At 41.3% G+C, this 123,527-nt stretch overlaps 1 protein-coding gene across 1 annotated transcript; it reads left to right on the top strand.

The window, feature by feature from the left end:
- Positions 1–20,658: 20,658 nt before the first annotated feature.
- On the top strand, positions 20,659–76,959 carry gypc (glycophorin C (Gerbich blood group)). Its single transcript, XM_072686511.1, has 5 exons — positions 20,659–20,843; positions 32,427–32,536; positions 65,647–65,679; positions 70,177–70,206; positions 73,840–76,959. Exons 2-5 carry the CDS (start codon positions 32,464–32,466, stop codon positions 74,034–74,036), a joined length of 333 nt encoding a protein of 110 aa, XP_072542612.1. The 5' UTR covers positions 20,659–20,843; positions 32,427–32,463; the 3' UTR covers positions 74,037–76,959.
- Positions 76,960–123,527: the final 46,568 nt, after the last annotated feature.

Raw genomic sequence — 123,527 nt, 5'->3', positions numbered from 1 at the left:
ATTCGAATCGTGGTCATGCTGCTAGCTAACATGGCTGGAGGGAATCGCCGAATAACTGGCTCCAATGCACCAGTCTGCAGACGCCAGTGACGGCCAGCACCGCAACGAAGCGATGTCGAGGAGAGCGCACCACCCTTGAGAGAGCAAGGCCAATTGTGCTCTCTCTGGGCCTCGGCTGCTGACGGCTAGCAGCATGACCATGATTCGAACCAGCGACCCTCTGATCATGGTGACGGCGCCTTTTTTTCGTACCCCGGAAGTTTACTTTTGTGTTTATAGACTCATGCTGTGGTTTGTAGCACACTGATTTGTCTTTGCCCAACAAATGAAGCTCTGGATATGTTCTCAGCGAGTTGAGAGAAGGTCCTGGGCTTCAGTTTACAAAAATGAGTGCCCTGTTAACAATGTTAGCCTAGCATCTCCCATTCTAAAGCAAGGCAGCACACAGATAGCAAACATCTTTTTCCTTAAAACCTCGTCAAACTATAAGCGAGATTCTTCTTTGAAGAACTAACCAAATGTAAAAGAACTTATTTAAATTATTAATTATTTTATTAAAGCAAATGAAGCACAGAGATAAAATAACTCCGCACTTCCAAAAATTCCACCCCATGCGCTGGACGCCTCTTTCTGTCTGAACCGCGGGCTACTTTGTCCCAGTTTTCGGGCTAAACTCACGGGAGGAAAATTTCCATTTAAATGATTACTGATCCCCACAGGTGAAGTGTGGAGGGTGTCGCAGCAAGGATAAAGCCATTTGACCACGGCATATAAGAGAGAACAAACATGCGGCATAATTGATTTGAAGGCCTCCCGCGTCTCTCGGATGGAATGTACGCTTCACACCGCGTCTAGCTTTCCGTCACTCTGCACGTTATGTAACGGTGAATAAATCTAGGACCGGTTTTCGTCATTTCCATCCAAATCACGGGACAGGCCAGGCCAGATCCTAGATCAGCACTTAGACCGAGAGATATTCGGTGAATAGGACATGGTTGCTTCCGGCATCTGGTGAGCGTGACAGACATAGGTGAGGAAAATCCATTAAGCTGAGGTTATTACATAAATTAGGGTCAAACCATGAAATTCAGATTCATTCAGGGAGCAAAAGACATGCATCCCACTTTCTGATTAGAAGAACTGCATTGGACATACAGGACATAAAATACAGATTTGATAGATGGACAGACGGATGGACAGACAAAAATATGTAAAACCATCAGTGTGGTCTGTGCAAAAGTTTGGACACTGTACAGAGTCAAGGCCTCTAGTTCTAGTAGATTTTTGGATGGTCTTACATGCACCTCTATTTTGAAATCCACCCACAAATGCTCTATGATTTTGGGGCAGTAGATGTGAGGGCTTTAGATAGTCGATGATGGATTTTGAGATGATTTGGATTCTTATTGTACTGTAGAAGCCATCTAGCCATTCTCTTCTCACGTTCTGCCTTTAAACAGATGGTTTCACATGCCAGGATCCAGGTTTTGCTGGCCACTGGTAGCAACACACATCCATACCCATGCTTCACAGTTGGCAAGATGTTCTTTTTGTGAAATGCGGCTCCTTTTTTGTCCAAGCATACCACTGGACACTGATTTTGGCCAAAGAGGTCTATGTCGAATTCATCAGTTAACAGAATTTCTTTCCAAAACTTTAACATCTGGCATGTTTAGATGTTCTGCAGCATCCTTCAAATGTAATGTTTTGGGCCAAAATCACACCTAAGGTTCCTTCTCATGACTTTTAAATGAATATTATTTGAGTGCAAGCAATGCTGCACAGTAGAACAGTGCGCCACCATTCTTGAATTGGCCAAATCTTCCAGCAGGTTCTTTTGGGGGGGGGTTATTTCTGAGAATTGTATTGGTCTTCCAAATCTCATCTTGCCCTTTGTAATCCCCCAGAACTGCCATTTCTTGACATTCCACACTGTAGAAAAAACAAGCTGAAACTGCTTCTTATAATCTTAAAGCCTAAAATCACTTTTTTTGTTCAAACATGGTGCATTAGGATACTGTGTGTTATGTTTTATTAGTCACAGAAGCCACGTTTAATACTTGTTGAGTGTGTATATATATATATACATACACACACACACACACACACACACACGTTTGTTGTGTAACCATAGGTGTAAAGATTTCTGTGTCTGGTGGGTTTTCTCTGGCATTCTTTATTATGATAACTACTACACTATAATATATATTTTCATAATTATAATATTAGATATAATTTAAAATTAGTAAAACTAATATGAGAAACTAAAAACTTTCCACAATTTAAAAGAAATACATTATTTAGAAAGATGAATTATTAAATAATGAATTCATCAGACTTTCAAGCTGGAGTTCTTGACTTTTTGGTCTTTTAAATGGGCAATGGCCATGTAGCATATAGGCAGTCTTCTAAAGTGCAGTGTGTTCTGCAGCAGGCACCCCCTTGTGTTTGAGAATAGAACTGCAAGGGAATTATGGGTCCAACACTACCTCTACTTTATTACCTTTACGGTAATAAAGGTCACCAAAGAACTGGTGGTGGATTTCCGCAGGTGCAGACACCCCCCTCCATCAGTGAACATCCGGGGTATGAACATCGAGAGTGTGGACTCTTATAAATACCTGGGTGTTCATCTGAACAACAAACTGGACTGGTCAGTCAACACTGCAGCTCTCTACAAGAAAGGCCAGAGCAGACTCTACCTGCTGAGGAGATTGAGGTCCTTTGGAGTGCAGGGAGCTCTCCTGAGGACGTTCTTCGACACAGTGGTGGCATCTGCCATCTTTTATGGAGTGGTCTGCTGGGGCAGTAGCATCTCGACGGCAGATAAGAAGAGACTGGACAAACTCATAAAGAGGGCCGGCTCTGTCCTGGGGTGCTTCTTAGACCCAGTGCAGGTGGTGGGAGACAGGAGGATGACAACCAAGCTGGCATCCATGCTGGAGAACAGCTCCCACCCCATGCATGAGACTCTGGCAGCACTGGGCAGCTCCTTTAGCGACAGGCTGCTTCACCCCAAGTGTGTGAAGGAGCGGTATCGCAGGTCCTTCCTTCCTGCTGCCGTCAGACTACACAACCAGCACTGCTCCCAGCGGACCACATACACACACACTTAACTACACACACATGTTCATGTTCAGGGAATACTATGTGCAATACCCCCCCCCCATGTGCAATTAAGAGTCTTTTACTGTAAATAATATTGTTTATTGCTTTTTTAATTCTTATCTATATTGTGTGTATATAGTGTAAATTATTTATTTATCTAAATTTTTGTAACTGAGTGTCCTGCTATCCCTTTCTGCTGTTACACTGTGAATTTCCCCACTGCGGGACTAATAAAGGACTATCTTATCTTATCTTATTTCTACAGGGTTCAAACTATGGAGAAACCATCGGACAGCAGCGATATACCATTTGAGTTCCTAATTGTATTCCCAATGTAGTGTACACCAAAGCATGACAGATTTATCCCCATGCTTCACAGTTGGCAAGTTTTTCTTGTAATGGAATGCAATTAATAAAAAAAAAATTACATGCATAAACGTGGCCAGTAATATGACTTTAAATTGTCCAAATGTTTCTAAAAAGTGTATCCACACTTTTGCACAGATGAAACACAGAGTAACTGCATTAGGATTTTATTATATATTGTACAATAAGTTTTGGTGTGATATTTTTGATTAGCTAAAGAAGCTGTTTTTATTACTTATCAGTTTAAAAATCTATTTACATTTGAAATGTATGTAATATAGTACAATTAATAGTAATATTCACCAGGTTCTTTTGTTTTTACATAATACACACATTAATATAGTACAATATTTTTTTGTAATTCTTAAAAAGAATTATCTTGTAGCTGTTGACAATTCAATAGTCATATTCAATATAAAATATGTACACATTGTTTGTACAGTGTTAAAATGTTAACACTATTTTAACCATATGTGTAAAGCATTACACAGCAATTTATTAAAATGTTATCATTACCTACAACAACATGTGAACTTTAAATTGTCCAAATTGTCCAAATTATTGTGGTTTATTCAACTAAAAGAAGCACTTTAATCAAACACTGGTGGATCCAAAGTATTTCATTGAGTTAAATAAACCACATTCAACTGCCTGTTACCAAAAAACCTAATATTTTTATGTGGAACGGACGAACCACTTCTAACTGCATTTGTAGCAACCTTCTGTACGCCCCCTAGTGGCCATACCAACAGCAGAACTGAAATGGGCTGGCTTGATGCTTTTTACTGGTGCTAAAGAAAGGGAGCTATGGTGCGTGTATGTGAGCTACCATGTTTTAAATGCATTGAGGCTTATGCCCTGTATACACGGTTTTCCACCCCCTCCACCGACCAGGATGCACGGGGAGTGCGTGTTGGCAGTCATGCGCTGGCTGATCCAGCCCACCCACTGTGCCCAAGTGAGCATCATAGACTTCCAGTTGCTCTTGCTTCAGCTGGAGATGCAGTCAGCGCACACACTCTCATGGCTGTCTCTCCTGCTCTCTGCTCCCTGGTCCACAGGGGTGAGTGAGCGTAAAATATTGAATGACATAAGCCATTGTAAATATGCATAAGTGCCTATTAGCCACGTCCCAGTAGATAGTCTGCAGCTGTGAAAGGCATGTCTTCAACCAACCATCAAATGCTCAACCAAGGCTGCTTTGTCCTGTGTTTCAAGAGCAAATATAGTATATAGACCTTCATAATAGTTTATTCAATTTAATAGAGCATTATGCCTGCTCTGTGAAGCCTTAAAGGGACCTGAGAATGTGGGTATTTACCTGTACACTGTATTTACCTTGTTATATAATAAGGGTTCAGTAGCGAGAGTTTGAGAGAATATGGTGGTGTTGACACTGAAGATCAGCTCATCACTCCCAGACTCTGCTAGTTATGGGAACACTGGTTGCTACAGGAACCAGTCCATAGCCATAGCTTTTCCTGTGCCAAAATCCGCAGAAGGGGATCTCAAACTCCCAAAGAGGGCAAACAGGGTTCCGTACTACTCTTAAAGCTAACGCTAGCTGATGCTAGCTTCTACCGCCTCTTCTCTCCATCGTCCGCTTCCTCGAAAACCAACTGGACTACCTCTGCTGAACCAAACTGGAGCCAAACACACATCACAACATTTTGTACTGGTCACAATTTCTTCAGCTCGCTAACAGCACAATGCGCTGAGAGGACACAATGAGAGGACAGCAACACTATCCGGTAAGACTGTGTAAGACTGTAAGCCCAACTGTAATAGTTACTGTTTTTGTTACAGTGCTAAAACAAAAAAAAACTAATATATATATATATATATATATATATATATATATATATATATATATAAAAAGCTAGATCCCTTTATAAAAGAAAAAGCAGCGCTTTTCAACCTGAGGCAAAATAACAGGGTGGTAAATTGGCTTCTTAAATGACAAGCATTTCTCACCCCAACCAAAACCATAGACCTTTCGCCATATAAAAAACAACCAAAAATACTCAATAAATTCATTCTACAACACCTTTAAAGTAAAGCATGGATATTATAAAGGGAATAACTGACTGGTTTATGCCTTATGAATGTTTAGAACCTTTTAATGAATGTCATAAACCATTACAGTTCCTCATAATTCAATTACATGCATAATTCATACAGCAGCATGTTCCTAGCTATACTGTGTGCCCACACACTAATACATTATACAACATTCTAGGGCATCCTCTGGTCTGATTGATGTATGCATTATAAGTGTTTTATGAAGTCCTTATGTCCAATGACAGCCCTCTACGCTCAACACCCTCACACTCGCGCACGCGCACACACATTCACAACCTCCTCTCTCTCCACGCTCATGTCCGCAGGGGTGAGTGAGTGTAAAGAGAAAAGGAAAACAAGGGCAATGAAGAGCGGGTCAGGGGGAACGAATGAGAGGGTAAGAAGAGAGAGCGCAAGGGAAGATTGGATGGGGAGGAGGAGATTGAGAGGGAGGCGCTGGGATATAGAGACTGAGAGATGATGGCACAGTTGTGAAAAGATTGCTTCACAGGCTGCAAAAGTGTGTAAAGCTACAGTTCTGTTTTATGCGAGAACATGAAATTGACTGACCCCCACACTCACTCCAAATCCAAACATAATTATAGCTATTTTTTATTACATCACCTTTTTTATTTTTGTATTTACATTTATGGCATTTAGCCGATGCTCTTATCCAAAGCGACTTACAAGGTTACTGATATTACAGAAGTTGGCCAATGTGGTGTAAGGAGTCTTGCCCAAGGACTCTTAATGGTGCAGCGCAGCATAGCCACCCCAGGAATCAGATTAGGAATTGAACTGGAGTTTCCCCACATAGCGTGATGGCTCACTGGCAGGTAGTGGTGTTATCGGTTGTGCCACACCAACCACTTTTTAACACTATTTAAAAACGGTAGCTGCACTTTAAACCAGATGTTTATATACAGTCCTGGCAATATTGGTTCTTTTTCTGGTGAAAAAAAGTTTTTTTAATAGAAACAAAAAAATAATAAACAATTTTATTTAATTTAATGCACAAGTTTAACATTTTAGGGAGTTTCTCAAATTAACATGGTCAAAAATATTCAGACAAGGACAAAAAATATGGATCCAACAACATTATCATCAACTCTAAAAGGCCTGAAATGCATTTAAACTTGCCAAGTCCAAGAGCTTGTCACTTCCTGTTAGTGCTCAGGATTGCTCATACTAATTTATGGAGTTAATAAAACAATAACCTGTTTCCAACATTGTCTTTTTCTTCAGCCATCTTTACTTAAATGTACAGGAATTAGGAAACAATTAAGAACCGATGAAAAACCAAGCACTCTATAGTATTTTCTCAAGCAGGAGGTTGGGAGTCGAATCCCAAAGAAATGCCAGAAATGCTTGGTGGTTATATGTGGTGGAAAGAGTCCCACCTACCGTCTATAGTGGAGCTGTAAGGTAGGCGCAGGACATAAAGTTGTATGCGAGTGCTCAGGGTTTCCAATAAAGTGGACGCCGAGTGACTGCAGATCCCAGTTTCAATCTCATTTCGACCTCCTTCACGCAGCAAATATTCTTTGAGCGTTAATGGTGCATACAGAACTCTGTAGAGTGGGCCACATGTTTCACTTTTATAACTAACTAATATCATCTCCGATTTCAGACACCTACTGCAATTACCAGTGTGTTCACTGCATTTTAAAAGCCAATAAAAATGTTCACAAAGAAAGCTATTAGAATAGCCCACACTGCCATGCTGCTTTAAAAAAAATGATCCTGAATGAATCTGCAGACTGAGAGGCCAGAGCGCCACCTACAGATGATGTCGAAAATCAGAGATCATATAAATGTAGCCATAAAACTGAAACACTAAAGCTACTCTACAGAGGTTTGAGAGCACCTCTGCCGTCTTGCATTATGATGCACATTTGAGTATCTATAAGTAATAATGTTTGTTTCTGCAGATTCACCCTAGTTTGCTTTTAGATTCTCCTACAGATTCCAGCCATTTATATCCGGAGACAAAAAAAAGAAATAGAAAAAGCAACGCATCTCTCTTCTCACACAGCTCTCCTCTCCACGCCTCTCCTGGCACTGCAGGAGGCACAGCCACAGCTCTTTGTGTCTTTTTCTTCTGTTGCCTCATCTTTAGGCTCACATCCATTCCTCCTCCACCAGTGCAGACTCTCCGTGGTGGCAGCATCACTTTCATGCTATTTTTAACTTCGCCATTTGATCATAACAAATGATTCACAGAAGCCCTCACAGCATTCATGAAAGTGTAGTCTACAAAAACAACAACAACAACAACAAAAAAGACAAGGTTGGGATTTTCTGCTTTCTGACCATCCCTGCCAGGACGAGAAATGGAGAGAGGACCGGGTTAAAAAGATCGGATAATGAGTATTTACCTTTTTGTTTTTTTCCTTCATCACTAGCCACATCACTGCCTCAGTGGATAGGAAATTGGTTCAGATGGTCAGGAACACCCCAAGGCCCACCAAAACACATGCCTGTCCTGACCTGGAGGCAGCTGGTACACCAGAGACACTCTCTCAGAAAGAAAAAAGCCTTCTCAAAGATTGGTTTATGGTCAGATGGAAAAAAAGATGTTTGGAGGAGCAAAGGTGAGGCATTCCATCACATTGTACCAACTGTTAAGCATGGTGGAGGTAGCAACATGCTCTAAGGCTCTGTTTTGATCATAACAAATGATACACAGAAGCTCTCACAGCATTAATGAATGTGTATTCTACCAAAATAAAAATATATTATATAAATAAATAAAAAAGTGAGGAAAGTTTGATGGGAATGTTTTGGGAAGTGTCTTGTTCCAGTAAAATACAGTTGCTAAACTGTATTCTTAGTCTGGTTCCTCGTCAGCTGGGTTATTTTTGCTGTCATACTGGAAGCATTTGCTGTAGGCCACTACCAATGTTTGGAGTAATTTCTCATAGGTTTATCTCCTAATTTTTTTTTTGTTTGTTTTATGATTTTGTTTGTTTTATGGTTGATAGGGTGCTGCAGACTACATACTATGCCATGTCTGCTGATTGCTAAAGTGGTGTATATATATATATATATATATATATATATATATATATATATATATATATAGAGAGAGAGAGAGAGAGAGAGAGAGAGAGATATGCTTTGGTATCCAACATGGTTAAAAGGGTGCACTAGACATTAGAGGGGTGCACTAACATCTGCCTAAGCACCTCTGCCAACCATTCTAACAAAAGAAACCAATCAAAAAGCTTTAAACAATCTATTCTAATATTACTGGTTATATTACTGAATTTCATAGGCATATATGGACACTAAGCTCTCAAAACAGCCCATTTTGAATTCATGTAGAATGAAGGCCTAGACCAGAGGTTCTAGTTCTTTTCATTTCCAGTAAGAACAAAATCCAGGACTGGGAACTGAATTCAAGGTCAAGACTTGAAGACCTGGGGTCTTGATTACAGCAGTTTAGCCCTGCAAATCCTTGCTGAGTTATTAGGAAAGTTTCCCACCTGTGATGCTCTTTAAATGATGATCAAAGCATTGCAGCCAAACAGAAGAGAGCTCCTTTACATACTTCAGTTTTAAAGACACAGTAACAAACATTGGGGACCGAGGACAGAGAGTCAAAAATACTGTGGATCACTGGCTTGTGAGTCCAACGTTATGTCCACTGGCAGCTAAACAGTTCAAGCGTAAGGTCAAAGGTGTCAGCCCCCCCAGTCCCGGAGCTCCGCGGCAAAGCAGTTTGCCGCTCTCCCTGATTAAACACGTGCAATTCAGACCCATGAGCTAATTATCAAGCCCTTCATGAGCTGATCTGGGTGCGGCAGAGTGGAAGAAACACTAAACTCCACGCCGCTACGACCCTAAAGGAGCTGAGCTCTATGCCCCAGCACCAATACGCACTTGCGACAGCGGCCGTTATTGTTATTAATGATGGCGGTGCCGTAATTCATCACGTTTTCATCACGCGTGTGTGTTGACACTTTCCTTGCTGCAAATGAGCCGTCCAAATTTCTGTCACGGCGCCGAAGTGCTGGTTTAATATGAATGTGACAGAATGTGTCACAGCGCCACCAAAAATTAATAAATGAATGACAAAAAAACCCCACTGTTTTGCAACGTGTTGAAAGGGCTCTTTTTTTTTTAAGATGGTAGTTTTCTGGCCTCGGGTCAGAACACCAGCAGTGAAACCAAGACTATTAAAAAGTAAGCTATGTTGGTAGCAAGTGAACGAACACCGCTAACTCCCAAGCTTTTGCAAAGTAGCAGTAAATGAGCTGATTACTTTCAAGTACTTTGTTAGAAACCCCTTCCTTCCACAGAACTGCACTTAGTAGGATTATTTGGAGAGGTGGACCACTTTCAACCAAGCTAAGTGAGACTGATGTGCCTGGTACACTAGTTCCACGCCAGTGCCATTGCTATGCTGAGAAAGGTCCATTTTCCAAATAATATCTGGTCAACCACATGCCTGTGGTCAAAATCTGATGAATTAGGAATGCAGCAAGAAATGCAGGCCACAACCTTTAATTGTAAGCCTTGGTAGAGACTCAACAGACCTACCAGCATTACACCACTCATGTGGTTTAAGCCAAATTCCGACCCTACCATCAGTGAGCCTCAGCAGAAATCAGGTGCCCTGTGTTGGTGGGCCTGTGCTGAGCCACTGCAGCCTCAGCTTTCTGTTCTTGGCTGACAGAAGTGGAACCCGATGTGGTCGTTGGCTGTTAGATACATAGATAGACAAATAGATACTTTATTGACCCCAAAGGAAATTTGTAGCCCATCCCACTCAAGGCTGGACGTGGTGTTCTGAGTTGCTTTTCTGCTCACAGCAATTGTACAGAGTGGGTGTTTTCACACTTGCCCCAAATACATAACTCCACACCCAGGACCGATTCTGGGCTTGTTTAGGGGAGGGGTTCATCACCACTGGTGTTTTCACATAGAATAATTCCATATTAACCCATGGATCTATTGTGCAATTTCAAACATAAGCAAAACATAAGGCCTAGGTTCATCCATTTATTGATTTTCCTTATTTTTCTTTGGATATAAACATTGGAGAACAGCAAAGAACTAGCGACATAGCATTTCACCATGCAGAAACATCTGCAAACAAGGAGTCGTTCTCATAGGACAAGGTTTTTAGCCATGCAGGAGATGCAAGTCAAAGCAGTCATGTGAAAAAATGAACCAATCACGCAACCCCACCTGCGGCCCGCTTGCAGCTGACCGCACCAGAGTTCACTACAAGTGAACCTCAGACCACCAATGTGTGAAAACGCTCCGAGTTACTGTAACCTTTCTGTTAGCTCCAGTCAGAACCAGACTGGCTATTCTCTGTTGACCTCTCTCACCAACAAGGTGTTTCTGTCTGCAGAACAGTCCTTCACTCCTTCACAATCCCAGCAGATCAGCAGTTCTAGAAATACTCAAAGCAGCAAAGACACCAACATTCGTGCCGTGCTCAGAATCACTCGGACCACATTTTCCCCCATACTGATGGTCGATGTCAACATTACCTGAAGCTGCTGGCCAATATCTGCATGATTATATGCCATATGATTGGATGATCATCTATCTATCTAATATACATATATGAACAAGGGTACATTAAGAGTGCGTGTTCTTCACCTTATTAAACAAAATGCTAACCGAAGCAATTTTAGCTTTGGATTTAAAGGTTTAAAGGCTTAGCAAGACAGTCAGTGCAGCTTAGGTGCATACAGAGATGTTAATGTGAAAACAACGGTCTTCAGAGTTCAGTCTTCTTACTTTCATAACCCTCTCAAGTGAGACCTTCAGAGTTATTTATGTAACGCTGACTGTACACGGCCAATTGACATCAACAGCTCTCTCTGGTGGTCCAGATTTACTCTGGCACTGAAGTACAGCAGTCTCTCTGGAGAAGTCGAACTGGCTTAGCGAGAAATGCTCACTTCAGCCAAACCGGGCACAGTGTATTTCTGGAATTTTCATTTGTCCACTTACTGGCCCCTTCATTACAGGCAGCAGATGCGAGAGGCTTCTCTGAGGGGGGAAAAGGGGGTGGACACATGGAAATGAAGCACAGTTTGAGCCCTTCATGTTGAAACGTGAATAACTCAACAACCTTTTTCACTCCATTTCAATGTTGTGTTGTTGATATACATAGTAATAGATAGAAGCTATTCAAGTTTTGAGGGTGTGCATTACCGTGTGTGTTACAGTGCATGTTGGACACCTTACAAAATCAGGACTTAGTAATACCCCTAAAAATACCCCTAAAAATCTTCTTGGATTCTGGATTCGGTCCTTAGCAGAAGGCCTCTAGTTCTGGTGTTCTCTTGGGTCGCCTTCCTGCACATCTTGTTTAACAGCTATTCAAAATGTTCCAGGATATACATTTAGGTCAAGGGACTGTGAAGGCCATTCCAAACCCTCCAATGTTTGTGTTTCATCAGGTAGCCAGTGGTGGTTTGACAGTTGTATCCAAGATTTACTGGTATTTTGTGAAAGCCATTCTTCCACCCATGCAATATTGCCAACTCTACTGCAGCAACATCCTCAAAGCATGATGGATCCACCTCCATGCATTACAGTTGGCAAGATGCACTTTTTATAAAATGCATTTTTCTTTTTCTTCCTCCAAGTGTATCTTGTTGATTTTGGCTACAGAGTTCTATATTAACTTAATACGTCCATAACACGTGTTCACCCCCTTTCACCATGGTCTTCAATGGTAGTATTTGAGTGGTGGGCCATTCTCAGCACTAGTGTGTCAGTGTATGTTGTGCTGGCACAAGTGGATCAGACACAGTAGTGCTACTGGAGGTTTTAAACACTCCAGCAGGGTCAATGCTGGACGGCAAACAGTCCACCAACCAAGAAATATCCAGTCAACAGTGCCCTGAAACCACTGCTAAAGGACAAGGGGATGACCAACACAAACTGTACAGCAGCAAATGAGCTTCGGCCTTTCATTTTTCTTTTTTTTTTTACATCTACAAGGTGAACCTCCTAGGCAGGAGTGTCTAGAGTGGACAGTGAGTAGACACAGTGTTTAAAAGCTCCAGCAGCACTGCTGTGTCTGATACACTCATACCACCATGTCAGAGAGACTGGGAATGACCTGGTGAATGGTGCAGAATGATGTGGTGGGCCTGACTACTGAAGAACAGGGTGAACAGAGGCTTGCAAATTATACAGAGGAACAGATGGACTACAGTCTGGAAAGTGCTCCTTTACGGTAAGTGGAGCTTGATAAAATGGGCAGAGTTCATTCAAAGGCAGGGGTGGTCATAATATTCTGATAGGACTGTTTTTTTTTTCATGCTTAACTAGGCTATTGCTTTATTAATAGAGAACAATGTCCATCTCTTTATTTGGTAGCACTTTACTGAAGAGCAGCATTCATAATGCTACAGGATACCCAAATAACCACTGGCATAAACCTACATATTTCATAATTCTTGCTGAAGCTGAAATTCTAACAAATATAGCTTTTAAAACCACTTCATTCAGAAATGTGAACGTCCTGTTGGCTTCCTAAGCTTTTTTAAAGCAAAGACCATGATGCTGTAGCTCGTTCCCAACGCTCCAAATGAGGAGACCAAAGGAAAACCAAAAAAGGTGAACTTGTGTCATGAACAATATAAGGCCGAAAATTTAGGTCCAGTTCTGACTTCGTTTGGCAAGTTTCTCCTTTACCATGCTGCTCCTCTTTAAAGCCATCAGCTTAGCACATTACTGTTAACTCGCCAAATTAGGCCGTGTTATGGCAATTACTAAGTAGCTTGATTTTTTGGGGGGCGGAAAATTCCCGTAATTCAGCTAAATTACCGATCACGCCACTTTCGCACATAATAAACACTTTGAATGCAAGCCATTACCTACAGGCTTGTGTACGGCCGGTGATTTAGATTAGAGCTCACACCATCCGAAATAATTAACATCTTGTAGCAGAGAGAGGTGTTAATGGAATTTGTTTGCATGGTTTTCCTTGACATTGATTTCTGTTAGTGAGTGAGTGAGTGCGTGCGCGCATGTGTGTGTGTGTAGGTACGTGCGTGCATGAGTGTGTGACGTTCTCAGAGGAGGCCTATCAGTCTGAACCTGCCCGCCCGGCCGAACAGGGGCCTGTGTTTTCGGTAATTATAGTAAACAACCATCTCGCTAATGGATGAGAACCACCGGGTCCAGCGATGCAGCGGAAGCCGGGAGACACCCCGGGATGTCTCATGACAGCTTTAGTTTAAAAAGGGGGAAAATGCAGTGCTTTGGATGGCGTAGGCTGGTGAGGAAGCTGGAGACAGCAACGCACACTCGATCGTGTGATTCTGTGCAATATTTTCAGCTTTGCTTCAACCGGATAAAAAAAAAAAAAAACAGTACTAATAAAAAAATTGGGCACATCTACATGGGCATGTTTGTCCCATGTTAAAAAAGATGCCTAGGATAGAAAGCTGTCTTTGTCTTGGCATAGTTAAATAACAAGTTCAGGACATGAAAACTCCCTCTTCTCTCTTCTTTTCAAAGAAAATCCAGCAGAAAACAGGTAAATTACAAAACCCCCAAACTGTTACATAACTGTTTTGACTTGTTATATTTATGCCCCCCAAATTTGCATAAACCCAGCCCACTAATCAAAGCCCTAGTCAAATCTGCGACACAGTAAAATACAACAGCTACTTCCACATCAAATACAGACGCTGCTAGTTTTGAAAATATGGGTTGCTTCTGACCTTTGCTTTTCTTTCCTGTGCTGGTGACCTTATCCTTAAAAAACGAACTGGACCACCTCAGACAAGAGACAACCACACATCAGAAACTCAAACAGACAACGGCCAAATTGTGATGGCTAGCGGCTGGGTCAGAACATAAGGCAGGTCTTGTGCGCCCTTCCCAATAAGCAGTGGTCAGTACCTCCCAGAAGTGTTCCAATGAAGAATAACTAGTTAACCAGTGAAACGGTCATGGGCACCCAAGACTTATTAATGTGATCCATAAAGGTCCCACCTTACAACTTACAGGACTTATGAATGATCTGCTGTTAACATCTTGGTGAATCACACCACAGGACACCTTGTGGAGTCCATGCCTCGATGGGTCAGAGCTGATTTGGTAGCACACGGGTAAGTCACAATAGTAGGCAAGCAAACTTTTAAATAAAAACAAACTATATATTTACATGATATGTCCAAAAGTATCCAGACACATCTCCAAGGTCAGCTAGAGGGGTGCAGTATAAAGCCCCCAGAACACTCGGCATTCTCCAGAGTGATGCAGCTCCATCTAGTACCTTTGAGATTGGATTGTTGGATTGCCAGACCTGGTCCTCCAAGATTGGTCCCTAACCTCACTGATGCTCTTGTGGCTAAATGCAATCAAATCCTCACCGCCATGTTCCAACATAAACATAAAGCCTTCTCAGAAAAGTAAAGGCTGATGCTGCAGCAGACTGGAAGAAGAAAACACCCTACCAATGACCTTTGATTTAGGAAGAAACGGTGAATGAGAAAAGTGTCTACAAACTTTTGGACATATGCTGCGTGTTGGCCGGAATTGTGAGCCCAGGACATCCAGCACAATGTTATCCTTCACGTTGATTGCTGTGGGTAAATAATTATTTTTCCTTTTTGTTGGAATTACAATGCTAATGAATGGGTTCATTAAAGAGACCAGGGAACAGACACTTCTCGCCCCTAGAGCCACCCGTCTGAAGACGTCCTTTTTGTTCCCCCCTCGCAAGTAATTGATGGAGTTTTGTGGGGGGGAGACAATGGGACGACATCTGGCCCACGCCGAGCAGCAAGAAGGGGAAAAAAAACCCCAGTTTGGGCGGCATCTGCGCTCTCCAGCAGCCCAGAAGTCGTTCCGGATTTTCTGAAGAGGGAAAATGGCAGCAATTAAAAAGCCATTCTCCTTCCGCATAGGCGAGCTTTACTTACATCACAGTCAATCAAACGCTGGCGTTGGTGTCCCGGAGCGCCGGAGAGTGATGTGAATTCAAAGTGAGATCACGCTTTGCTGGAGAATGTATGTTTGCGCTGCAGACTGCTGTCTCATGGGCATTTCTTCTGTTCCCATATTATCTAATTTCACAGTTAAGGACAAGATCTTCAGTCGTGTGTGTGTGTGTGTGTGTGTTATCACCAACTTTACCTTTTGCAAAATCTAGATCCTTTGTTCTCATATTACTGCCAGTACTATTATGCTCTCGTTTTACGCTGTATACACAAAGGACCCCCCCCCCAATCAATCAATCATTTTATAGATGTCAAATCTCAGCATTAACGTCACGTTTAAACAAAAAAACAAACAAAATATATATATAAAATAACAAAAAAACAATAGAAAACTGAAACTACTTCCTTCATCTTTGAACCCTTTAAAAATCCTATTACTGCGGTAAAATATGGTACATCAACCCTGATTTACGTACAGCAAGGGTCATTTTGTGAAAAGCAGAATAGGAAAAAAAGTGAAGAGAGACTTTGACAAATATCAGCAAACATCAGCACAGTACACTAGAAAGGTAAGGGTGCAAGTATTTGTCACTGTACTAGGTACAGCAAAATGTGTCCTCTGCATTTGACCCATCTGTGAACACGGTGGGCAGCCAACTCCAGCACCCGGAGAGCAGAGAGAGGGTGAAGGGTCTTGCTCAAAGGCCCAACGGTGGCAGCTTGCTGAGCCCGGGTATCAAACCCACACAACCCTGTCATCAATAGCCCAGAGCTCTAACTGCTGAAATACGTTAGCTTAAATACATGCATAAATACATTTCTGCATTAAAACCTGTCCCAATAACTTATCTTGCTAAAGCTAGCAGAGCTAAGGAGATAATATAAGAGGAAAGTATATAGAAGAATATAGGAGAGTAATATAATCACAAGCTAACCTATCTAAAATATCCACGTTATATTTGACCCTGCGTGAGGTTGGTCCTCACTCTCCCGGGTCTGTTCAGGCTCTCAGGTCATATTCCAGATCAGGAGGTGCAGCACTTGTCTGGTGACCTGTTCCACCTAAGCAATCCGGTGCGTAGCAGAGTCTACAGCACATTCAAGGCAGGAAAGTGATTGCTGAGCTTTTTGGAGAAGCTTTTTAATACAGTGATGTGAAAAGGTTCACAGATTTTACACCCCTGTACAAAACATTCGGATTCAGGTCATTACGTCATAATGTTAATTAGCTGGTTACACTTTCCTCAGGATAATTAGAATCACACTATCCACACTACTGTCTGCTGGTTGCCCATGATGATGACGACTGTAAAGGTAAACTAATGCATTTCCATTCCCAGCTGAAGACATAGCTAGCTAGCTAAAATCTTCAGTCACAAGCAGGCATTTTGCCACTGTAATGTAAAGGTAATTAAGGTAATGCTGTAAAATAATTAAAATTCAGTTAGAAATATTTATTATCAATTAGAAATGTATCATTAATAATCAATAATTGCTGTAAACGTCCATTTGGGTCTGTTGGAACTGCCCGAGTGAGCTTGTGCATCCTCTTCCTTATGATCTCCCTTTAGCTATAACTCAATGTTTATCCAATGTCAATGCTGCCAACGCTAGAAACCGTCCACATTCATCGATACCTTACAATTTATCCAAATCGGTTCTGATAGCAAAATTAAAGACATGGCAGTAGACACAAATGCGGAGCAGTGGCGGCTCAGTGGTTAGAGCTCTGGGCTATTGATGACAGGGTTGTGGGTTCGATACCACTGTTGGGCCCTAGTGCAAGGCCCTCCATTCTCTCTGCTCCCTGGGCGCCGGAGCAATGGCTGTCTACTGCTCCGGGCACATGTGCTCACAGTCAGTGTGTGTGTTTTACTGGTGTGTATATGTGTGTGTTCAAAGGCGGGTTAAAGGTGGAAGTCTAAATCCATCTGTGAGTCCGACACGAATGGTTAATATTTTATTATTATTTTTTATTTACCTTCTGCGAACGACCGCACTGCTACAGCCAGCTGGGTGTAATGTTCATTAATGACACTTTAAGGACACCAGGTGGCGCTCTGAACACTGTGGATTAAGCAAAGTAGCCAATAAACCTATAAACCTGCCCTCTGGTTGGGATCAGGACATCTCTAATAAAATTAGTACTATACCCAGTGTGCCTTATGCCACAGCATGCAAATCCAACCCTTCCCATTGGCAGGGACTTACTCAGAGCCCACTGAGTTGCTGAGTTGCAGTTTTAGCATGGCGTATGTGATTATGTTACCCATTGACGTAGCCATAATGAAAACATGTTATGGCAGATGTCATATGCGCCATATGTTGTCATGAAAGATTATGATGACACCGTTATCTCTAACTCAAGACACATGCCACAGTGTTTGATGAGATGACTGGTAATGGTACGGGAATGGTAACATGGCATTGCTATATTGCTGTACATAGTACATCACAAGAGGCCATGATATCATGAGACATTAGTGATATGTTGATGGTTATGTCAATGCACCGAATTGGTTTTGGTGTATTTTGGCATCATTTTTTCCAGGGAGGTAAGGCTCTGGCCCAAGCTATGATTGAGATCATAGACAATAAGACACTGATGATTGCTGCGCTACTTAGGATTCAGTGAACCTAATTATCAGTATCAGTTTTATCAGTGTCTGTTTGGTGAAAAGGTGCTGGGGCTTCGGTTTTTCTCCACCTGTTTCCTGTTTCTATTTTTATATACGTGTGTGTGTGCCTGTTTGCAGAGGGTGAGGGGCCTTTATAAGTCTATAAAACACAATGAAAACACCAGGTATTGCAGTCCAGCTGTCAAACTAGCAGTTCATCTGGACCATTCACTGATGCTTTTCCTGATTGCTGCTATTGACCTAGCAGCTGACTTATTATAAAGAGCAACCTTCAGTGGGCAGGAAATCCATACATGCAGTTATGGTGGGTAACGTGTATGCTGGGTATGGTTGTTAGCTTTGAAAAGAACTCATCAGCACAATACAAAGACCTATGACCGACTGAGTTTGAGGAGGTTTAAAGAGATTGCAAGTGAAACGCTTGACCAGCCGCTGTTGTTAGCCCGGGGTTCTTCTGGCTGGAAGAAATAGTTCTGTGAAAAATGACTTTTACACAGTTTACTTCTCAAGTAAATTGTAATGTTACACCAAGACATTCTAGGGGTTCTTCTATAGCTTAGCTATTGCTGGAGATAGCCCAATTAAATGAGCAATGTTCATTATCAGAGTCTCAAATCTCTAAGCTAAGAGTCTTTAGTCTGCGGAAAACGAGTCAGGTTTGAGTCTTGAGTGTTTTGGTACAAGTCAGTATAGAGTCTTGAGTCTCTGGGGTACGAGTCAGAGGCACATCTGAAGTCTCGGGGGTGTGAGTCTGAGTCAGGCATAGTTGAATCGGGTTTCTGAGGCACAAGTCAAGAGTGGAGTCTCTAGGGTGATGGTCAAATCTTGGGTCTCCAAGATGCCCAGGTCTCAATTCTCTGGGCTGAGAGCTTGAGTCAAGCCCAGCTAAGTCATGTTGTGTGTGAGAGTGGCTGGAGTCTTTAGTCTAGTCTTGTCTCTATGGGATGCAAATCCAAGTCAAGTCTCTTGGTTACGAGTCCAAGTAAAGTCTCATGTCTCTGGAGTGGAAGTCTGAGTCAGTTTCGAGGTTCTGAGTCTCAAGTGTCTGGGGTTTAATTTCAAGAATAATTTCTTGATTGCATGTCCACATTAAGTCCCAGAAAGTCTGAGTCCTGTTTCAAGTTTGAGGCCAAGGTGAGTCCTAAATCACTGGAGTGCAAATCTGAGTCAGGTCTCATGTGTCTGGGGTGAATCCAAGTAAAGTCTTGTTTGCGAGTCCAAGCTGGCCATCAAGTCTCCAGAGTGCGAGTCCGAGTCTCTAGGGTACAACACAGTCTAGTCTTGTATCTCTGGGGTGTGAATCCAAGTAGGTCTCTTGGGCGAGTGTCTGAATTGAGATGAATTGCGATGCAAATCCAAGTCAAGACTGTTGGTTGAGAGTTTAATGCTGGCCTTAGACCAAATGGTTTCTCGAAACAATTTCACTGTCCAGTGTCGGAATAATGTCCAGTGTCGGAATAATGTCCAGTGTCGGAATAATGTCCAGTGTCGCTCCCATAATCTCAATGATTTAGTGTAAGGTGGTCAGGACAGCTGTCTTAACTCAGTCTCAGTCTTTTCTTTTCTCATAATAAAGCTAACATACACTAGACAAGTTTGAAAAGACTAAAGCCCGACACTCTCTCACACCTAAAGACTATTTGTCGAGTTGAGTTAAGCCTCAAGTGTCTGGGGTTGAGTCAAGTCCCATGTCTCTGAGGTGCAAGTCTAAATTATGTAGCTGATGTGCGAATCCAGCAAGTCTCAGTTTTTGGGATGCGAGTCCATACAGAGTCTTGAGTCTCTAGAGTGTGAATCTAAGTTGGGCATGAGTCAGAGTTGAGTTTTGAACTGAGAAGACTGTTGGGCTAAAGTTTGGTGTGGCTTCAAGGTAAGAGCCTAGGAAGCTTAGCTCCCCCCATACTTGGTGAGCTTGTAAAATAGGGGAGATGATGGGTGGAAATGGGTGCCAAGTTGTTTGTTACGAAGGTGAAGTGAGAAGAGAAATGTATATTCAGGGCTGAGAAGGAGGAAATCAGGGAGTGGCCCTTCTCCCAAAAGTTATGGCATAACTATATTTTGGAAGCTTGCTAAGAACATTAGCCCTGCTTCAAAAAGTGGTGCCGTAGAAGAGCCACTTTTGCTCCCATAAAGAACCTTGTTTGCAATAAAGATGTGGGAATGTGAAGAGCCTCTACACTGGTAATAAACCTTTCTTTAGACCTTCAGTTCTTCAGCCTCACACTAATCTCAATCACAAGCATGGATCTTCATAAAAGATTTCTACGAAATCACTCGGAGAACTATTCCACCTGAATATCCATGCTTGTTTTTTCCACCCATTCTAGTAGTCCTCTCCCTTTCTCCTTCTTCCTGTCCCCTCCACCCTCCACACTTTCCCAGACCATGTACTGACAACAGCTGTGGGTTATTTACACAGCTATGGGGAGGGGTCTGCTGATCTATTGGTTGGAACGGCAGGGATCATTCACCAGGGAATAAGTCGAGGGTGGAGGGACACACACACACACACACACAAAAAAAAAAAAGTTCACGTGCAACCCATCTGACCTAACCACATACGAATGCAGCAGTGCAAGAGTTCAGCAGCAAGTTTGCTCTCTTTTCTTCCCTGAAAGGCAAAAAAACAGCAACTTCCTATGCGCTCAGCTGTCTAAAGAAGCATTTCCTGGCTCTGTAGCGGACTCAGAAGGAGCAGGAGAGGGACAACTTGTTGCAAAAGACTGAGGGACAGTTGGTAGGTTGGACCTTGTTTGCTTTATTGCTCGTTTAAATGTAGACCTTTTGAGTTACAGCATTTCTAATGCAGTATTACATGCTACATGTAATACGTAGGGACTGAAGATCTATACACATAAGTAGGACCTTTCTGTGCCAACTCTCTCTCAACTCTCTCAAATCTGGGCTGCCTATGTTCATACACAACATGTTTGTAATCAAACAGACATGCAAATTTGTGAGGAACTGAAACTCCAGTACTTCTACGCAACTTCTGCAGGGGTGTATCTAAAACTAGTGTGATAGCTGGTTCAGCACACAACTGCTAACAGCTGTGTATGACATTTGTTCAGCCCTTTAAGAAACTTAAGGAGCACTTTGTGATGTGCCTGGACAGTTGACTCAAGAGTGTGTGTGTGTATGTGTGTGTGAGAACATCGTAAAGTCTTCATTGGTCTAACAGATTATGCTTGTAGTATAAGTCTTGGTTATTTTGCCATCAGCACTTTGCTTTTGTGCTTTCACTTTAATAGTTCATTACCTACGGGTGTAATAGAAGCCACAGTTGGCTTGTGAAAATTGTTAAAGGCCAGTTTCACTGTTTCTTTCTCTTTTTTGTTGTTTTTGGAAACATTTCTATATAAATTTAACTGCTAAGATGTAAAGCAAGTCATGAGCTCTTTGACAATTCTGCAGAAACATGCCAGATCATTTATATAGCCATTTGTTTTACCATCCTAAACCACCAGTGAACCTACATATGTCTTCTGAGTTTAGATATAAATGTTGATGATGGTAAAGTGGTGGTAAATCTGTTACTGGATTACAAAATATCAGTTTTAGGCCTTAACCTGATCTCAAAATGATTGCGTAACAACGTCCCAGGCATCAGATATGCTATTTTATGTAATAGCTTTCAACAGTCTAGCTTTTTAGAGGCATTCAACACTTCAGATGTCTGTTTCTATTTACCATCACTGTGCAGAAATTCTGCCTGGGTAAATTTCAGGCAGCCAAACGCTTGTGCAATAATCAGTAGGTTTATCTTTAAGACTGGACGAGTATAGTGACGCACCACAGGTGGCAATACAAGGTCATATTTGTAGTTGTTCGTAGTGGTTAATGGGGTCCATGCATTGCTAAAGCTCAGTTGTAATATGCATCGTTAAGCAGATACACTGCCAGTCCTGCCAGAACCATGTTAAAACCACTGACAGTGAAGTATCTGGTTCCAATGGCACCTGTCAAGGGGTGGGTCTGCATATTAGGCAGCAAGGGAGCAGTCAGTTCTTGAAAATGATGTGTTAGAAGCAGGAAAAAAGTCAAGTGTAAGACTCTTGAGAAGAAGTGATGGCTAGATGACTGGGCCAGAACATCAGGCAGGTCTTTGTGGGGTGTTCCCAGTATGCTGTGGTCAGTACCTACCAAAAGTGCTCCAAGAAAGGACAATTAATGAACTGCTGACACAGTTATTGGCACTCAAGTGTCACTGATCCATAGAGACTCTTCCTCACAACTTACAGGACCGCTAAGTAGCTATATGATGCTGCTAACGTCTTCTGAAGTTCATGCTTTGATGGGGCATGGAGCAGACCTACACAATAGTAGGCGTGTGGTTGTAATGTTAAGGTAGATTCACCATAACAGCATGGTTAAATTCTTGGAACAGTCTAAGAACATTTAAAAAATATAGGCCTCAATAATTTATATGAAATAATGGCATTAGAACTCCATTAGAAAGCCATTCTAAACCAGCCTTGGGGCACAATTCTGTTAGCTGGGTTCTGATAGAACTGCTACAAGTGGGCTTTGAAGTTTTCTGAGGCACATTTAAAGTCTCACAACAGAACAATATAAAGTGAATCGGGCTGAGATCAAGTCAAACATGAAGGCTTTCTAATTGCTGTTTTGGGGATTTGCCACAGTCTTTCATTTGATTTTCCTAAAACAGTGTTTTCCACCCCCTGTCCCAAGAGCCCACCTGTACTGCTTTGGAAAAGAGGAAACTGTGGATGCAGGTGGGTATCTAGGACTGGAGTTAGGAGACTTGTGCTTTAATAACAAGAGCATGTAAGAAGAAGACAAGCAGAAGAGACCTTGGAATACTCTTAAAAAGACCTTTTAACCCTTTACACTCTAATGGCTTGTACATGGCTCCATACATTAACTCCTCACCCTATTAGTTTCATAGTAAACACTGAACAGCTCACAGTGGATACTGAATAATTCATAGCGGTCGCTGAATAATACCCCATAGATACAGAATAATTAACACTAGATACTGATTAATTCATAATGTTTACACAATTATTGGTAATGGTTATATAATATATATGTAGGGTGCTGAATAATTCAGTGGTGGCTGAATAATTCATAGTAGATACTTAAAATTAATAGTAGTTACTGAATAATCCTTAGTGGTTGCTGAATAATTCCCCATAGATTAAGAATTAACAGTAGATACTAAATAATTCATAGTTGTGACATAATATATAATGGTTACTGAAGTCATAATTTTACTATATATATAATTCATAGTAGATACTGAATAATTATATAGTGGTCGCTGAATAGATCCTGAATCATTCAGAGTAATTATGGAATAATTCACAGTAGATACTGAATAATTCATAATGGTTACTGAATAATGCATAGTGATTGCTGAATAATTTCTTATAGATACTGAATAATTCATAGTAGTTACAGATTAATTCATAGTAGTTGCTGAATAATGCATAGTGGTTGCTGAATGAGTATATAATGAATAATTTACAGTTGTTACTAAATACTTCATAGTGGATACTGAAAAAAATCATAGTAGATGCTAAATAATTCACAGTGGTTTATAAATAATAGGTCTTAAAATTAAACTTAAAAAGTCTAAGCTGCTGAATCTTTCCAGGAATGTAAAGTCAGGCTAAAAACTAATGTGCAGCTGACTAAGACGAGATCAAAAGATCACAATCCCGGAACAGATGAGAAGAGTACTGAAATACATTCGCCTGGAAAGGGTTACAAAGCCATGTCTGAGGCTCTGGTACTCCAGCGAACCACGGTGAGACTCATTATCTCTCACATAAAGAAAACCTGGAACAGTGGCTACTTCTGGATCTTCCCAGAAGTGGCCGGCCAAACAAAATTCCTCCAATAGTGCAGCGACGACTCATCCAGGAAGTCACAAATGAGCCCAGATGAACTGCAGGCACAGCTTGCCTCAGATAAGGTCAGCGCTCATGATTCCACTGTTAGAAAGAAACTGGGCAACAATGGCAAGGCACACCTCTAACCAAGAAGAGCATAAAGGCTCGTCTCACACTTGCCAAGAAAACACTCCCTCAGAGCGAGGGGAAGAAACCTCCGCTGCATTCGAAATCACTCCCCATTACCTATTATTGGTGATGTTCTGTTGCAATTTTTAACGTCTCATTTCTTATTATACAGTAGTTCACCCATAATGCATCTCAAAATGCAGTGTACAGATGATATACGCTACAATTTCGGATGTATACCACAATGCCATGCGGTGGTGTCTTACTACCAACGAAGGAGACGTTGCATAGCGAAAAAATCTGTCTCGACAGACATCTTTGCAAAGCCAGGTAATCATTTCCAGTCATACGAGACCAGGCTCCCATCTCTTTTAAAGAGAAGAGGCCAAAATATTGGAAACTAAAGCTGAACTTACCGTCTCAGAAACATATTTTAAATCAGTGTTAAAAATCTGACAAATCATAAATAGTTCGTAGCTCAATAATTCACAAAAACCTAGATCTCCAAGTGAAGATCTCCACAACATGGGGGACTAAAGGGTGGGACTTTGTATCCATAAATAGACGCCATGTTGAGTGTTACGAGACTTCCCATACACATTTCAACCAGAGGCTGGTCTCCTCATTTATGATGCCTCTGGTCAGACGTATACCAGAGTGCCAGCAATACACAGAAGGCCCAAGCTGCCAGTTTTACTTACAGAATGTTAGTAGATGTCATTTGGATGTCAGCTTGGTGTGAACACCCTACAACCCTAATTACCTAGCCCTTCGAGCTTCAAGTACGGCTCGGCTCGACCCACCATCCCTCAAAATCCGCGGAAGACAAGCGTCCAGGCTTTTTTCTGTCCTGGCACCAAAGTGGTGGAACGAGCTGCCCCTGGATGTCCGAACGGCCGAGTCGCTCGCTGTCTTCAAACGCAGACTGAAGACCCACCTCTTCAGAGAGTACTTGGACGAATAGTTCTATGGTCGCCTTATTGTATTGTGTTTAGCAATGTCTAAGCTTGGAGGTATCTTTTGTATTAGTCTATTCTAACTAGCTGAGGTTTTCTTGGGTAAATAGCAAAGCACTTTGTAAGTCGCTCTGGATAAGAGCGTCTGCTAAATGCCGTAAATGTAAATGTAAATGTACCTAGCTATCGTTCAACAGTTCATATGGCATGGTCATGTTTGATTTGTTCATGCAACAGAACATCAAGGTTTCACACAACAAAGTCTGTCACTTTTAATAAAGCAGTATTTCTGAAAGCAGTAGTGTCCCAAACCTTGTCTTTACCTGGTCGACCCCCAGTCAGTTCACTATGTAGCAAATGCAATATAGTATAATAGTGAAAAAGTGAACGAGCGAGCCATTCCAAACAGTAATACTACACAGAAGTACACAGAGGTCTTCTCAGGGGGAAGATCTATGGCAACCATGTTAATGTAAATCTGTAAAATAACCAGTGTTATTAGTATCAATGTGTTCTGCAGATTGAGGAGTTTGAAGTGGAAGATTTGGAGGACAGAGGTCTTATTAGATCTGGCTCACAGCTATCACAGCATTCAGCATACCAGCAGTCAAACATGGTGGTGGTAGAGTGATGGTAATGGTGTGCCAAAGTTTTAAGGTTTCAGGGCCTGGGTTATTTGCTGTAATTGAGAGAACTATGCATTAGTCGTCAGTCCATGAGCTGAAGCTTCAGTGAAGCACAGGAGCAAGATTTTGGAGGGCCAACGAAATCCAAACTGGAGTTACGAAATTGCAAATATTTCAGGAATGAATTGTTTACCTCGTTGGCCTGCTAGCCATCTAGCATACCAGCTGGCTAGCATTCCTCTTAGCTCTACAGTTGTAGGACTACCTTTTTTAAAAGTCTGGTGGAAAGGATAGTAGCTCAGAAGACAAATGGCAGCCTGGTGTCTTATTGCAGTGCAGTCCGCAAGTAATTGGGCAGTGACACATTTTTCCATTGTTTTGGCTCCGGCAGTCCCCCTCCACTTGTCTTTGTCGACGATGTGACTGCAGATGACAGCAGCAAGACGAATTCTAAAGTGAGCAGAAGCAGAAGCATGTGAACTGCTCGTCATCAAGTAAATGCCTACAAAATCGCTTCGCCTGCAAAAAAAATAAAGTTCCTGGTTGTTCCTAACTGGCCATGTCTGGTCAGAGGAAATAGCTATGCCTCTGTCCAACTGAAAATTCAGAATCTTTGCTTAAGTTGACACATCTTCATGAAGTTCTTCGACTACCTTGAACTAATGAGCCAAAACAGTATGTTGCAGCGTACCACTTGCCTGATACACTGTTTGTAAGCTACCAAAATTGCACCCTCTACTAGTTTCTGAAAGGGCCTCGTGGTATCTGGCACCAAGAGACAAGTTGTGAGGTGGAGCTGCAACAGATTTATGTTATATTATTGTTTCAGCATTTGCTCACAAGTCAATGGGACACAAGCACCCAACCATACATGTAAAAGAAACCATATGGAAATCTGATATGACTATATATGCACATATATCATATTGAAGGATTGGGCATATAAGTTAATACACATGTGTACGTATATATCGGGTATATTGAGTATATACAGTGGATATAAAAAGTCTACACACCCCTGTTCAAATGCCAGGTTTTTGTGATGTAAAAAAATGACAGCAAGACAAATAATTTATAAAGATAACTTTTTCCACCTTTAATGTGACCTATAACCTGTACAATGCAATTGAAAAACAAATAGAAATCTTTATAGCGGAAAAATATAAAATAAAAACGTAAAATTACCTGGTTGCATAAATATGCACACCCTTAAAAGCCAAAGATGCTGCAACAAAGTATTAGTTTATTACAGCACTCAGTCTTTTTGGGTAGAAGCCTATAAGCGTGACATCTTGAGGTGGCCATATTTGCCCACTCTTCATTGCAAAACCTCTCCAAATCTGACAGACTGTGATGGCATCTCCTGTGCACAGCCCTCTTCAGATCACCCCACAGATGTTCGATGGGATTCAGGTCTGGACTCTGGCTGGGCAATTCCAAAGCCTGTGCTTTGGGTCATTGTCGTGCTGAAAGATGAAGTTCCTCTTCATCTTCAGCTTTCTAACAGAAGGCCGGAGGTTTTGTGCCAACACTGACTGGTATTTGGAACTGTTCATAATTCCATCCACCCTGACTAAGGCCCCAGTTCCAGCTGAAGAAAAACAGCCCCAAAGAATGATGCTGCCACCACCATGCTTCACTGTAGGTATGGTGTTCTTTTGATGATAAGCAGCATTTTTGGAATTATATCCAAAAAGTTCAACCTTGGTTTCATCAGACCATAACACATTTTCCCACATGCGTTTGGGAGATTTCAGATGTCTTTGCAAAATTAAGCCGGGCTTGGATGTTTTTCTTTGAAAGATAAGGCTTCCGTCTTGCCACCCTATATAAGTTAATACACATGTGTACGTATATACGGGTATATTGCCACCCTACCCCATAGCCCAGACATATGAAGACGGGAGATTGTTGTCACATGTACAGCACAGCCAGTACTTGCCAGAAATTCTTGCAGCTCCTTCAGTGTTGCTGTTGGCCTCTTAGCAGCCTCCCTGACCAGTTTTCTTCTTGTCTTATCATCAAATTTGGACGGACGTCCTGTTCTTGGTAATGTCACTGTTGTGTTGGTTTTCTCCACTTGATGATGACAGTCTTCACGGTGTTCCATGGTATATTTAATGACTTGGAAATTCTTTTGTAGCCTTCACCTGACTGATATCTTTGAATAATGGGATCCCTCTGATGCGCTGGCAGCTCTTTGCGGACCATGGCTTGTGCTGGAAGATGTGGCTACAAAAATGTCACTAGAACAGCTGAACTTTATTTGGGGTTGATCAGAGGCACTTTAATTAGTGACAGGTGTGTGCTGACTCCAATTGAACATGAATTTGAATGTAATTGGTCAAACACAGTCACACCCCCAGTCATAAAAGGGCGTGCACACTTATGCAACCACATTATCTCAGTTGTTTATTTTTTCTTCACCTCCCTGAAAGATATGTTTGTTTTTCAATTGCATTGTACAGGTGGAAACATTTGTGAAATTATTTGTCTTGCTGTCACTTTTTTACATTACAAAAACCTGGCATTTGAACAGGGGTATGTAGACTTTTATATCTACCGTATGTATAATACATGAGATGTTTTACTCACTATTCGACAATGTGAAACTGCCAGTTCTTTATATTGTGTCAGAATGCTTAATATTGACCAATAGAAATGCTCAAAAAGCAACCTCATCCTCCTAGAAAAAGGTACCATTTTTTACATCAGTGACAGTTTTCTGTCATGCTGTTATACTTGTGTACTGTGTATATATATATATATATATATATATATATATATATATATATATATATATATATATATATATATATATATACACACACACACACACACACACACACGTATGTGTTGCCAACATTTGACTGGAACATATATCCAATATTTGATAATGGTCCATTTCACAACATCTTATATCTGTGAATTCCATATATTCAAATGTATGGCATATAATTCAAACCTATATATTGCCATATATTAGATTGTCACATGGGAAAACCGGACCGGTCAGCCCCATACGTAGCAAGGTGCGTTTCCTCTTCCCTAACAACTATTCAACATTTCTGTGAAATCTCAAATGGAGAATATGTATATACAGAAAGTTCCATCATTTTGTGGACTAGGACAGTTGCTGTAATTTTGCCTCTGTACTTCACTTCAAAGGATTTGAAATGAAGCAAACAAAATGTGATGGAAGTGCAGACTTTTAGCTTTAATTCAAGCACTAACCATTTAGGAATGGCATTATAACACAGTCCCTTCATTTCACAAACTCAAAAGTATTTGATCATTTAACAGATAAGCTGTATAACGGCTTTATTTCATGACAAATTAACATGATAAAAGGTCTAATGATTTCAAGTGCTTAATTTGTGTTTGGCAGCTGTTCGTGGAGACGAATCAATATGTGGTAAAAAGTAGTGTCAATGAAAGTGAAGGAGGTGGTCTAAAAAAACACATCAGAGAGATAGCAGAAACTTTAGGAGAGGCTACATCAACAATTTGGTCTATATGTAGATACACACACACACACACCTGTATATATGTATGTATGTACGTACGTACGTTTGCATGTATGGTAACAACAAAAAACCTGACAGATTGCAGAAGACAAGCAAAGTTTGTGGAGCTTTTCATTTACAAAGGCAAAAAACCCACAAACAAGCAAAAACTGCACTATCAAATAAGGTAGTATGGATTTGCAGCCAAGTATTACAATCATTGTATTTAAGTTAGTTTGTCCCATTTTAATTTTATGTTTACTTTAAAAACAAACAAAAAAACCTGCTTGGTTTCAAATCTATTGAAGAGATGTACAGAGGCAAAATTACAAAAAGACTGCATAACTGTCCACACTGACCCGATTGTAAATTAAACTATATATATATATATATATATATATATATATATATATATATATATATATATACACACGATCTGCAATATATATACACAATCTGCGATTAGATATATATATATATAAAAACCAACAATCTTTGAGGTTGGCAATCAGTACATTTGATTTCGTTATCACAAACAATTCCATCATGATCGGCTTTTCAGAGCCACAACCACAACTCCACAACTGAGCCAAGCCAGACACAGGGCCGAGGGACATGGGGCAGACTTGAGTGAAGGAAATGAACAGAGTTGGACCGGCTGTGATAAGACACTCACTCTGATCTCCTGGGTCTTCCTGTGTTTATTAGCTGCCATTAAGGTCTGCGAGGTCGACCGAAACAAAGGCCAATGGGATCAGGTTAACTTGATCTGTATTTGAGACGCCAGTACTCTGAGCTGGTGTCTAAAGAATGGCAATTACATGTTGTGCAGCACGCTGCTTGCAGACTAATTAGTGCTCCATTAACAGCCCCACACTGATTTTTACACCTCTGGTAGAAGCAAGTGGGAAAAAAACAATGTGAAAATAGAATAAACAAACCAATTATGGCATTTGTGACATCCCTAAGGCCCAAACTTTTTTTTGCAGTTAAGCCTGTGATTTTTCAATATTCACACCTTGGGGTCAATTCTAAGACATTAATTAATTTGGAAGTGAGGGGAATGGGCCGTGGGAAGTTTCAGAATTGTATAACTGCAGTGTGCATATATATATATATATATATAAAATAATAGCTATGAGTGCTTTCGGGTCTTGCGCACCAGCCCTTCCACATGCAGTTACTGAAGCTTTCCCATTGGCTCTCGACATCATATTGTATTTGCATACTGGGCATGAATCTGCAGCTCTTAACTTACTGTTGGCTTGTAGTCGTTACACCCAGACTGCCTTTTCTTAGGTATTATGTAGTATTTTATGTACTGGTTGACTGCAGACACTGGCCTCTGGTGTTGAAGGCTGTCAGAGCAAGTTAGCATTTTCCAACTTGCTGAGTATAACTATGCTGGCCGAACATCGCAGTGTTCACGCACAGAAACATCATTTGCGGAACCAAAGTTGGAAAATCAAATAAATATTATTATGAAAGACTACCAATGCAGTTGTTGGAAGTCTTAGTGCATCATGTCCCTATTGGTGAATCTACACATATATGTATGCATGCATGGAGATCCTAGAATTGATCCTTGAGGTACACCAGGTGAGTTCCTATGTAGGTAACCTTGAAATAAACAGCTAAGCAAATGACCTGGATACTCTAAGTAAATTTTAAACAGAAAAGCTAAATATAAAATGCTCACTCATCTGTGATTAGACACATTCAATATGTTCCAGAATTAGAACCGGGGGAGAAAGTCTGAACATGCATTGGTTGTTTAAAGCTCGTTTTATTTTTTCTCCAGCATTTCTACATAACATATGTTGCCTTAAAATACTGAGTTGAGTTTTCTCAACACTTTCTTCGTTATAGTGCATGCGTACTTACTGTAAGTGAGGTTGGTAGGTTTTAATTTGCTTTATTTACATTTTACCCACTTCATAGGTAGAGCTTCCCAACTTTTTTTTAAGGCTCTAATAGCCATTCCCTAATAACCTCTGCACTTTTGGGTAAAGTTACTGTGCTGTAGCCGGTCATCCTCATTCTAATGACATTCATTGTGACAATTTTGTAATTCTGAAGCTGATCTGAGTCAGTTAAATAGTTTGCCATCAAAGAACCCACAATTGCTGATTATCTGGATGGCCGGCTTAAAGAAACTGTTCTGGAAAAAATAAAATGAATTACTAATCCTAGATGCAGCCAATTAGCCAAGACATATTCGATATCTCAAGGAGAGGTTAGGCTAACAATAGTAACAAACACTGCCTCTCCATTTAGAGATTGGTGAGATCTAGACAAAGCAGGACGCTATTAGGAAAACATACTGTTGTTGACATGACATTTTTACACTACATTTACACTATATGTCCAAATGTTTGTGGACACCCCTTATAATGTAATGCATTCAGCTACTTTACGCTGCACCTATTGCTGACACAGATGTGCGAATGCGCACCCCCCCCCCCCCCCCCCACACACACACACACACACATATATATACACACACACCTTGTCTAGTCCCTGTAGAGAAGTACTGCTAATAGAATAGGACTCCTGGGAGCAGATAAACATGTGCCAGGTGTGGGCTTGCTCCACAGCTCAATGCTGGGGGGGCTTTATACCCCTTATATAAAGCAGCTTTGAGCTGTGGAGCAGTGGAACGGTCTTCGCTGGAATGATGATGGTGCTCCAGCCAACACTTTTGCGAGGAGTTGCGACGAGGTGTGGTGGTGATCCTCCAACATCCTGACCTTACTAAATCTGTTGTTGCTGAATGCAATCAAATCCTCAAAGTAATCCTTCAAAATCTAGTAGAAAGCCATCTCTGGACATACACATATATGTACGCATGAATGGAGATAAAAAAAGAGGCCCTAAAATTAACTCTTGAGGTACACCAGCTGAGTTCCTATGTAGGTAACCTTGAAATTAGCAGCTAAGCAAATGACCTGCATACACACAAAGTAAATTTTGACAAATATGTTCCAGAATTAGAACCTCTAGCATTTCTACATAACAGATGCAAGTAACATTTCTGGTTCACATCTCTGAATGTTTACTGCTTTTGGAAAAGGAAAAGCCTAACATAACCTTTCAGCCATTTCCTCTCTCATTTCCTCCGCTCTATTGTGATTCAAGATCCAAGTGAAATAATTTTTTGCTTCCCTCTCGACAGGCACCGTATCATCTGCTAGCACTCACTCCGTCACTCTCTCTTTCTCTCTCCCTCTCCTTCTCTTTCTCAGCTGTCCTCTTCAATCATTCCCACAGCCATTTCCAGATATGCTGGTGAGGGGACACTCTGCAGCAATGGCAAATAACGGAAGCTTTCCTCCAAACGAAGACATGTTCACCAGTGAGTAACATGAGGTTTCGTGCACTTAACACATGTTCAGGACCAGTGGAGGCTGTGCTCTGCAGTTGCACTGCAGCTGTCAGTTGGCAAAGCTCACATTTGAATAGTACCATCCGCAAGAGGAACTTTAGTGAATCAACGTTTCTGTTGCAACTAAAGAATATGTAAAGAACATGATCTAAAAAAGGCCGAAAGTGTTATTACAAACTCCTGTACAAGCTGCTGGGGCTATTCATTGGTAATAGAAGTCCCTGTAATTACTGAGTAATATACCTTAGTGTGTAATAAACCTTGGAGTGTTAAGGAGTTAAGGGGCTCTCACCAAATTTGCACCAAACTACTCAAGTACAGTTCAATAGACTTTTTATTTAAATAATAATAATAATAAAAAAGTAAGGTGGTAAGGTGGCAGTGGTTCGACTGTGCACATTTAACCATTAACCATCAACCAAAAACCATGCTTGAATGCTTAAATGCCACTTTGCCTGGTCGAAGGGTTTTTCAGATACTGGTTCCATACCAGTGGTCTTCAACCCTCCTTCTGGAGAACTGCCTTTCTGCAGGTTTCCAGCCCGAAACCAGCTCAAATATACTCAAACACACAACCAATTAATTACTTCTAAAGACTAAAGTAATCAGTTGGATCAGGTAAATTCGGGCTGGATCCAAAGTCTACAGGACAGTAGCTTATCAGATGCAGGGTCTCTGTAAATAGAGAATTTTTATTTTACAAACATGGCTTTTAAAAATGTTCTTTAGCTTTGTGTATCCATGAGTGAGTCAAACTGCATATTACATACTACCTTCTCCCAGATGGGTTGATGGTAGCATTCTAATCAGCCAGTTCCGTGAAAGAAAGATTGGAGTGGCACCCAGGGTGGCCAACCCCTCTGGCTACGCCACTAGCATAATAACAGAAAGAGGCCTCTCCAGGTTGTTTTTAATTTACAGAGGGTGGTTGCAGAAGGCCAGAATCTGCAGATCTAAGATCACATCCGGCAACATTAACAGACTGACAGGTATTTTTCCAGATTGTAGAGGACGTACTGTTTTCTTGGGATGCCCCTTTGAACATCACAGTAATCAATTCTGTTATAACAAATGCATGAACATGTTTTTTTGCACTGTGCTGGAATAAAAGGCCCAACTTTATGTTTCTCAAATGATTAAAAAGCTAGCCATTAGGCACAAAACAGAGGTCAGAATATACAGTAACATCCAGGATTTGTTTTTTCATAATTGATATATGAATGAAAGAATGAAGGGTTTGGTACCAAGACTCTGCACAGTTTGTTCTTAATGAAACCGTAGCAAATTGTTGACCAGTTATGAGGTTTCTGGTGCTTCTTAGTGAATGTTTGGGTTTTCAGGGAATGGAAACAGCTGTGAAACTGAATCTTATGTTCCCATGCATCACCTTGAGGTAAGATGGACAAAGGGAAAAAAAAAAAAAAAAAAAAAAAAAAAAAAAAAAAAAAAAAAAAAAAAAAAAAAAAGCACCATACCCTAGAATTGAACCTTGAGGGACTCCACAAGAAGTCTTTTTGGATAAACGCTTTCCCAGTAAAACCAAAAAACTGCAATTCCAAAGTCAATGCATCCTTAAGGAAGTTAAAATAAGGGGCATGGCTGTAACCCTAAACTGACAAGGAGCTGCTGGTAGGCACCAATCCTGGCAATTTCTAGGATTAAAGCAAGTAATCTAATGGCACCCAGCATCGTTACATGCGTACAATCATGTTATGGATTCAGCTGACAGCAGGATACGCCTCCAGCCCCAGAATTCAAAGGGAAAACAATCAATATTCATTGATAGTGTGTGTCAGCCACAGTAATTTGGCAATAGTTCCTCGGAAGGCAGAAAATTGGCCGTGCACGGCAGGGGGACGTACATAACTGCCAGTTTCTCCCTCACCTCTGGGGTGCGTAAGAACTGCAGGGAGTGATTCCCTCCGATTCAAGGGAGGAGGAGAGGAAGGGATAGAAGCTTGGAGCGAGGTGCTGTTGGAAATGACTCGGGCCAGCCCAGGTGCTGCATGCTGTGAAAAGTCAGTAAGAAAGCTCAAAGCTCTGCAAACGCACTAAGCACATGGTTTGGGTTTATGACTGGAAGGTTCCAGCCTGCATTTTAAAGGATTAGCCCAAAGAAAAGGAACGCAACCATCCGTGCAGTGTAACGCTCTGCCAAGATTAAGCTAAGATTTTGCCCGACTTGAGACGCAGTGGCCATTTCAGTGGTTAATCCCTATTAAAAGTGTGTCGGAGTGTAAGGAACCACTGATTTCCAGTGGGATGATTCACCAAAGTCTTTTGTGTTTTGTATCTTGAGGCCTGTCTGGTTTTGATTCCTTTTACACAAGGAAGTACTGCATTACAAGTGAGGGTCTAGGTCTAGCTTCAGTTTTTTCATTAATGGGACAGTTATTGAAAAGGATGTGACTTGGTTAGCGAGCGTCAGCACACCCGTCAGCACACCCTTTTATTTTTGAAGCCAACTACAGCTTCGAATTTAAGCCAATACAGAGGGCTACTGTGGTTGTAATTCAGTATGAATGGGAAATGTGCGTAGTTTAGAGTCAGTAATAGTTGTGGAGCAATCGTTCTTCTGTAATCGGCTAACCCCAACAATGCAGAGTGAGGTGTAACCAGTGTTCCAGAAGGTGCCCAAACATAAAGCACTGCCAATTACTAAATACCTCTAATTACTAAATACCTCTACTAAATATGGGAACAGTTTAGAATAACAGTGATTTATACAGTTCTATCAATTAGCTTTTACTTCATAATTAAACAATTAAAGAATTAAGAATCTAAATGAAGAGTTATTCATAAATTAATATTTTAATGAGATTTGTAAGAGAAATAACGCTGTAAGTATTATAACGCTGTGGCCGTGTTTCATGTCTCCCTGATTTCCATCTGTGTTTCACTTTCATTTGTTTATGTTTGCCATGTGCCTTTTAGCACATGGCTCTGTTTAGGTCCCGTCCTTGTCTTCCCCTTAGCCCCTTCCAGCCATTAGTCTCACTCAGGTCTCTCCCATTGTTAGTCCTGTCCTTGCAGCCAGCCTTTGCCTCTAAACATGACAAGTATTCCTATGAATTGAAAACCCAAGTAGAAATATGAAATATAAAATACAATGTGTAACAATGTGTATATTATGATTTTACAGTTGTGTAATAACATTAGAATTTCACAACTTGTTGCATTTGTGTAATTACACTTTGCAATATCCCAAGTGTTACATTTTTGTAATAACACCAAAAATTCAAGACTTGTATTATATAGGAATTTCACATATTACATTGTGTAATAACAGAAATTGCATAACTTTACTTTTCGTAATAACATCTACATTTTATAACTTCTTTTGATGTGTAATTATACAAATATAACATCTGATTTACGCAACTTGTTGCATTTTTTAATTACATATTGGAATTTCTCACTGCATGTGTAATTACAGAAATTATAAGTCAATTATGCCCTTCAAATATTTGGTCCAAAACAGCAGTGGTTTTCTTGTTTATGTTATTACAAATTATAATTTTTTTTAGTAGACTTAGTAAATGTAGTAGACTTAAGTAATTTGTAAACTTCTTTGGATTGTTTTGTTAGACATAACTGGACAAATATAGAAAAAGGAAGGGATAACAAACTAAACAAAGATGGAAGCAAAGAAAAGGCAGGACTAGGGAGGTAACATGGGTGGAGATATGAGAGGAATAAGACTGAATTAGAGGCACATACATATACATTTGTTAATAAAACTGTACATATCATTTGTTAATTAAGTGACCAGGTAATGGCTTTTGTGTGCCTTCCAAAGTAATTACTGATAAATAATCTCATCAGTTCATGATAAGATAATTCTAAACTAAAAGCTAATAGATGCTATGTGTCACATAAAAATAATATTTCTACCTTTGAGACAGATAAATTGTTACATTTGCAGATGTGCAAGGTTCTCAAACAAGAAATCTAGCGTTGTGTGTCATAATGCAGACATGAATGTCGAGCTTTTTTAGTCTGGGCTACTTGTGCTAATTTAGAGAACTTGCACAAATCCCATCAGTCAGTTAAATCCATAACAAATTACATGACAGAACCTCCTCTTGTAAAACTAATCCGCCTCCAATAGTGCTGATCACACACCCAGCTCATGAGGGGGTTGGTAATTAGCTGATATCCTGAATTAGGTGTGTTAAGTTAGCAAAAGCACAAAATGCCGAAGTGAACTGGGTCCCCAGAACAGGGATTAGGATCGACTGATTTTAGAAATGCATACATTTCTGGGTGGTTCACTCAACCGAGTCAAAAAAAAAAAAAAAAAAGAAATTAATAAAGTAAGCAAAAGCAAGACAAACTAATGAAGGGTAATATGGCTTTAAGTAGTCAAACAGGCCCACTATCATACATATAGAAGATGTCTTTAAAATGAATGAATAAAGCATAAATCAGGAATTCAGTTGTCATCAAACACGTGATCAATATGAGGTGTGTTTGGGATCCATTTTAACTGCATCAGTCCACAGGACAAAATTCAGGTTCAGTTTGTTTATATAGCCCTTTTTACAAAAAAAAATGCCCCATGACAGCTTTATAAAGATTTTTGCTCAAGCCAAGGGTGACAGCAGTAAGAAAAAACTTCCTTTAGATCCAAAGGAAGAAACCTTGAGAGGAACCAAGACTCAAAAGGGGAACCCATCCTCTTATTGTCGACACCAGATAGCAAAACAAAAAACAGAACATCAAGAACAACAGGGCCAAAAGAGTAAGATAATATAGATAAAAGGATAATGCTATATGTAAAGCTACATGAATATATATATATAACCAATTGGTCTTAACCAATAATTAGTCTTATCATTTTTAAGTACTTTACGGAGCTCAAAGTACACATCCAAAATGTATCAAACAATACATGGGAACAAGATGAAGTCATGGCCACAACTTAGTAAATAGTTAAGTTGTTCCCACACTTAACTAAGCCATGGCTACGACTTAATTAAGGATAAACATGCCTTACTAAGCAGTGGTTGCGGCTTAGTAAGACGAGGGAACAAGATAATACATTATGTGGCCACAATTTAGTAAGGCGCAGGCTTTGCTAATACTACAGTCATAGCCACATATCAGTAAGGCACGTTTAACTTGAATGGACTTTCACAATGCCTTGCTAACTTGTGGCCACCACTTGGTAAGACATGGGAACAAGTTCATTTCATTAGATGAGAGGAGTTATATATCCATGGCTTAGTAAAACGGGATCTTGTAACGGCTTAGTAAGGACCAGACTTAGTTTTGTTTGTGGGATGTCAGCAGTGGGCCTCTGTAAGTTACAGCTCATAGATGTCTTATAAATTGTAATTTATTAATTAGAGGAGCTACCAAAAAATTGTTTACTTGCCTAGTTGTACTTTAGAGCTGTTCAACTTTAAATTATTTAGCAAAATAACTAAGCAAAATTTTCTAAACATCCCTATATGCAACCACTGCACAATCATGGGAATACAACTACAGGAGTAATACTGTAAGACTTGCTGCTATGCTCTGTGTTTAAGTTCATTTTTCCCCTCATTGTTAAAAGCACTTTGATTCCTGTGATTTACTGATGCTGTTTTACACAAGACAGCCCACAGTCAAAAAGCACTCGCTGATAGAAAAACATGGAGGCTCTATTTAAATGGCCTAAACACTCTTTCCCAGCCGTCTTGCTTCCCCTCCCTTTTTATTTCCCTCCGTTTATTCCCAAGAGCCCAGAGTCGCTTCAAACAGGAACCGAGCACCAGGATACAAAGCGGCACGTCGCTTCCCTTCAGAGTGACGCCAGCCAAGAGACGGCGAAAAGCCCGACACCCAAAAAAAACAGCAGAGCAAAAAGCCAAGGAGATGCATTTTATTTATAAAGCTGTCTAATCCGGGCCGCATGCCTCTCTGGCTTTTTTTTTTCCTCCATCCCCTGTGATGCATTTTTGAAGTCCCAGCGTTACGACGGCAGCAAAACAACTTTCCCTGGCCACGCAGGGGCAAATTGCTAGTTCGCGACTGCTAGGGAGTTGGAAACTTGCTGCTAGGGCTTTTTCTGTGTGCCCTTTCTGGTCACTGTAGCTGCGATAGTCGTCCCAGAGGTGTTAGAAAGGTGTTAAAGTGTGTGTTGTTATTAGGTCCCCTCGCTAAAAACCCAGAGAGCACATCACGTCAAGGTGCTTTTCGGGGTTGTGGAAAGTCCTTTTTGTGTTTAGTGGCAGGGAAGTGCTAGCAGCTGAAAGCACTGCGGTGGACGTGCTGGAAGCCAAGGCCCGGCACCAATTTCCAGAGAGCCCGAAAGGTGGTCGCCTGCTGCTTGTTTGGAAGGAAGTGTTTAAATGAGCGTGAAAGTTGCACATGTCCCCAAAGAGGGGCGTGGGAAATCTGATCTTGGTGCTAATTGAGGATTTCCTGCCGCGACAACTCAGAGGCTTGATTAGGCAGCGGAAGAAAGGAGGCACGCATGGCGGCTAGCACCCCGCGCCGCAGGGAAAGTGCTTTAGAAGGCAAACAGGGTGCTGTTAGCAGTTCGTGATGGTGATGGATAAAGAGATCCTGCTGCAGACTGCCACTGGTGTAATAGTGTTGACCACACTGCTCACAAACACACAAACACGTAATACACAGGCTAAGAAGGATTAGTTACATCTGTGCCTCATGTTAATGTTAATATTTTCAGTTTAATAGAAAGTTTGGGGACACGCTCAGTAACAGATCAATATAATCTTACTGAATGTTCAGATGCTGATCAAGAGACTTTTGCTGAAGACTTCTACTGAATCCAGCTGTTCTTCACTTTATTTGGAGAGTCCAGATAGTTCAGAAATGTAGAAACCAGTCTGGAACTGGAGTTTAACTGGATTAGGCAGAGATAAAGGGGCTAGGGTGAGCTAGGATTAGTTCTGGGGTTGAGGTTAAGATTATGATTAGAGCCAGGCTTAAGGTTAGGTTTTGGGTTGAGGTTAGGACCAGGGGTAGGGTTAGATTTTGGGTTGAGGTTAGGATTAGGACCAGGGTGAGAGCTGGGATTAGTTTTTGGGTTGAGGTTAAGATTATGATTAGGGCCACGGTTAAGGTAAGGTTTTGGGTTGAGGTTAGGGTTCGGATTTGGGCCAGGGTTAAGGTTAGGAATAGGTTTTGGGTTAAGGTTAGGATTAGGGCCAGTATGATTGTCAGGATTAGTTTTTGGGTTAAGGTTAACCTTCGGACCAGGTTTAAAGTTAGGTTTTGGGTTGAAGTTAGGGTAAGGATTTGGGCCAGGGTTAGGTTTTGGGTTGAGGTTTTAGGATTAGAGCCAGGTTTAAGGTTAAGAATAGGTTTTGGGTTGAGGTGAAGGTTAGGATTAGGACCAGGGTTAGGTTTTGGGTTGAGGTTAGGATTAGAGCCAGGTTTAAGGTTAAGAATATGTTTTGGGTTCAGGTGAAGGTTAGGATTAGAGCCAGGATAATTCTCAGGATTAGTCTTTGGGTTAAGGTTAAACTTATGACTCGGACCAGGTTTAAGGTTAGGTTTTGGGGTGAGGTTAGGATTGGAGCCAGGGTTAAGGTTAAGAATGGGTTTTGGGTTGAGGTGAAGGTTAGGGCCAGGTTAGATGTTGCTTAATGGCAGTAAGATATTAAGTCTACTTGATGTAACAGATCAACAGTAAATCTACTGAAGGTCAGCACTGCATCAACAGAACATCAGGATATTTACCTCCGTGTGTTTAGATGCTTTACTGATATGCTGTTGATGTGTTACTGAAACTCTGTTAAGATTTCAAGAGTTAATCATCTACAAAGGAGACCCAAAATCAGACTGCAACTGGTGAAAGTGTTCTACTAAATCTACTAAAGTCCAGGTTCAGGTTCATCTAACAGCTCTAATACAGACCAGCTCAAACTTCTTAACCAGCTGCTACAGATCTGCTGCTGACCCCAGTCTGGAACTGGAGTTTAACTGGATAAGGCTGAGATTAAGTGGCCAGAGTAAGAATTAGGATTAGGTTTTGGGCTGAGATTAGAGTTAGGATTAGGGCCAGGGTTAAGGTTAGATATTGGGTTGAGATTAGGACCAGGGTGAAACCTAGGATTAGGTTTGGATTAGGGCCAGGGTTAAGGTTAAGTTTTGGGTTGAGGTTAAGATTATGATTAGGGCCAGGATGATTGGCAGGATTAATGTTTGGGTTGAGGTTAAAATTATGACTAGGGTTATAAGATGTTGGGTTGAGGTTGGGGTTAGGACCAGGGTGAGACCTAGGACTAAGTTAGGATTAGGGCCAGGTTAGATGTTGCTTAATGGCAGTAAGATATTAGGTCTACTTGATGTGACAAATCAACAGTAAATCTACTGAAGGTCAGCACTGCATCAACAGAACTTCTTCAGGATATTTACCTCAGTGTGTTCAGATGCTTCACTGCTGCACTGATGTTGTGTTAGTGAAACTCTGTTAAGAGTATATTAATCAAAAACAAAGGATCACTCAGAGTGTTACAGAAAATTACATTATATTGCTATAAAATTACAATATTTGAAACCAAAGTTTTACAGTGTCTCATTCTAATGATCTAGCCATCATATTTTTTGCCACTCAATATCTCTGCGATATTGTTGTATGATGATGATGATAATAATAATAACAACAACAACAACAACAACAACAACGGCAGCCGAAAGCATAGGAGCACCCATTGTTCATTTCCTGCTGTGCAATTAGAAAGCAATGGCTACTGGTGGCTAGATGACTGGGTCAAAACATCAGGCAAGTCTATTGGGGTGTTCCAGTATGCAGTGGTCAGTACCTACCAAAAGTGGTCCAATCAAAAAACTTAATGCTGACTAAGTCTCATGGAGCCCATGCTTTGAGGGGTCAGAGCTGTTTTGAAGACACAATGGGGACCAGTACAATATTACACATTTGGTTGGTTGTAATGTTATGGGTTTTTTTTTTACTTCAACTGGCAAGACACCATGTTTTTTTTTTTTGGCCAAACGGAGGCCAACAGCGAAAGACTGAAGTGCTGGAGAAAGTGTAACACAGAGGGGTGGAAAAGGGATAAGAAAAGCGAGTAGACGATAGCACGGACAGGAAAATCGATGCAAAGAAATGGAGGAGTCAGGGAGCTTGACTGAAAAGATAACAAAAAAAAAAACCCACAACAATGAGAGAAACAGAACTGTGCTTTTTCTCGTTTTCTTGGAACAGGAAGAAACAGACAGCGAACCTTAAGGGGTTGGAGAGGTTTCTGCATGTGTTGGTGTGTTTCACCCTGCTTGCCTTGAAGGAGCAGCCCAGCAGGCCAAAATGTGTTGATTTATCTTTAGTCCTTTAAAAACGCTCATCTCCAAGTCCGCAAGCAAAGATCTGACGGGGGAAAGCTGTTCTGAGCGAGCGTACCTGCTGCTCAGGTTTACGCCGTGCAGCCAGCTGTTGTGTGGCGGGCTAATTTGTTTCCTCTTGCACAAATTTCCCAGTAAAAATGCTGTAAAAACACTGACACATGCATAGGCTTATGCAAATAGGATGTGCGGCAGATAGATCCACATCTGCTTACAAAGAAGCACCACCTACTGTGCAGCACTATTTCCAGAAACCTGTGTGGGTGGGGGCAGACGCCTGAACAATGGAGCAACTGGAGCACTTGCTCCCATACTTCTGTTGAAGGTGGAGAAAGAATATCATACATTCCCTCTAAGTAAAAAGGGCTCGATATAGTACTGAAAAGGGGTTCTTTAACCATGAGTGCTAATTAAAACCACGTTTAAAAAGTTCTCTATGTATAAAAGCAACGACAAAAAGTTCTTCACTAATCTGAAGCAGTATTTAACCAAGCAAAGAACCATCTATATGAAGTTCTTCACATTGTTTTGGTTCTATGTGTCATTTTTTTGAGAAACGTCCTAACAAAAAGTCCACGTCACATTCATGATGTTTTTTAGACCATAAATTTGTTCACATCTATGCTCTTATATAATGACTTTTTTTTCTAATGACGTGAATCTAGCTCCTCAGGACCCCCAGTGCAAATATACAAAGTATGTCTAATGGTATGTCTAATCTTCCGAAAGTCTAATAAACGTCTGCTGTATCTCACCAGTACTGCTCTCCTCTCCTCTCAAGTAGAATGAGTGGTTTAAAAGTGGGTCAGGTTTACATCAGCATACCCCTGACCAATCGACAAGGCCATCACGGCTTAATCCTCTCTTTGAGACAAGCTAAAGCTCGAGCTACGAAAGGCTTCTCTTCTGGAGCCCAGGACGCCTGGATGGATGGATTTATGTCCTGCTGCAGCGCTGTAGCCATGGACATCCATGGCCCGCAACCCACACATATCCCACCCTAGTGGCGTGGCACATATCCGTATAAATAATGGGTATCAAATCAAATTTATTTGTATAGCGCTTTTTACAACTGTTGGGTGATGGTAAGAGTAATGCTAGCTTTTCTGTATCATGTGCAGATAAGTCTCTTAGTCTCTTATGTTGGCAGTGATTCTAAGATGTAGAAAGGCTGTCCTACTAACATTAGCTATATGTTGCTCAAATGATAGATCTGAATCGAATATGACGCCAAGATTTTTAGCTTCTGGGCCAGGAATAATGGAAAAATATATTTGATTCTGATGTGTGCCCACTAAATGCTTCACCTGCTAAATGCCGTGGTAAAGCAGGGAAGAACGACAGGGCATGCGGGGAACCATTCCCCCAATCCCAGCTCAAGCTGCTAGATATATATGGGCTGATAACTCTGTTACAGACACCAGAGCCTCCGTTAAGCCAAAAGATCTGTGAAATCACAACCACAATTCAGAGTAAAAAGCTAGGAATTAGGCTACGAAACATGCAATACTTCCACACCGTTGTGGCATCAGAATTGTTTACAGCACACCCGCTACATGCCAGTTCCTAGCCGATACAAATACTACATACTGTAATTTTTGGTTGATTTGTTTACTTTTTTGAGAATTTTACATTATGAAAAAGTTACTTATATCTTATATGAGAATTTTCATATTTGTGGATACATTCAATAGAAATCAATATCAGACAAATTCAGAATTTGCAAGTCTGAATTCGGATTCGGCAAAGACTGCAATAGGTGCAGCTTTTTTTTCTAAACAAAACTTTGAAGTAGTCAGCCAAAATGCTACCAGGGACTATTGCAGCCCAGTCCAGAATTTTCTAGACTAAACCAAAACATATAGAACTTTTCATTGTACGATTCTTCAGTAAACACTGAGAAATATATATAGAAATGTGTTTACTTATATTTATATGGTCCAATTACAAGCAAAAGTAAATGCATTGCTGAGTTAAACGGCTGACTAACACTTCTCTCTCCATACTGTTTAACAAAGTTTAACAAGTTGACAATATTTTTAGGTTGTTTTATGAACATCCCCTTAAACAAAAAGCACAAAAAGGTGTGTCTTTGCTGTGAGGCTTAATGCACAACACAGGAGCGATTCGTGATTTGGCAACAAAGCATAGACTACAAACGAAGCATATTTTATTTCTGTTTGTCCTGAACACAGAACGGTACTTTTCTGTTCCTGCTCCAGCTTTCTGCACTCCCTCTCAAACTGGGGGTGTGTGGAGTAGCCTAAACCCACGCTGAAGTAAAAATATTCTTACCTCGGTGAAATAATGACTCCAAACAAAGCGAATGAAGCCAAGCATAAAGTACAACAGTATCAGGCTCTCTTCAGTAAGTTCTCCACACAACACAACAATCTTGAGGAGGGGAAAAGCAGCTTAAAACCACTTTCAGGCTTTTAGACTTCAGGATTTTTACATTTATTCAAAATCTGAATACATTTCTATTGGTACCCCCAAATTTCTACCCAGTTTAGTAATTGAAGGCCACCCAGAGAGAGAGAGAGGAGTCTGGGACTCCTGGCCACAGATGGTTGTGGCATCTCCCAATGAAAAGGCCAATGTTGCACCACTCGGGAGACCCATTAACCACGTTTCCAACTATTTTAACTCTAGACCAACAAAACTGTAGAATGCATTAGAGTTAGAAGTCTTGCCCAAGGACCTGCTCAAGGACCTGCTCAAGGACCTGCTCAAGGACCTGCTCAAGGACCTGCTCAAGGACCTGCCCAAGGACCTGCCCAAGGACCTGCCCAAGGACCTATTAGTGTAGCATGGTGTGCTTACCTGGCCAAAGAATCAAACCCCAGACTGCCATGGGGAAGTCAGTGTCGTCACACACCATGGCCAACCAATCAACATGCTGAGACCATAGACTGGGACCATGGACAGTAAATCCCCATTCATTCCCATTGCAACGCTTTGAAGCCAAAAGATGGAGCAAGAAAATGTGCTTTAGATTAGATTGATTCTAATAGGTGGGTTCCAGTTGGGTTTGGGCTCTGAATGGGTTTGTACACACGTTTTTACTGGGACTCGTTACAGTTGGGCTTCCCAAATTGGCTCCATCATTAGAGCTCAACTTAATCTCTCATGGGTAGCATCTAGGTCCTATGTGCACTGTACAACCCAGATGTGGCCAATGTTCAACCTCTCCTCATCCCATCACTGACCCTGGTGAATATCCATCCACATGGAACCCCAGTATAAAACCTTCTGGTTCCCAGTTGGGCTACCCATACTTGCCCCACATGGACATGTTAGCTGGATTTGTTCTTTCAACTTTGTATCGGCTTACTCTGGACCACAACACTGGGTTTAATCTGGAATATCCCCTTGGGAGGAGGTATTTTGAAGTTATTTTCAAGTACATCTGTGAGGAACGTTTCTCTCAGTTCCATTTTAGTCCTTCATCAATTACGATTCTGAGTTCTTCTGGCAATAGCACCTAGACAGCTTTGTTGCTGCTCACACCTTCACACTTTCAAGCTTTAAATGTTTTATTTTAGGGAGAGAAGAACAGAGTCTAACAGATGTCACCTTCCCTGATCCCTGAACTGATAGACGTACTGTATACTAAGCAGATCCATGGCAGATCCATACAAGGATTAGAGGCCTTTTTCTTGGATCGGATGCTCTTCTAGTTTCAGATCCAAAGTGGTTTTCTTTGGTAGGTACTTGTGCTTCTACTGGAGTCATGAAGGTATGCTTGAAAATGAGTTTAGGCTACTTCCCTAAGGAGTGTGTGGGGAGTTTGCACAAGTTTTTAAGTTTCTTGTGTTCATGATGTTGATTGATTATTCATAATTTCACTTCGTAATGCTAGCATGGCTAATAAGGCATGCTGTTTGGCTGTTGCTGCAAGCTTCATAGACCAAACAGTCTGGGAGAGATTCATTTTAATAGCTGTCAGCCCAGCGCCGTAGATAATGAAGTGGTTGTACTTTGCGATGGTTGGCTAATTACATTTCAACTTTAAATCTATCCTGGTTTTCGTTTAGTCCGCCCAGGATTCTAACTGTGTAAATCTCATCATTGTGAAGATGCTACATTTCAAACAAAAAACCAAAGCAGATGGAAGGATGTTATGTAGTCATTTGCGAACAAAATCCCACCAAAATTCTTTTGGCTGTGGCCAACAATAGGCTACACCCATAAAAAAAAAGCCAACTCCATTATTAGACCACAACAGAAAGCTTTTTGTAGTTCGTGGTTTTAGAAAGAATCTTCTACATAGACCAAATCAGGATGTTCGTAAAGCTATGGGTTTGCGGGACCTCCGGGTGGATAGCTCACATTCGGTCAGCGGGTGTGCAGAATATTTTATACTTATACTAGAACAAATTAAAGAGAAGAAGACAAGACAGGAACAGACTATTAGGGTTAATTACAGGTTCCAGATATCAGAGCCAAGAACCCCATACATTACCTTTACTAATCATCTGTGAACTGAGCGTCATAATGGCTAGTTTTTGCTGTAAATTCAATTTAAACTTTTACCAAAGAAAGTACTTTTACTTCAGTTTGGGACTTGTGTACTTCTGCCACCTCTGTAAACATGCTTCTTTAGAGAAACAAAAATGGATTTTCCATCTGAAGCACTTTTATATTTATATTTACATTACATTACATTTATGGCATTTAGCTGATGCTCTTATCCAGAGCAACTTACAAGGTTACTCGTATTACAGATGGTGGGTCAATGTAGTGTTAGGAGTCTTGCCCAAGGACTATTATTGGAGTAACGCAGCATAGTAGCGCAGCATAGTCACCCAGAACGGGAATCAAACCCCAGTCTCCCACATGCTTTATTTAGGAGTGTAAAGCAGGAATTCCTTCTGAAATGTCAAATTTCAAAGAGAAGCCATATAACTACATGCTAAATAAGGTTCAATGGAATATAGCAAAAAGTTCACAATGTGATGCCCACAATATGTATCAAAATATTGAGTTTTTCTGAGGTCTGTAAAGCCGACAGTGTTTATGCAAAGGCTTATTCCTTAAGGCATTGGGTGCCAAACCTTGTCAAAATGAAATGACATTTGACAGAAAAAAACTTGAGTAATGCTTGTTGGATTAAGCCTTTCTAAATCATTATGTAGGTTTATGTCAGTTGTCATGGCTGACATAAGGCTTACGTTGTCTCAACAATGCTGCCCTACAGTAAAAGATATACCAAAAATGATAGTTTCACATACTGTGCCACAGTAAGCCAAATAAACAGCACTAATGGAGTCTTTGAAATGATCTTTTCAGCCGTTAAGGTACTAATGATCCCCACGGTATGCTCAGAAGAGCATAGCGTGATGGGTAAATTCCTCATGATAGCGATACATACAGTCAAACTGTCCACCCCCATGTCTAAGCCTGTCAAAGGTCACAGTTTAGCATTCCATAATGAACTAAACTTTCACCTCTTAAACATTTAGACTGTCAGTAATCCAAAGCAGCAGATTAGGAGTTTGACTGTTTGCCAGCTATATTCAAATTTCATTCGCATCATTCTAAGAAAAAAAACTAACAAACAAAATGATATCCAAGGTTATCATCATTCGTCAGCAGCAGAAGCTTTGTTTATGCAAGGTGCCCAAACCAGCCTGACACCGATATGACAGTCACGTCACTGTCAATGGAAAAAAATAAAGTTTTTAAAAAAAAAAATATCACCACAATATATGCCAGGAGTTTCCTTTCTGAGACACAGCCACAGCCTTGCATCGCAGTCTATGTAAAGGTCACATTAAACCAGTGAAAGACAAATGCTGTTTATTTTAAGTTCTAGGACTGGGGCTCTGGTTTTAAGTATTAAACTTCAACACTGTACGTGATCACATGCTTAGCGCAGTTATTTTGCAGAGAACAAGAGTCAAAAAGTACAGTATGTGTTTCATTAAATGTTCCACCTCCGTCAGTTTCCCACACTGCATCAGTCACCACAAAGAGCCCAGATCACAGAAAAACAAAAAGGCCTTGCTACCATACTGTACCACTCACTCCCCAGTACATACAGTTAATACCTGGAGACCAAGCTGCAAATACACTAGCTCTGAATTTGTAAGTCTATGAGGTCCCAAAAGTGAACACATACTCCGTATACTACCAGTCCATAGTTTAGACATGTCTATTGATGGAAGTTTCCTTGTTTTAAAGTATATAATAGAATTTTAGAACACGAGAAAACATCCAATTCTAGGAATAATAATATATGAAGCTTGTTTTGCCACATTATACGATATAATATCTTGTGTCATATATATATATATATATATATATATATATATATGCTGCTTAAAATCTGGACACCCAAATTGGATACCAATTGTAACACTTTATTTGAAGGAACTTCATAACACATGACTTTACATGAGAAGGAAAAAAAAATAATCTTAACTTTCACTGGAAGTCAATGGAAAACAGATTTTATTCCATGTCATTTTGCAGCATGGTCCATTCATCATGAAATTCTAAAACAATGCAAACATTACCTGCCAGATTTGCATTATGCCAAAAACAGATATATAAGTTTGTTGCCCGACAGTGACAATGGTTCCATAAAGGAAGCATGTTTGTAATAGAGGTGTGTGAGCATGAAGAACCTTTACATCAAGCACTGATTCTTTAGGCTTTTAAGTAGTTCTTCTCGCTCACACACCCTACTTCTCGCTCACACACCCTACACAACCAGACATGCTTCTTTATGGAACGCTTATTTTTAGGAGCCGAGGACCACTGGCTCAAATCCCCCATTCATGCTGCCGGCCTTCAGCAGCCGGAGACAGAGAGAGCACAACTGAGCCTTGCTCTCTCCAGGTGGGTAGATGGCACACTCTCGGTCTCCCCACATCACTTTAGCAGGATGCCGTCCAGGCCTGGGCGTCTGCTAGCCTGGCGGCAGTTGAAAAAGAGGCGGTGGCTGGTTGCGCATGTGTCTGAGGAGGCATGAGTCACTCCTCACCCTCCCAATGTCGGGAGCATTACATGTGATCGAGGGAGAGTGGGTTGAGTAAATGGCTTTTGTTTGCATCTGGAAGCTCGTTTGATTGATCCATGAGTGTGTAAACGCCTTTGGTGATCATTCAGTACATAAATTCACACGAACGTCATAAGCAGACCTTTAGGGGGAAACAACTCAAGACAAATGTCGGGTATGGCCCCTTTAAGAGAAGACATTTATTAATGCCTTCATCAGTAGACAGTGCCAAACATGGGACTCATCGGACACCGCAGACTAGCCTGTCACCTGACCTCATCATAAGATCTAACACGGCCTTCCGTCAGAACAGTCCGTTTCGCTGGCCCGCTTCACGCAGTCCTTCCAGACAGCGACAGACCCTCGATCTGAACTGTGAGAAAGAATTGAATGGGGCCGAAAAAAAAAGAAAAAAAAAAAGAGCAAGGGCTCTGTCGAGGCTGGACGTAGGACATATGGCTGAGCAAGATAGGAGCGAGTTTCCACTCTGGCTTCGAATTCCCAACCAGATGTGACCTCAGGCAGCAGAGAGAGAGAAGAGGGAGAGAGAGATGGGTTGGAGGCGCGGGGGGGTGGGATGGGGAGGCGAGTGACAGAGGGAGGAGGTGGGGGAAGAGTGAAGGAGTGCATTGTCTGAAGAAATCAACTGTGGAAAGCAGAGGGAAAGAAGAGGGACTAAGGGGGAAGACGTGCCTGTAAGCGTCTTTCCAGCTCAGTATTAGCCTCATGGGGTGAGAGAGTGATGCAACGTGTGTGTGTGTGTGTGTGTGTGTGTGTGTGTGTGTGTGTGTATCCGTGGAGAGCGTCTGAAACACTCCCAAAACCTTGTGAGCGGCCCCAGCCCCTCCGCAGTTGCGCACTCTAACCCGAATCTTCAAACCCAAGCCGCCGCCGGCGGACGTCAGCACGCAGCTGATAGCATTGTCTCGTGTCTATTTGCAGACTTCGACAGTTTGTGTCGAACTGAGGGCCTAGCACACTTCCCTGAATACATTGCGTTGTCACAAGTCTCGCAGACGTGCGAGGAAACTGAGGAGAGTTGATGGGGATTCGGTTTGCAGCTGATGCCATTGTTAAACACTTTAGTTATTTATTTATTCTATTTTTCCCACATTTTTTTTTGCCCCCAAGCTGATCCAAACCGATCACCTCAGTGCTGATTTTCGGGCCGATACCAAGCCAATCTTAAATAACACAGCCCAACAACCTAGGTAAGACAAACTGTTAACCAGCACTAGTAAAATCACTGTAATGTCAGTGAACAGTTTCTATAATCAGACATTCTAAACTGATCCAGTCTGACTGACCTTCCTGACCACTCTGCCACTTTTGAAGCGATAGCAGTCACCGTTTGTCGATTACTCATGTGAAAGATTTTTTTTTTTTTTCATTGCATTCATTTACACTTATGGTATTTAGCAGACGCTCTTATCCAGCTCAGCAGACGCTCTTAGCCTTCACTTGATGTAAAGGTTCTTCACATTCTTACAGATATGCTTCTTTAAAGAACTTAAAAGTGGTTCTTCTGTTTCATCGCTCAAAGATCCAAGAGTGTGTAAACGCCTTTGGTTATCATTCAGTACATAAATTCACATGAACGTCATAAGCAGACCAGGGGAAACCAACTCAAGACAAATGTCAGGTATGGCCCCGTCAGCTAGATTGAATAGACTAGAATTCAAAGATACCTCTAAGCTTAGATACTACTAAACACAAGTCAATTTGGAGACCATAGTACTCTACTCTTCGCCCAAGTATTCACGGAAGAGGAGGGTCTTCAGTCTGCATTCAAAGACAGCGAGCGGCTCAGCTGTTCGGACACCCAGGGGAAATTCGTTCCACCACTTCGGTGCCAGTTCAGCAGGTTCATACCTGCAGTATAGCTGAACGACAGCCCACTTGTGAATGACTCCACAAACTACTGGTGACCAATGATTAAGTGGCTGCTGTTGAAAAGACTATCGATGACAGGGTTGTGGGTTCGATTCCCAGGCTCGGGAAGCTGCCACTGTTGGGCCCTTAAGCAAGGCCCTTTACCCTGTCTGCCCACTGCTCTGGATATGAGTGTACTCACTGCTCCTAGTTCACTAGTGTGTGTGTGTGTGTGTGTGTGTGTTCACTACCACAGATGGGTTACATGCGGAGGACACATTTCGCTGTGCAGTGTACACGGTACAGTGACAAATACGTGCACCTTTACCTTTTTACCTTTAAATGAGAGGCCGGTTCTGCAGTGTTTGGACTGGCAGCCAGCTTTCTAAGCTTAGATAAGTTAGCCAACAGGCTAAACACCACAGGACAGACTGTTCCAGCCAACAGAGTCTCAAACTGCAGAAAATAGACAAACGTTTTACTTAAGGTTGGTTTAAAACCATCCTCTTCTGACATATTAACTAACAAGCATGTTTACAGCAGTTCTGTGCTGCACCATGTTTAGAAGCTCTGTGCAGGGCTAAGCTGAAGTAAACCTCGCTTAGCCTAACTTGCCATTTTTACCTCGCCACCCCATGCTCTTTTTTCGAAAACTATCCTAAATGTTAATTAATTGTGGCCTTATTTTAGTGAAGAAAAAACAAAAAACTACTTTATTTGAGCTGATAAGTGCAGTGAAGTTACCCGTTACCACCCAAAACAAGGCTTCTAATTCTAACTCTCCATTAAGAAGACAGCTTCAGCCTTGTTTTTGGCTGCTAACTGGGAACATCTCTGCCCTTTTAACAAATGAACAATGTTTTGGGTAGTTTTCGAGTTCTTTACAAAGGCAGGCGTCAGCTGAGGTGTGTGTGTTAATGGCATGGCTTGGCTATAACAAAACCAAGGATCGGAAGTGGATCAGGCTTACCCGGTGATACACAATCTGTTAAAGAAATGGCTAGATCAGCACTGATACAGAGTCACTGGATGGGATCGGGATATAGCTATTAGCTAAGGCTAACTTCTGGTCCTTCTAGTCGAAGAAGAAACAAATAAATTACTTTAAAAAGTGATCTATTTATCAGTTTCAAACTGACATAAAATGAAAAGGGCCCAAAGCAGAAGTCTGTCCATCCACGGTCAGTACTTAGTAAAACCCCCTTTGGCAAGGATCACAGCTTGTAAACTCTTTTTGTAGCAACCGCAAAAGTCTTGCAGTTCTTGTTTGGGGGACTGTTTCGCCGAACTAGAGGCCTTTTACAAGGAAGACTGGGTTGGACTGCCTTGCTGTACTGCTCTGTTGAGGTCTAGCCACAGATGGTTGATGAGGTTTAGATGGGGTAGTGTGTGAACCATGGCGAAACCTTCAGCTTGCACCTCCTGAGGTCATGCATTGTAGATTTTAGGGTGTTTTACGTGTTGTTGTTTTTTTGCATACTTGCAGGCCTTTGCAGAGCCAAATAGTTCTATTTTTGGTTCTTTCCAAAATGCATCCAGCTCATTTAGATGTTCCTTTGAACACTATTTTTGTGGTGAGGGTGCAGGAAAGTAAATTTTTCTGAGAACTTTCATGAAGGCCATATTTGTGCAGGAGTCCCTGCATAGTAGAACAGTGCTCCGCCACACCAGAGTGCACTAGATCCTCACGAAGGTCCTCTGCAGTTAGACAGGGTTTTGAATTGCCTCTCTAGCAATCTTACAAGCAATTCCCTTAGAAAGTTTTCATGATCTTCCAGACCTCATAACACAACTTGACCTCCACCGATGCTCTAAACTGCCCATTCTTAATTAAATCACAAACTGAGGACACTGGTACCTAAAAAAAGATTTGCTATCTTCTTATAGTCTTCTCCTGCTTTGTGAGCATCAACTGAATGGTGTCCCAAACAACATAAAATACACTAATCTTCCTTAAAATTCATCTTCCTTACAATGTTGGCAAGAATGTTTCATCATTATATAACGTGTGAAGAGAGTCTGTCAGCAGCAACCTGTGATGTTCAACTGGCAGTTCTTTACCTGGTTGCATTTTATGGGTGCTGATTTCAACAATAACACTTTCATAGCCACATTCATGTCCTCTACAGCTCGGAGATTTCTTCAAAAGTTCCTATTTCTGCTACACTGTCAGCTTCACATGACTGCAGTGACAACCGTGAACTGCCCATCATCCCAGAATTCCTCACAGACAGTTAATTTATCATAATGCAATAAGACATTAAGCACACTATAGTTAGCATACATGGCTACGAACAGTGACCAGTGGCACTTGTGTGTTCCCAATCAGATATCATGGTCTTTATCTCTAAATATGTGAAAGATATGGTGGAAATGAGGTTCGATCCTGTGATTTTCCCCAAATTCTAAACAACAACAAAAAAATACAGCCTATTTTAAGATACCATCTGACCTACTTCAAGAAAATAAGGTGGCCCCAAAATACTCGAAGGAACCCTCACCTCATTCTTGGAAGGGTCATCTAGCCTGTGGTTGTTCTGAAATACATCCTTTTTTAATGAGATGATTAACGATGGCCCTCCTTTTATTTTCAGAGTGAAGGGGCATTACGGATTTAGGTGGGACATGATTTTACAGTGATTTTGTTCTTGAAAAAAAGATAAAATAATAATAAATATATCATTTATTTATTTATAGTTATATTTACATATACACAGTATATTTTTGCTGTCCAATTGGAAAACATGCATCTTCAAAATAGAGACTTCACAGGTCCATACATCCAGAATTAGCGAGAGTTCAGAAGCAGCTATAGGGCACAAATGGAAACGCATGGAGATCCATTAAACAAAGGCCACTTTTCCACTGCTGGGCCGAACGGTTCTGAGCTTGGAGGGTAAACGTTCTGCTGGCTTTTTGATACAGATATGGTTCGGCACGGAACGCTTACAAACCAGGCTGGGCTCGGTTTTATCAGCACGGATAGGGGAGACGTGCTTGTCCTCACTCACTTTACAAAGTGATGGGGGTGTCCTAGTGAGTGTGTGGGTTAATTGGCTCAGCTAAAATTGGGGAGATAACGGAGCAGAAGACAACGAAGAAGAAATCACATTTCTATAAAATGCATCAGGACAAGGCAAATAAAATGCCCCATATGACTTCCTAGAATTTGCATTAAAATGTAGCTAAGTCAAGAGGGTGGCGCACTTTTCCACTGTGCAGCATTGCTTGCACAAACATCCAGTAATTTCTGCAACATAAAAAAAAAAAAGATAAATGGCACCTCACTCCTGAAATAACCTGTCAAATCTTAAAGTTATCTTCAGACACTGCATTGAAACATTGCATAAGAACAAGATGAAGAACTGGTCATTAAAAAAAATTATTAAAAAAACTCGACGTATGCAAAAGTCCAGACCAAATTACAACAGCTGTGTTCACAAACAACCAGTTGCCCAAACTTTGAGAGCGTTTTCATGCACCTGTCCTCAAATTCCTTCAGTTATCCCAGAGATATGAATCTTTATCTTCACAGGTACATGGTATCCCCCTCTGGCTCTATTCCTCAATTTGATTTTCCCCCCTCTCCCTCTGCACAGTAATCTCATTTCTAGGTCACTGAATAACTGTATCTATGGCCAGGTGACCCACGGGTCATTTGCAATTTCCTTTTTCGTACCCATTTCCCAGTGATTTCCTAATCCATTCCTTGCACTTTCACCACTCCGGAAGATTAAATGTCTAGTTCTGTGTGATTATGGAATGACCTTGACGAGGGCAAGCAGCGTCTATAGGAATGAGGATCATAATCGAGGGCCTGCTGCTTTGATTACAACACAAGACATTGTGTGGCGTCTCACAATGAGGGATGGAGCCATCCAGTCTAAAGCGGTGATTCACGTTCGTTTTGCTATTGATAAAAGGGATGTCCCTCATCGAGCGTATGATGCACGTAATAATACGAGGGCAAATGGCAGATGTTCACTGGTGTTTCAGCAGCAAGTGAAGGCAGAGGTGAAGCCAGATATGTTGAAATGAAGAGGGTCTGCTAATTATGTTGTGGTGCCATTTCTTCCCCCCCCAACGGGTGCAATATTAAATTAGTCTTCACCCACGGTGAAAGTATACACTTGCTGACCATGTCATTAGAAACTCTGTAGGTCCATAAAATGACTGAAGGTGCTCAAAAAGGGGCGTCAACATATCTAGCCATCTTTCTCTACACTGAAAAACTAAGTGTGGTTAACGTTATACAATATCTGGCCACAAGGTCGGTCAATGTCACTGCAGTGCTGAGAATGACCCACCACCCAAATAACACCTGCTCTGTGGTCCTGACTACTGAAGAACAGGGTAAAGGTATATGCAGAGAAACAGATTGACTACAGTCTGGACCTATTGAACCAAGAAGTGCTCATATATCTATATATATATCTGTATCTATATATATATATATATATAAGTGTAGAAACAAGGGGGTGGTTTTAATGTTTTAAGTGATCGATATATGTACACAGGTAAAAGAGAAAAGGTTTGGGCACCCTCAGCCATTTTTTGGTCACTGGCCTTTTAATTGGGAAGAAGTAAACACACCCTTTGTAGCCAATCAAACCTAAAACCCAGTACTTTCTGCTAAGCCTAATGCACAGTTACTGTCTTTTATGACCAGCAATAATCAGTGTGGCCTGTGCAAAGGTTTGAGCACCCTAAACTTTGCAAAGGCAACAGACACTGTGTGTATATATATATGGGGCAGTGGGTTCGATTCCCAGGCTCAGCAGGCTGCCACTGTTGGGCCCTTGAACATTGCCCTTTACCCTCTCTGCTCCCCAGGTGCTGGAGTTGGCTGCCCACCGCTCTGTGTGTGTGTGTGTTTGTGTGTGTGTGTGTGTACATTGTACAGTGACAAATACATGCACCTTTACCTTTACATTTGACAAGGTCTCAGATCTTGATTAGCGCATCAGGCAATCAGGCATATCACAAATTCTAATTAGAAACTGCCAGCTGAATTCAATTCCCAAGCTTTACATAGAATATCTAGCTCTTCAAACTGTGTACTGAGACTCATTAAATATGGGCTCCTCTAAAAAAAAAAAAACTGTCAAAAGATCTGAAAATGGAAGAAACTGATGCACATAAGGCAGGGGAAGGCTCACCATCACAATCAGCAATCAGGTATTTCTGGACAAAAAAGGAACTGCATTTCATGAAGAGAACACCTTGCCAACTGTGAAGCATAGGGTGGCTTGGTCATGCTTTGGGTTGTGCTACAGCCAGTGGGATGGGCAGTATTGCACAGGTGGAGGAGAGAATGAATTCAACCCAATATAACCAGCAAATCCTAGTAAAAAATATATATATGTTAGGAGGCTGAAGCTGAGAAGATGATGTCTTCTACGACAGGATAAAGTTTAGATTTCCTATGGGAAGCCTACAGATATTCCTGCCTATAGATATTTATTCCTTCTCTGCATTTAACTGAATATCTGTAAAACAATCATGACTGAATATCATACATATTCTCACTATTGTAGCAAGGTTTTCAGGTATTGTGATGTTATATTTTTCCTATATCACCCACCCGTACACCGAAGACGTCATTCTTCTCCTAATAAGGCCAGCAAGAGGACCAGAGAGAGGCGAGTAGGAGGATAGATCAGTGAAGCAGGGCCAGGCTGCCAAATAGCTGAGATGCTGTGTAATGAGCTAGCACTGTGGAAGGAGGGGGTTGCACATGTGTTATTACTGCTCTCTCCCCCATAAACAAGAAACAGCCAAGTTGTGGCCTGGTTCTGGCCCCAGCCGGAGATATCTCTTCCTCTCTACCCCACCCAGCTCCCTCCCTCCTTCTCATAACAGAGGAGTATCCTTTCCTTCCAAGCACCACTTTGTCAGTCTCTCCTCAACCCCCGCCCCCAAGGCCTGGTAAAACCTCGCTCTACAAGTCGTTGCTCCCAGCCAATCTTCACGTCCCCTTTCAACCCTCTATTAATTTGTCTCAGAGAGAAATAAGGTGAGGTTTCCCCTCCCTTTCTCCTGTCCCACCTCTCAGCTAGCATTCAATCTTAGCCTCCCCCCTTCTCCTCCTCCTCCTCCTCCTCCTCCTCCCCCGCAGCTGAGAATTCAGAGTCGTAATCACCGCCGACATCTTTGGCCGCGACACACCATTTGCACCTGTGCAGTTGCGCCGTTTCTAAAGCTTTCCCATAGCGGCCCTATTTGGGGCAGTTCGAGGTTGCTGTAGAGGCATTACAGGCTGTTTTCTATGTCGTATGATGTAAACCGATGCAATAAGACGAGCCGCGGCAATTCAGAGCTTTTGCCCTCAACAGACAGCCATGTTTCATTTTTGATATCTGCCCCAGATTGGATTGACGCTTGAAAACTGGGTTACATCCTAATTCAAACAAAATGTCATTACATCCTTTGGTTCAACACATGTCTGGCAAGTTTCCACCCAGAGTTGGTCTTTTGCACCAATAGTGGTTCGGTATGAACAGATGTTTTCAAGTCTTGATTTCGTTCTGGAAGGTCTTGACTACAAAATAGTATTCTGAGCAGCACTGAAACAAGACAAAACAAGCAAGCCTAGTTTCATCGGGCCGCCATTGGCTGCATAGAAGAGTTATTGACAATTCAACAATGAGGAGTTTGGGGCCAAAATAGTTGCCCTTTATTGTGAAAAAGGTTCTGAGGCATAAAAAAAAAAAAAAAACTCCATGATGTTTTAGGTACCACTTTATGTGACTCTGCCTGGTTATTAAATTATGCCTTTAATTAAATTAAATTAAATTAAGCCTTAAATATGAGGATATAGACCTCATTTACTAGTTTTAGATGTGAAAGGCCCAGGACTTCATTAACATGGCTTGGGACTAACGGCATGTTAACAATGCTGGTGAGGCTGGCGGTCACCCAGTCAGTGATAGCAATGCTGGGCAAGTTTAAGGTTCTTGGACTCTTGATAATTGTGGAACCAGATATAGAGCCATTATAGTCCTATATAGGACCACTGCCTTAACGAAAACACACAGGGTGCCATTCATAACCTTTGTATAACACCTGAAATAAACTACATAAACATTTATAAACGTTAAGCAGGGTATAAAAAAAGATACTACAGAAATTAAAAGCAATAAAATGTTTTCTATTTATACTCTGAAATGAATATGAAGAATCAAATTCACTCCTATTTATGGAGCAACCCCTTTTACCAACAGGAACAACTGAAGAAGGTGAGCATAACAAATGGCATAACAAAAAGTGCCAGTTTGAGTAGAAAAACCAGGCTTTTTTTTTTTTTACAATAAATCCATCAGGAGGGGCTCCAAGTGGCTCAGCAGACTATGACGCCGAAGCTGCGGCCTGAGGATCGAGAGTTCATGCTGAATTCGCCATCAGCAGCCAGAACCCTAGAGAGCACAATTGGCCATGCTCTCTCTAGGTGGGTAGATGGTGCTCCCTCCCCTGATCACACCCATTGTGATGTTGGCTGGCACAGGGGTCTGTTTGCTCTGAGAGATTGTGATCTGGTGCTTTTCTCAGAGCTCCCTGGAGACTGCAGCATTACTAGGCAGCGATTCCAAAAAAAAAAAAAAAAAAACGGTGACTGACTTCACATAGATCGGAGGAGGCATGTGCTTGTCCTCACCCGCCTAGGGTTGAAAGCATTGCGGGCTCAGCTAAAATTGGGTTAAAAAAAAAAAATACAAAATCTGGCAGCAGTCAAAGCATTTCTTCAAATGCACACAAAGCACTGATTCAATGACCATAAAACCAAGACTCGCAGAAACCTTTCCAGTTCTCGGAGGTCATAAACTTCATCAACTGATAAATCAGACAGAAGTAATGTGGAATGTGTGCTGCTACAGCCACTTTGAGAAGACTCCTCTAACGGTACAAAAAAAATTATATATATATATATATATATATATATATATATATATATATATATATATATATATATATAAAAACACTACACCACGCCTGTCTTTGCACATGGATAGCTTGACCAATGTCCTCTGGCCTTGACACAAGCTCCCTCGAGCACCAATTTTCTGATAGGATCGTTTCTGCAGTCACATTGGCAGCTGTGAGAAATACAGGGCCTGCTTCGTCCAGGTTTGATAGAAAATGGCGATAGTAAAACTGGTTGGTTGGGGAGGAGGAGGAGGGTAAATAAAGGCCCGTAAAACCCTCTGTGGTGTGTAGACGTCTCCGTAGCTCGCCCTGTAAGACATCCTCCCACCAATAACTGATGGATTTACAGTGGGCCTTAACAATTTCACAAGAGGCCATTGTCTGGCCAATCTCGAGGTGCGACCTGTCTACGGAGCAACAGTAGTAAATAACTGGTTCCTCAATATTTTCTCTTAGGACAGCCCTAAATGGACCTACAGTAATTGGCACCACAAAGTATTCCGGCTGTTTTTCTGCCTCGCGAAGGAAAGCTCAATTGAATCGCCTTTCAACCGGTCGTATGAACGAGCCCTCTCGTCTGCAAATCTGGCATGTCTGTCGCCATCCTCAACACAATAACGCAGCACGAGGATGCTTGCCCCTTCTCTGGCGCCGACGAGCCAGGCTGCTACGTGGCAATGAAAAATGTATCTAATTAAAATGTGTTGATTAACTGTGCTTGAACATTTGCGTGGATGGTTAGAGCTTTATTAGAATCCAAGGCCTCCCCCTCCCCCAACGGCTATCATCTATTTCTGTTATGGTCTTCAGAAAAGGCTTCATCAGGCTTCATGGGTACTGCATGGGTTCAGCGTGCTCCATTTGCGCACCACAAGGGCACTGTCAGATGACCTCGGACTTTGACAATGACGTGCCGGTTTATCCCGCGATTGCTAGTCAGCTGCATGCGAGCAGCATTTGCTGGCAATAAGGGACCCTCAAGCCTCGATTCCAAATTAGTTTGTGCTCACTTTACGGACAAAAGACAGATCTGCTAACAAATGAATACGGCCGCTGGTTTCATGGCAATATAAAATGACTTTGGAAGCTCTGAGGTGCGAACAAAGCAGTGTCATTGTGACTCGGGTGGTTTTTGTCCTGCTTATATAAAAATAAAATGCAATGAAACACAATAAACCTGAGAGATTTTTCCGAACTCGTCAATGCACACACTGTAGGCTTCACATGAATAATTTCAATGCACTGAATTATTTAGGCTGCCAAAGAATGCATTGGTTTAGTATTTCAAACTGTTCTCTGATGTCTATATAGAAAATAAGTGTCTCTGGCCCTGTCAAAAAATATCCAGATGCAGTTTTACACACTCATTAACAACCCTGTTATTTGGACTCTGTTTCCCTTATGGTGGGCTCATGAATAATGTCATGAGCTCTGCTCTGACTGGCTGGTTTACAGCTAAGCACTGCGATTGCATGGGTATACACTATACGGAGATATGTATTGGGACAGCTACACATTCTACCTACTGCAGCTTTTTTCACATCCCACTCTAAATCCATAGGCATGAATATGGAGCTGGCCCCCCTCTGCAGCTCTAACAGCAGTAGGTTTGGAGCTTTGCAGTTATGGAGTCAGCAGAGCATTGGAGGCTTTTCTGCACTATACTCTGAGCGCAACTTTACGTGGTCTGACGCTTCATGGCCAAGTTGCTGCGGTTTCAAAATGCTTACACTTTTCCATAATACCACTATTCACAGTGCTATGTAAAGTTATTTACTTTATATTTACGTTATATTGGGATGTATATAAGCTAAAGAAGACAGAAGTGTGGGCCTACACATTTTTTAATGTAAAAACGCCCTTTCCACAACACCTTCCTTCCTGCAATATTAAAAACACTTTCATGGTTAATCTATGACACTGGACAGCGAAAGCCACCCATAACAAGTAGTAAAAAATAAAACTATTAAAAAAATTATATTCAGACATACTGGCAACATTTCACAAATTAAATGTACTTAAGTATACATAGTAACAAACGATGTATATTGGAATCCAATCGCCTTAACTGCGGCACACATAGCAATTAGAGTCATGAGTTTACCAAAGTTCTAAATATGGGGTAATATATATATATATATATAATTTATATATATAATTTATATATATATATATATATATATATATATATATATATATATATATATATATATATATATATATATATATATATAACACCGCCATATGAATATAAACTGCACCTCTTACACAGCTCTGGCCCCTCAGGGCATAGACTCCACAAGACCACTAAAGGCGTCCTGCGATATCGGACATCAAGACATTAGCAGCAGACCCTTAAATCTTTTAAGTTGTGAGATGGGGCGTCCATGGATCGCATCACTGAGCCTTGGGTGGCCATGACCCTGTCGCTGGTTCACCGGTTGTTTGCGCCCTCTTTGGAGCATTTTTGGTAGGAGATGCACCAACTAGCCATCGTCTAGCTCATTTGTTTATCGTCAACGTGGCTGAGATTTGTAGGCCGGTCCATTTTTTCTGCTTCCAATACATCAACATCCGAGAACTGACTGACTGTAGATCACACCTCTCAACAGCTGCCACTGTAACCAGGTTTGTTCACTTCACGTCAGTTTCAATGTTATGAGGGATTGGTTTTGGCTGGTAATGAATGTTCCATTAGAAGCCTACCTGTACTCACCTCTGCATGCTTCCAGATGAAGGCAAAGAAGTAACTCACAAACTAGGCGGCCAGTAGCTATGGTAGTATTTTGCCACCCAGCAAAACTGTGCATTGTTCTGCGCCTCCATCAAAACCAAGAAAGACACAGCAACACCAACACCTCTGGAGACTGCCACGTTTCGGCGACGCACTCTGTATTTTGAGTGCACTTGTGGCTGTCCATTTTCTTTTAGAAAGCTATTCGAGGGATCCTCGGCATGTTTAATAATAAACGACAGGCGTTCATCTCTGAGAGAGGGAGAGCGAGAGGAAGAGCAAGAGTGTGTGTGTGGGGGGGGTTAGCGAGGCGTTTAGTGGCTGTTTTCACCCTCAGTTTAACGCAGGCAATGGGCCACAGCTGAGTGCCCGGCTGACGGACGTCGGAAGTGTGCTTAATTCGCCGGCTCGGCCGTCTCCACATGAAATATAACGGCTTTTCCTGACATTTCATCTCCTCGGACTTCGCCCAAGGACCGCAGTCGCCTATCAGCGATGGGTCAGCCAATATCCAGAGGCGCGATAACCTCCTAGTTGGAGAAAGCAGAGGCCATAGAGCCACGCTCATACACAGATCATACGCTGTTGAAAATTGCTGTAATTTCTGCTGTTTTGTACCATGTTCTCAGCTGTGTGATGCTGCAGGGGTGTGATAAGTGCAAAATCGATACTGTATTAATGGTCTCAAAGCTGCAATTACACAGAGAGCAGACACATTATGAGCGAGCGGAACGTTGCGAAGACTCTCGGTAATATCCAACATGGTTCTGGGAGCTGGGAGTCACCTTGAGATTACCGTCCCCCAGATCATGTGTGACTTGTCCTCGCTTTAAAACCCTTTCTATTAGCAATGATCACCTTTCCGTGTTGTCATAATCACCATCAGAGTAAATCATTTTAGGCATGATCTATTTTGTTGAGCATTTAAGGCTGCCACTATATCACAATCACGCTGCCCAGCTGTGCTAATGACATTTACCAATGACCGTGCTAATGACAATACTAATGATGTATCCAGTAGCCAGTGGGTCTATGTGCAGACTATTATTTTATGCCCATGACAAGGTGACATGGAATCTTCATGGGAGGTAACTGCATGTAATGGTAATGGGTTTGCAATTTAATATAATGAGTTTGAGTAATGCAGGCCTTGTGAGGGTATCACAGAATCCATCATATGGCACATGAAGCAACTCTGCTTCCATTGGTTTATTGGGTTCACTGGGGTTCCACATCAGGACCACAGCATATGCAGAGACCCCTGCCTCAGCCATTGGCGTTATGGCATTCCAACCTCCTTTACACAACCACTGTTGGGTCTTTTCAAACCACACTTCACTCCACAGAACACTGCAGATGGGCTCTTTCTGTAAAACATTTGGCATATACATATATATATATATATATATATATATATATATATATATATATATATATATATATATATATACACACACACACACACACACACACACACACACACGCTATTTTCAGAGGCTTAAAAGTAAATCACATTAGTATCATGATCATGTGTGCATTAGTTAGCTAATTAGCTAAAGAACGTTCTGTATCCAGCATTGAAGATAATTTTATGCATATATGACAAAGACCATTTATGGTCCAATATGTACCAAATATAATATGAGCTCAATAATGGAAAAAAGTAGCATGAATGTAGCTGTAGCGTTATAGCTCTGTTTCAGAGTCTAGGCTGCAGTCTCAGCAGGGCAGGTCCTCAGTAGAACTCTCCTATAAAACGCCTCAGTAGCCTATTGGTCACACAAATGGAACAGTTTAACCAGGTTGAATTAAAGCTTTCATAATTATAATTTTTAAATGAACTTTGCTCTGAAGGCCTTTTTTTCAGGCACTTTCATGATGCTGCCCCCCCCCCAACCCCCGTATTATATGTGTACAGAGAAATGTGGGTAACCAAGGGCTGAAAAGAACTTCCTAAGAAGTGTGGGCTTTGGAATGCAGCTACTGTTTTCTCAAATTTTCTTCAAGAACATGGAAGACAGGTTGTGTGTATTTGGCAAAACAGCACCACCAGTGGAGGGGAGCTATAGTGAGAGTTGCGAAATATGTACAAAACACGGAAAATTGCAGTACAGTGTGCTTGTAAACTTTATTAATAGCCTAACAATAATAATAATAATAATAATAATAATAATAATAATAATAATAATAATAATGATAACAATAATAAAGCCCTAGCATGGTAATGGTCAAATTAGGTTTCAAAATTTACCCTTGAATTGACACCCTTGAACTTTTAGGAGTGTGACAGAGCTCCACCATGACTGTAATAAGAGTAGATGTTCTTATGGCCTCTATGATAGGTGGAGAAACATGAATCCATGGGGACAAGAAGAGACATTATATGGTTTCCAGACTCAGGGAAAGGAACCCAAGAAGACGCAGCAGCCTGAACGCTGGTTAGGAACAATCAGTGAACTGAAGATCACAGCTCCAACTGTCCTGTTCTTCATATTTCACACATCCATCTGATGTTAGCCGCATGACCAGGTTAAATTGGCTGCTGGGGAGAGTGGCAGAACGTCTGAAGCCTGAAAGTCAGCTTTATGTCTAATGAAAATTTGAAGGAAAGAAAAAAAAAAAACAGCAAGGCGACAAAGGGAAATCAGCATTGACTCAAGCTAGCAAATATCAGGCAGCATGCTTTCCCCCCGCCCAAGCACTGAAGGGAGCTGGAATTCATTTCTGGCTCCGAGATCCACCGGCCCTCCCTATCGGGAGACAATTACCAGCGCGCTTCAAAAAGCCGGCTTTGGGCGAGATTAGCTCCACTTCTGGGAAGGTGATGAAAGCAAAAGCCTCGCCCTTGGGTTGGCTCTTCCCCTGGGTGTGTGTGTGTGGTGGCGGCTAAAACATGCGAAAGCGAGAGGGAGAAGGATGGAGGGCCGGCGGCTCTAATGTTCCCTGGCATCCCGATGCCTTTTGGCCCCGAACGCGCTGTCAGCTCGGACCCTTTGGGTTCCACAGCAGCAGTTTGAGCGAGAGAAAAAAACCCTAGTTCTTCAGATCCGACTGAGCTGCACAGATGTCCTCCTCCGTGTCGTGGCGGCTAGCGGATCTCACTAACGAGGCTAACGAGGGGACGCCTCCAGGCCAGACAGGCTCCCTGGTGTTTGCTCTGCAAATTTAGCAGGGATTTGGGCCTTCCTGAGCGCTCAAATGTCCCAGGGCGCCAGAGGCAGCACAAGACCATTTTTTAAAGAAGCGTTAACTCTTGAATTGATGCTATGCCGAAGGACAATTTCATTTCAAGTCCAGTCTTGGGGAATAAAGGAACAGTTATATATCTGTAACTTAAAGATGGAGTGATCTAGGTTTCTAGAACAAACACAATCTTCTCACATACACATTCACAGAGTAGGTTATTAGGGTGGCCTGTAAATCTACACCATTCATTAAATTTTCAGTCAATGGTGTGGTAGCAGTGCAATGCTTACAACCATGCAGATAGGGCTGGTAGGAGTATGTCTAGCACCGCTGATCACAACGGTCTCTAGAGCTACATGTCCAATACATGGCAGTTCCGCAAATGGAGAAGTCTTGCTGATGAGAGAAAATCAACAGAGAATGACTGACAGAGTTCAAGCTGACAGAACGGCTTTTGTATGTGTGGTGAGCAGAACAGGGTGTCAGCCAAGACCAGAAAGCTGAGGCTGCAGTGGACACAGGCTCACCACAATGCGATAATTCTCCATTTCTGTTGAGGCGCTCAGATGTTTCGGTCAGAATCTGGCATCAACAGCTGGAAGCCAACCTGCCTTGCGTCCACAGTCAGACTACATGTACACCGCAGTGAGGCCTGAAGTTACTTGTCTACTGTTTGCAAAGTTTCCAAGTTTCTCTTGTCATTAAAATTACATAAGCATATAAACTGGCTAAACAAGCACACAGGTGCAGCACAAACCTGTATGATCCTCCTGAGCCTAACGGCGTTCCACCACAGTTTTTGAACACAGAGAATGAACATAAGACAAAGTGCATTTTTCATCCAAATCACAAGACGGTGTCTTATCCTTCCTCTCGTTACACATCGTCAGCCGCGAGCATTTCCCAGTTGAAAGCCCCATTTGCTTCGCGAAGGACAAAAAAAAAAAAAAAAAAAGCATGTGAATGAAGAAGCGCTTGCTTTTGTCCTTGAATCGCTGAGGTTGCTAAGCTAACACTGTGTTTGTGTTCCTGTCTTCTCAGGTACAAACCAAACCACTGAGGGAACCATTGCTGGTAAGTTTTGCGCTTGTACTAGACGTCTGGGATTCAGCCTTCCACTTCGTGTTGGTGTATCATTCACTATAACAAGAACCCAGAGACCGAACTCAGCAGATCCGCGAGTCGTACTAGTGTCTTAACAACAGCGTGAATGTAGTCTGCAATGATTTATGTATTTACCTACAGATTCCCGGACTGTGTGGTGGTGTTTGTCACAAGTTTTTACACACAACATTAAAAGTTAGCTGCTATTAAACACTTTATAGTATCGTACACTTCTGCCAGATTACTTATATTGTATTGATAATTTGCTGAGAATTGGAGAATGCTCTGGGATACTTACGTTTTCGTATAAGAGGCATATCCTAAATATCTTCTGCTCTGATTGGTTGCCCTGTATTGTGCCTCTTCAAAAAGCAGTCCAGGCGGAAACATGTCTAAATACTTTAGTGTGAATGGGTGAGGCTAAACTGCTGGATGTTGAACTGACAGATATGTAAATATGTGACAATGCTACAAGTTAAGCTCTCAAATATGGGTTAATTTGGCGTGAATTGTACTTACACACTACATAAAAGTGAAGAAACTTCAGGTTTCCATGCTAAGTACCGTTTAATAATCAGTGCGAGTTTTCTACTTACTATGGCTGAGTCGGACGACTTTAGTAGCCACAGTGCGGCAGAGTCATGGCGAGTCCTCTATTGGAAACATTTCTGAAGCAGTGTTTGGTCATCAGCCTCCAAGAATCTCACACACACACTGCTGCCATCAGTAGCCAGAGCCTGAGAGAGCACAATTGGCCTGTCTCTTTCTACTTTCGCGTTATGCAGAGCATCTGCTTGCGCTTTCCTCAGTGAGTGTTGGTCCCAGTGTCAAGAGCGTTACATGTGATGGGAGAGGGAGCCAACAATTGGGTTGGGTAGAAATTACAAAAACAAAAATAAACAAACAAACAAACACACACACACACACACACACACACACACACACACACACACACACACACACAAATTAGCCATAGAATTAAAACGGTGGATAACATTGATTGTCTGATTTCAGTGGCGTCCATCAGAGGGTGGGATCTGCATATTAGGCAGCAAGTGAAGTTGAAGTGAAGACTCCAGCAAGTCAGGAGTTGGACGCAGGAAACATTTGGCAAGCATAAGAATGAGAGATACATCAACAAGAACCAGGTTGTGAGGGCTAGATGACTTGGTCAGAACATCTCCAAAACATCAGGCAGGTCTTGTGGGGTTTTTCGGGTAATCAATGGTCAGTACGTACCAGAAATGTCCCAAGGAAGGGCAACCAGTGACCCTAACGATACATTTCCGTTCTCATAAAGCTGAAGCCCGACTCACAATGAAAATGAATGGAGGCAAAAAGTTTGGATGACAACTTAGCGTGCAGTGGACACATACCATAAGGCTCTTAGAGGTTCACTGAAAGATGCCTACATTTACATTCATGGCATTTAGCTGACACTCCTATCCAGAGCGACTTCCAGGGTTACTCATATTACAGAGGTGGGCCAGTGTAGCGTTAAGGAGTCTTGCCCAAGGACTCTTATTGGTGTAGCGCAGCATAGTCACCCAGAGCGGGAATCGAACCCCAGTCTCCCACATGGTGTGGTAGCTCAGTGGCAGGTAGTGGTGTTCTGTTGTGGTGTTATCTGGTGCGCCACACCAACCACGCCTAAAAGGAAAGCACAGGGTGGCAGCACAACTGTTCTGTGTGAGCACTTGGAGAACACCCACAGCAGAAATATGAGGCCCGCTCAGCCCAGTAACCACTAAAACCACTGTCAAAACTGGGGTAACGAGTTAAAAAGCTCAGTTTCAGATTACCAAATGCAATAAACACTGCTGGCTAAAGGGATGAGCGGCATTTTCATCGAAACGCTAATTATTAAAAAATGCTAATTTTTTAATAATGTACAAACCACACGGCAGAGATGGCCACTGCTGGTAAGTTTTGTCAGAGGAGTCATCTTCCAGTTCTTGGTGGTGTTTCATTCACTTCATCAATTAAATCAAAGGCAGTTAGATGTACCATCTTTCTACCATCCACAGTCCCACAACCTTATTTAAACCCTTTAAATCCCCATCATTGTTTTCACCATAACAGCCTATTGACAGTCATTTTATTGTTGGACAAAAAAAATTAATTATGCATATTTAAATGTAGTGGAACCATCACACCAGGTTCTGAACTGGGGCTAGAAACTCCATAGCTCTCAAATTTCGACTCCCTGTCCACTTGTGCTCTCTAACTTCCCCCTCCATGTGAGTGCTCATTAGTATAATGTATATAAGTATATCTAAGCTATAGCTGAGGGGTCTTTGTGGAGATGACTAGATTAGGAGACTCACTGAGGCTCTTTTAACTCTGCTCCGCCATGTATTTTTTTAAGTCTCCACATGTGTATAGTCTGCGTGTTGCTATTTGCCATATACGTTTTGTAGCAAGAGAAACGCTAGGACAAGGCTCCCATGCCCTCCCAGCACTGCGCTGTAGAGAACTTAAACTGCAATCTCTATAGTGCCTGATTGCCGGTCACCATGACGCATGGAAACCCTAGGATATAAAGGCAAAGGTTTCTAATGAAGCCAACCTATCTGTTGCCGGCAATGGCCTCCACTTTCTCCCTACTGGTCATGTTCAGTAATGTGCCTTTAATTGTGCAGAGTGCAGCAACACTGTAAACACCGTGGACTGATGAGCTTTTAACGACAGCAGATGCAGCTCAACGGTACGGATGATTAGCCATTAATGAGGCGGTCTTAATTGTCCACTTTTCAGGTTCTTTCTGATCAGTTCTGTGTTATTTCACACCTTATACCCAACAGTCATTATTCAGTTAGGACCCTTTGACAGGTCTAGGAAGGTACTAGGAGTGGGTGCAGTTCGAAGCCGAAACAAGTGCGCGGTGCTAGGAGTGGGTTAGAAGCCGGAAAGAGAGGGTGCTGCGCTAGGAGTGGGTGCGGTTGGTAGCCGGAAAGAGAGGGCGCTGCGCTAGGAGTGGGTGCGGTTGGTAGCCGGAACGAGGGCGCGCTGCGCTAGGAGTGGGTGCGGTTGGTAGCCGGAGCGAGGGCGCGCTGCGCTAGGAGTGGGTGCGGTTGGTAGCCGGAACGAGGGCGCGCTGCGCTAGGAGTGGGTGCGGTTGGTAGCCGGAACGAGGGCGCGCTGCGCTAGGAGTGGGTGCGGTTGGTAGCCGGAAAGAGGGCGCGGTGCTAGGAGTGGGTGCGGTTGGTAGCCGGAAAGAGGGCGCGGTGCTAGGAGTGGGTGCGGTTGGTAGCCGGAAAGAGGGCGCGGTGCTAGGAGTGGGTGCGGTTCATAGCAGGAAAGAGGGCGCGGTGCTAGGAGTGGGTGCGGTTCATAGCAGGAAAGAGGGCGCGGTGCTAGGAGTGGGTGCGGTTCATAGCAGGAAAGAGGGCGTGGTGCTAGGAGTGGGTGCGGTTCATAGCAGGAAAGAGGGTGTAGTGCTAGGAGTGGGTGCGGTTCATAGCAGGAAAGAGGGTGTAGTGCTAGGAGTGGGTGCGGTTCATAGCAGGAAAGAGGGCGCGGTGCTAGGAGTGGGTGCGGTTTGTAGCTGACTGCATTTTTAGCAATCTTACAAGCAGTTCCCTCAGAAAGTTTGTGGACATCAGTTAGTTTCATTGTCAGACTACCAGATCAGGCAGACTTTTCAGTATCGAACACCTCTTGTGGGTGTGGCTAAAGTTGGAAATAAGTGTGAGGTGCTGGATATTTACAAACTGCAATGGATGACCAACTAATAGCAACTTGGGCAGAAATAAGGCCTGTAATGAAAGCTTCAGTAACTAGCAGCACACTGCATGCCTACATCACAACACAACTTGTGTTAACCTGCATTGAGCACTTAAAAATAGACTAGTGTAAAGCTAAAACTGCAGAAGTCTGAATTTCAGCCAGATCGCGGTCTTAAGGGGTTAAAGGCAGCTTTTTTTTAAGCCTGGGCCCTGTCCCGCCACGGAGAGCGATGGGCATCCTTTCCCTTTCGTCCTTCAGCGAAAGTCGAGTGGAGGCGGGCAGATGTTCCCCGCGCAATAATTCATGATTATCTTCAATCGCCTCCTTTAACGAGGTTTTCGTCCCCACGGTGACGGAGACAATGAGGCACGGCGCCGCGGAGACAGCTGTCTGTAAAAACAAAAGCCTTATGAAAGATTCACCCATGTAATAATAACAAAGTCAGAGGAAAGTAAATATTTAATAGGGGTTAGGACGCAGCGAGTACAGCGTTTTGGGATTGGGGAGGGTGATCAGGCAGAAGAACACAGTTGGAGCACTCCTTTAACCTTATGCTGATTGCCAAATTGGGCCCACAGGTGTTTTTTGGGAAAGGCTGAGTGGTAAACAAGAGACAAGTGACTTAAAGCTGCAACATCTGGAACTGAATGCAGGACAGTAGGGTGATATGACGGATACGGATGGTCTGCTCCTTATTCAGGTGTCACTAATGCAGTCTTTCTTCTCTTTTTTTAATAGATGATGGATTCTTTAAGGCCATTATTGGAGGTAAGTTAGAGCACATATTAAAAGCAAAAAAAAAAAAAACTTTTCTTCTATAAAACATTTGAATTTGAAAGGAATGAACAGCAATTATTTTAGAGTTTATAGCTTTATTTATGCAATAAATATTCAATATTCAATGATAATTAATATCAAATATAATACCACACACAGATATACAAATATAATACACAAACATAATAATTAAAATAATATTTGTCCTTTTGTCCTTTTATTTAATTACAAAAATTACAGAAAACTAATTAAAAAATAAAATAAAACCTTCAATACTACAACTAAATTTATTAGAACAATTAGAAATTATTAGAAGTGGATTCTGAGAATGAAATACAATTACATTATAATGTATAATTTGATTATTGTAACACTACCACTACTAGAACAATAATAATAATAATAATAATAATAATAATAATATAATAATAATAAATATTATTATTATTATTATTGTCATTATTACTAATACTTATTATTATTATTATTAGTAGTAGTAGTAGTAATAATAATAATAATAATAATAATAATATAATTATTTTTATTATACAGTATACTAATAAAATAATGCTAACCATAATTATTATTTATAATTAAAACTAAGAAACAGACATAAGCTGGCCAAAGTTTCAGTCTATATTTATAATGTCTTCATGATTGACTAGATAGACTAGCTAAATTAAGTAGTAATTAACATCTGGGTAATTAGCACGTACTTTCTTATATTAGCACATATATTATAATGTTTTCATACAGCTTAACAGCAGTCTAGTTACTGCTTAATAAAGTAGCAATGGGCAACCAGTGCAATAATTACCGGCTTGATAAGGCCAAACGATGGTTGAATAAAGGCTACTTAAAGTAGCAATAGGCAGTCAATGTATTATTAGTTATTGACTCGCTAGGGTGTAATAACAGACTAGCTACTGCTTAATAAAGTAGCAATGGGCAGCCAGTTATAACTGTTACTAGTTGATATTGCTTAATAATGGACTAGTAGCTGCTAATAAAGTAGTAATAGACAGCTAAATAGCAGCAATTGGACTGACCTGGTCTAATGATGTAGTTGCTGCTTAATAAAGTGGTAATGGGCAGCTAGATAATTAGCAGATATTGGCTTATTGGTTATTTACCAACGAATAGCCTGTTAAGGTTTATAAAGGGATTTACAAAGATGCTATAAAGCCCTACCATAGTAATGCTAAAATGATACATGTTGACTACATAAATTATATAAATGTCTTATTATACAAGATTATACAAGCACATTATGATGAATACGGTTGTTTGTTGTTGATGTCCTAATACATTAAAATCACAACATTATTAGAGAAGCATGATGGATCATTATGAATTACTGGAGGTGTGCAGATATGTTTGTTTTCCAAGCACAGCTGCTCGCTCAGATTGCTCCAGATTGGGATATTATGGTGCTATTACGGTAGATACTGCAGTGCTATGAAGTCCGAGAGGCAATATAAAACGTTGTCACTCTCTGATGAAGAAACTCATAAAAGGCCATGTCTGCGTGCCAGAAACATTAAGGTGCTCGACTCCAAGCGTGCTCCGTCTTGACCTAATGCGTCCAATTTTCCAGTGAGCACTTGTGGCTATGTTGCGACTTCAGAAAAAGCCTGGGCTCTTGCCAAGAAAGGAAGATCTTTTGTGCACAAGAGGCTTCTGAAAAGTTCTTCCGCATGCCGAAGGTTACAGAAGGTGAAAGCTCACGGCGCCAGAGCTGATATGAGGCTCATAACTCAATCTACATGTGAACGATCAGTAAGGGGACCTGTAGCGAAGCCTGTGAGTAATCAGATACAGTAAATCTCTGCAGGATATCAGGGGAAACATGCTCTTCAAAACCTTGTTGTGGTAAAGTGTTTATAGCAAGGGCACTAATGGTAAACGGAGCAGAGGGACTATACAATCACCTGTCACTTGTTTGGAAATCCCATCTTTCCATCTTGCTGGTTAGAAACTGACATTAGTTACAAATGGTAGCCATTCAGTGAGCTCATGGGTCACCAATTCTGGACCTGGGCCAACTCTAACACACTTGATTCATTAGTCCTTAATTAGAACTCCCCCCATCACATGAGTAGGAAGGTCGTTATATTCTCAGACTCCTGACCACAGGGCGGTGGTGTTGATGGGATTTGAACATATGATCTTCGGTCTCTTGATAAACAGGCAGTTAGACAGTTGCCCCACTCTATAGCTGTAAAACCATGTACATTTCTGTCTCCAAGAAAGATAAGAAAAGTACATTTACTCAGATCTGTGTTTTTATGTAGTGTAATTTCACAGCTCTAGACCGGCCCTACAGTCTAACTGCTCCTCATTAGGTGTGAGGAGATCACGCATTCAAATCCCAGCAAGGCCTTAGTGCTCCACTGTCAAAAGCCTCCTAGTTAGGGGACATCATGTGATAGAGGGAGCTCTAACCTGCAGATGGGAATAAACTGAAAACAAAGCAAGGGGAGGATCTTAGACAATATTTAATTCAGTTTTTGATGAAGATCTCAGGTTCATCTTAACAGAGACCGTGGGTGTTTAGGCCACGCCCCTGCTGGCTTCTCATTGTTGGTTTTAAACTAAAATGGCAAATATGGCAAAAAGTGGTCATGTGGTGGGTAGCAAGATAAAAATAAAACCCTGATTCAGGATTCCCATATACAAAACGGAGGCAAACAGTAGTCAAAATTGGCTTATAGCTACTAGACAGGAGGGCTCCCTAGCCACAAGGCGGTTTGACTATGACTCATCAGCTCATACAGGGATGATGTATGATGATCCTAAATGCATAGTGTGTCTGGTATGTCAAAAAGTTCATTATCGAAAATGGTAGCCATCATATTCCCCAGATACACCAGCTACTTTAGCTAGTTAGTTAAGCTATAACTTCAAGCGATAACTTCACATCTACATTGAAGACACAAGAAGATTACAATGTTGCTACTGTAATGCTCCAAGTACCCAAACAGCATGTTGTGACTACGACAATACTGGTACTAAGAGTGTCAGTAACATAACCTTACTGCATAACATAAGTCTTACTGCAAGGTCTGCAGTAAGACTCAAGCTTTATATAGGGGAAATTCATACAACAATAATTCAGACAGGATAATGGTAGTAGCAGCGCTAATAAGTGATTCTGCTTACAGTAGCAGGATGATGACAATAGCAAGTTCATACGGATTTGATTTAGTGATACAGAATAAGGAGGATATGGATAATAGTAAGGCTGAGTTGATGCAACCTTGGCCAACCTTGGCCTATAGACTTGAGCATTTTGATCACAATGTTAGCTAACGTTAACTAGCTTAGTCTATGTGGTGACTCGATGAGGTTACAGTACGACTGGCCACTCGGTGGGATCACTTTTCCACACTGATTTTGGGAAACACTGAGGAAGTCCAATCATATTAAGGTTATGTAAATATCTGTCCCTTTCCTCAAAGGCAAAAGGGTATCACAATAGGCTGTTGTTGAAATTTTAGGTTTGCCATTTCAAGACACAGTGACCCATGATTCCCAAACTAAGACAATGTGAGTGTGACAGTATTAACAAGTATACTTGTTGCAGTTTAATTGCTAATCTACCCACGATCATTTCCTACTCAGCGGTCATTGCCATGGTGGTCTTGGTCTTCCTCTGCCTGTTTGTGGTCATCCTCCGCTACATGTACCGGTACAAGGGCACCTACCACACCAACGAGGCCAAGGGCACAGAGTTCGCAGAAACGGCCGACGCTGCCCTCCGGAGTGACCCAGCGCTGCAGGATGCCATGGACGAGAGCAAGAAGGAATACTTCATATGATCCACAGTCGCACTATCTCCAGGCCCTTCCGCTTAGAACTTGGATTCCGAGCCATGGACGACAACCTGCATCCTGTTTGTCAGTCACGGCAGGCGGGCGACTGGAAAGACTTTCTTGCTGTCATTTAGGCCATCCATTCACATGGTTTGGTTAATCCCTGAAGCCTATATTTGCTCGAAACCCTACTGTATTACATGCTAACCTTCAGACAGTATTTCGCGTGAGAGGCCAGGTGGTCCTTCAGAAAGGAATTGAACGTCACCAGCAGGCGCCAAAACAGTTAACCCAAACGCAAAGAGAGAGACTGCATGCATTTGACACGAGTCAGCCATATGGGTGTGAAGAGCACAACAGCGAAGCCAAAGCATGAAATGACTGTCAAATAGCACCACGGGACGCAAGTGCATGAAGGAAAAGCCAAAGAGAAGGAGTCGCTACACACCTGCAGTGCTGAAAAAAGGGCTTGCTGTCCTTCAACTGCAAATAAGATTTTGTCGTTGTTGTTTATTGCCGACAGGACAACAAAATGTTGTCTCGCCTTGTATCGAACCAAAACAATGTGTCAGAGTCTGTAAGTAACTAACAGTCATATAGTCTGTTGTTTTGTATCTGTAGCCCAGCACCAAGATTTAAAAAGACAAATAGTTTAACGTGCATAAATTGACTCAAGACTGTTGTTTTCTATATTATTCAAATAGAATTGCATTACTAATTACATACTAATTGTTTTACAACCTCAATACAATATAAAAAATGGATCGCTGAACTGAACCAACTATAACGGTTTCTTATTTGACTTGTTTTATAGAAAACAATTAATTATCAATTATTAAAACTATGCATCAAAGCAAAGTGAATGAGGGGATACAGGACTTATGCTTGATACCAAACAAATATTCTGGAAAATAATTACATTTTTACAATATTTTTTTTATTGTATACAAAACCATGTAAAATTAGAGACTTTTTTTTTTTTTTTTTTTTTTACAGGAAAAGTACAATATATTGATACACTATTGTTCTGCTTTCTTTACACTCTAATGTATGTATAATTATCCGCAATTACAAATGAAGACAATAATATAAAAAGGTTCATTGTCCATACCAACATATATATATATATATATATAGGTTATGCAGCAAACAAAAGAAAAAGAGATTAATGCGCTGCATAAGTTTAGCATTACAGTCGTAATACTTTAACTGACGTTAACTCAACCAGTCTCAACTGCAATTCAAGAAAACAATTCTGATTATTTTATTTCTTATCGACTAAACTTTAGATTAAATAATTTCTGAACACGTTTCTGAGTCTGCAGTGCTGTTTTAATAATATACAGTGGCCTGCAGGGTTTGCTTGTGGATTTTCTGATATAGCTTCTGAGTAACACTTTCCCATTGGCTCCTGGCACCATCTATTTGCATACAGTGTTGTCCTTCGGTCACTGACACTTACTATGAATATGTTGTCATTTCCCCAGGGCTACCTTCTCTTTATATCTGTGGCATCTGGATCTTACCATTTTCTGTGTTGCTGAGTGTGACGCACAGAAGTACCCTGTCAGTGTTGGACAGACTGATCATTTTGTTGCTGAACTTTTAGCACTGTCAATTTACTGAAGGAATTAAAATAATGGTGGTTTCCATAGTAATAATTTAACAAAAAAGAAATCTATAAGACTGTGTCCTTCTGCAGAAACATTCAGTAAATTTACTGTTTTACCACTAGAATACAGTAACATAATTAGTCAAATGACCACAATCATTCAGTTTGAGGGTTGCAAGTCAATTGAGGCAGCTAATGAGTGCCTGATATACAAGCATCACCACCATCACAGTGAGTATCTTCCGCGACAAAGCTTTGACAGGCCCTCAGCCATTTTTCATGTCCCGCGTCTTTAAACCATCAGTCTGGCTCAGTGGGGTTCAGGTTGGGTCACTGACTTCACCGGACAGAAACATTCCACTGAAAAATGCCATAGTTACTTTAGCAGCACATTTTCAGTCATTGCCCTGCAGCAATGTGAAGAACCACCCACTGAAATATTCTGAAATATCTTGTTGGGCAGTTTAGATGCTTCTGTACACTCCATGATTCATCCTACTTGCTGCTGAAGCAGTTAGGATTTTAGATCGGGCCTACAATTCTTATGCTATAATGAGCTCACCAGCACAGCATACCAAGCAGCTCATGTTGAGAGTGAAGAGTGGGGCATGTTGCCACATTTAGTTTTATACATTTTCCTAAAGTATTTGATAAGAAGTACATCCCTGCTGAACAAAAACCTGGCCAAGCTGGTTACGCTGGTAGACCAGATTTAGCCCTTGACCAGCATAGAGCATCTTTGGCTCATTTGAGTTTGATCAATCTGACCAATCTAGGCCACCCAGTCTGACCAAGTTCGACCATTCTGGTTGACCAGTATGACTACGCTGGTCAACAAGCAAAACCAAGCTGGTCAATTAGCATGGTCAAGCTTGACCAAAATCAAATGCAATACTATGTCGGTCAAGAGATGGGTAATAAGCTAGTTTACTAGCATGGGGCATGTTTTCATTTGGACCACCAGCTTTCAACCACCCTGACCATCGAAGACATGATTTCCGAAATCAGCAGCCATGCTGGGATCACTTTTCCAGGTGAAAAGTAAAGTAAGTGTGTCCAGCATTTGCTGTTCAAGAACACTACAAAAAATGTTACAACTAACCCCTTAGCAAGTCTCATCATCCAGAGGAAAGAGAAATCTGCAGTTCTTATGTCAGCTAAAACAGGCAACTACTACAACACTAAATGCTAACAGAGACTAGCTGCTTTCCACACAAGATATTTTCTCCTTAGTGGATTATGTGCCAATGTTCATTTATCAGAACAAATATTTTCACGGTTTCTGAACCTAGCAAAGAATAAACTGTGTTAACCCCACTGTGTGTTGAAGCTGCTTCCTCAAAAGGGCCAAAACTACAGCTGACCACTACAATACTAGTTGTGGACTTGTTTCCTACTCAGGATACTTTCTCCTCAGTGGATGATGTTCCAGCATTCATTTAAAATAACCTAGCCAACATCTAGACTGGTTAGCCAATTAGCAACAAATCAGGTCAAATGTCGATCTGTACCAAGAACCTTTTGAGCTGCAAGTATGGCTCGGCTTGACCCGCCATCCCTTAAGCCCATGGCAGACAAGAATCGAGTTTTTTTTCTGTCCCGTCCCTTTAAACGCAGACTGAAGACCCATCTCTTCCGAGAGTACTTGGGCGAAGTGTGGTGTAGAGTATGGTGGTCTCCTTCAGCTTAGCTAATTCTCACTGTGAGTTGCTTATATGCTTCAAATTAATGCTATGATCTAGAGACTGATTAAAATGATAAAAACACGCACGCAATGACATGGCCACCCAAAAATGATCAGGAATATGAGGGGAATTAAACATTTAAAAGGACCACACACACAACCATTAAAGTTTACATCATGCACTTTAACGGCAAACTCTACAGTACCAATCTCCCAGATATAGATGGCTGTGGATCACTGAGGTTCCAGCTAACAGTGCCTTGGACGTTAGAGCGTATATCTATGAACAGCTGTGCCACTTGAGAGCCCCAGAAGTTGCTTATTATGTATGTTCTGATTAAATTTTTTAATCTACATTTAAAGCATTTATTAAACATATACAGTATTTAGCACATGTTGAAATCCACAGTGACTTACAATAGGGCTCTGTTGCTCACTCACCACATATCTCTAGATAGTGTAAATAGGCCAGAGTCTAAAAATAGCCTTGAGGCAATTCCAGACAGTAGTCAGTAGTGATATCTGTGTAGATACAAAAATACTCAGGACTTACAAAAACTGTATCTATGATTAGTAAAAGGATTAGAGCTCACACTGGTACAGAAGCACACCTCGCATAACTGCTTCGGCTTGGTTGGAATGAAAACCTGCAGTCGTAGCAGCCTTCCGCCGGGCATTTTATCAGCATTTAAAGACAGTGAGGATTTCAGCTGTTCAGACACCCAGAGAAAGTTTGTTCCACTGCCTTGGTCCGAGGACATTGAGCAGGCCTGATTCTTGAGGCTCAAGCTAAGCCGTTCCTAAGGCTAGATGGGCTCCATGTACTTATTGAGCTATGAAAACTGCCATCATGTAGAGAGGGTCTGGCTTCGCAGGTGAGCTTCAAGGTTTTAATTTAAGAGAAGAATGCGCAGCAATGGACTGAAGACGAGTCGTGCTGTCGCATGCTGGATGAGTTGTAAGGGCCTGATGGCACGCATAGAAAGACCACCTGAGAGAGGTAGATGCTATCAATCAATGCTTAGACAGAAGGTGTGCTTGAGCAGATCATGGATAGTTTAATTGGGGTCAGGAGGTTGAAGGTTTTGGAAGAATTCTGAACAACGAGCTGCTCATCTTAGTGTCTAAGTGGTCTACGAATCCAGCGCAACTCCAGTTCCCTCTATTAAGAAGCAAAGCAAATGATGTAGCTCATGTATACTGATGCTGGTCATGAGAAGAAGTCTGTATGGAAGACTACATTGACCCAAGAAAACATGTTCATGAAACACACACACATAAATACAAAAGGCAGCAAAACTACATCTAACAAACACAAAATGAGGCATGGACACCAGTTCCCAATGATTAATTCACTGCCTCAGGAAAACAGGCTGAAAGCTTGAAAGCAAGCTCAAAGCTAGAGCTCACAGTTCACCCTTCTAACCTATGTCCTTTTTTACTTCAGTTGCCTTGATTAATGATAAACTAACCATAAAAAAATCTCCATTGCTCTTAGGGTTTTTTTTTTCATTTATATATAAAAAATGAGAAAAGAGAAAGTCCTGCTCTGCCTGTTGAGCAACATCTAGGTTACTTCTCATCACCTGAGTCATGCTAACCGAAGCTGACACCTTTATGATTAACCTCCCCGAAAACAGAACCGAGACGAACAAGACGACGTAATTATCGCCTCGCCAGTGGCCTCTGGTCTCCTTTGCTTCCTCTCCTCTTGTTCATTCTACCCAAAGACCTCACAAATCAGCCTTCGGATCTTCACTGCTAAGGAGCTTGGTGTGGAACAGGCATTAAAAAGAAGCAATCCACAGCACTTGTTTCCAAAACCAGCAACGCTGCATAGTAAAACAGTGCACCACCATCTTGACTCAGCTAAACTTTCATGCAGGTTCTTGGCAGTCCAAGTCCAAGGCTTTGGATTTGGCCGTCTTACCAGCACACCAGCTGTTCTCTCAAAGAACTGACATTTAGCAGCATTTTACACTGTAGAAACCACAAGCTAAACATTCCTGGCCATCTAATAACAGAAACCTCTAGGCATGGTACAGTACATACACTCTAAGCAATAAGGCTTCTATCTAAAGATGTTCCAATGCGATCCAGTGACTCCGGGCATTTTTTAATGAATTAGATTTTTTAAATTATCTTGCAAAGATTTCCGACTTTAATGCTTTAAACAGGGTTGTAAAATCTCTGAAACTTTTTATATTGCCAAGCTTTTTGGAGAAGACTCAAGACTCACATTTTGCACCCTAAAAGTCATTTTTAGTAAGTCATACAAAAAGTAGCCAGAGAAGTTTCCTACTCTAAGCATATATTAATTATTTGAATTAATTATTATTATTATTATTTCAAGGAGCAAAAGTGATGATGAATCAACATCAGATCGCAACGCCGATTCAGTAAAGATAATGTTGACAGTTTACCATTGATTTATCATCTATTTAATGACCGACTGCTATCTCCATAGTGTTTACTAGTGTTAATTAACAGCAAGTCTTACCTGTATTATCTGTATTAACACAAAGACTGAACCGGATTGCTATCAGCTGACAGTCAGCATTAGGGTACTCTGATTGGATCGACAGAGCAAGTAGAGCTGGGCAATATGACAATATTGTATCGTATTGTGATAAATTGTTATCATGATACACAATATGCTTCTCTGAGTGTATCGTGGATATCGTCAGTGCTTAAAGATCATTGATAAACTGCAAGTTTCATTACAAAGAGAGTAATAAGTCTTATTTAATTGAATGGAGTTCAACATATTTTGAGTAAAAATCAGTGCCCAGTATAGGAGAGAATTTGGATAGTAGTTTTTAAAAGTTGTAGGCTGTTGGTGCAGTTTGTCTACATGATAAAATATTGTGATAAATATTGCAAAAAATAAATATTGTGATAAAAAAAACTTTTTCCAGATCACCCAGCTCTAACATATAGTACTGAAAACAAAAAGGCTTTATAAAACAATCAACCATAACCATATTGCTTTTCCATCCTTTATAGAAGCATTCAACCTTCACGTACGTCCAGATCAGTTGACGTCATACACTGCTTGATCATTCTGAGGCCCAGATGATTTATTGTTGGTGCTAATAACAGTGCATGAGCAATAGTAAAGCATTTCATTTTGGCACATGGGCCAGGTAATGTATTTTGATAGGCTGGGACTGATTAAATCTGTTAGTTGTAGGTTCGTACATCATCAGAGCTATGATTATATGCTGTATTTTACCAAGAATGTGTGACATATGACAAATAAGTCTGTATTCTCCCTTTTTTTTTTCAATACAGTTGGTCATACGGCTGAGAGAGGAAAGTTCCAGCACACGGTCAACAAAACATTGCTACAATCTTTAAAATCGGAAAAGTCCCAACTTTAAGTAGAAAGTGTTTTCTCAAGCACAGAAGGACCACACTCTAATGGAGCCATCTCCAAGTACCTTTTATCACGAATATGCTTGAACATTTGAAAAATTAATGGCGCTGCATCATTCTGATGCCCAGATGATTTATTTATTTATTCTGGAGAGGTAATTTAAACTAAAAGCAAATAATAAATATTCCATCTGAGACAGGCATCATGCCCAACTTGGGCAAAGACAGAAATACATTTGTGAAAATGGATGTCAGAATGCTATCGAGTATCTTGGGTCATAAGTGCAGGGTGGTGGTGGGGGGCAGGGGGGGGGGGTGTAGTCCCATGACTTTCTGTTTCTTGCCTTGAGGAATACCCACTATAAACCACGTGGAAAGATGTGTCGATATGCTGCGAGGCCACTGCTGACTTAACATAAAGGAACCAATGGCTCTTAATTACAACCCTTAGGACCCACTTTTATGTTCTTGTTTAAGGGTTTCCAAGACCAAGCTCTAGAAGGGTTTGATCATTAGACAAGACAAGGCAAGGTTATTTGCAAAGCACCTTTCAAACACACTGGCAATTCAAAGTGCTTTAAATAAACTGAAAAATACAAAAGGCAAAAAAGGAAAAATTGAAGCATTAGTATTTAAAAAGTATTTAAAAAAAACATTAAAATATAAAAAAAAAGAAATCGGATAGCAATAAAAATATATTTTTATTGGACAGTAGCCGTTACTGAACAACATTTCACTTCAAAAGTAACAACAGCCTTTGTATGCTGGTCACCCGGCCCGACCTACTGGAAGACTGCCCGCTGTGGTCCCCTCTACCTGCTTCAGACCAGCTGCCGATGGGGCTGCTGTCCGACTAGCAGCCCCACCACCCCCACCACCACCACCCCCACCACCACCACCCATGCCAGACCAGCGGCACACCCTCCTACCACTGTTACCTGCCTAATGATCATGTTAAAACCTAAAGGGGGCAGTGGTGGCTCAGGCGGTTAGAGTGCCGGGATATCGATAACAGGGTTGTGGGTTCGATTCCCGGGCTCGGCAAGCTGCCACTGTTGGGCCCTTGAGCAAGGCCCTTTACCCTCTCTGCTCCCCGGGCGCTGGAGTTGACTGCCCACCACTCTGGGTGTGTGTGTACTCACTGCCCCTAGTTCACTAGTGTGTGTGTGTGTGTGTGTGTGTGTTCACTACCACAGATGGGTTAAATGCCGAGGACACATTTTGCTGTACAGTGACAGATACGTGCACCTTTACCTTTAAATGGACTCTTAACTATCTGCCACTATTAATATATTACCATATACCACTATTAGCCATCATTACTCCTTACTCTGACTATGATTGCCATTATGAAAATGTTGCACACCTGAGCAGTTCAGAACAGTTTGGTAACTTTTATCAATAACGTATAAATAGTTCTGATCAAAGGAGGATGGGTCGGGTCCCCGCTTGAGTCTCGGTTCCTCCCAAGGTTTCTTCCTCCAGCTCTGAGGGAGTTTTTCCTTGCCAATGTTGTGTTGGCTGCTCACTGGGGGTCTTCAAAGTCTTCTTATGTTATTTATTTTTCTTTTTTTCTGTCTTTTACTAATGAATGATTATGTAAAGCTGCTTTGTGACAACAGTTGTAAAAAGTGCCTTGAAAAGTGACTTGACTTGCTAACACAATTTTAAAGCTCTCAGGAGTTGATCCTTGAGATATCAGTGCTAGCTACATTTTTAAACCTCCAATTAATGTCATTCCCAGCACCCAAAATGTGAGAGAGAATCAAGGTTTACTACATTTAGCAGTAATTGAAAGATACGTTGAACAGCAGCCATATCTTTACTTTAAAAACTTTACTAAAATCTTAGGTAACCATCCTCTATACTGTTGATCAATCCTTGGGATATTTGTCCTATATTCTTGCTAGTAAACTTTATAGCATTGATAACACTTAGGACAACAGTTAGAGGTCATAGTCATAATAAAAAAAGAAAATAAACAAAACAAAAACAAAGGACGTGATCAGAAACACTATATTTAATAGAAAGATCTTGTGGGCTGGATCAAGCGAAAGACTGAACAAATGTTCCTCCCAGATAAGTTATCTTTTAGATAAACCTTTTTTGTTATCTTCATCAAAACAGCTTAAAATAATAATGCAAACTAAAAATAGTTAATAATGCTAATATATTTATATACAGAATATTTTATACAAGTATTATATTTATACACAAAATAACTAAATGAATGTCTGTTTATCCTGATTTATACATTAAACTTTTTTACATTTTATTTTAAATATTAAGCGAAATAATTCAGCGAAAAAAAGTCTAATTACAGACTTTTGTGCTTACTCTTAACAGTTACAAAGTCAAGTGCATACTAAAGTATAAAAGTATATAATAAATATAAAAATATTTTATGCCTGTCCCAATGTTCAGGTCAACTCTGTTACCTCTGTTATCTTGTATAAAGTGTTGAGGATAAATCAACAGTATCTTAATTATTGGTCAGATCTTTTATTGTATTTTGCATGAATCTCCCATTCAAATTGCAATTTAAAATCCATATGAGAACTTCCATCATATTTCCACCAGTGGTCATTATAATGACTCTGACTGCAGCACTTTTTAAGGTGGACCAGAAATTCATATAAGAACCCAACATCTGCCTAGTACACAAGGTAGCCTTCAATATGTGCTGTGCTACTCAACCCCAACCCCCTCTGCAGTCTGTACAGACCATACTGAGTCCGTCTTCCCACCCACAAACTCACCTAAAGATTGAGTTAAAGTTTTAGGTGGAAATGGCGGTGTGAATCTGTGCCTCCAAGGTAACACGAGGCAGGACGTTGTGTAGTTTTATAATCAGCTATCACTTTAATAGTCTTGTAGTGCACCCAAGTTTAAGTTGCTGAGTCATTAAGAACTCTGGATACTTCATTACAGCTTCGCCATTTCCTACTGATTATTTCAAACCAATAACATTGCACAAGGATAATTAGAATACTACATTTTATACCTTTTTCCTACTAAGCAAGTCTTCAATTATTGAGCTTTTCCCAGATGAAGGTGTGTATGTCTTATATAACGATTAGTCATCCCAGGTTAATCTAGATCACTGTTTATCACTGAATTTGATGATACCGCAAATGGATATCTAAATATTTAACAAAATAACAGCAACATCTGTTTATGAAACTGACTGTTCACAAATATGCAAGGAGGCTTACATTGGCTTTCAGTCCCATTAATAAATGGGCCTACAGAGGCTATTTTTGTCCTGGGTAACCATCTGTCAGAGCTAAAATCAAGCCAGACCATTAATGGTTTGAAATTGCCAGGTCGATTTGGGATGAATTAGCAGGCGGTTTTCTCATTCATGACAGCTTATGATACCTGCTTATCTCACTACTTGCTTAAACACACCATTCTAGCCAATGAGTCCATGATAAAAGGCATGACCTTATACATTAACGCTTAAAATAACATATAAAAGGGTTCCCAGAACATAGCTTGTACTACAGGAGTTCACGCCAAAGCCACAGTGGCTTCAAGGAGTACCATGGATGTTAAGGAATGCTTAAAAGGTAAAGCTCAAAGGTTCCAGTATTGCAGCATGCCTTGAACTACATCTCTACATCTTGGATTACATCACCAAAAGGTCTCCAATCCACAAGCTCAGTGACGTTTAGCCAAAAGCTTTCACAGATTTCCCCACACCACTGGTGCTGTAATCAAGATTGCAAGTCCAAGTCAAGGCCGAGACCGGGATTGGCAGAGACCGGGGCAAAGGAGAATATAAAAATAAGAAAGTTGATCAAATAAGTTTGCATTTCACTGTACATTCATTAAAACATGATAAATATTATTAATACATAATATAATATTTTTGCATAACACTGTAACATAACAATAATGTTGACCTAAAATTATTGGTAATTACTATTATTATTATTATTATTATTATTATTAGTCTTAGTCAAACTAAGGCAAAGTAACTTTCTGTAATAATGGTGAGGATTCGGCATCCGTTCTTCTCTAAAACTTAATCAGAAGTCTCCACATTAAGCAGACTGAAGATAAACTAACATTCTTTTTGTTAATAAATATGAAAACATAATACCATTTTTAAAACCCATTGATTTAAACAGCAAATGCTAAAGTTCTGTTACCTCACCTAACTCAACTAACTACTACCCTGTTCTTTTTCACCTCCGGCACAGTGAGCTTCAGAAAGGGGAGTTAACCCATAACAAATAATGAGAAATCACTGTCAGCTGCAACCGGTCGTAATGCCAAACAGCACTGTGCAATGTGTCTGTAATGGAGTATAGATAATAGACCTTGATTTGTACACCTTTAAAACATGACTATTATTTAGAAACTAGAAAAGAGAATTTAGTTTTAATTGGACTCTGTTGGCCTCGACAACAATTTCCAGAGTCCACCTCACCCCAAGGCCGAGACAAGACCTAGTCCAAATGAGGTCAAGGCCGAGACAAGCTTGTTTATGGTCTTGAGACTGAGAGCGGACTCTAGTGATACAACACTACTTTAACATTTCATGAAGTTTCTATGTCACACTGTCGGATGAGAATAATGGATCCTTTTCACATTTCTGGATTCATGTTATTTCATTTCCAGTCAAACAAAAGCAATGGGGCAGTCCAGCCTTAAGGCATTTTGCTGTGTTCCTTGAGGTCACAACTCTAAACAAAACCAGCCATACTTGCAATTTCATACATTTTCAACCAAGCACATGCTAAAATCTAAATGAATCCAGGCAGCCCAAAGGGTAGAGAGGCCCAATTTTCTATTGACCGTTGTCTTGTGGCAGCTTGCCAGTGTTTTACTTCCTTACAGGATATTGCTGAACATTTTGAAACTGCCGCAAACACTGCCGCCTCCTTCTGCCTAGGCTACGACGTCTCAGTTCTAATGCTAACCAAGTGGCATAATCACAAATACAATCAAGACATTCAAGCTACTCATCACACAAAAGCTAGCTAACTTGGTTTGGTTCGGTTGAGGAGTCTCATCAAGCTTAGATCCCAACTCGAGGCCAACTAGGTTAGGTCTTGGTTTTCTTAAGTAGCCATATAGCAAAACATTCTACACTTGCTGGCATAACCTCACTACATCAACTACATTAGCAGACATTAGCAATGTAGAAAAATCACCGGCACGGTCAAGCATGAAATCTGATCCACAAAATGATTACCTTTTTTAATACAGATCCAGCGAAAGTTCGTCATCACTCTCCACGCCCTTCCTGCTCTCTCCAGGAGTGGAAAGCCGCACAGATGAACCACTGCCAAGTTTCTTGAGGTGAAGGGAGTCAGATTTTCAGAATAGTCTGAAAATTGAGATTGGAGTGAGTTAATCAATTTTGCTTGAGGACGTGGGTTAACACGCACACTTCATCCAACTCAGCAGTTCATTGCCAGGTTAAACAAACATGTCTGAGCAAGGGAATCACTTAACCATGCTGATGAGCAGAACTGTTGACCCCTGTGGTTCTCAAACCAGTCCTCTTTTATCCCTTACTTGGGCCACTATTTTGGTCTAACCCAGCTCTAAACACACCAGAGCCACTGTGAACACTGAAGGCCAAGCACATGTGTGTTGCTAGCTACGTTACAACTGCATTTAGTGACCAGGTTTTAGGTTTCCTAACAGATAACATCATTTATTAAGCATACCTCGCTCAGGGTGAAGGTAGGGGAAGTGGCACGCTTGTGACTGGTTTGCTGAAAAGACTTCCCCCTTGCACTTTCTAATTAGTATAGATTTGTATGCAGGGTTGCTAGGCCTTGCAAATATCTCCCACACAAGCCCCACCAATGGGAAGCTGTAACTGGCCTATAAGGTGTGTCCAAATATAAGTTGTTTCAGTGGGCCTTAAAAAAAGCCTCAAACTCAGGCTTTGAGCTGGATATCTAGATAGCCATGAGCTGTGGTTGCACACGTAGATACAAAGCTTTGTTCTGATTGGCTGAATGTTGGGTGTTTTTTTTTGGTCTCGGTTTACAGAGCCAGTACATCATTGGTGAAAAAAAATCACATGATCATGTCAGTCAACATCTCCATCTCCATGTAAAGAGTCGTATTTAGTGTTGCTTATTTACCTTTATACTAATTATTAGTCCTAGGGCCAGTTTCCAAGACATGGAGTATGCCTAGTCTTGGACCATTCTGAATGGAGAGTTTCCATTGAAAGACAAAAATATATAGGCCAGAGCTGTGTCCCAAACTGTGCCCTCTTCACTATCCCCTACATGTGAAAGTCCAGGGTTAGGGTCACTATATAGAGCACTATTAAAATGGGACAGAATCCAACAAGGTAGCTCAAAAAAGCTGCATGCAAATCTTCAAACCAAACAACACAATGAATTATGGGTATTCCATGTCAGTTTAGAGTATATTGTTTGGTTTTAATGGTGCATTATGGGATTGCTACAGTGCACTACATTTTCAGACAGTTTTGGACACAGTTAAGGACTAGGCCTAATTCAGGAAGCTGGCTGTTAAAGCAGCATTATGCGAGAATTGGTCTTTCTTGCTTTTGGGCTCCCTCTATAGTCTGGAAGTGAAACTCACGCACCCCTGGAGAAGGACAGGCTTTCATGCATTTCTGGAATAGCTGAAAGATGCCGAACCATCTCTGAACGTGAAAGAAGCACGTGGACTGAGATGGGAGAGTAATATTACAGGACTTTACACAAATATTTCTCACAAGTATTGTCCTGTCCACTTCACCAGAGTTACACAGTGTAGTTATCAGGGTCCTGAGCCTGGAGTAGTCCCAATAGAGGTTTGGTGGAGCATCACCATGATTTTGAAGCTGTTCATTTGAGGTACAAATGTTACATGGTGCTGCTTTAATGTTTACAAATTCACTGAGATGATGTTAAATCATGCCTCAGTCATTCAGTGCCTCAGTGCCCCACCCCTACCTACCCACCCCTTACAGCGCCCTTGATTACAGGCACAAAATTGCAGAGTAATCTAGTGTACCATACAGTACGCTCCAGAGAGCTGTTTTGTGAAAGGAGCTGTTTAAATTCTGAAGTAATGCTGTTTGATTATAGGCTGTGTGCATAAGGCAGTGGCGTAGTGGGGAGAATTTCTTGCTGGGGAAAGAACATTTTCAGTGCATTTACATGCCTGAAATATTGCCTTGTATGTACAGTCAGGTCCATAAGTATTTTGTTATTTTGCTTCTGTACACCTCCTCAATGGATATAAAATGGAGCAATCAGGGTGTGATTGAAGTGCAGACTTCCAGCTTTAATTCAAGAGGGTTAACATAAATGTTGTATTAACTAGTTAGGAATTACAGCCATTTAACATGTTCTTTCTATGTTCATGTGCTTAAAGTAATAGAGGGTATGCACATGACAGGAGTCTGCCGCTGAGCAGCAAAAAGACTTAGTGACTAAGTGGCAGTGTTAGTCAGTGTGAATGCTGCTACCAAAAAACGAAGAGCTGTTGTGTGACTGACTGTAGAAACAGATTCAGCAGGAATTCAGAGCTCTCCTTTTATAGACTACTGAAGGCTCAAGAGATGAGAAGCTAATGGACTGGTCCATGGACAACAATGAGTAGCCAGGAACGTCCAGCTAACTGAGTCTCAAACCACACCCATTTAGAAAATAAGGCCTCGTATCTGAGAGCACAGAGTTGAGGCTAGAGAACGGTCTTAGCCATGTTTTTTCACTGTTTTCAGGCCTCTCTTTCAAGTCCAAGAGAAAGCAAGCAAACCTGGATGAACCAGTCTACTAAATGTGCCTGAAAACTCTGGGAAACACTCTTAATCTATGCTCTCAGATTTGAGGCTCTATCCTCTAAATGGGTGTGATTTGAGACTCAGTAAGCTGGACGTTGTCCATGGACCACTGGTTCTTTAGTAATTTGGATGGACAAATGACGAATAAGCATGGCTAGGTGTGGCCTGTTCCAATTTCAAGCTGAGTTCAAGTGTTAAATTTGTCATCATTAGGCTGAAAAAACAAAAAGACAGAAAAGACAGCAGAGCAGAAACTACAGGGGTGGCTAAATCAACAATTTGCTACATTTAAATAATAATAATAATAATAATAATAATAATGCACTGATGAAAAACACACACACGTGGTTATAGTGCTGGGCGGGATGACCCAAAATGTGTATCACAGTATTTTTAATCATGGTATATCGCAGTACTTTTACAGGCTTTTGCTTGGTACCACAAAATGACACTATTTGAAGCAGTAGAAGTGCATGAAACTGCCTAATCAACTGCCCTAATTGGCTAAATCAACAATTTGCTACATTTAAATAAAAATAATAATAATTACAATAATAATAATATATAATGCACTGGTGAGCTCAGCAACACTAAAAGGCCTGGGGGACAATGGAAGACAGAATTGATTACTTGGAGAAGCAAAACTCCTTCATGACAGCTAATCTACCCAAGTCTACAATCAGACATCAAAAATATACAAACAATATATAAACACATTTTATATATATATAAGAAAAGAAAAACAAGAAAAAACACAAACACATGGTTATAGTGCTGGGTGGGAAGACCCAAAATGTGTATCACAGTATTTTTAATCATGGTATATCGCAGTACTTTTACAGGCTTTTGCTTGGTACAAAATGACACTATTTGAAGCAGTAGGTGGGCATGAAACTGCCTAATAGTTTATATTCAAATATTGAAATGGCTGCTGATCAGTCACACTTCCATTGGTTCTGGGCAAAAAATTCCACCACAATAATTTGCAGTAAAATTGACCATTTCAAAAAAGTATTTTTCAGAAACCCGCTAGAAAACAGAAACTCCCACAGCAACCTGGCATGTCCTGATCAGGATATTTTGCCCCCTGATCCAATCCAAGTCTCTTAATGCTGAGTATCAGCCAATAATGATCCGATCTTTGTGTCTGTATGAATAATCCGGTCACACAGTTTAGCTCAGATATGCTGGTTAATCTGTTCAGTAAAATCCCTTTATTTTCAGTATCAGTGTCTATAATCAGACATTCTGGACTGATTGATTTAGTTTAGTCGAGACTTTTTTTTAAATGACTGGTTTTTAATCCAGCCTGACTCTAATCCTCCCTGACCAATCAGGGTTTATAGTGGGCGAATGTGCTGTGTGTGATTTGGGTTTTATAGTGTGTGTGTGTGTTAGCATTACTATTAGCCTCCACTCGGTTCTGAATGGGTTCTTCAGTGCTGGTTTAAAAACTGAAGCTGGCCGGGAGTAATGTCTGTAAATGGCCCCTTAAGGCCACCAGATGGCGCGCTGAACACCGTGGTTAAAACAAAGACTTGGAACTGGATTGGGATTAAACTATGTGAAACCCAATTCATTCAAATAGGCCTTGATTAGATCTGATGCCCTGGATCTGGGATGTCGGGACATCCCTTATAACAATGGCTTTTCTTTTTTTCTTTTTTTTTTTTTTTCTTTTTCTTCTTTTTTACATATTTAACACCAAGTATATAATTATTATTTTAATTAAAAAACAGAATTAAACAATGAACAATAAACCAACCATGTGTTTAATAATGTGCAGTTTTACCCCAGAAAGCCATTATTTCTTTAATATTGTTGTAGCGTGTTCAGAAATCGAGACACCCCCATCCAGAGGTGCATTCCTAAGACCCCAGGAGTTCCCTGTGAAGTGGATTAGGCAGGTAATTCAGACAGTTTAAGTGAGCTTCCAAACCAAAGGGAGTGACAACATTAGTTTGAAGGGAACTTCTAACTAAATCTCATAACCAGCTCTTATTCTCTTACCCCTCCCTCATCGCACTGAGAAAAAGAGACACACATTTATTTGTTCTCCCACCCAAAAATTCCTGCTAGCTAGCATTTTTAACAACAACCGAATATTAAACGTTTTAATAGACTGAATAACTATAATACATAGCTGATCAACAGCTAGATCAAAATGCCGCAGCCAGGGTCCTTACTAAACCAGACTGCACATTTTAAGTGTCACCCACCAGGCTGGCCACCAGGCTCCCTTTACACCCGTGTCAGACCAGCTGCCCACCCTCCTGCCACTGCTACCTGCCTAATGACCTATGTAAAAATCTACATAGACTACATAGATTGAATATCTGCTACTACTAATATTACCACCATTAGCCATCATTACTCTCGTCACCCATACCATCACTACCCTGATTATATTACATTAAATCTTACTATATTATGACTATTACAATTATTATATTATGATTATTTCAGCACAGCTGAGCAGTAGAATAGTCTTAGGTGGTGGTTCAGTGACCTTTTTCAATCATTTATAAGCAGTTCTGACCAGAGGAGGATGGGTCCCTTGTGAGTCTTGGTTCCTCCCAAGGTTCTGAGTTCTGAGTTCTGAGTTTTTCCTTGCCACTGTCACCTTTGGCTTGCTCACTGGGGGTCTTAGGTTCTTATGTCTTATTATGTTGTAGATTTTTTGTCCTCTTACTGAGTACTGATTCTGTAAAGCTGCTTTGTGACAATGGTAGTTGATAAACAGAGCTATACAAATAAATCTGATTTGATTTGATACTACATCCATCCATAGCCACAAGCACACACAAACAAGGGAAATAAATAAATAAATAAATGCTACTTTACCACAATACAATGACATCCTCCTCCTATTTGCTATCCTATCATCTGCTCCTATTTTCTTTAAAAAAACAAACAAACAAGAACTGACAAACAAATAAATAAACAAACAAGAAAAAGCATCTTCCAGCATTCTGTAGCGTTTTGCCACGGAGTTAAACTTAAAAAGCGAGCCTGGGAAGCTTAAACGCCACGCTGCTGAAGCCCACTTTTGATATGACAATACCCAGCATGCCGTGTCCCTGTAAAGAACTAAAGCAATCGCGCAAATCAAACGGCTCGCTGAGCTTTCAACACAAAGGCCAAACATTCCACCACATTTGACTTCCACCCGGCCTTAACGTTCATCACTAAAGGAGTTTTCTTCTTTTCTTTGGGTGGGGGCGGAGGGGGGGGGGGTTGGGTGGGGTTAGAAACATTGACATAAACTTCAAGAAAGCAATTTGTCTTCGGCATGGGTCGTGATGCGCCGCGGACTCTTAAACGAGATTGCCAATGCTCAATCTTAATGGATGTCGTCGCCTTGAGAAATGGGAGGGCGCCGGCAGGACGCCGGGAGGAGTCGAGGCTTTACGTTTGGTGATCTGTTCTCTGACCCCCACTGGAAAAAAATGACTCCTGTAGCACTGCGCTGAATTGTCAATGAAGGAACGGTAAGTGCTTTGTCGACTGCGAGAGCGTTTAAGCATTTAAGGCGAGACACTACAGGTGGATGGGAGTTATTTTTAAAACAAGAGGCATCTCAGTGACTTTAGTGAGTTGGTTATTGGCATTTTTTCAAATACTTCTTAAATTTGAGGTTTGTAAAGTGCATTTAGAGTGGCATGCAAAACTTCTGTACCCTGCAATGAACTGCCACTCTGTCCAGGGAGTATTCCTTCCTGCCTTGAGCCCAAGCATTCTGGATAGGCTCCGGATCTACTGCTACCCTGACCAGGAAGAAGGCATGCTGTCAGAGATTTTGGGCCCCATGAAAAGATATTAGACTAGGTCAAACAACTTTCTGCCAAACAATTCTGCCCAAATACTCAATTCATTCAATACATTTTTAGGGTCCCTGTCAGTCATTGTCTCATACCATGTGAGGTATCATGGCAAAACCTTCAGCCTGCTGTAGAAGCCATCCCCTTTTCATCTTCTTCCTCCATAATTTGCTGGTATTTAACTGAATCTAGCAGCGAACTACCAGCAAACTGTTGCAGCTTGCAAAGCCTGGGTATGGAAACCACAACCCTGTCATCAATAAGGGAAGCATGCCCAGGTTTATCTGTTAAGCGGGCCTAGCCCCTAGGACGGAAAGGGTTACTATAGTAATTATAGGTTAATATAGATCTGTTACTACTAATATGCGAGTCTAATGATTGGCTAACCTTCCCCATTGCCAAGTGTCCGTCACTAATCAACTACACAAATAGGTCAATATTTATATACGCATTTTGTGTAAAGGCCGATTTCCAGTATGCAGAGTATAGTACAGGCTTTTAGGAGTATGGTATATGTACATATAGCCTGATTGTACAAGGCATCACTACAATCAACCACCTTGTGAGAGGAAATAGGAAAAGATCACAGTTCACCGCAGCCCAACATGCCATTCCATTAGACAGCGCTGTGTTTCGCTTCATTTTCAAGCACAGCACCCATTACCCTGCTTTGTCCTATTGTTTCTATACTACATTTACATAATGAAATGCACTAAGAGAGAGGAACAACTGGCTAAGCAGCTGCCAGTAGGACCGCAGCCTGGTCTAGATTGAATTCCCTCGCTGGGCAAATCCAGTTAGGAAATGCATGATGATGAAAGCATATGTCTTCATTTTTGGGCGAGTGTGCAGCGTGGGTTTGAGAGAGAGAGAGAGGTACTGAATGAGAGAGAGTGAGAGAGAGAGGCATACAGGGGAGAGAGAGAATTATTATTGCCTTGATTCATCACAGTTGTGCAAAAAAAAAGCGCAAGCATGTACGAACTGCTCCGCGTCTGATTGGGGAAACTGTGGTACGGCATCAAAATGAGTGCCGATTTTAACCTAGCTGATGAAAGCGACCGTGCGCCAGCTCCTCATTAACATATCCTGCAAATCCCACTCCCCAATTCACTCTCATGTACACTGACATTTGGATGTACATACACATACACTGTACATCCAAATGTTTGTGGACACCCCTTTTAATAAGCGCATTCAGCTACTTTACGTTACAACCACTGCTGGCACCGTAGTGTGGCACAGCTTATCTAGTCCCTGTACAGAAATATTGCCAACAGAAGCAGATAAGCATGAACCTGGCATGTGCTAGAGGGGCATAAAGCCCCCCAGCATTGAGCTGTGGAGCAGTGGAACCTTAGTACAGCCAACAACAGAGCTTAGCTATTAGCTGTGACACAATGCTAGCGGCACCATTTTCTCTAAGGTAATGCTGGAGTTGTGGGTAGAGATATTCAGAGAGAGGGTGGGATCATTCTAATGTGTCCCCCTATGATGGTGGCAAGGGGAGCCAAATCTAATCGGCGTCTAAGATTCCATGACTGGGTAGTCTTATTTCACAGTCTGTGGGACACAAGGAGAAAGAGATACTCAGAGAGACAGAGAAATCATTGGGGAGAGAGAGAGAAAGTAAGAGACCAGCGCTGCTTCCATTAACCTACTTTTCGGTCTCTCGTTTTTGATTTACCCACCATCGCTCGGAGTTCGCTCGTCTCCCTCCCCTCTCAGAAATCACGAATGCTGTTCATCAGTGCGACCTGGAGCATAGGCCTGATCTGCTCCAGTCATTGGTGCGCTGCTCCAGCTGCGAGTGGAAGGGTCAACGAAGTGGCACAGAGGTGGACATCTGGACGCAGTGGGGTGTGCTGCGCCCCACAATTGGAACTCCACTGATTATATTTAGATCCTCATGACAAGGTTGTTCATCTGGAAGGTGACCATGACATGGGATAACCCCTGATGCCCTCAGTAACGCAGCAGGACGGCATGGCCTGGCTTTCCCCAGCAGCGTCACCTCCAAACACAGCCAAGCCTCCGCACTCTGGCCAAAGTTCATGGGACTAAAATATATTTATTTTCTATGCCTGTGTAGACCAGGTGTAGAGCTAAGAACCGGAGGAGCTGATGGCTCCTTAAATAACCTTTTGGTTGTTAAGCAACCATTCTCAGAGACAAGACGTGTGAGGGTAAAGAAGAACGTCTGCATGATGTCATTGCTATTCAAATAGGCCTGTGCCAATAACCATTTTATTTAGATAACACCAGTGCTTGAAGTGGAAAAGAGTGCCGACACCCCCCTAATTTACATGTTGACCCCCGCCACCATCAGCCAAATTTGAAGTGTGCTTTTTGGAGTCAGGCGCACATCATTTCGTAACAAAACCGTTTTGTGTTTTATACTAGACTTGTTGCGAAAATAGGAACAGGTGAGCATCACATACTAACCCCTTAATAATGCAGTTTATAGTAGGTGATATTTTGATTTTCAAAAAGAAGAACCCTGGGGTCATGTGAGTGTCCGCCATGGCTAGGCTGTTGTGTCCGAGGGGCTTAAGCTCAGTCCTTTCAGGCGAACGACTCTTGATATTTAAACTCAACAGCAAAACAAACACAACCCTTTATTGCACTCTTAGAAGCTCCGCCCCCAACTCCAACATCTGCCCTCATCCAATATCACTAGCTGGGTGGTAGCACACTTGCCACTGGCCTCGTCCAATATCACTACCTGGGTGGTAGCACACTTGCCACTGGCCTCGTCCAATATCACTACCTGGGTGGTAGCACCCCGGCCACTGGCCTCGTCCCACATTGTTATCAAGGTGTTAGTACACCGGCCACTGGCCTCGTCCAACATCGCAACCTTGGTGGTAGAACACTGGCTACTAGTCTTGCCCAACTAATGTTATCTAGCATAGAATTTTGCATGAATCCAAATAATCCTAGGAAACATCTTTGATGTTTACCATAATATCATTATATTAAAAGCAATGTCATGGCAAGTAATTAGCCTTTGCCAGGTTAGCATTACACTAACTGTTGCTACAATTGCTACAACTACTGTCATATTTCAAAAGTAATGCAAGCTCATGATTTAAGCTTTTTTATTATCAGTCAAATAAAAAAAAATGCTATATTAAATAAATGCTCAAATTCCAGTTTGCAATATGTTTGATTTTTTAAAACACAGTTTTACCAGTGTTTTTTTTTGTATTGTGTTGTGTTTATTGTATTTTTAGTTTGTGTAACAAACATTCCAATAACGTTGTGATTCATTATTATGTCACACATTTTCAGAACGTTCCTGGAACACGTTTCTACACAACGCTACAGGCTGACCTTGCTGGTAGCTTTTAAAAACAGTGCTAAACTTTCCTATAACGTTGGTTGCTAGCTGGGGGAATTCCTTTTAGATCATTCACCATAAATAATCATGTATAGAATAGATCCTCAATTTCCTGAGTTTTCTAATGAAGCTTCTGAGGTTCCTGAGGTTTTCTCATGGGTCAAGAAGATCAACATTTATCAGCATCTTCCCAAAACCTTCCCAAAAAAGATTCTGACTTTTCTCAAGAACAAATTGAAGAAGTACATTGTAAATATGATCCATTACAAGCAGATGACATCTTCAGGAAAACAGGAAAACTGACTGAATTAGCCATTCTTAGAAAATCATGCTCCGGACTCACTGAAAGGATAGCATCTATTAAAGCAACGATCAAAAATTCACAGTGAAAAATGTGGCATTCCTAAATCTTTCATTGTGCCGGGGCCATTAAAGACTAGCGTTTCTGCCATCATAGACCCACAGGTTATGGCAGCCGAAAGCAGCGAGTCAAATCCATGCGTGCAATGGCGTGGGAGGCTCTCTGCGGCTGGAACAATGGACGCAGTGATGGCATTCATCTCGGGAGCATGGATATTTTCTCCAAATCATGACCAAGCCATTGCTTCGGCCGCTGACGGACCATTGAGCACTGAATCCTTTCATTAAAGGGGGAAGCAGCCTGTGGAAGACAAGTGGCTCTGAACTGCTTATCCACTGGTCTTTTAGTATCCATATCAGAACCATATTTAGCTGGAAATTGCTTTGAACTGGCAGTGTGCCCAAGGCCACCGCTGAAGATGCAGGGCAGAGGACCGTCATGCTCCAGAGGCTGTAACGAATCAGACGCAACCTTTACAAGGGAGCCAGTGCCCGTTTTTTTTTTTTGTATTTTCTTTAAACAATGGCTCTAGTATCTGCAGTTTTTTTTTTTTTTTTGCAGATCTATACAGAATAAACAACTTGGGTGTTTGGAATAAAACCTAAGTACAATCTGTGGGGTTCTGATGCCCTTTAAGCCACTGGCAGGAAGGCCAAGACCAGGAAAGCCCATTCAGTGCTCCAAAAGGCACCCCCAGTACTGACCCCTGATACCTGAACTGGCAATCAAGCGCTAACATACTGAATTCTACATTATGTATGTTCATAGTTTGTAGCTCGCTTTAGATTTGTATGGACAAATGTATTTGGACACCTGCTCATTCATTGTTTCTGCATTAAAAAGTAGATTTTAAAGCACTGTGAAAATTATGATTGCATATACTGACAAGAGCGTTATTCCGGCCACCATCCCCATCTCATCCCCTACTCCCCAACTCATCCCGAAATAACTGCTTGGATCACCGGCATGCCAGAGAACACAGTTCCACTGCTCCACAGCTCAATGGCCCTCTAGCCTATGCCTGGCATTAGGCATGAGGTCAACAGGTTCATGTTTCAGGCTCAATTCACTGAAAGCAATTCAAAATACACAATTTTAAAAGCTATTAAAGACTAATAATTAGAGGAATGATCTCAATATGTTACATTTCATCATTAATATTTATAATGCAGGCTGACTACCGGCCTTGTTCAACATTACTATTGTACTGTATTTGCTCTCTGGTTATCAGCCTTGTCCAACATCGCTACCTTCATGTTAGCAAGCTGACCCCTAGCCTTGTCAAACACCAATAAAGGCCATCAGACGTGCAAAGCAATTCAAACTTGTGTGGTCTAATGTTTAGAGGAATGATCTCACCTCAAAAGCTGCATTTGATTATTAATATTCACAATATATTAAGGAGCAAGCAGATTATAAACCATTATAAAATCAACCTCCAGGTTAAGGCTTCCATTCCCAAGACGCTGGACATGATCCTGAAGAGAATAACTGTTGGCATTTAAACTCAACAGCAAACCTCTGGTCTCACCCAACATCTCTACCTCAGTGGTAACATGTCGACCACCGGCCTTGTCCAACATCACTGCTGCGAAGTTTGCATACCAGTTTCCAGCCTCATCTAACATCGCTACCTCAATGGTAGCACGCAGACCACCGGCTAAGTCCAACATCAGTACTGCGATGTTAGTACGCAGACCGGCGGCTCCATCTTACATACAGACTAACACAGCACACAGACCACCAGCCTTGTCCAACATTGTTACCAGGATGTTAGGTCTCTTCACTTTCCACTGTTAAGTCTCTAAAGCTGTTAAAGTTAACCACACCCCTTACATGGAAAGCATACCTAAAAAGCCTGATGTTCTTCTTAGGAGAAAGCTTCCTAAGAACGTACTGCACAACACAGTTCTGCATCCCCCCCTAGATGGAATCACTACCATTGGACCACGCCGTCCTTTACAGGCCTTCCAGCAGAGCATTGGTGGAAAAAAGGCTGCGTGAGGGTAAATGTGATGAGTCAGCGTGCACTGTCATCTTAATCAGTATGTTTAAGAGGGCTATTACATGGGGCCTACAAATCCCCAAAAGGCACAATTACCAGTGGAAGGAGCTGATTTATCGGGCCTTATTATTGCTCCGGTACAGGCCGATGTCGGGGCAAGATAGCCACCTCGCAGAAAAACAGCGCCTCACAGACTAACGTGTGCGAGTGAACCTGAAGTGTTTATGTTCACAGATAAGGCAGACGTGGCCTGACTGCACCTTCAGCTCTTGGAAGGCCATTTATAGCAAGTGAGACAGCAGATGAGCCACATGCATAAAAATAGAAAGCCAGACTCTCTGGAAACTTTTCTTATTTAAACAAATCGGAGCAAAATCGATCATGACTAAGGCTACTTTGAGAAGCTGGCACACAGTAGATCTGTGTCTCAAATAGTTGGAATTAGACACAGATCTAAACTGACTCCCCCAAATGCTCTCTATCAACTTCCTCAGAACAACAGACTCAGACAAACCAAAAGTACAAGCAATTCAAGCAAAGCTACACAGCTATATGGACAAAAGTATTGGGACACACCTCTTAATCACTGAATTCAGGTGTTTCATTCAGTAAAATTTCCACAGGTGTATAAAATAAGCCCCTATCCATGCAGACTGCCTTTATAAACATTAGTGAAAGAACGAGTGGTTCTAAAGAGCTCACTGGCTGGGTGACCATTTATGTCGTTATGATGTATCAAAGTGTCTGACCACTCTGGCAGGTCTGACTATAACAGCTTAGTTTAAATGGAGAGAGCCAGAAGGTAACACAGACACGGGTGCACCCTGAAACACTAGCATCCATCTGCTCCACCCTCCACAAACCTGAGTGATCGCGTGCTAGCAGCAAGAAGCCAGCACCCTGAGATCTAAGTATTCTTGATGGTTCATAATATGTAATAAGATCTCGATTAGTAAAGAAATATAACACCTTTAACCCTTGTGTTGTATTTAAACCCCTTTAACGATCTTTTTCAGCTTGTAGACTTTTCCTGAAGTGACCCCAATATTAGTGGAAGTGAAACATAGTCTTAGTTCACACTTCTATGAAATCTGTACACCACCAGTGTACATAAAATATCTCCAGGTCCTTTTTCACCTTAGAACAAGTGGAATATACAGAATGGTAAGACTTCACAAGGGTTAAGGGGGTAAAGAACAATGAGGGGAAGTAAAAGCCCACCAAAAACTGTCCAAGAGTCAGCCAGAGTCCCCTGAGCTAATTTTAGAGTATGCTTGTATGGTAATATTATAATTCACCTTACATTTTATGTTTGGCTGAAATATATGGAATGATAGATTCAATATTTCATTAGTAGTAAAAAATAAATGAATAAATAAGGCTAATTAATTTATTTTAAGGACATATTGTCAGACAAACCTTCCGGTAAATTTGCTCAGTGATTGCAATGAATGAGAAATGACTGATTTAATCACGTCACTGTTAATGAAAGGCTGTTGTTTTGAGCTGTGAAGAAAGGTGCATTTCATCCCTGGGGCAATTACAGACATTAAACCAGCAGCGTAGTAGAGTGACCCTGAATCCCATCGCACACCCCATAGGTATTAATAGCTTAATTGTCCTTGTGCAGCACCACCTGCAGAGGCCTGATATTACTACCACCTTAAACATACAAGATAACCATTTTTTTAGGTGCTGTAGGTGTGTTTTACCCTGTATGTAAAAGTTTGACCCAGGAAAAAGAACAGTTTAAAGAACTGAAACTTTCAATTCATACATGATTTGTGTATGTTAACTATGTAGAACTCTTTGTATGTGACAGAGGCTTTTTTTGAAAAACACCATTCATTTTTATTATAGAGAAAAATATAGTACTGGAAGTACGAAATCACATGACTTTAAAAGGTGTACGCTGTAGAGGTCAGGCACACTAACAAATCAGCTTTGACAACAAAAGTCCATTAACAGTATAGACATTTCATGCTGTGTCTGCCTTCTGGAGGCCGGATTTAAAACAGCTGCAACTCAGACTACCTAATATCAATAACTTAGCTGGCACTTAAACAGAAAAATGTGGAACTGGTGAAATAAATCTCATCAAACACATTAGCTCTTGTCCCTGGGTTAAGATAAAACTATGATTGGGCCTTTTATCTTTCCAGACAAATGCAGCTCCAAAACATGTTCATAAACTTCACCGTTTTCATGTGATATACGTCTTGTAGAAATATTACTGCAGCAACAGCCTTCTGAAGGAAAAGTGGAAACAAGTCCAATATTCATCAAACTGTGATCGCCCTGTTTCTTTATTTTATCACGTCACATGATAGAGATACAGCAATTTTTTGGGTGAGTGGGGAGTGGGCAGGTCTGTTTTTACAAACATCAAGAATATTCAAGCATCAGGCCTATCTTATACAATTCTTACTGACTTGTGCTAAGTGCCATTCTCAGTTACTCCCCAGATACCATAACATACAGCCACAACACAAAGCCTTTCTATTGAGTAAGTCTTTCTATACAATTCTATACAATTCCAATCCATTGCTTGCTTTGTTTGGAAGTCCTGTTGAATCCATTTTTTATTACTGGCTTTTTAATGCACTCTAAACTCTGGATTGAGACTGTTGGGTCATTTTGTTTGTTTGGGTTATTTCTGCATCAGGCGGCAGTTTTCGACCATCCCAGATTTAATACCTGTGTCATAATAACAACCTAGTCAATGGAGAGTTATAAACAGCATGTAGGGAGACTAACCAGAGTTGGTTAAACAGTTTCTCATTCAGGCAGCGAGATGAGTCAGTATTTATTTTACTATAAATAAGTAAAACTAATAAAAGTAATCCAACAAACTACAGTAAAACTTCTTTTAACATCTTAACTCTAGATTATAGACTTTATAGATTTTTCTGGTTGTGATGAGGCACTGCTAGCTCGCTAACTATAAAGTTATAAAGTTTGTGTCACTGGTAGTTGTAGCTTTACATTTATATAATCCATTTATCCATCCATCTTCTTATCCGCTTATTGCTGGGCAGGGCGCCGTGGGTCCCGAGCCATTCCAGAATCATTGGGCGCAAGGTAGGAGTACCTCCCAGACATGGTGGCAGTCCAATATTTATATGATAACTGACTAAATGTCTGACACTGATGTTATCTCTGTAATAATAGTATTTGGCCTAAACTAGGCTAATGCTAAGCTAGCAAACTAAGCTAGTTTGGCTAGTCTAATCAAACAAAAAAAGCTCCGCCCTCACTATGACCCAGGGGTCGCAAGTTTGAATCCTGAGCTATGCCGCTTTGCCATCAGTGGCCCGAGTCAGAGAGGGCACAATTGGCCGTGCTCACTCCGGGTTGGCACTTTGAAAAGAGGCTGTGGTTCTAGTGTCAGGAGCATTGCTAGTGCTAGAGGGAGCTACAAGCAAGTGGGTTAATTGTCAGTAACATATCGGGAGGAAAAGGGGGAGGAAAAAAAAGCTCCACCCTTATGTCTTTCTGCAGTTTGTCAGATGCTGAAGTGCTGCAGTTTCTCACCTTAGGTAGGGTTTCACATAAAATGGCCACCTACAGTGTTAAGTCTGTGAGATAGGTTACTGATGAGAGCATACGTCCATCTCACTGTTCTTCTGCTAATGAATCATCGTTAAAACAGCTGCTAATGTGTGTAATCATGGTTATGCTTCAGCTTTTCAAATGTGCCGGGTTGAGGATAGCGAGCCGACATGGGATTGGAGATGTCAGGGCTCATGTAGCGTATGGGAATTAATGAGGAACGTCCCAGTTTCTGCAAAACCCTGCCCCAGGCACACAGTTCCCATGTGGAGACCTAAATCGGGCAGGTCACGATTCATTTAGAGGTGACAGGCGCTCCGAGCTCCTGAAAAAGGCCACTTAAATGTGTACGGCCAAGGCCAAAGTTCAGTCCACAGAGAATATGGAATGATAACATAGAGAGATTTCAAGCAAATTGACAGTCGACGTCGCCCGATGTGGAAATGTACGATTTGAGGGATGGCGCAAAGCCACATCTTTTAAGGCTGCCTCTGGAGATCTCTTCAAATCGCTTGGCTAATATGGTCTTCCTGAGCTAGCGCTTTGGCAAAGCGGAATGACACAGGCAGACGTTTGGCAGCAGAATGAAACGCAGCCAGTTCATATGAGTGCCGGGAAAAAATTGGAATTTCATAATTGATTTCATTCCGGTCCGTCCATCGGGGCCACGATGGACCCCAATCTCGTCCTTGGCTACGACACATGCATCATGTCTGGGGCGAATTAATAATGGAATGGATTCGCATGCATATTTCAATTCCTTTCGGGAAGAGGAGGGTAAAAAAAAAAGCCTCAAAGCTGATGCGTGTAACCGTGTTTATAATGTGATTGAGCCGTGTACGCCTCTCCTTTGAATAATTGTTAGAGGTCATGAAATTTTCAGCAGGCCGGGGAAAACGGCAAAGGCGGGAGCTACTTTGAGGATAAATTTGTTCTTGAGAGCAAGCGAAGGTCCTGATACTCCTTGACAAGTCGCGAAAGCATCCTCGGGCCTCGGCAGCCGAGAGTCATCCAGCTTCTCATTCTATTACGTCTTTTTTTTCCCCCTCAGAAACAAACGAGACAAAGCGCGATGAGGGGAGGGAGGGCCCCCGAGGGTCCTTTTTGTCTCAGCCACTGAATGATACCTCTCCTCGTAGTGCCTCTACCTTTCAGGTGTGCTCATTATCCCTCCAAACAAATAGCTCCTTTATCCTGGTGCCCCCCCTCCCCATTTGTTTAAGACAAAGTCATGTAATTAAAATCTAATCAAAGAGGGGAGGGAACCCATGAATATTTAAATCTGTTTGCCTTCTGAATCTTAATGAAATGGTAATTTATGAGAGCTCGGGGCTTAATTCTGGCCAGGGAGCAAATTAACTGGATTTTCCAAAGATTCCCTAAAGTAATTTCTCCCCCTCGTATCCTCGGTGTGTTTAACATATGGAAATATGATTAAAACTTCTATTTAAAGCTCAGATCATCCAAGTGTTTGCGAAATCAAGCCTTTTGCTCATACTGAGATAGTAAGTACACACTTGTTTTTCGCAGCGCAGCAAGACAGTCTGGACTTGCTTGGCAAGGGATTGAAAAACTGAGGCCCAGCTAGCAAGACGAAAAGCTTCGTAGCTGAAGACGAAAGCGTGGAGCAGCACAGTGGAGCAGCTAGTCATCAAAAGAACATGATGAACTTTAAGTTATGAAGGTAATAGACCACTGAAGTCGTGCATCCTTCTATAGACATTGTGTATATAGGTATTATGCCTATATTTGGCATCCCAGGTCTAAGTATGATTTTAGTGGCTTCTAGGCATCGTGGGTCTAGAGCCTACCCTGAATCATTGGGCGCAAGGTAGGAATACCTCCCAGACATGGTGGCAGTCCAACATTTACATGATAACTGACTAAATTTCTGGCACTGATGTTATCTCTGTAATAATAGTATTTGGCCTAAACTAGGCTAATGCTAAGCTAGCTAACTAAGCTAGTTGGCTTGTCTAACCAAACAAAAAAGTTCTGCCCTAAATATGACCCAGGGGTCACAAGTTTAAATCCTGAGCTATGCCGTTTTGCCGTTTTGTGTCTGGAGTCAGAGAGAGCACAATTGGCCTTGCTCTCTCAGGGGTGGATTGATGGCACTTCCTTCCCAAATCACTCCTAGCGTGATGTTGGTCAGCACAGGCGTCTGTTAGCTGTTGTCTTGGAGCTGGAGAGCCACGCTTTTACTCTAGCAATGCTGCATCAGTGGCAGTTCAAAGACAGGCTGACTTGACATTTACATTTACATTTATGGCATTTAGCTGACACTCTTATCCAGAGCGACTTCCAGGGTTACTTAGATTACAGAGGTGGGTCAGTGTAGTGTTAGACCAGGACCAGGAATCGAACCCCAGTCTGCCACATGGTGTGGGAGCTCAGTGGCAGGTAGTGGTGTTATCTGTTGCGCCACACCAACCACCATGTATCATGTGTCGGAGGTGGCATGTGGTGGTCTGCACCCTCCTAGTTTTGGGGGCATTGCTAGTGATAGGAGGAGTTTACATTAACATGGATTGGGTAGAAAAAGGGGTTAAATTTAGAAATAAATAATAATTTGTTTTTGAAATGCCCCAAAAAAATCCTAAACGCAAATTGAAAGAACACAAATCAGCTAGATAAAAACAAAATTCAAGTGGAACCAAGTGATATTCTGATCAAATATTTATGTGATATATTTATGTAATATATATGTGAAACAGTGGATTTTTAAGGCAACTGACTTCATTTCATTTATGTATTTTTATTATTATTATTATTTGTATTTATTTTTTTGTACATTGGATTAATAAAAAATCATATTTATTGTACTTGCTGTATATTAGTCTTGGTAAATAGCATGTATGATTTTAGAGGTATTTAAATCCCACCCATCCTCACATTGTCACAGTTCTATAAATCCTACCCCCGGCCACAACATCCTAACCACGGCGGATGCCTGTGTGTCCCCAGTGACCCCCAAGTTCACCCAACTTTAAATGAGATTCAGTTAACATTCATCTCTCATGGATAGCACTGCAACCTGTATGCTAATTCTGATTTCATTCATACTTGGGAAATTACACATTTCAGCATTGCATCACACATTTCTGTCGCCGATGATAAGTTAGTATATTTACTATTCACCGACACAGATTGATTTAGCCATTTGGTCTGGCTCCTGATTTGTGCTCACGGCTAACAGCTTCTGTAAATCCACCACGGAGTGTGTTTGATATTTCCACCATTAGCGCTAGCAGGCAGCTTAGCCTGCAAGCTATGCTTTGGGTGGTTTTCTAGCACTGTTCTCGCATCCAACTAATGAGAGACGCGCTCACGTGTTAGAACCCTGCGTCAGCCCTGTTCCCGAAGCTGATGCCAGTGCCAGACGAAAGCGATAATATAACCTAAAGAGACTTAGGGCCTTGCAATTAAAGCAATTACTGAGACACCGTTTAGAATGCTGTCATTACTGCTGCTAAGTGACAGATTGGATTCTTAAAAAAAAAAAAAAAAAAAAAAAAAAAAATCATTGGTTGATGCACCGCAGCAAAGTATAAAGATACAGAGGCTCATCTCTGGGTTTCAATGTGAATCCCACAGATATAAATCAAGGCACTTTTTGTGTCCAAACCTAGTACAGAATGAGTCTCACCAGGTGCTCTAGCACATAACCCTCCAAGGAACTGTAAATGGTCATCAAATCAGTCAGAGCCTAACCAGCTAAACCAGTGAAAACGCCAAGTCGTTACTAGAACTGAGCATGCAGAGGCCTTTTGCAAAGCCAGGGCTGTAGTCAGCAACACATCTGATGTGTCCAAAACAAATCCGAGACCATCTGAGACTGTCTGAGGCTCTCAGATAGTCTTAAATTGGTCAAAGACAGAGTCTTCATCCAGTAGCTCCTTTAACTTCGTGGCATGTACTATCTATAAACAGACTAAGGAACAGCAAGTTTTACTGCCAAGTACTCTGCCTCGTCAAAGGCTCCTTCATTATTTACATCCAACATGAAGATCAGTGAAGTTCTAAACCCCTTCCAGCTATCCACATCCAGTATAAACGCCTTGCTGTTAGCCTACTAGCCTGCCACAACATGATACTTCTGTCCATATCAGAGTGTACAAACCACGGACCTGACAGCAGAAAGCAGCACCTTGGGGTCGGGTTACATTTATGACAGAGCTAAGTTAAGATGAGAGAGCAAGATTGGAAAAAAACAAGCCTTGTGTCTAGCCCTAACTGTTAACTTTGGTGTCCCGATTTCTTAGTCTTTTTAAATAGTTTGGGGGAGTTGTTTAAAAGCTATGCTGGGTTATTGATCATCGTCGATTCAATACCCTCGCCCGATAAACTGCCACTGTGAGCAAGGCTGTTAACCCTCTCTGTTCCACAGATGTCATAACATGGTTGACTCTGCACTTTTATCCTGCTTTCCAAGCTTGGAGATGAGCAGCTGGGGGGCAAAAGTATTGGGACATACCTCTCAATCACTAATTTCAGTTGTTTAATTCAGTCCCATGGCCACAGGTGTAAAAATCAAGCCTCTGGCCATGCAGTCTACCTTTCCACACATTAGTGAATGTGAAGAGCTCACTGAACTCCAGCTTGGTTCTGTAATAGGAGCCACCACTACAACAACAAGTCAGCTGGTGAATTTTCTAGATCTTCTACCATCAACTGTGAGTGGTATTATTAAAAAGTGGAAGCATATAGGAACGACAGCAGCTCAGCCACTAAATGTCAGACCATGTAAAGTTACAGAGCGGGGTCAGGGCCGACTGCTAAGCTCAGAGTACAGTGCAGAAAAGTCCAGAAAAACGCTCTGCTGACTCTAAATAACTGCAAAGGGCTGCAAAGGGCGATCATGCATGTCATACCATGCATACTATGCATGTTAATATCGTGGGATATATAAATATCGATGAGTCTTATGTAGGTGGAATGGGTAGGTGTCTGAATATTTTTGTCCAAGTAGTCTACAATGACAATAAATGTAGTTTTTAAAAAATAAACGTGTTTGGTTGCAGCTAGTAAAAAGCAAAGGGGGTTATAGTTTTTTCATAAAGCATGACTGGGTGCTGAATATCTTATTTTATTTAGGTTTGGCGAAACTGGTGGTCGAGATCCTGGTGGATAGTGAATAGGCCACTGCAAACCATAGAACACCTTCCAACCTGAGGACCAGCAAAGTTCTCAGCCCCCTCTGGCTATCCACTTTCAGTGAGAACATCTCGCCATTAGCCTGCCAGCCTGCCTCAACATGATACTCCTGTCCACACCGTGGACCTGACAGCGGAAATCAGCACCTTAGAGCCGAGGTACACTTAGCCAGTCAGACAGATATCTGATCATAGAAAAAAAAAACGAGTGCAAATGCAATCAAGAGACATTGCTATCCGATTGCTAAGACACACTGAAGGTGCAGCTGTTTCTTGAAGAGGCAGATGTGATCTTTCCTTTGCCGAAATAGATCTGCAATCCACCATATATGAACTCAAAAATTAAACGATGCATTCAGAAGCTACAGTATTTGTCCAAAAATCTGTAGACTCCTGCTGACCCCATATTTATTCTGCAGTGAAGGGTGTTAATAGGGAGTTTGTCACCCCTTTGCTTCTGTAGCAGTGAACGTTAGCTAACATTAGCCAACCATAAAACATCAAAAGCACAGTAAATAATTATCTGATGAACTGATACTGGGGAGAGCACAGAACTGCACATCCAGTCACAGCTAAACAGTGTACAACTGGCATGGCTAACAGCAGTGTGGGGATCACTGTGTGGAGTTTTGTTGGAGTAACTACGTCCACTGTTCAGGGAAGGCTTTGGAGCATTCCTGTGAGGAATTGATTGCATTCAGCGACAAAGGCATTAGTGAGGTCAGGATGTTGGATCCCCAACTTCCCAACTCATCCTAAAAGTATTGGATGGAGTAATTGTCTCTACTGTCCTAGGAAGAAGGCTTTCTACTAGAGTTTAGAGGAGAACTGCTGTGAGGATTTGAGAGCATTAGTGAAGTCAGGATGTTGCTCTGATCACCACCCCACCTCTTCACCAACTCATCCCAAAAGTATTGGACTGAGCACCATCCATCATTCCAGAGAACATAGTTCTACTGCTTCACACCTCAATGCTGCTGGGGCCATGCACGTAAAGGTGCACGTATTTGTCACTGTACAGTGTACACTGTACAGCGATATGTGTCCTCCGCATTTAACCCATCTGGTAGTGAACACACACTCACACACACACACACACACGTGTTAGGTGAGTACACACACACACCCAGAGCGGTGGGCAGCCAACTCCAGCGCCCGGGGAGCAGAAAGGGTAAAGGGCCCAACAGTGGCAGCTTGCCGAGCCCGGGAATCGAACCCACAACCCTGTTATCGATATCCCGGCGCTCTAACCGCTGAGCCACCACTGCCCCACTATTAGACATGTTGCCAATAGGTTCATGTTAATCTACTCCTATTCTATTGGCAGTCTACTAGACTAGACAAGCTGTGTCTGCGCAAAACATCTCTGTCAGCGATGGTGTCCACATACATTTGGACACATCATTGGACATATATACGCCAGATTTACGCTGAAAACTAGCTGCTGTTCTGCAGCTAGTTAGAATTTGATGCTAAACTGTGCAGTAATCCTCTCATCTAATCTACGTATAATCTTATTACCTACGTTGTCATTGGAACTGTATCCTGATTATGTAACGTTACATGTTTTCCGTTATTACCCAACCCTGGTAACAGATCACACTGCTTCAACACCATATGAAGGTTTTTTGTTGCCTCCTGTGTGTAGTGCTTCACTTCTATCCCTCAGACCATTGGTTTCTAAACTGTGGGTCACAGTGTGGGGACAAGTGGGTCACAAGACCGTTGCATCAATGCCTGAGTTTTCCCCCCACACAAGAGCAGAGCGAAATGAAGCACTTTCAAGATCTAAAGTGAAAGCCGAACCACTCCATTTCCAGGTAGGGGAACTCGGTCCCAAAACGCAAAGCTTTGATTAGATTTTTTCAGCTTGCAGTGAAAAAGCTTACATTCCAGCCATGCTGCGTCGCTTCTGGTTGATGATGGCTCTAGCCTCATGAATCAATGGCGATCAGAACACATTTAAACTCATGCAACTAAAGACAAAATGCAAAGTTTTTGATAATTGTACACTATTTCAAAGCATTTCCAAAAAAGTATTCGCTAACAACTTCAGAGTTTACCACAAATGAGTTCACAACCCATTACCCGTGTTTAATGGTGACCAAAATATGCCCCACTTTTTAAGTCCCGGGTTAGCATTCCTAGCAATACCAGTTGATAAAAACGCATTATGCTGTATTTTGCTGTGTTTTGCACATTCAAACATCATATAGACAAATAAAATAGACAAAAGTGCTGATAAACTGTTTAATACTGCTGCTTTTACTACTGTTGACAAGTGGTGCGGCCATCTTGGATTTTAACATGAGGTTGGTGAGGCTCTCCAAGGAAATTGGATTTGTGGGGGCATTCCAGTTCAAATATCCAGCTTCCGACATCCCAGTTCAAATGGAATGTAGCATGAGTGCAGGTCTAGCCAGGTTTCATTATTTTTAAATACTTTTTCTGTTGTCTTTGTGGCCATAAACTCATTATCTAATGTTGGCGCAAACAACAACAACACAGCAATTGATTTTGCTAGCTAACGTTAGCTGTGTAGCTAAGTTGCAGATTACAATTACAATTGCTGCTGTGAAGCTACCTTGGAGTAGTGAACATTAGCAAACCAGACAAAAAAACACTGACCTTTTGGTTTAGCAAAACAGCAAAAAATAGTTAACGTTACTTCTGTCAAGCAGAAACAGAGCAAACTATCCATCCATTTTCAGGCCTTTGTTTCACTCTTGGAGGTCCCTCCATGCGACTCGTCACCCTGGACTGATCTGAGACCTTTTTCTCAATCTTTGTTCTTTGTAAAAAATACGGTGAGTTCAGCTGTATTTGTAGCACTTATCATTTCTATGATGAAAGGCTTGTAACTTGAAGCCATTTTATCACATGACAAGTAAAATCAGCAATGCTATATATATATTATTTTTTTTTATTATTATTTATAACTAGATTTTAAAAATAATTATTGGCCAATTTCATATATGTTAAATATATGTTTAAAAAATGTAAAAAAATGTTTTTAAATGTGTTTAACAGACACATATATGGCTATTTTCATACATACAAAATATGCTTGATGAAAATACTCTCACTAATATATTTATCTTATTAAATATATTTATCATATGGGTTGCATGAAGCGACATGTTAACTTCTCTTACTTACCTCTACAGACTTTCACTCATTATCCAGTCACCGAAGTGCTTGTAAATGTGTTGAATAAATTACTGCCAAAGTCGTACACTACTGCCGAGTTACTACAGTAGTGTACATATAAAATACTTTAAGTAGCAAGCAGCAATTCACTCCTGACCCGGTGCTGAGTATCAGCATGTTGCTAAAACTTTCCACGGCCAGAGAAAATTATTCACATCAGTGACAAGTCAACCTTCAGACACTGCTCAGTTCCATCTGGGGCAATATATCACCATTACATTCTGCCCATAAACTCAGCCTGAGCCCTGCTCACACTACTTTCCACCCCATAAGAGGTCTTATCAGTGTAACATATGAATGACAGCTGGAGCGACACTAGTTGGGAAGAAGTGGAGGACAGAAATGGAATAGCGCTTCACAACTCCAGACTTCTGCTAAGAAATGTTGGAGATCCATGGGAGTGCTGGCTGTAGCCTCCATCTGAGCAAATGAGAAAGACTAGGTGTGGGGAAGATGCACGTCACCTTAACTTTGCTCTGCCTGAGTGGAAGTAGCGAGCAAAAACTGACAGAAATCCCTAAAACAGAAAATAAGGTGATATCCTTTTTTATTACTGCTAACTTAAGAGCTCCGAAATCAGAAAGAAATGTATTATTGCTCTTGATAAATAAAAAAAGGTTATGCCCCTTTTACACAGGCTTTATGGAGGCCTAATATAATACAAAGTGTGTGTATAAACCTGTTAGGCCCATCGGTGTGTTTTTACAGTATCCATAAAGACATGTTTAGAAATATAATTGTTGATAATATTTAGTAAGTTGTACCGTCTAATTGTTGGCCTTGCCACAACACCAAGCTGCCATGGATATAAGAAGAACTGGCAGTTAGGGTTCTCCTCCAAGCACGTTCAGCTGTCCAATGATGTTGTGTTAGCAGCAGTTTGAATAGCCTTACATGTCTCAGGAGAAGCAAATGCTAGCTTTGGTTCTTCCAGCAATGGTGGCATTGTGTTATAAGGGAGTCTTAGCTGGTGGGTGGGAATAGGCAATGCTTACATTGGGGAGAAATGTTAACCCACCCTAAGTTGGTTCTGCTTGCTTGTAGAGGAGTGAGCCACACATTTACAATGCTACCATACAGGTATTGTTAACTACACAGATTTTTCTACCAATGGTTTCACATGTGTTCCATTTCTCTCCCACCTCCAAACATTGGAATATCGGGTATCAGGATTACAAGTACTCCACTAACAACACAGAGGCATGCTGTTCAATTCTGAAAGCTGCTTGTGAAACCTTCATACCAACATCATGACTGCAAAGTTCCACCCCCCTTATTTCAGATTTTACATAACAGTGTGAGGCGGGGCATCTTCCAGTGCTACAGCGGATCCATTGATATGGACTACATCCACAGTGATAATGAACCTAGAGTGAGTGGTATAATAGGCTCAGGTAGAGGGGGTGTTACAGTAACTGGAAGAAAAGGAGAAATTTGATTGAACAGCAGCAGTGTTACGAACCCAAAACACAAAAAGGTCAGACTACGCCTTTCAAAGAAGAAGGCCGTAATGCGTAAGAGCAGACGAATGGATGATTGGGTGGATGTTTTAAATTTAGCCCCTTCAACCATAGACGTAAGTCGTCTTCTTCTTCGAAATATGGTGCCCCACAGTGTTGGAAAGCTAACTTAGTAGCTCTAAACAGTTCTAAATAACATAAAATAGCCTGTTGGGATGTTGAGCCCTTCGAGCTTCAAGTACGGCTCGGCTCGACCCGCCATCCCTCAAAATCCTCGGAAGACAAGCGTCCAGGCTTTTTTCTGTCCTGGCAGCAAAGTGGTGGAACGAGCTTCCCCTGGGTGTCCGAAAGGCAGAGTCGCTGACTGAAGACCCAACTCTTCCGAGAGTGAAACCTTACTGACTAGTGTTTAGTAGAGTCTAAGCTTAGAGGTATCTTTGAATTGTTAGTCTATTCAAACTAGCTGAGGTTTTTCTTGGGTAAATAGCAAAGCACTTTTGTAAGCCGCTCTGGATAAGAGCAAATGTGGGTTAGCTGAGCTAGCTACTTCATGGTCAGTGTTCACAGCAGTAGCCAACTTCAGACTGCATTCACTTTAAATACGATACAACCGTAACCCACAAAGGCAGAATAAATAAACTCTTGAAGGTGGGCGAGGCTGAATTAGGCGAATAGGGCACTTTCGAGGGTGAATAGAACTAAATGGCTACACATTGAATTAAGCATGTTTATTGGTCGTTCACGCTCTGTTTAATTGTAATTGGAAAGATGTAATTAGACAGTTTAAATTCAACAACATTTTACTGACTTTCCACAGGAAACAGGTTGGTCAGTAGGATTACTCACTAGCATTACTATTACTGAGTCCTGATTGGCCAGGCTGATGAGCTCATCAGCTCGGGTTTCCATCATCTGCAAGCTATAAAATCAATATACATTAAAAATTGGACATTTCAGACAGCTGACTTTTGTAGATCAAAATGTTTTGCAGAGAAAATCACAAAACAAAATTTGAAAAAAAGTGCCACTGATGAGAGATTGTTGAGATTTCCCCAAGACTCTCTGATACATTTTGTTTATTTTTATTTCTTTTATTTATTTATAAATAAATAAAATCCTCCATTGGATCCGTTCTGTGATAGATCCTGCTTTCCTGCCTGCATAGGGCTTTTTGAGCACTTTCCATTTAGAGAGGCTGTAGCCTTTTCCTGGACATCTCTCTTGGTAAGAGCTGAAAAGTGGCAGCTTTTCTTTTAAAAACACTCTTGTCTCTTCTTCACTCCAACTCAACCTCCCTGCCATGCTCTTTGTGCCTGTCGTAAGATGCATGTGAGGGAAATCGGTCTTTTAAATGTATCCATAAATGTGTTATTTGTTCTAAGAGGAAAATAAACACAGTTTTTCAAATGTAGACTTGTTGCAACTGTTCAGGATCCAGAGTTTATCTGCTTAAGCTGAACTGTTTTCAACATTAACATTAATATACAATACAATTTCTGATTGAAGCTAATGTTTGGTTACATTTGCTAAGATTGGGAATTTGTATTTAGGGGCAGGGTTTAGGAAAGGTGTGATATGATTCATCAAATTTGATTCACTTTTCTATTGTTTCAGAGTAAAGAGTTACAGCATCATCAAGCACTTTGCTAAACTTAAGCAACCATAAGCATATTTATAGTCCCCTTTATAGTCCCCAAAATGTTACAGATATTATTTCAGATATTACTACTTCTAATATGAAGTTCAATTTTCTGTTAGATAAATTATATGAAATTTTATACAAGACAATGAGACAATTAAATCATTAGATGTATGGTTATATGGTTATTATTATTATTATTATTATTATGTGTGTTTGGACTGTTTCTTAGGGGTGCCAATCATTTTATAGTTGACTGTAGTTTTATGTGTGAGTGTGTGTGTGTGTGTGTGTGTAATTTCATTTATTTCGGTCATGCATAGAGGGGAGAGCAAGATCCTCAAGGTCAACATAGCCAAGGCAACACCCCATCCGGCTAGAGGGCGAGGAACTAGAAGAGGTAGAGGTAGAGAGACAAACAGGGGGGCACAGATGCTCATATTAGAACTCAAATCAACAACGCAAGAGCAGCTTTCCATCAGATGAAGAACGTCTGGGATCCATAGACCTGACTACAAACATCAAGATCAGGATTTTCAACAGCGTTGTAAAACCAGTCTTACTTTACAGAGCTGAGACCTGGAAAATGGCAAAGTGGTTTCCACCATGAAAAGAATCCAGGTATTCATTAATATCTGCCTTAAAAGAATCCTTTAGCTTTGTTGGCCAGACAGAATCAGCAATGACGAATTGTGACAGCAAGGCAGCAGAAGAAAAGATTCTCCAAAGACGCTGGTGAATGGATAGGTCACATACTCCATAAGCCCGGTATGCAGCACCACCAGGCAAGCCCTCTGGAAGCCACAGGGGAAAAGGAAGAGGGGTCGCTCAAGAAATACATGGCACTGTGACCTGGAGGCAGACATGAAAAGGACAGGCCACACCTGGGGACAGTTGGAACAAATGGCTCAGGACCGGGATAGCTGGAGAGCATTTGTTGGCGACCTATATATATATATATATATATATATATATATATATATATATATATATATATATATATATATATATATTGTATAATATGATATTATGTATTATTATACCACATAATTTTGTAGCATTTCTATTGGTCCATTCATCATAAAATTTTGATCCATTCAAATTGTCACAAAATAAGCTGAATCAGGTGAGAAGTTTGGGTGGGAAATAGTCTCAAATTGGAGGGGAAGGGGGGTCCGTAGGACTGTACAGACTAAATATTACAGTATCAATACACAAATATTATTTAAAAGGGAGACAAATTTACATGGACATCACACTTTTATAATATGGTTTAGAGTGTGGGCTGCTGGGAAATGTAGTTTTAGTCACGCAATTTTCTCAATTTTGCAACAGTGGGTTTCTGAGGTTAAAGGACTCAGGGAATTAAATGTACCCCGTTAATGTCCACCACTGGCTATACACGTCCCACCTGCTCTACTAAATGGGCAACTGAATGTCGTTCCGTGGCCATACCCCTCCGTATGTGTCGTTCACTCTGAATGAAAAGCACCAGGACATTCCCGGGTCAAGAGCAGGCAGCAGACCTCAGTGGGGTCGGCGCTATAAATTGAGCTATTACCCCATGGCCAGTCTGATAGAGGTGCAAAAGTAATCAAAGTTGCACAAATCATGTGTTCCCCTGCATGTTAATGATTCATTTTAAACGAGGAATGAAATATGATTAAAGTGACAGTAAAAATGGAAAGTTGTCAAGAGCAGGCCCACTCTTGACACCCCGGCTGTGAAATTGTAGCCCAGGGCTTTTTCTTCACACCGCTGAAACTTTCCCCCTGTTCCCGTTTCATTTCTGAAGGATACGGCACCAGTCAAGGACTTTCAGGTGCAGCACATATCAGAGATGTGCTATTCAGTTTCAGAATGTGAATTAGATCATTAAAAAATAATAAATGATATTAAAAGAAGGAATTATGTGCCTTGATGTCAGAAAGATGTCAAAGATTCTTTTGCCACCATGCTTCAAAGGTAATATATAATATACTGAAAATTATAAAGGGGGAAGTTTTACTATGTCCTAATCAGTAAAAAAAATATTATACTTTACTGAAAAGGATTCAGGTTAAATACTTTAAATGATCATACTCTGGTATAGATATATGTAGATATATGTAGTGCATAGATATACATATACATATACAATAGCTTCTATACAAAGTGCAGGGCGTGAAGTAATAGCTTCTTATTTCACCTTGCTGCATCACTGGATGAACAGAACCGTGCAACAAAGCCATTTATACTCTTATTATTCACGGATTCATGAAGCACTTTCCCTTTCCTTTGCATTAACTGGCGCGGGTAGGTGTCTGACAGTTAAAAGCGGATTATCAGAGTATCTATTAGACAGCTTTGGAAGCCATTTGAATTCCTCGCACAGGTGCAGCAGGGAACAAATCACTTGTACAGTAGAGCAGCGAAGGAGAAGTGGGATGCTGTGTGTCAGAGCAGTGTTGGAAACCTTATCAGCGGCCAGTCAAGAGCCGAAGACGTTTGGGCTTTGGAGCTTTGTTCTTAAAGGAGCACTCCAGTGATTTTAAACCAGATCTCGATCTGCCTCATCTGTATAGCATCGTATAGTCAATTATCACAGAGATTCAGTTATATATGTTTTCCTGTACTTGAACTGAACTGAAAACCTACATCTGTGAAAATCACTTCCAACCAAAGCCAATGAGTTGCACAAATTTCAAGGAAACGTTGAACCTTTTATACAACTAGTCAATAAAAAAACCTTTGGCTATTTACAGGGATGGACTGACCAATGGGTGATATCAAGAAAGTGAGAAGCCACATTGAAATATTTGACCCATATGCCACACTGTCGCTTCTCACTTAGGATAAATGGCACATGTTGGCCAAATACTGGAATGCACATAATGAGACAGGTTGGTGGCCATTGGGCAGTCGTGCAATGTCGTGCAAAGTCTAGAATGACAGCTGGGAAAGGTAAACCATGAAAGGCTAGCTAAAAAGTGAGCGAGATAACCTACAAGGGGGGGGGGGGTGTGATGATGAGATAATTAGGCCTAGGTTCGTTATTCAGTAAATCCTTATGCAGAACTGTTTGGTTTAGCATATCTTAGAGTCCCACAGGGCTATATTTTAGGGCCAATAAAAATTATAATGTAGTTACAAAAGTGAAGAAGTGTGGGCCTACATTCAGGGTCTTGAGGGGTTAATGCTACACTACAATCAAAATCTCAGTATTATAAAAATGAAGCTGCAAAAACAAGAACAACAGATTTACATGTTTAGCCTAAATCAGTTTAGCCCCGCCCATTCAAAGATTATTCACGTGATATGGAGCATGCAGCCCAGACTGTGCATACTACATGCTAATACTATATTAGTCTATACTAATGTATAGACTATAATACAAGTTTGCAGGTCATTATAAATATGTATGTACTAACTCTCCGTATCACATTGCATCGTAGGATCATTTGAATGTGGTTTTGATAATATCCATCTGAACCGCTCAAAAACCTATCAGTTCAATGTATGCATTATGAATATTTGAGTAAATCTTGAGTATTACTATGCAATTGGGACACACACTGTTTTTCAGGCACAGTACAGGGCAACCAATCAGAACAGAGCTCATTCACATACAGTCTAGAAGCAAGTTGTAGGGTTGGAGGTTGGAAAATAGTCAAAGGGATACTACATGGGCTTAGAATTCTCACAAGCTGTGAAGCTAACCTTTCGTCAGAATGGAAATTGCACTGGTTAGATCATTTTTACTGCTTCAAATCTGCCACCAAGTCCCAGCATGTGCATGTTCACGCTGCATATAATCAAATTCTGTATAAAAAAAAATGCATGAGGTTTTCATTCTTGTTGGATGCACTATGTTTTTTTCCTGAGATTATTTAGAGCATAGTTTGGCTTGGTAAGCACTTATTATTGTTTGTTTTGTTCTTTATTTATATCAGAATAGCAATAAGACATACAGGATTGTGGCATATTCTTATAAATGAGAAAATGAGAGTTTTGGACACTAAATAAATAGAACCCTATACGTTTTTGGCTGTGTTAGATTACAATTATTACATGTCAGGTAAATGCAACAATGTCAGTGAAGCATCCCGCTAACGGGGAAATGTAGATTAAGCTGCAGAAATCAGGGTACTGCGAAAAGAGGCGGACACTGGTTGTGGTGTATTCAGATGTAAAATGAAGTTATTAAAAAGATGACAGCTGCTGGCTTTCCTAAGAAGTCTAGACTTATGACTTCATTCCAGGTTGAAGTGCAGTCTCAGATCACAGCAATGTGATCCTATCAGAAGACTTCAATGAGAGAAACAGATTCTACTGAGGCTTCAAATCGCATTTCTCTGTATGGAAACTGAATCTGGATGATGTGATGTGAGGGACTAGATATTATTGCTGCTTATTATAACTTTCATTATATAAACTTTGCGCCCTATACTAGCAGACTGATATTCTGGATTTTGTTTGGTTTTTGTAAATGGCTGTTTAACATGTATAAATTAATCGTTTGTCCTGTAAGGAGGTTGAAAAGCTGGTCATCCAAGCCAAGACATACCCTACATTGGTAAGTTCACTGGTTAACCAGCTCTTGAGCAGCAGTTTGGTCATGCTGGTCTACCAGCTTGGTCATACTGGTTGTTCAGCTAAATCATCAAACTCAAACAAAAACATACCCTATGCTGGTCAAGAGCTGGTCAACCTGCTTACTAGCTTGAGCTGGCCAGGCTGTTTATTTTTTTTAAACAGGTACTGGTGTTCCAGAGGTATGAACTTGACACCAGACTTCTTTAATAAGAACAGCATTGGCAAAGAATTAGCTGCGTTTCTGTTAAACTGACTTTTTCCTTTTGACTAATTTCTTGTCGTCAGACACATTTTGGTTTATCAGTTAAAAGCCGTATTAATGCAAAATAATTCTGTGTTGCATATTTTGTACCTTTGGCTTCCATTACACCCCCCAACGTGAGCAAAAAGAACATTTTGCTCATTTCTGAAAATATGGTAAAAGTTGGTAGACGGGCCAAATCGTTTGTGGTGCCTAAACATTTGCATGGTGTTTGTACTGTGAAATAGTACAAAGCAAATATAATACACAACTTAGTTTAAAATGTTGAAAAGAAAGATTATATTCAACAGATAAACAGATACTGTAACCAGGGGTGCACAGACCTCTGTATGCCCCTGTAAGGAAGGCTATTTTTGCATATCATGAAAATATAACATATAGGGTTGGGTGGTATAATGGTAATACCGTATACTGCAGGTATTTAAAAATGACTGTGTGTCCAGATGAGGACAGTGTTTCAAAATTATGATGTGGCTAATGCGTCAAATTTCGTTCTGAAAAGGGGGTGGGCCGGGCAAACCATAGTTGTGAGTTTAAGCCATGTGCTGAGTTCGAAGAAATGGGAGAGCAAGCAAGCCTGGATGAACCATTGTACTGAATGAGCCTAAAAATACTGCTAAGTGTTAAGTGCCATTCACTCGGCTTTGTCGTCTCAGTTATGAGGCTTTAGCCTCTAAACGTAAAACATGTGAAAAGGGGTCAGGGGTTCCCACTTTCAGTGTGCTCCTCTGTGATAAGCCCCTCCGCTGTTAATTTCCCTGACAGTTCTTCATTCTGCCGTGTTTTGTCTATTGTGTTCCAACCCTGCAACAGTAGCTTTGTCTGCTTTTCCAGCTGGCTCACTTCTTTTCCGCTCTCGATCATAACTGCAATAATCCATGATTCAAATGGTAATGTCATACTGGATTAGGCCCTGGGCAGAGGAACCCAGGCCGAGGCTCGTATTTCCTAATGCAGATGCAAACTACGATCCAACTGTTTAACTGTGGGAGGGGGGGGAAAGACAGTTAGCCGACCTAATTTAGCCTCTTAAAACTCATTTAGCACAAACGGCATTAATGAAGTTCAATTCCTGCATTGCGGATATGAACTGATGTGTTCTTTTCATTAAAATTAAGCAAAAAAAAAGAAAAAAAAAAGGAATTCTTAGCCTTCCCTACTTCCCTACCCACCACACACACACACACTCACACCACACCACACACACAGTCTCCAGCCATTATCACAAGCTGCACTGCAGTATCCCAACCCAAAAGTGCAGGAGTGTACAATAACAACTAGAGAGAGGATCTCAGAGCATTAAATATTTATATATTTAAAACAGTGCTGTCAAAATAAAAGCCTCTTAATGTCAGCTATACCTAAGGCACAGGCTAAAGGGAAATAAAGTCTTCCGCACCACCAAGCATGAATCCTTAAGATGTTTTAGATCCATTTCTCGATCTGTGAAGGAAATTGGGGGAGGAAAGAGGCTCGACTGTGCCCTCTTTTGGCAGGACGGTGTACCTACAGGCGCTGGCCACCCAGCTCAATTGTTAAGCAGCTGTAATCAGTATTGAGAGGTGTATGAAGTGTGCCCCCTAGTGATCTCCCATAAGCCTTGTAAGCCATGAAGAAGAAAGGAGACAGAGAATAGAAGTGGTGTCTCCACATAACAGACCTGAAAGGACAGAGTTCGGAACTACTTGGTGGATATGGTCACATGTATTACATGGACAAAAGTATTGGGACACTTGCTTATTCATTGTTTCTTCTCAAATTAAGGGTAATAAAAAATGCTGGAATAACTGTCTCTACTGCCTAGGGAAGATGGCTTTCTACAGGTTTTTGGAGGCTGTGATGCTGAGATGATTCGATTGCATTCAGTGACTAGCGTGTTAGCAAGGTCAGGATGTTGAATGATCACCACCATACCTCATTCCCAACTGATCCGAAAAGTATTGGATAGAGCACAGGTCAACTGCTCCACAGCTCAATTCGGAGGGCTTTGTACCCCTTTAGTCCATGCCTGGAATTAGGCATGGTGCCAATAAGCTAAGTAGCTGAATTCATTTGTTATAAGGGATGTCCACTAACATTTAGACATACAGTGTAGCTTGCCATGGGCCATAGTTCTGTCAGAAGTTACCTGGATTTAGGGGGACATTCTAAAGGCTTGAAGGGAAATTTGAAATCAGAATGGTCAGCATTTCTGCAGTGTTCATTCCACTGGATAAGATGTTTCCAGAGTGGTCTGAAACGTAAAAAGTCAATACCGAGGCCTTCCACACATATACAGCATTTTCTTTACTATCCAAAAGCACCAGTTAATCCCCAGATGTCTTCATGTGCAATGTTGAAGATGGTTTTCTTTTTGGTTCTACATTTCTGCCTCACAATGCCCTGCACGTACCTCTCCATCCTTTAAAATCACATTTTAAGCCAAACTTTTATCTTACAACTATCACATGGTTTCACTGGACAGCATATGCATAACCACTTCAGGTAACAGATCTCTGTGAGGCAGCTTTTAAATGGTTCCCTGCACCACCACTGTGACCAAATCTGACTCAGTGAGTTTCTCCAAAACCTTTTTTTTTTTTATGTACATCACATTTTTCTCAGGTATTACTGCTCATGAGCACTCACTACTGCCAAAGCAATGAACCCATAGATTCACCCATATGGCAGTAAAGATTCAGTACTCAGGCCAGTAATTTCCGAGAGATATTCTGGGGAATGTAGGTTGCTGGTTTAGTACAGTAAGCTATGTTTAAGGGACCATATCCTACATTTTCCCCCCTTGTATGTAATTTCCCCCTGATAGGGTTCACATGGTTGAATCCACCTAAAGCAATTTAACATTTTCCAGGTTCTGCCTTCATCTCTTAGAATTAGACAGGGCTGGATTTCCCCAAACGCATTTTGGCACAAAAATGATTTTTGAAAGGTCGAGAGAGCACTCTGATCTTAACACTAGGGGAAACATTGGGGAAACTGGACTCAGGCTGTTTTTGCTGCAGAACCTGTAATCTATAATGATGGTATGTGGAAATGAGCTCTTTTCTGATTGGCTGCACTGCATTGTGCGTCATTCAGCCTGCAGGCCCGGCTGAAACATCCCATTAATGTCATTCTGTGTAGACAGGAGTGAAGTACTGGAGCTTGTATGTAATATACTGGGGAGCGATGTTTTTGAAACTTTAACAATGTTCATAAACTACTTCTTCTAAAACTTATTCTTCTATTAAATAAAAAAAAGAGTTTTTTCATGACATTGACCCTTTTAACTGTTTGCACACTAAGCATTTTAGAAGGCCTATATAATTGGGAGCATGCTGTAAGTTTTTATTACATTAGCCTGCATCAGTAGCTCTACCGTAAAACTGAAAATGAAATATCGCACTCAATTAGCCCTGATCAAAGGAAAAAAAATAATTCCAAAAGGTCCACAAGGGTTTTTTTGCCAAACCAAAAACCATGCTATAAGCAGCCAGAGCCAGAGCCAGACCCAAAGAGCAGCTAGCTGAGTGCAAGCACAACCTCCAGTGCCCAAGAGACAAGAACGTTAACGTCATTACTTACCAGTCTTCTGACGTTCTGCCGCTCAGTGCATTTACACGGCTTCAGAAGCGCAGGCCTTCTCCAGCTCGGGCCACTTGAAAAGGCCATGAAATCAGATGCAGGCTTTCGGCCTCTTTTGAAGCGAAACCCCTCGTATTTGTTTTAATCTCGGCTCCCCATATCCCGCAGCCTTTGAACAATCACTCACTGCGGTAATAAGGAGGGACCCGGGTTGCACAGGAGACGGTGAGAGACTGACATGCACAGATCAAAGCTGTTTGACTGGGCAAGTCATACCAGGACTGCGACTTTTTATCACCCTGATCTAGTTCTCCAGCGTAATTGGAGAGGTTCATGAATAAACAGTGATTTTTTTTTTTTATAATTTAAAAATTTTTTTTTATTGGAGAGGTATCAGCGCTGGCAATCAGGGGTTGATTATGGTAATATGAAGCCTCTTCAGCATACAAAAGACAGGAATTAATCACTAGTGGCACAAAGCACGCAGCTATTTCTGGAACGGCGGGCCACAGTCTTACTGGCAGCAGTGGGAACAGAATAATACCGCAGACAGGCCCAAGATAGCATCTTTTTGGTGAGGGAGGGGAGGTGGGGCGCTAACGAGAAGCGGGCGGTTTCGGGTGGCTAATGAGTTGAGACGAGCTTTCCTCGCCGAACGTCTGGAAAGTGACTTTTAATTGGAGCGATTAGTCAACGTCTGGCCACGGCGGAATGAGATGAAAGCGCTGATCGGCAGATTTTGCGTCTGTGGCCATCTCTCTTTTCATCATTCTGGGAGTGATTGGGGAGGTGACGGAATGCGACGCATTATCCACACAGACCTTTTAAGCATCATTCAACAACTCTTCTAGGTTTTTCCTGGAATGGCCTTTTCAGTCCTTTTTGGCACAAATTCCTATTCCTCCACTACACAGGACCATCAGATACTGGTGCCTATTCCAGTCCGCCAAGAAATGTCTGAAGGTGTCTGAAGTTTGCTTCTTCAGATTTCAAACTAGGTGTTGGCTGATTATTGGAGCAAATACTCTAGTAATCTGACCAACAACTGATATCATATGGTGGTTGGTGTGGCGCAACAGATAACACCACTACCTGCCACTGAGCTACCACACGATGTGGGAGACTGGGGTTCGATTCCGAGTCGGGGTGACTATGCTGCGCTACACCAATAAGAGTCCTTGGGCAAGACTCCTAACACTACATTGGCCCTCCTGTGTAATACGAGTAACCTTGTAAGTCGCTCTGGATAAGAGCGCCAGCTAAATGCCATAAATGTAAATGCAAAATATCAGACTTGTAACTTGTTTTACTGCCCATAAAAACACATTTCAGACTTAAATATACAAGTGGCACATGTCTATGAAATCTTGAGTAATATCACATCTCCTGGACACAGTGAATAAATAAATTAATTATTTGTTCCAATACAAAACATTGAAGGTGGAGATCTCCTGAATCAGATGTGCCAGCAGGTTTTATGAAGAACTGGGGGAAATAACAGGAGCCTACATCTGCTCCATTTCAGGTAACAAGTTGTATGTATCGAAATAGTCATAATTGGTGCATTTTATACTCACCTGAAAGGGGGCGCTAAAATTTGCAAGCACTACAGCAGAATCAGGCAGTTTAAACATAAGGATATACTGTGGTTTTCTTCCTGTTAACTGTTGGATCCAAAACAATGCCACTGATTAAGTGACATGCAAGATATCATCATCAATATTGTAAACTTAGATAGCCAATGGCTCAAAAGTCTAATGCACTTTACCAAATCTCTTTCACAACATGGGACCTTTGGCTAGAATTCAAAGGAAACCTGAAAGTGTATGGTGATATAAACAGGCCAAATCTTGTACATTCCTATTATTATCTGTTCACTGATGTCAACTGCCAACAATTTGTCAACCCTTTTTAAGCTTTAACTTTAAACAAGTAATTTCTTTAGCTTAATTTCCATATACAGACTGGAATTACTCAAAACGTGAGAAAAAGGGAACACTGAGTGGCTCAGCGGACTAAGGCGTAGACACAATGATTCAATATGATACACTGCCATCAGCAGCCATCAGCAGCCGGGGCCTGCAAGAGCACAATTGGCAAT

The sequence above is a fragment of the Salminus brasiliensis genome, chromosome 8 (assembly GCF_030463535.1).
Source record: "Salminus brasiliensis chromosome 8, fSalBra1.hap2, whole genome shotgun sequence".
NCBI classification, from domain to species: Eukaryota; Metazoa; Chordata; class Actinopteri; order Characiformes; family Bryconidae; genus Salminus; species Salminus brasiliensis.
This window is presented reverse-complemented; position numbering and strand designations above follow the sequence as displayed.

Excerpts from the sequence above, each read along its gene's own strand:
- gypc (XM_072686511.1), top strand. The coding sequence starts at position 32,464 with ATGCTGGTGAGGGGACACTCTGCAGCAATGGCAAATAACGGAAGCTTT. Across the intron at positions 32,537-65,646 it reads AAACGAAGACATGTTCACCA|GTACAAACCAAACCACTGAG; the intron begins GTGAGTAACATG and ends CTGTCTTCTCAG. Across the intron at positions 70,207-73,839 it reads CTTTAAGGCCATTATTGGAG|CGGTCATTGCCATGGTGGTC; the intron begins GTAAGTTAGAGC and ends TTTCCTACTCAG.